Here is a 144,179-nt window from a genome sequence, read left to right as displayed (position 1 = left end):
ACAAGGTCCCGGCTTGGAATACTTAGTATTTCAGACTCCCTTGCATTTGAGGGTCATCAGTGTCACATAGGACTGGCCAATGAAAGGCAAGAAGAAGGTGCTGGTTGCTGCTTCCCAGAAAGACTGTTAAAGGGGAAGACTCAGTTGGCTCGAACCTCTTTGATCTTTTGCCCTTTACCCACCCCCCTTACCATTTTCCAGAATGTGATACAATGCCCAAAGGGGGAGCACCCATCTTTTGAGGAGGAAGACAAAGCCGCAGGTCAAGGACAGGAGAGCCAATGACACAAAGGAGCCTAACATACACTGACACTGGGGAGATATTGAGGAAGCCCTGGGGCTGTCTCCAGATTTCTTGTTTTATGATAAGAAACACCCCTTGTTTGGTAAGCACTTGAGTCAAGTTTCTATTACAGACAACCAATTCAGTCCCTGATTTGGCAACATTTTTAAAGCACTGTTAAGTGTGAGGTACTAGCCCCTTAACAAGACTACTCTTAGCAACGTTTATTTAAAGGACTGGTTCACAAAAGTACTGTATTTGAACATTTTTATGTTATGGATATACTAAGGATAGAGTTACATAATATAGTTAATATTTACTACATGTTTTGCACTGTACCAGGCATTATGGGAGGAGGAAACAGGAGTATAAAATAAGGACCTTACCCTCACTAAACTTACCATCTAATTAGAGATAAAGCTGGCCTACATGGAACAATTCAGGATGGTAAGATTAAGGGCCAATAGTTGGTGAACTAAATGTAGCATCTGTTCATATCAGGTGGGGTCTCTCAAGTGGGAAGGAGGGAGGGAAATGTGATTAGCAACCCTGAATATACACTCTGGGTATCCTATACCTTCATGTTTTTGAGTTCTAAATCAATGACCTAAATATAGACATGGAAACTATTCCCTTGGGCAACTGAAGACAAAAATGAAGGAAAGTAATTTTAATTTGAATGCCAATTCAGCAGAAATTTATCATTATAGTATCAATATTTCAAATACAGAGACTGCAATAATTCACTAAAATCCTGCTTACCTTATTACAGGTACATTTCACATTTAAAACAAGTATATGTCATCTTAAAATAGAGCTTTTAAAATCCCTCCTTTGGGAAGGAACATGGGTAAACAGATTACACATAAAGAGGGGTGCATACTTTTTCTTCTGCGTTTCTGGTGCTCCCACCTTTGCTACAGTTGTTATGAACAGCTATTCTTTTTTCCTAGCTGTTAGTTGTTGCCTGTTACTAGCTGGAACAGATGAAGATCGTTATCATAGGTCTATAAAGACAAGAGAGAGACAACCTGAGTTAGTTTTCCTTGGATGCTTTATTGGAACTTCTTTTTTTCCGTTTTTCGATATAGCAATCTTATTAGTAGATCAAAAAGAATAAAGGCATGCAAATAAAACTAAGATAACATTTCTATTTGATGCCTTTAAGCCCCTTTCCTTCAGGACCTGGAAGAACATACTTGACTTTTTTGTCTTCTTTCTTCCTTTTCCTTTCCTTTCTTCCTCCCTCCTTTTCTTGTTTCCGCCTGAGTCGTCAACTAACACCTGGCGGTCTTCCACTGCCAAGGGGGTTTGGTTGGTAGTTTCAGGAACATTCTACGTGTAATAGATATTGTGGATTTCCTCACATCCCGGGTGGAGGGAGACAGGAGAGAGCGTGACTAAAAAGGGAAGACTCTTGTCTGCAGATTTTGTAGGCAGAATGTTCACGGACTTGAGAAGGGCGTAAAGCCGACCGATGACAAGGATATAATCCTCTCAGCGTGGCCTGAAAACACGCAAGTTGATAGAACTGTGCCAAGGAGATTCTCAAAACCCAGGTAAGGCTAGAGAATGGGTGGAAACTCAAAGGGACTGGAGGGGATGGGCACACCATAAACAGAGGCCATCCAAAAGCTCCTACAATAAACTCCGCCCAGAACGGCCCTACCTTTCCACTCAGGAAGGGACATCGGCCAAAACCCTATCCCGCGCCAGGGCTGAGGACGAAGCTAGGGCCACCACCTCCGCAATCCCCCGCCCCTCGGCACCGAAGACGCTCCGCGCCCCTGCCGTTTCCCATTGGTCGAGGTGCTCGCCAATCCTGGTGAAGGAGCCCGGTGAGCGGGCCCTGGTTGGCGGAGCCGGCGCTGAGCCCCCCTCTTGATCGGGCCGGTCCCCTCGCCGAGAGGGGGCGTGGCCGCGGCCCTGGCCCGGCCGGAGGCGGCGACGCTGGCGCTGCTGCGTGCGGTGTAGTTCGAAGCAAGGTCCCTGGGCGACCGCAGCGCGGCGGGACCATGGAGCTCGGAGTGCAGCCCGGGCGCCGGCGTCGGGACCTCGAACCGGTGAGTAACGGCTGCAGCCGGCCAGGCTCCCTGGTCCCTGCCCCCTTCCTGCTGGGCTCCGGGCCACGCGGCTGCCCCGGGGAAGGACGATCGCGGGCCGGACCCCCCAGCCCCGCGGCCAAGTGAAGTTGCTGCATCGCCCCGAGAGCACCCGGCGGGTGGCTGGGCCCACAGCGGGCCGTGGCGCAGCCCCCGCACCTTGCCCTGCCTCCCGGCTGCATCGTTCTCACCGGTCCCCGCGCCGGCCGCGGCTTCCCGCCGTCGCGGCGCTGCCTGGCGGCCGTCCTCTCTCGCGTCCCCCCAACCCCTGCCCCCGGCCCTCCGGCCCTCCGGCCCTCTGTGCTCGGCGCTGCCGGGTGCGCGGTACCCAGGTGGCGCCAGGGCCTCCGCTCACGCCCCACGCACTACGCTCGGAGCTGCCCCGCATCGAAGACCTTCACATCCCTCCCAGTTCTGCGCACCCTCGCTGGTGTATGGCCCAGCCCTGCGTGCCCGCCTCCCTGGGGTCCGGCCCTCTCAACCCTCGCCCTCGTCTACTCCGCACCTCTGTGCCCCAAGGCTCCCGAGCTCGGTGCCCCCTCTCCGGGGCTACGGGCTCACGAGGCTCCCGGCCTCAGTAGCCAGGCTCAGCTCTCTGAGCGCAGGGAAGGCGTCGGGCACCGGCGAGGACCACGCGGCAGTGTTGCGGAGCTGCCTCGCCTGCAGGGATGGTCCCCGGGAGACTTTGCGCGGCAGCGGTTGGGGCCGGGGCGCCTGGCTCTCACGCCTCCACGACGGAGATTCAGCGAATGGAAAATCTTCCCTCTCCGTCTGTGGTACTTAACGGGCAATGGCGCTTTCTTCTAGGTCTAGCCTCTCTACAAGGGATAGTTAGTTACCAGGTGAACAGAGTTCTTAATTATTAAGAAACTAAGAGATGGGTTTAGGGATGAGTGGGAGCATCTTATTTTCTTACATATCATTAGGCGGCATAGGAATTCTTTCTTACTTGGAGATTAATTTAAAAATCGAAGTTCTTGCCAGCAATAATTTTTTGAGTTTTTAGAAACTGCAAATTAAAAAGGCCGGTTTTTGCTTTTAAGCTATCCCAATCAAATACGTAACGGGGTATGAAACTTTAATGTAAGATTTGGAATCTCATTTTTAAGGGAAAGGGGTAGCCATTTGAAATATTTTGCATCTTAAAAATTATGTTTGTCTAACATTTAAAATGTCTACTTTTCTATCAAAACTAAGTTCAAAGTGTTATAATTGACTGATTTTTCTGTTGCCTCTAGGGCAAATTCTATTGGAAGGTGGTTGCTCTATTTGTATATGCTTTACTCAACTTTCCTTTTCTAGCGGTGAAACAATGCAGTGATTCTTTAAAGCTGGTTCTTTTATCTACTTGAGAGGTTAAATAAAAGAAAGCTGGGTTTGACCTTTCCCATAGGCAGTTCTTAGTGTGTCTGGTCTCCTTCTCCATAGTGTCTGTGTAGTACTTATTTTCCTTCGTTTTTAAAGCTCTTAATTTATATTCACGAAAGTTGTGTTTTCAGATGTTGAAAGCTCATTAGGATGGAAAGTTTGACTGACTTTATATATTTACTGTCTGACCTATATTCACTATTAAACCTTGAAAAGATGCTTGTTCTAGAAATATATACATATAAAAATTATCCTGGCACTTCCAGTTGCTGACAGGGAGTTGCTTTATAGCATTGTTTTATCTGTTTGCTTTAAAATTCTGACCTAATAGTCAATGATGTGCTATACTATTTTTAAAAATCCTGGAAATAAAGGTGGAACACACACTGCTAAGTGGTCATGCCAACATTATAGTTCCTCTGCATTCTCAGTGTGTTTTTGTAGGCATACTTTACACTTACCATGGGAACCTGCTCGTGGCAAGTATCCTTTTGGTTATTGGAATGTTTCCATGAAAACAATTGCCATTATAAGTACGGAAAGAATTTTCTGTACATGTGGGCCAGTACTAGTGGTCTTCTTTTAGAGTTCTGAGAACTGTCTTTGAAGAATATTCAGAGTGTTTCCCCCTCAAAAGCTGTTATCATTTCTTATATTTTCTTGAGAGCGATTCCACATGCTGTACAGACCTTCACTTAAATGCTCAGCTTCTCTTTCAGTCTTTTTTTCTTCATACCTTCTATTTCTCTTTAAGGTCAGGTTTTCTTGGGACCTGCTTTTGGGTGTCTAGAACCAAATGCTGCTTCCAGCCCATGCATTCTTCGGGACTTCCCCCTACCCCATGACTTAGTTTTACACTTGTAAAACAGTAATATTATAGGGATGTTATATACCAGTAATACACAAATAATCCTATTATAAAATAAGTTTAATATCACTATTGCAATACATGGAATAAAGTTTCAGTCCCCTTTTCCATTTCTTATTGCCATCCTGTGTCTTTCTCCAGAGGTAGCCACAACTTAATACTATGGGTGTAGACTTCCAGAATTTTTTTGGTAACCTTTTTTATTTGGAAGCTGTTTAGTGAATTCCTGAAGGTACTGTTTTAATACTGGGGTTGCAAAAATAAGAGATGAGAGCTTTTCAGATGTTCATAGTCTGTCAGACACAATTTTTGTGCAGTGCAATGAGTGCTGTGATAGACTCAGTATAAGCAGTGAGGGGCATGGGAGCGTCACCTGAATGACCTAATGCATTTAATCACCTGCTTTGTTCATTCAGGAGACTTCAGAGTTTATCATATATTTGGGGGATACAAAGGTATACAAGATGATACCTCTGTCAGCCCCAGATGAGCATACTGTTCAGCTTTGTTCTCAGATAGATTTAACCACTGACTGACTACAAAACAGTGTGTGCTAAGGGCTCGGAAAGGGGTCAGTCACAGGAGCTCAGAGGATGACTCCAAACCCAAGCTTAGGGAGTATTCAGAGAGATAAGAAAAGCTTCCCAGAGAAGGATGAAAAGGAATTGGTCAAAATCTAGGTAGAGGAGAGAATGTAAAATGGCTTGTGCAGGGAACATGGTGCGTTGGAGCAACTGAAAACAGTTTAGTCTGGTGGTGTGGTAGAACGTAAGGGCAGGGAAGTGACAGGAAAGAGACTGGAGAAGTAACTAAGGACTATGCCATGTAGGGACTTGTGATTCTTGTTATAAGGACCCCTCAATGAGCAATAGGAAACAGTTGAAAAATTCTGCACCAAAGAAAAACTTGATCAAATCTGCCCTTGGATAATGGATAGAAGGGTGAGATAGGAAGGAGGTATACTGGAGGAGGTAGAATTGCTGGGACTTGGTTGTTGGTTGTGAGTGTGTGTGCTTGGTATGAGGGAGTTGCTGGAGGGCCTCATTCAGGGCAGTACTAAGTTCTGGCTGGGTGGTGGAATGGGTGATGGTGCTGTCCTTGGGAGCAGGAGCAGCAGCCATTTGGGGGGCAGAGATGATTGGTTACATTTGGTCTCTCTAAGTTGAAAGTGTTTGTGGGACATAGAGTTCAGTTGGCTATATTAGGGATCTGGATATCAGGAAATGTCTGAACTGGGGACACATTTGGGAATTCTTAGCGCCACAGTTCCTAAACTCTTTGCTAAGGTGCTGCAGTGAACTCACGGGGAGACCACAGGATATTAAATTGTTGAAGGAGACAAGTAAATACTTGTGGTATATTAAAAATGAAATAAAAACACCTCTCAACTGAAGTATCTTCCCCTGCCCCCCAAATGAGTACAAGATTGTTAGGACATAAATACTTCAATTTATTTGAACTTATATATGATTCTGTTACTCAATAGGCATTTATTTTGCAGTGGACAGAGAGACTTCTAGAACCACTGCCTTTGCTTGTGTTTGTTTTGGAGGTTGTTGGGGTAGATGAGATTATTTAAGAGGCATGTATGTATATAGTGAGAAAAGGTGTGATGTAAAATGCAATCTGAGGAACTCTTGTGTTTGAAAGATAGGCAGGACCGTAGACCTCTCTATTGATACTGAGAAGGATGGGGCCCGGGAGGCATGAATAAAGTATTAAAAGCCATGGTCCCAGAGAACCTCAGTAAGGATGGATCTTAACAGTCAGAAAGTCATTAGTAATATAGGTGACAGCAGTGGCAACACAGTGATGGGGACAAGAGTGAGATGGCCAGTTTGTAAGAGGGCGTAACAGTGAGTGGGAGCCAGAGTGTGGAGCTGGTGAGTGTGTACAACCCAAGAAGTGTGGTTGTGGTGCTGTAGGAGGTTCAGTAAAGAGGAACCTCCTTTTTTTCCCTGTTTTTAAATGGGGGGATTTGAGCATATTAAAGAATCCAGAGGGAGAGGGTGCTGGAGAGAGATCCAGTTGGATAGTGGCTTCAAAGTTTCCATAGGATTTAGGTCTAGAATGTACTAAATGATTTTGACAAGAAGTCTCAGGGGTGCCTTGCTGCTGTGGATTAAAGAGTGAATGGAGCTGCGGTGGTGGTGGTGTGGTGTGGATGTGTGTGTGTATCCAGCCAGGGAAGGCACTTCTTTCTAAAACTTGATTTTGAAGAGGAGAGAAGGCATTCACTAGAGAGAGATATCTGGTTGGTGCAGGGTGCTTTTTTTTTGACAGTGACTATTTTCTTACTAAAAAAATTGTTTTAAAAGATGCTTATTTCCTTCCTTTCTCAGGGCATGCTTTTCTTTGAACTGGTTGGTCCTTCTGAGAGTGGTGTCCTCTGGCATAGCCTTGCTTTTTTCGAGGTCCTGGTGTCCTCTGGAGGTCCTTTCTGTTTGTGACTGTTCTCTATGGCTGCTGTCCTGTTCTTTGTTCTCCTTTCTGCTACTCACCTCAGGCCAGGGTTTTGTTTTGTGTTGTTTTGTTTTGTTTTAATTTTATTTTATTTTTAATTTTATTTTTTATCAGAGCCTGTCCTGTCTTAATAGATGTCCTTAGAGTAGAATATTTTTCCACATTCAGATTCAGTCTTAATATCTGGAGCCACCTCGGTTCTGTTTCTTCTCCCAGGACCAGTGCCTCTTCTCTTTGAGGTGAACTCTTTTCTTTTGTTGACTTTTTCCTTTCTTTTCTTTTTTCTTTTTTTAATTTTAGACATCCCAAACATCCAAAACATTTTCTCATCTTTCAAGTCTATTAGAGCTTCTAGGCCTTGACTCTGAGCTCAGAATTCTGGGATCATTTCTCAACTTTTTACTTGTGAAATTTCCTCTTGGGCCTGTTCTTAGGGTGCCCCCTGACCTCTTGGAGCAATGGTCTTGAAATTGATCTAAAGATAGCTTTTATTGTCTATATATTCTTGAACTTTTTCGGTGTTTTATGTGTCTTAGTTTTTCTTTCTTTTAGTTTTTGCTTTATGTTTCTTTTCAGTTGGTCTTGAGTACTTTTTTTTCCTAGCAGTTGAAAGCCATAGGGGATTTTTAAATGTTGTGTTCAGTGCATCCTGAAGATTTTATTACCTTTCAGTAGTTTCATTTTAGTTCCGTTCATACCATCCTCTCAATTAAGTGCTGTTATCTGTCTTGTGCACATTAAATTATATTGCAGTGTAAAAGTTTGGGTGTATTGTGAACTAGAATCCATCTGGTCATATTTTATCAATTAAATGGATGAAATGGTCTGTACTTTGCATATAGTAGGTCCTCAACAAATATTTTTTTATTGACTGTCATATGTACAAATATTTTTCATTGAGTATGTCATATGTTGATTTATGAACATACAATAAGCCTTACACTATCACTACTATGTAATTTAGAAAATGGTATTGTGTCATTTTGCCCTACTGATATTGCAGTTATTTTTTCAGCTCCCCAAATATGCATGTGACACATTTGCTTTTGTTTGTTTGTTTTTTGCCTGTTTTGTAATGTAGTCCTGTGTCAGGGTATTACCTAGAGGCAGGTTTTACCTGTGAATTGGCCTCATAACTCTTTGCTGGGCCGTATTGATTCCTCAGTTTAGAATTAATGCTTATGGAGAGGCTCACAGTTTTAAATTGCTCCCTGCATGGAAGGAGTGCTTTCTAAACACAGTGGAAGAAGTATCTAGTTCAATTTCATGGATGACATTAACTGAAAAGTTTGGAAGGGAGGGAGGAAGCAACTTATGTTGTCCATTCTGTGACAGTTGTTGCATAGCTGAGGATGAGGAAGGACAGACTTACCTTCTATCTCTTTAAAAGTGAGATCTTAATTTAATGGGGGTGTGTGTGTAATTTCCCAATATAGAATTCTTGTCCATTTTCGACGTAAATAGAAAAAAACATTTTGTTCTGTAACCAACCCTATAGAATTTAAAACATATCTTGGTTTTTTGGTTTTCCATGGTATTTATCTCCCATTTTTGTACATCTTTTAAAATTAATTATCCTGTTTTTTTAATTTAAAAACCAGAAATACACAAACACTCAAATTTCATAGTCACCTCTTTTCAGATTTTAATTGTGCACTGCAAATAGCATTGTTTCCAAAGACTTTACTAAAATGTGAATTGTTCTTTGAGATTTCCCAAGGAGGAAGATTATTAAAACGTTACTCCTTTTTAAAAGTTGGCATTATAATTTAGAATGGTTACAAGGCTTATCAGTGATAATGAAGTTCATACCTGAGCCTGAGCCATAATTAAAATTTTCATAGCCTCTGTGCTATTTGTCCATTGTGTTGTGTAGGCTAATTAAACACTTCATTTCTGACATGTCAAGTTCCCTCTAGACTACTCTTCAAAAAAAAAAAAAAAGAAACAACAAAACCTCAGGACATGATATGAAAAAATAAAGCTACATTTTTGGCTACTTATTCTTGCTAAACAGGAATTTAGAAGTTTGTGGTTTTATTTCTTAGACTATTTGGTTTCTAATGATTGTCAAGTTTCATTAAGATGAAATACATTGCCCTGCATTTTAATATTTACTTAGGCTGGTTATTTATTTCTCTTTTTGGACACTGGACACTAATATAACTTAGATCAACTCTGTATCAGTGAAAGTTACAAATAGAGTTTTATTTAAATGAAATATATATTTTATCCAAATTTTTATTGTTTCAGTTGCTTATGATTTTATTGACCATAAACAGTGTGAAGGCTTGTCTTTCTTGTCCCCCATTAAATAAAGATTTGAATTAGTTTATGGAAATACTAATTATAACAAAGTTGAATACAAACAATGAGAATCAAAATTATATGGGGATCAGGAATTAAAAGAATAAAATTATACTTTCACTGAAGCTCATGCCTCCCTGGTCAGTGGTTTACATGTAGTGGGCTAACTTTATGAAATCCAACATTTCAGTAACTCAGCACAATAAACATCTACTTCTCATTCACATTGAAGTTCAGTGTTGGGGTTCTTATGGGGTGATCTTCCAAAGGGCCATTCAGGTAGCCATGCTTGTTTTAGCTTGTGACTCAGCCTCCAACAGGAAAGGGGAACCGGCTCAGGTCACCTGGTGGGTGGTAAAAGAGCAAAGTTTTGTGGGAGGTTTTATGGGTCTCCTGGCCTTATTTATCTTAGTTTAGGCTAAAAAACATAGTCTAGCTATGAACCCTGGAGAGGAGAGCACATGGATCATGGTTTCATGGTTACATAACCAGTCTGCCACAGGCTGATAGGAACTTGGCTAAACATCCTGGTGGCCAAAATGGAAAGGAAACATCCTCAGCTCTGCACTGTAGTTTTCACCATCCATAACAAACATATGAGTTTCTTTTCCTTAGTACTGTTCCCTGACTTCACACTTGGGGCTTTGTATAGGTTACATTGAAAGCTGTATTGGGTGATGTGCTCAGTGACATTATTACAACACTTAGAACTGTGCTTCTTATGAGGCTGATTATTGTAATGTCCTTACATGAAATTAAGTACATCTTAAAAACGTAACTGCAGAGAGTCAAACTGACATGGTTTATATACTTTCTAGTGGCAAGAGTTGCATATCCTTCAAGCAGCCATTCAGGAATATAATTACTATCAAATGGATTTCTTGGAAAAAGATATATAGAAGCTAGCTAATTTGACATGATCTTTTCTGATGAGCTTGAGTGATGGTATTTTATATTGTTAATTAAAGGTAGCTTTAAGATCAGGAGCAGAGACATGATTGGTTAATTCAGTTGGTGAACTGTATGCCATGCTTGTCCTAAAACAAGGGCTGCTGAACTACACAGCCTGTGGGCCACATCTTGCCTCTTGCCTGATTTTGTAAAGAAAATTGTGTTGGAACACAGAATGCCCATTTGTTCATGTATTGTCTGTGGCTGCTTTCCTGCTACAAGGCAGAGTTCAATAGAGTTAAGTGGTTGGGACAGGAACTGTCTAACCTGCAAAGTATAAATAGTTGTTGTCTGACCCTTCACAGCAAAAATTCCTGACCTGTGTTCTAGAGGATGAATTTCTGCCCTTTCTTATGGAGATCACATTCTAGTGGGGGAGAAAAAGAATAGATAAACAGCATTACTATATGTTAATGGCTATAAAGAAAATTAAAACAAACAAGGGAGGAGAGTGTCAGGGACTGCTGTTTTTCACAGTGTCAGGGAAGGTAGTTTCTGAGGTGACATTTGATCAGAAGTGTGAATGAAGGTGAACGAGTGAGCCAGTCAAGCAAATATTTTGGGAAAAAGACTTTATGGGGGAAGGTACAGCAATTGCAGTGGCCCTTGGAGTATAAGGAGGGCAGTATGAGTAAGTGGGGGTGTGTAAGGCCATATAATAAAGGGCCAGATCATGTGGGGCCCCATAGACTATGTTGGCACTTTGCATTTTATTCTGAGATAGAAAGCCACTGCAAGGTTTTGAGCAGAGAAATGATATATCCCTTGACTTGGATTTTAAAAGCATCAACAGGAGTGCTATGTAGAGAATAGATTGGAGAGGATAAAAGTAAAAGGAACACATGTCTATAAGCTAGGCAGTGCTAGATGCTGAGGATATCAAGATGAATCAAAACGGCTCCTGTCTTCCAGGCGCTGACAGTGTACTAGCTGAGAACAACAAGTGAAAAGATCACTGTGATGTACTGTGACTGGCGGAAACGCAAAAGGTGCCTTGGGATTGCATAGGAGGGTGCTTGATCCAAACTGGCAGATGACACCTGACCTCAGAAATGGAGGATGCTAACCTATACCTGCCCATTCCTTACCTGAGCTTCGGGGCTCTTAAAAGGACCACATGAGCAGACACTCAGATCATCAAAGAGTCTACCACAGAGCAGAGGTGGGTGGCAGTGGGTTTCAGATCATAATGAGTGCTCTTTGCAGCATTGTGGGAGAATGATTCTAAGACAGTATCAAGGTACAGTGAGATACAGTGCAGTGGGAGTGATGTATGCCATCTTGCTGGAGGAGGGCCAAGGTGACTTTGGTCTGGACAAATAAGGACCGTACGGCTGTAGAAAAGTCTTAGTCATTTGTCTATATAATATATTGCAGAGCATTGCTTACTTTTTCCATGAACCAGCAGTATGAATTAGTTGTAAAATGTACCTCCGAGGAATTAACAAATTGATATGCTTTCTGGAACTATTGGATATGATCCGCTTAGCGTTTGGAGGATGTCTGTAAAATGATTTTTATTTTTGAGTGGTGATATTAAGCCACTTTGGGTAATAATTAGCTACCATTTTTATTGGTGTAGAGAGTATTTTATTGGTTATTCACCTTTCTGTTCTCTATAATAGTGTCTAGAACATTCAAAAATAATTTTATTAATTATAATACAGGCTTTAAAAGAAATAGATACTTCCACAATTTAAAGGAAGTTTTTTTTACACTCTCTTTGTAACTGATAGAATGAAATTTAGTAACGCTATAGAAGAATTGAACAACATAATTAATAAACTTGCTTTTCCTGTCTAAACATTGCCCCAAACAACCTCAGAATACACATGGTTTACCAGTGTCATTGACATTCACCCAAGTTGTCAGCTTGTGGGGCAAAAGCAAGTCTCAGTAGATTTCAGAGGATTGAAATCAAACGTAATAGTGTCCTGTGAATTAAACGAAAACCAATAGCAAAATGAAGCTAGCAAATCTTTTCTGAATAAACTTATGGTCATAGAAGGTATATTACAATGGAAATTAGAAAAACTGAGAAAATAGTTTTATCAGAGTTAATGTAAAAATATTGTATATCAGATTTGTGGGGTATAGCTAAAGCCATACTGAGAAGGAAGTTTGTGGTTTGAAATGCATCTTAGGAAAGAAGGAGGACTGAAAAAATTCGGTTATCTGAGCATCCATCTCAAGAAGTTAGGGGGAATATAAAAACCCCAGCAAACCAAATCCAGAGGAAGTAGATGGACATAACAAAAGGAGAAGTTAATAAAATAGAAAACAAATATATACTAGAGAACATCTACAATGCTAGCTGTTTTTGAGAAGACCAATGACATCAATAAATTTGGTGAAGGGGTGGAGAGAGCAATGGGGGAAAAAGTGGGACAACTGTAATAGAAAAACAATAAAAAATAAATTAAAAAAATAAATTTGGTGAGATAAATCAGTTTCAAAAAGACAAGTACAGTAACCAATATTAGGAATGAAAAAGGGACCATCACATAAAATCTTGCCAATATTAAAGACTTGGTTCTTTTTTCTTTCTTGTGTGGGTTAGTTCAGCGGTCCCCAGCCTTTTTGGCACCAGGGATGGGTTTTGTGGGGGCGGGGGCATGGTTTTGGCATGATTCAAGTGCATTATATTCACACTCACCTCCTGCTGTGCCGCCTGGTTCCTTACAGGCCGTAGACTAGTACCAAGGTTGGGGACCCCTGGGTTCTTCGATAACTTTTTCTAATTTGTCTGGGGAAATAGTTGATTTATTTGTTCTATCTCTGCTGGGGTTCATTTTGGTAAACTATTTTCCTAAGAAATTATCCATTTCATGTAGGTTTTAAAAGGTATTTGCGTTGAAGTATGCACAGTAGACTTACATTTTACATATTTTATCTTTTTTACATTTGTGTGTTTGCTCCATTCTTCTTTGATAGAGTTCATGCTTTATTTCAGTATTTTTATTGTGGTAAAATATAAGTAGTATAAAATTGACCATATTAACCATTTTAAGTGTATTGTTCTGTGACATTAAGTACATTCACATTGTTGTGCAGCCATCACCACATTCTTCAGAACTTCTTCATCTTCCCAAACTGAAATTCTGTGCCACTGAATCTAACTCCCCAGTCCCTCTCCTCTAGCCCCTGTTGTACTTCTGTCTATGAATTTGACTAGTCTAGATACCTCATAGAAATGAATTCAGTTTTTTTAAGAACCAGGATTTTTATTAATTTGATCTATTCTCTACAACATTAATTTCTGCTTATATCTTTATAATTACTGTTTTTGTGCTTTCTTTTAATTTACCTTGTTCTTTTTCTAGCTTTTTGAGTTAGGAATGTAATTCATTTATTTACTTAAAAAATTGATATAGATTAAAGTTTAGAGTTCTGATTTTTTTCCTGGTTAGTACTTTAAATTATTCCATGAACTCTGCTATGTAACATTTTCATTATCTATTTTTCAGAAATTTTGTGATTTGTGTGTATATTCCCTTTCATCCAAGAGTAGTTTCAGTTTTTAGGCAGAAAGACTTTGTTGTATTCATTTTTAGTTTTAGTTTTTTAAATTTGGTAATTTTTATTGATATTGATACAGAAAAGTCTACACATTAGAAGTGTAGAATTTGGTGAAATTTCACAAAATGAATTTACCTCTGAAACTAGCACCCAGACATTACAGTGTCCCCTTCAAGTCATGATCACCCTAACTCTCAAAGGGCAACCATTATGCTGACTTCTAACAGTGATGAGTTTTGCATGATTTTGAATTTAGATAATTATAACATGTGGTTTTTTTGTTTAGATATTTCTGTCCAACTATTCTGTTAAATTTATCCATGTTGTTGCAAGTATTCATAGGTTATTCAGTTTGTTTTTTTTTTACTGTATAATATTTAATTTATCCATTTCTCCTTTTGGTGGGTATTTATATTGTTTCCAGTGGGTTTTTTTTTTTTTTTTTTTTTGCATTGTAATCAGAGGATATTGTTTGTAATGAATTCTTTGTGCCTTAATATAGGATAATTTCTGTGTTTGTTCAAAAAAGGTATATTCTCTGTTATTAGACTGTCGTTGTTGTCGTTGGCAGCCGTCCGTCTCGAGAGACGATGGTGTAGCTTCTTAAGAGTCTATCTGCACCGCCGAGAATGGCTGTGCAGTCCAACTCGGGAGTGACACGGTATCTGTCTCCTCCCGTGTTGAATCGACATCTTGCGATGACGCTGGAGTGTCCTCTCCAGCGAAGCTGAAGCTACAGAGCCTGGGCAGGGTGATATGGAGGGTCTGCTGTTGCCCATGCAGCAGACCCCCCCTCTCTTCGCAGCTGAAGGGTCCAAGGAAAAGACGGAGTCAATACAGCTTGGCTTCAGGTGTGCCGCAGGAGTTGCCGGTGTTGACTACAACGTCAAACCGCCTTAGGGACTCCGGCTCCGGATTTTCTGTCGGGGTTTACTCCCTTAGCCTTTCCCCTGAAGAGGTATGCCGCAAGGCAGCGGAGGTTTTTTGGAGTCAGAGTTTTCCTTCTCTGTATTAGACTGTAGTGTTCAATATATGTCCAAAAAACTACCTTACTGGTTATATTGTTTAGATCACTTACGTCATTACTTAATTTTTTCCCATTGAACTCTCTCCATACTGAGTGGTGTGTGAGTCTTATTTATAGCAAATTTCTATTTATTTCTTCTTGGATTGGCTGTAGTTTTATTATTTGGTTCATAGATATTAATAACTTACTTTGTCATTGTGAAATAGAGCTTTTAGCATTTGTCCATCGAATGTTTTTTGCTTAAATTTTATTTTGTCTGGTATGATTGCATCCTGATTGTTTCCATTTGCTTGATAAGTTTTATTTGTTCATCCCTTTATTTTTAACCTTTTTGAATCACCTCATTTTAAGTATGTCCTGTATATACTGCACAGAGGTGGACTTGGCTCTCTAAGCAAGTTTGAAATCTTTTAAACAGGCAAACTAAGTTCATGCACATTAATTGTTATAACTGATATATTTGTTTTTCAATTATGTGATTTTGTAATTACTCTTCGTGTTATACTTACGATGTTTATTGTTAGGGGTGTTTTACCTGAGTTAAAAAAAATACTTCCTTCGATATGTAGGAAGTACTAAATTTTTCTTCCAATGATTACCTTTCACTTATATACCTTTTTTAAGTGCCTTTAATCCTCTTCTCTCTTTTTAACCTATCATTTTACTATCAGTATGTCAACTTTAAATGGCACGCTTTGCTTCTCCACCTATAACCATACAATAGTCAGTGATTTTATTGTTTGCTCTTTTCTCTTTCTTCTCTACCCATTACTTTAGTTGTATTTTTTACTTTGTCAGAATATGTTTACAAACCATTCTTTTTCCATGAGCCTACTCTTGGTTTTAATTCTACAGTTAAGTACATAAACTGTTCACTTATTCATTAGTCCTTTTGCTTAAATTTCTTCAGTCATCCGTTGATTAGATGGAGTTTAAATCCTAATGCATCAATTGAATTCACATTAATTGTTATAACTGATATGTTTGTTTTTCTATTCTATCATTTATAATTACTTCTTTCCTATGCAGCTAGAATTGTATTACTTGTGTATCTGTGAGAGAACTCAGAAAATAGTTGTTCAGATAATTTTCTGTGTCTGAACTTTAGATGATGAGCTGGATTGAGAAAGGTGATTAGAATCCTTAGGAAGGGTGCATGTGTAAGTGTTTTGTGAGCACCTGCTTGTTCAAGTATGTTTTTATGCCTTGATAGTTAAGGGACAGCTTGAAGATATAAAATCTTTGTTTGCACTATTTGTAAGTTTCTTCAAAATGAATTTCTATTTTTGTCTTGCTTAGTATGCTGTTTTAATAAATTGATACCAATCTGATTCTCTGTTCTTGAATGCTGTTTCATCCTTAAGATGGAGGCCTCGGGGATCTTTTCTGTATCATTCAAGTCTTATGATCTTTATAAGTCTGTATCCTTATAGTCTTTGTTCTTAGTAAGTTTTCCCCAGTTTGCTCTTTAAATGTGTGGTTTAGGTTTTCTTTCATTTCCAGAAAATATTCTTGGATCACTGTTTTAAATATTGTCTGTGTTTTGAATATATTCTTCCAGAGTCTTGTATATGTGCATCTTGGAGTAAATTAATCTCCACTAAATGAATGTTTGATCTTCTTTGCCTGTTTTCTACAAGTCACTTCCTTTTTGCATACTTCTTTATCTTTTGCTTTTTTCTTGCTTTTCCTCAATGCCTTTATTAAATTTTCATTTGAATTTATTCTCCTTTGAGCACCTTTTTACTTAATATTCATTTTTAATATGACTTTTTCTTCTATTTCTTTCCTTAGTTCATTCTCCTTTGTTCTATTTCTTCCTTTTTCCCTCCATTTCTGTTCTTAGCTTCTGTATGTTTCCTACATGCTTGTTTGAGGATATTTAATTCAGTTTTGAGTGTTGTGACACAGTTTTCTTTTGTTTTTGGTTGTTTTTTGGGGGGGAGTTTCATTAGCTGAAATGCTTTAATTCACACCTTTTTTTTAAACAGTAGTTTCATGTGGATGTGAGGTTTATTTATTTAGTTTATTGAACTCCTATTTATTCTGTGAATAGGTTTTGTAGTTGAAGACTCCAGGCCTGTCTTCTCTGCAGCTCCTTTAATGGATGGTGTTTGTGTTGGGGTAAGTGGGGAGTGGATGGCATGTCTTATGGTATTTTTCTTTTATTTATATGTATCCTTACTTTTCCCCTTATTTATTTATTTCCCTTTTCTGCCATGTTTCCAAGGGGCACCACTCATTCTCTAAATCTCTGACTGTTTCACAAGCATTGCTTCTCCAAGGCTACAACTTCCGGTTCTTCTCGCTTTCAAGCCCCTTTCCTGTAGTCAGTTTTGTGATCTAACAAGTCTTGATTGAACACTTCCTTTATTTTGAGAGGCGTTGTGTTCATAAAAGTCCTCAACATGTTTCTACTCTTATTTTATGGGACCTCTAATCTCTCTCCTCCCTGGTTCTCTACCCATAGGCTTGCAGTGGTATATGGTGGAAGTGCTGTTGGAATTTAGTTTATTTCTCTGCTTATAGGTAATTTGAAGGCTGTTATATTCTGCCTCCTATTAATGCTTGAAGGCATGAGTTATATGTGATTTTTTTGCTCTTTGTATAGATATACAGATGTTTTGGAGGAGGGATGTATAGTGAGATTTGGAATATGGTGGCTAAAATCCTTTAAGTCTAGAAGTCCTGCCAGACCAGTAAATCTTAATATCAAGTATGATAAAGGATGTCTGTTACAAGAAAAAAAAATTATAAGGCAGTCTCATTCATAAACATATTTGAAAAAATCCTAAAAAATAACAATTAGATCTATAAGTATAAAAGGATAGTATGTCATGAAAATGATAATGAAGAAGAAAAACCATATAGTTATCATTGGTCAGAGAAAACACTAAAATTTAACAGCTATTCATGATGAAAAGTTCTTAAGCCAAATAGAAAAGAGTAATTTCAAGGAAACTTATAGCAAATTTGATGGTGAAATGATGAAAGCTTACCTTCTGAAATTAGGAATGAGATACAGGTGCTTGCTATTACCACAATATGCTGTAGGTTCTAGCCAGTGCAGTAAGATAAGAAAAAGAAACAAAAGGTGTAAGAATTGGAAGAGAAGAAAAAATTGAGCCTGGGTGCTGTGGCGTGGTGGATTGAGCATCAGCCTGCGAGCCAAGTGTCGTTGGTTCGATTCCCAGTCAGGGCACATGACTAGGTTGCACGTCAGGTCCCCAGTTGGGGGTGCGAGTGAGAGGCAAACACACAGTGATGTTTCTCTCCCTCTCTTTCTCCTTTCCCCTCTCTCTAAAAATAAAACAAACAAACAAATTATTAAAAAAATATTCAATATATGTAGGCAATGCTGTTGTGTATGTAGAACATCCAAAAGAATCTAATATATGTAAAGTTGTTAGCTCTAAGCAATGTTTTTAGTACGGTTACTGAATTCTCTATATTAATGTAATTAATAAAGGTTCTATTTATAATAACATTAAAAATGTAAACTAGCAAGAAACTTATAATAGCTTTATATAAGAAGCCATAATATATTTAGAGAATTTAAGGAAAAGATAAATAATGAATGAACAGATTATGTTCATGGAATGAAACGCTAAATATTATAGAGTTGTTAGTTTTCCTAAATTGATCCATAGAATCTGTCCAACCCCAGTCCATAGCTTGAAAATTTTGGGGGGGTTCAAAATTAACTATTTGTTTCTAAAATTTTTATGAAAATGTAGAGGGTCAGGAATATCAATACGCTTCTTGAAGAACAACAGGTGGCAGGAGTTAGCAGATACTGAGAGTTATTATGACAGTGTGGTATTGACATAAGTATAGGCAAATAGATTAAGAAAACTGAATAGAAAGCCCTGAAAAAGACTCACATGTATATAGATATTTGATTATGTTAAGTGCAAAATAGTCTGGAAAGGATTTTTTTTTTAATTTTATTTTTTTGTTATCATTTACATTCAATATTATATTAGTTTCAGGTATACAGCTTAATGGCTAGACAATCATATACTTACAAAGTTGCCACCAGAGTGTAAGGCCATACCAGCCTGACCACGCCTAATCTTGGATGGTCTTTTTTTTAAAATTAATTAATTAATTAATTAATTTTTAGAGAGAGGAGAAAGGAGAAAGAGAGGGAGAGAAACATCACTGTGTGGTTGCCTCTCATTCGCGCCCCCAACTGGGAACCTGATGTGCAACCTAGTCATGTGCCCTGACTGGGAATCGAACCAGCAATACTTGGTTCGTAAACTGACACTCAATCCACTGAGCCACAGCAGCCAGGGCATTGGATGGTCTTTTTGATGATTGGTGTGCGGTCCTTGAAGTAGATACCCATAAATGATTTTTGACCATTTGAACTCTAACTTATACCATACACATAAATCGATTCCAGATAGACTATAGATCTAAAGATAAACAACAACAACAAAATAGGAAAGCTTCATGGCATAAGAGTATTGGAAAGTTTCTTAACCAGGAAACAGAAAGCCCTGACCGTAAATGAATAGGTGCTAAATTGAACTAACTTAATAAGAGCTTCTGTTTATTGAAACATGCCATTAAGAGTAGAAAAGTAATCCATAGGCTGTAAGAGAATGTTTGAATCATGTGTAAACTGACATATCTCCTACCCAGAAAGTTTAAGGACTTAGCCGAAAATAAATAAGGCAGCCAGACGATCCTATAGAAAAATGGGTAAGAGACTTACTTACCACAAGCACTTTATAAGGGAATGTACAAATGGTCCATGAACAAATGAAAAGAAGCTTAAACTATTCATAATGAGGAAAGTGCAGTTTGAAATAGTAATGAGATATAACCACAGAATCATCAGATTGCCTAAAATTGAAAAGACTGGCATTCTCTAGTTTGGAGAAGGTGGAGCACTGAAACTCTTATACCTGGCTATGGGGAGTGTAAATTGATAGAAGCATGTTGGAAAATTATTGGGCATTGCTGACTGAAGTTGAAGTTACATATACCTTGTGAATCAGAATCTCTCTTCTAGATATATATACACTTAACAGAAGTGCATACATGACTGTACCAAGATATGTGTGGTGGTGTTCACAGCAACATTATTTGTAATAGCCCCTTTTGGAAACCCAAATGTTCATCATCAGTAGAATGATTAAGTAAATTGTGGTATATTTGTACACTATTCAGCAAAAGAAATGAAAAAACTTCGGTAATATGCAATAACAGTAATATCGTCACAAACTTAAAATGTTGAGTAAAAGACCTTAGACATTATAGAACCCATACTTTAAGATTTTATTTCAGTAAAACTAAAAAGGGATGTTAGGAGTGAGAAAGTGATTTTCTTTGGGGAAGGAGAAGAGATTTATACTGAGGGGACTAATGAGGGTGTGGCGGTGCCCTGTTTCCTTATCTTGATGGTGGTTACTTGGGTTTGTCCACTTCGGGATAATTTTTCAAGCTGTACATTTTTGGGCTGTGAACTTTCCTGTACGTATGTAATACTTTCAAGAAAAAGTTTTAAAAATTAAAGTAGAAAAATAAAAGGAAGGAGGCATTTGAGTCTATTATAAATGTTTTTTGTGTAATTTTAAAAAATCCTTTTTTTTTTATACCTTGGCAATCAGGAATTTAACAGCTGGATTTATCTCATATGTTCATTTATACTAAAGTTTGTGTATAGTTCTCCTTTTTAGCTAGTGGCTAGTTTTTATTTTATTCATTTGTTAATCTTTTCCATGGAAATCAACTTGGTTTTTGAGCAAGGTTATTCAAACCCTCTTTCCCTGTCAGTTCTACACTTGTCCAGCCTTCAGCGGAAGTCCTACTGCTCTGTAAAGCATTCGACAGCTTCAGACCTCCTTAGGTCTTCCTTCTTCTCTACTTTATACCAGCAGTTCTCTAAGTATGGTATAGGGTCCCCTGGGGGTCTTCAGGACCTTTTCAGGGGTCAGGAAGGTCATACTTATTTTTGTAATTATACTGAGACATTATCTGCCCTTTTTTATTCAGATTTCTCTCAGAGCATAGAGTGCCATTTTTTCAGAGGCAACATGATAGTGGAGCCACAGTTACCTGAAAAGACTATTGAACACTCCACTCCTTCTGACTACATGTCTGTGAAACTGAATTGCCTTCATGTACTGCAACCAAGACAACACAGTCTCAGCAGATTGAATTCAGAAAACAGATATGAAAATCCAGCTGTGTTTAGCTGGACAGTAAAGAAACTTGCAAAAATATAATAGTGCCAATAATTGTTTTTTGTCTTTAGAAATATATTTTTCTTTAAAATATTTCTTAACACACAAGTTTATCTTGTTCTTTTCTGATGACTTAATATTTAAAACATTTCTCTCTCAATTTATAGTAGGATAAATATTGATAAATATAACTCATGAGCAATTTTAAATTGCAAGAGGTCCTGAACAAAAATTTGAGAATTGTTGCTTCATACAGTAGTGGTTCACCTGTGGAGTTTATAAATGCTGGTACCTTTGTCCTAGTCCCAGAAATTATGATTGAATTGGTCTGGGATTGTTGCAGAGGCTTTGAAAATTTTTAATGATCTCTAGGTGATTTTAATGTATAGATGAGCTTGGGAATTATACTTATATATAGTTTGGAATGATGGTGTGTCACATGCTTATGTAAATTCTGTTCTTGTTGTCTTGTGAAAGTTGTAACTCAGTGGTTCTCAAATGTGTACAAAAGAATCACCTGGGGAATCTTAATTTCATTTTTGATTATTGCTCTTATGTAAAAGAACAATGGCTTTGTTTTTAAGATAACTTTTTATTTTGAAACACTTGGAGACTCAGGAATTGCCGAAATAGTACAGAGAAGTCCAATAAACTCTTATACTCTTCACCCAGATTCCCCTAGTGGTTAACATCTTGCATTAATATAGTACACTATCAAAACCAGAAAATTGACATTGATACAATCTGCAGACATTTTTCAGATTTCACTAGTTTTTACATTCATTCATTTGTGTGTTCTCTGCAACTTAATCATATGTATAGATTCATGTAACTACTGTCACATCTTCAAGTTACGGAACTTCCATCACCACAGTGGAGCTCCTTCATGCTTTTCTCTTTGTAGCTGCTACAGTTGATGTTGTAAACTGATTTGTATCATATGACTTTGTTGAACTTGTCTTTCAGTTCTAGTAGTTTTAGTGTGGATTCCTTAAGATTTTCTACACATAGGATATTGACATGAGCTAGTCATGAAATTGACTAGCAAAACAGTTTTACTTATTTTTCAATCTGAATGGTCTCTCTCCCTCTTTTTTTTACCTACTGCACTGGGTAAAACCTTCATTACGATATTGAATAGAAGTGTTAAGAGCACACAGACGTTCTTGCCTTGTTCCTAACTTTAGGGTGAAAGCATTCAGTTCTTCGCCATTAAATATGATGTTGTAGTTTTTCCATAAATGCTCATTATCAGGTTAAGGAAGTTGCTTTCATTTCTAAGTTTGTTGGGCCTTTTAATCATAAATTGATGTTGGATTTTGGATCTATTGAGATGATCATATGGTTTTGTTCTTTGCTAATATTAATTGACTTTTAAAGGTTAAACCAACTTTGCATTCCTGGGATAAATCCCATTTGTTTATTGTGTATAATCCTTTTTATATATTTTTTATATTTGGTTCGTTAATATTTTGTTGAGAATTTTTGCATCTGTATCCATGAGAGAGATTAATGTATAGTTTTCTTGTGATATTTTTGCTTGATTTTGGTGTTATTGTAAAATGGTATTTTAGAATGAGCTGGGAAATGTTTCCTCTTACTTTCTAGAAGAATTTCTGAAGGATTGGTATTTCTTCCGTAGGCATTCACCTGTGAAGCCATTTGGGCTTAAGCTTTTCTTTGTGGGAAGATTCTTAATTGCCGGTCAATCCAGTCTATAAATTTGCTGTAAGTTTATTCAGTTTTTCTCAGTTTTAGTCAATTTTGTTAATTTATGTGTTTTCAGAAATTCCCTTTTCATCTAAGTTGTCTAGTTTGATAGCATAAACTTGTTCAGAGTATTTCCTTATAATTCTTGTAAACTTTTGTATGGTTAGTAATGATCAATGTCTTCACTTTCATTCCCGATTTTGCCCATTTGTGTTTTCTCTTTTTGTTCTCGGTCAGTCTAAAGGTATGTCAGTTTTGTAAGTAACTTATGCTCTAGGTAGAATCTAACCTCAAAATAGTTAAAAAATGATCATTATCTGATGGCTGTGACTGTGTTTTAGACTATAGAATTTTAGAATGATGATTGTCTGGGACTGTTTTTGAATGTTAAACTAATACTTAGTCTCTATAAAAATAAGAAGAGAGAAACTAGATTAAAATATAAAAGTAAATAAAATATCCAAGCTGGGGAAGTGGAAGGATGGTGTTGATTTTTTATAAGCAGATTATTTAATTATGATAATTATTTTGCTTATCTTTTATCGAGTAATTTTAGATGGTAGACAAATATAATTCAATTATTTAAATATTCCATGGAGTATATGGGTGAATAGTCTGGTTCCAGACAAATGTTAAATTGAAGTGCTAAGGATAGGAAACAAGGTTGAAAATAATAGTCCTCCTTTACTGAGGAGACATTTATATCTTGGGTTGTTTTGAAGGTACTGTATAACAAAATATCATACAGTGTCACCTTGCCTATTTTACTATTATTTTTCTCTTTGTGACTTCCTAAAAAAAAAAAAAGAAAGAAGAGAAAAACATGATTTTCTTTGCATCCCCTAGGCTGCTGACCCCTGTAGACATGAATATACTCATATACCCTTGTGATGACTCTTTTCCTTCTGGAGACAACACTCCTAATGGTTAATGTGAGCATTGATTATATATGGGCATCAAAAATGAGTGAAGTGGCAAAGAAATGAATGAATGAGTCCAGAAAAGATGAAACTGAATCATTCTGGAAAACAGATGATTGCTAGAATGACTGCATTTCTGAAACCTTAGATGTTAAAAATTGGAGGTGCCTTGTCTTTTAGTAATTTCTTACTGTGTATTTTTGCCTTTTAATACATAATATTTTATTAAAAAAAAATCACCTCTTAAACCTTTCCTTTTAGAAGAGTATTAGGAAAGACTCTTATTAATATGAATGTGCCTGAAAGTTGGCTTTCACTGTTTTTTCCCTCAGAAGTACTGTAGCATAATGTAGCTTAAAAATATGTGTAGTTTTCCATTTCTATCAGGAATGTCTGAAAGAATCTTAGTGAACAGTATGACACTTTCAATGGGCTTTGTGTAAAACCAGCCAGCCATTAGGTTCACATTATTTTGTAGGTCCAATTAACATTCAGATTTCAAATTTCTGAAGTGTTGGATTTAAATATTAAATTTTGGTGCTTGTTGACCCTCTGCTACAGCCTCCACCCCACAAATTTAGTGTCAGCCTTAAATTATTTCTGGTAAATTTTGATCAATTTTCTCTCTCTCTCTCTCTCTCTTTCTCTCTCTCTCTCTCTCTCTCTCTCTCTCTCTCTCTCTCTCTTTCTCTCTGATTATGTTTGTTTTGCATGCATTGGTTGTTCATGAAATGAGGAACCCTTAACCCTTATCTGGATGGATGGAATGTGATTTCTGTTTCTAAATTGAGTAGAATTTGATTTATCCTAATGTTCTTATTAAAGTACTAAAATAAATAATAAGATTTAGCAAATTTCATTTAAATTTAAGTGCCCAGAATTTCTGAAGTGAGAGAAATGAAGAATTAACTGCTTAAACCACATTTTAAAAAAGTTGAATAAGTAGGAACGCAAAGCAGTTTGAGTTGATCACAGCATTTTGATCTGTTCCCTTTCCTTTCCACCAGAAGCAGAAATAATAATGCTGTCTCTCCTAAGGTTGTATTTTAATGCTGTCTCTCTGATTATGGAGTAGTTAAGTCTAGAATAGTTTTATTACTTTTTTTAAGTCACTAATACTTTCATACCGTCATATAGAAACTGCTTCAGTTTTCTTAATTTGCTATTTTTCCTTTTCGATGAAATCTCCTTTATGTGTATATATGTATGTATGTATATGTATGTATATGTTTAACAGGCTTATTACTATGAGTTTACTTTTTGCTGATGATTGCTACTTTTAGAAGGAAAGTAGGAATAAACTTCACAAATTCCTGTTTTGATAGAAGGAAGTGATAGGAGATGGGTATCCTTAAACGTCAGGCAAGGACAGGGAATAGTCATGAGTGACTTGTCAGGTTGTAGACAAGTCAGGATAGAGAAATAAGTTGGAAGCCTTCCACTCTTTTTTCCAACCAGAGCCACTGTCTTCTTGCTGCTTGGAGTTCTGATGAAAATTTTATTTAAAGAGAAAAAATTCTGTTAAAAAAGTTAGAAAACCACTGGTTTTGTGGGTAAGGGGGTCTCAGGTTATCTTGTCATCAACAGAAAACAGAACCACTTGGCTTTTGCTATCAGTGAGCGTCTACTAGAGATTCCTTCCTTGACAGTCATGTCCTGTAAACTAGGCTTTGCTATCAGAGGAAGAGGCCATTTGGGATGCAATTAGTCCCCCCCTTATCTGCAGGGGATACATTCCAAGACCCTCAGTGGATGCCTGAAACCATATGTAGTACCAAAATCCTATATATACTATGTTTTTTTCTATACATACATACCTATGATAAAGTCAATAAATTAGGCACAGTAAAAGAAATTAACAACAATAATTAGTAAAATAGAGCAATTATAACAATATACTGTAATAAATACTATGCAAATGTGGTCTCTCTCTTTGAAAGTATCTTATTGTACTAGCATTTTCACTTAAAGGAAGCACTTCATGGCTTCTCTTTGGCATATTTGAATTGTAGCATCACTATTCTTATGCTCTGGGACCATTATTAAGTAAAATAAGTGTTATTTAAATACAAACTCTGTGATACCATGACAGTTGGAATGATAACTGAGATGGGTAGGGAACATATACAATGTGGAGACACAGGACAAAGGGGTGATTCATGTCCTGGGTGGGATGGAACAGGATGGCCTGCTACTCAGAACAGTGTGCAATTTCAAACATATGAGTTGTTTCTGGGCTTTTCCACTTAATATTTTCAGACCATGGTTGACCCAGGTAACTGAAACCATGGAGCGCGAAACTGTGGATAAAGGGGGAACTACTGCATTGCAGAAGGCGGAATATGCCATGGTGATTGTTCAGCTTCTGCTTTGAAATAGGTGTGAACTTAAATATGTTGGCTGAAATTGCTTTTGGGTCCTAGAATCAGGAATAAAAGCACTTTCTTTGAGTAATTGGTAGATGTATGGCTTGCAGACACTGAAATCTGTAATACCTTAGATTCCCCTTTACAAGTTCTTGGAAATTTGTGGTTCACTGTAAGAAGATGATTCAAATGCTCTAAGGGATGCCTTTTGTTTATGTGTCATTTCTAGTTCATTTAATGTTTCTATTCTCTTTCTCTTTTTACCTACTTCCAATAAATGCTATTTTGCATTTTGGAACACCATGGGATGTTCAGTCATATGTAGATGGCCCTGAGTGGACCTACTCATGTGTAGATTTCAGGTTCAGGGCTAGATGATTGATTTCCCCATGACCCGATGAGACCTAGTTACAACTCTGTCAAGAGCACGGGCTTTGGGGCCAGCCTGAGTTGTGTTCAAATCACAGCTTTGCCATTTATTAGCTGTGTGGTTTGGAGAACATTCTTTAACCTCTGTGAACTTTGATTTCCTCATCTGAGAAAACCGTATCTACCTCCAAGAGTTGTTGTATGAATAAAGGAGACTATTTAAATAAGAAATAAAGAGTTGAACACTGTACTGAGAACAGAAAATTGCCCAGTAATGGGTAGAATCAAGAGCAACAGTAGCAAGAAAATCCCCAAGAAAGTTTCAGATCCACGTGTGTTTTATGAGAGCATACCTTCAAAGGAGAGGGGCAAAAACAACCTAGATGTCTTCCTAAACTAGCAATATATCTTCTAATAGGGTAGATACCTTGAGGACATAATTACTCAATAAGTAAGATGATGACAGGCACTGCTGTGAATGTTGAAAATGGGCCATAAAGAAATTAATGCTGGACTTCTGGCCAAGATGGAGGCTTAGACAGACACGCTCAGTCTCCCTCTACAACTAGAGAGGAATACAACTTCTTCAAAACAAAAGATAACTAGAAATTCCAGAAAATAAAGCTACACGGAAGCCCAACGTACAAAGTTATAAACCAGCGGCACCCTTTGGGCAGGTAAGAGCGAAAGGGGGCAGCGCTGTTTGCGGTCGCACCAGGGACAGCGGCGGGGAGGACAATCCTGGCTGCAGTCGAACCCTGGCAACTTGCAGCCCCAACGCTGAGGAAAGCAGCCACCACATCGCCTTGAACAGTGAGGCCCAGAGGGCGGGAGGACGGATCCCGGTCTCCTGGCAGAATAACTGTGTGAATCCATCTTGGACCCCCACCCCAACACAAAGCGCCACAGGGCCGCAAATAGGTTGCGGATCGCCGCCGGTCGCTGGGTCGTGATGAGTACACAGGCACTGCCCCCTATAGCCGGCCCAAGAAAACAAAACGCATCTGTCAAAATGAGGCAGACAACTATAGAAATCCCGGTTGCGCAGCTCACCAGGCAACAGATGAAGAATCTGACAGATGAACAAATAAGAAACCTGTCAGAGGCTCAGTTCAGGGCCATTGTTATCAGGTGGCTTACAGAATTAACAAAAGATCTGGAAAAAGATGAGAAAGAAGCGAAAAACACTCATAACGAAAGGAACAAAACCACATACGAGACAGATGGTGAGGAAAAAAAATCCAGAGTTCAAATCAACAAACCAGGACATAGAGAAGGAACAAACAGTCAACCAGTGCAGAGAGAGGAAACGGGAAGCAAGGATGAGAGGATCAGAAACCTCTGGGACAGCTATAAGAGATCGAATATACTGATCATAGGATTGCCAGAGGGCGAAGAAGAAGAACTAGAACTTGAAAAATTGAGTGAAAATATAATAAAGCAGAACTTCCCAAACTTGGGGAAGGAAATAGACTTACGGGTCCAGAAAGCACAGAGAGTTCCCAAAAAACTGGACCCAGGGAGAACCACTCCAAGACACATTATAATCAAAATGTCGAAAGTTAAAGATAGAGAATCTTAAAAGCAGCAAGAGAGAAGAAAAGAATCATGTACAAAGGGGTCCCAATTAGACTATCAGCTGACTTCTCAAGGGAGACCCTGCAGGCAAGAAGGGACTGGCAAGAAATATTCAAAGTAATGAAAAGCAAAAACCTACAACCATGAATACTCTATCCAGCGAAATTGTCATTCAGAATAGAAGGGCAGAGAAAGTGTTTCCAGGACAAAACAAAACTGAAAGAGTTCATTAGATCCAAACCACTGTTATATGAGATGTTAAAGGGACTGGTTTAGAAAAAGGAGGATCAAAACTATGAAATCTAAAATGAAAACTGCATCACAAGAAACAACAACAGAAGCTAGGGAATTGAAACAAAGGCAAACTAAACAGGCAACGAGAGTGGAAAAAGAACTATAGGTATGGGGAACATATTGGGGGGAGGTCAACAGGGAGGGGGAACGGGGAGAGGGAGGGAGATGATATAGGAATTAAGGATCATGGTAGGAGGGAATGGAGTAGACAGAGGTTGAGAAGAACTATATGCACAACTAATGGACATGGTCTAAAAGGGGGGACAACTGGAGGGAGGGGGGGCCACCTGGTGGAGGGGAGCAGAGGGAAGGGAAATTGGGACAAATGTAACATTATAATCAATAAAACACATTAAAAAAAAAGAAATTAATGCTAAATCAGAAATTTGTAGTCTGGAGTCTTAGTGAAAGAGAGTAACAACTAAGATAAGTGTGCATAACATTTATCAGTTTTCATAAGAGCACATGTTTATATAATGATTTTTGGTGTTAAGTGTCTTAATTGCGTCATCATGTTTGATGCTTATAGCAATCCGGTATGATAGCTTATTATTCAAATGAACCTGGTTTGCATGGGGGCAAGTTCCAAAGGCGGTGGAGAGCAAGCAAGGATCAGAAATAGTGGAATTATTTTCCTTAATGGTTGAGACACAGAAAAGCTCACATGGTCACACACAGCCAGTGTGTGTATAAAGTTGGTTCCTGAATTCCTGATGGTGGTGTAGGGCTCTTTCTCCAACACAGGCCTTGTTGTTCTGTCTGTTCCCAAATCAGAGTGTTTAAAGAATTAGAACAGTTCACAGTTAGAGTAGGCAGAAGTTAGAGTGAAGCCAGACCCCAGAGATCCTTAAACCCAAGAAGGAGTTCTTTTCCTGCTAGGTGGTATTTTCATTGAAAATTATTTTTAAAAATTACAAATTTGAGTATATTTCTTGTTTTTGTTGTTTCCTTGAACAGTTTTTCAGAAAAGTGGCTCTGAACACACTGTACTATGGGGTTTGGACTTCCTTGAAATTACCCTCTGTTTTACATTTATAGAGTGTCCTTTTTCCCTTTCTTACAACCTGGACGGTCTTTTGAAGCTACTCTAGCTTTGTTGTTCTACGTTCCTGTGATGGGGCGGCTGTGTAAACACTGTTTCAGTCTCCTCAGATAGCCATAGCAGATAGTAATAGGAGTCCGGGTTATGCTTCCACCTAAGTAGGCCAGAAAGCTTGGGAGCGAAGAAGCCAGAAGGCTCATCAGAGGAGTGAACTGTCCCTAAATGTACAGAAAACTCAATTTAGTGAAATATATTTGGGTTCAACTCATTGAATCTGTGACCTCATGTAAGGTTACTGTATTTTTGCCTAATGTTTACTTAACCCCCTTTTAAGTTGTACCCTTGGTGCTTGCCAAGCCCCCACCCCCACCCCCCAAAGGCACACTTGGTTTTGCTGGATTATAGAATCCAGGAAGTTTTATAACAAAGGCACTTTCTGTAGGTTCCTCTTTTTCTCTATATCAGAGGAGAGTCACTTAGTTGCAAGGAATCAGTACATTAACACAATGGTGGAGCTTTAGCCTACTGTTTTTTCTTGGGGGCTAACTGGGTTCTCCTGGAACACACATGAAACATCTCAGGCTTTTCACGATCTTCACTATGACTGTGGCAAAGGAGTGTGTCTTCTTATTAATTATTGGGAAATGCTTGCCAAGAATACATCTGAGTGCTTTTTTTTAAGATTAAAAGTAAGAATTTAATTTTCAGTACTAAGCAGTGAACATAATTTTTATGAAACAGTAGTTATAGGATCTGGAATTAAGACTGTATGGTCTCTGTTAATCTAATCAGTATTTGATACATTTATTGCAGAATATTGAGGGTTCTGATTCTTAACCAATGGAATCATATATTACAGAAATTTATTAAGCTTATTTGAGTTTACTTATAATTTTATTCATTTATTTGTAATTGTCATGTAAAAGGATATGTCTTGAGTTCAGTCATTTTCTTAAAATAAGGAACATGTGAAATATTCTTCAGTTTTGTGTTCAGTTGTTGAGTGCACATTCACAGGCAGCAAAGAAACACGTGAGATAACTATTCAGGAATTTTAGTTGCTAGTATTTGTGTGTTGAAGGACAAGAGGTTTTGGAATCCTTGCTAAGTCAGTATGGCCTTGAAGCCTGACCTTATAGAAAGTCACAACTGTTTCAGTCTTTTTTTTTTTTTAAAAAAAGAAAATGGTTTTTACTTCTTCCATAGTTCTGATAGGTTGTGCTCGATGGCCAAGGAAGGGAAGGAATACTAGCATTTCCTCCTCCAGGAAAAGGAGTAGTGGGTTGGCAGATTTCCTCCTCTCAGTCAGAGCTTCAGACATAAAATACATTATATATGGGATTCTCTAAAGCAATAGTGTAGGATGCATTATACAGATAATGTATCGTAGAATTGTATACTTGAAGCCTATATAATTTTATTAACCAATGTCACCCCAATAAATTTAATGAAAAAGCATTCTGCATGTCAGAATATTGTCAGTATGTGAAATAAAGTTAGTGAATTCACTGGAAACTGCACTTCTTATAAATGGAGTACAAGTTAAATAACGTAAGAAGCAAAAATGGAAAAACTTAAAAAATTGACCAAGTGAGCCAACACATAATTATATAATAACATTTCCATGTCCAAAGAAACAATAAATTGATAAGAGATTGGGGAAATATCAGATATGAGTAAAGGGGACAAAGTCCATAGGAATAAACAGTACATGGTTTCAGGAACAAAATAATACTGAACTAATAATCTGAATAGAAGAGCCACCGTTACATACCCTGGGGATGGATTACCTCATGCAGCTCATATACCATACAGTCAGTCATGCCTCAGGTTTGGGGCTGAGTCACTTAGGTAGACCCATAAACTAACTTAAAAAAATGACACAGTAATAAGTTAAATAACTGTAATTTTGCTTTATTTGATTAGTTATATGGGGAGATTTGAAGATTGAAGCATAACATATGTTTCTGTTGTTGATAAGCAGATATCCTCATTGTTTGTTTGACTAATAAATTAGATAATAAGCTTCTGGAAGGCAAAAGACTGGTTCTTCATCTTAGTTTTCTATTGTATCTTATAGACAATAGTTGTTCAGTAATCTATGTTGATGTTAGAAATTTGGTATGCATTCACTGCTGAACCTGCATGTTGACAGACCATATATTCCAGAGCAAGCTTATTTTGAAAATAACTATAGACCTCTTATTGCTTTACTATGTGTATGTTTTGATAAAATTAGTCTGTGGCCCCAAATGCATAATGAAAGACAGGGCCTTATTTTATGGCCAATTGTTTCTACTATGAGTGGAGATAATAGCTGAAAATGGTGCTGTAGAAATCTCACTTCATAGGCCTAGGCAAGAAAGAAAGGTTTTAAATGGCTTCTGTTAGATTTGATTTTTTATTGTTTTAAAACTTTCTTCTGAGCGATTTGGGATTGTATGGAATACAGAAAGAGTGCTTTGCTTTGGATGACATAGGACCTGGGCATAATGCTATGAAGAGATTTCATTTACTATGCAATCTTGACTTTTTAATAGAATTTTTTGTAATGAAGTAATATTTGATATTCTTCAAGTAATTTAATATTTGTTTTCCATTTTTCAGTCATGCTTTGACTCTTAAAAAATTGTTTCTTCAGGTTCCTTAGTCGTTTCATTTTGTACATTTTTGCTTCATTTGTAACTAATTTTGCTATAAGGTAAGGACTCAATTTAATACACCCCCACCCACATATACACTCAGTTGTTACTGTAGCAATTAATGAATAATCCTTACCCCAGTTATTTCAGTACCATTTATTTTATATTGAGTTTCTAGTAGGTATTCATCAATTTCTGCGTTTTCTAATCTATTACAGCACTACATTACTTTAATTATTGTAGCTGTGCAGAGTTTTGGAATGTCAGCCAGTGGTCATTTGCACCAGTTTAATGCCAACAGGAATCCCCAGTTTGGGATGTGGTGAAGAAGGAAACTTTATTTAGTGCAAACAGCTCAATTGTGATACAGTGTGGCCGTGAGTACAGCACAGCTCTGACAATAGTAGGCTGTGGAACAGGTCAATAGTGTTACAGCTCAAGTATGAAACTGAACAGCTAAGGAACAGCACAGCTGCAAGGTGGCTCTGGGGTGACAGCCTTCTCTGGCCAGACAGCTCAGTTCTGCTCCAGTCCAATACGGTCCTCTCCCCTCTGTCCTGCTCCACTCCACCTGCTCTGCTTGTTCTGCTCTACTCCAGCGAGAAGTCTGGGGAAATGCAGTTTTTGATGGAAAGGGAAAGTGTGCTTCTGAGCCAGAGAGAAGTTGACTTAGGTAGGGAGAACTCCCCTCTCCTGGTCCCTAATTAGCCCATCCTCATGCAAAAGAGGGCTCCAAATTCTCACAGTTTGATTGGTTTTAAAAAGCAGTGTTCTGATTGGTCAGAATGAAATTGCTCTGATTGGCTGGTGAAGATGCTAATGGGGATATAACTGCACAGCTCTGATTAGACAAGGAAAGTCTCAGTCTTATTGGTTGAACTTGGATTCCAGGAACTACTTTATAAGGGTGACCTCATGTCAGGAACACAGTACAGGCAGGCAGTTAAGAGCAGAAGGTAGGCAGCTTAGTTCAGGCATCTCCCTGAAGTTCAGTTTTCATGAGAGACCCCTGTTTAGAAACCACTGCTAGTTTCTCTTTTTACATTTGAGCCCAATTAGCCAACACTAGCCCTACTTGGGAGGTATCTTTTTCTCAGAGTCCACAAGTAGCTGATAGAGATGCTCTGTGGTCTTTTTCAGAATTGTCTGTTTTTGCTTATTTTTCCATATTTTAAGATCAGCTTGTCTAGTTCCTAAGAAAATTGTTGGGGATGCTTAAAAAAACCTTCCTTTGAGATGAATCATGCTCGGTTTCTTAGAGCCCCATCTATATCATAAGTCTGATGACTTGGTTTCAGACCCAGTTCTGACATTAGGTCACTAAGTGTCTCTGTAATAAAATATAGATTTATGTTTTATTATTTTACATGTATGCAGGTGCTTTAAAAGAATTACTGTGTACTTGCAGGTTTTTTTAAACTTATTCAGTTACTGGATACAACTCTTATAAGATTCCTCAAAAATTTTTTAACATTACATTAGGGTCCCGATACTTGCAAAAGTTGGGAGTAACTAAATTAAGAGTTCTCTGAGCTCTTTTTTGTTCTAGAATTCAATTCTAAGTAAATAAAAGTATATCATCAATGCAATCAGGGATTGAATTTAAATCTTTGTAGCCACTGAAAGGGCTACTCTACCTAGAGAAATTACAGAAATGGTTCTTGGCAAGATCATTTGTCTGTTTCTTTCTTTTCCTCTGTAAGCAGTTGGTGTTTTGAGAGGAAGCATATTGTCTAGATTTTCAGTGTTCTCCAAAAACAGGATGGGGGAATATGTTATTTTTGAAGCATGTAATATAATTGAATTTTAAGCAGAATTAAGTGCTTGAAAGCTTGAATTCTTTGTGTTGTCATAGTTGACTCTTATGGTTGAAATAAGAATGTATATAGGTGTATCTTCTTCCCTTTCTGAATGTTCATTGTTAGGTTGAGCGAGAACAGAATGACTGATTTATGGGAGAAGACTATCAAGGCTATGATAATTCTCAAAAGTCAAACTTTACATTTTAAAGGGTAAATCAGTTCTGTAGTTTATATAATTCTGTAACAGATTGGAAAATAATGGAACAAATAATGAGAGAAAATTGGCCTTCATCTGTTGGTGAATGGCAATAACCACTAAATTAAGGTGAGTTTTCAAAATGAAGAGACAATTATTTTTGCCACTTTTGGAAAATTATTTTCAGGATTCATTGATTTAAAATTGCTGTAGGACTTCAAAAATTCTAAAACAATTTACAAGAAATCCTATAATCCTGTCAAGGATAATATTCTGAAATAGAGGGTGAGGTTTGGGATTTGTTGAGTCTAGTTATACCAGACTGTCTATTTAAGGAGTATAAATGATGTTCTTGAGCAAGAGTAAATATGAAAATCAGACAAACATGATATAAATTACCATTGTTGAAATAAGAAAGATTAGAGAAGGAAGTTTAGAAAAAATAAGAATATAAGCAGAAAATTCTACAGTATAAATTTTAAAAAATCAAAGTGAAAGTCAGTTTATTGAATTCTCAAATGCTGTTTGTGTGCTAAATAGGAATAGACTATTCCAGGAATGTGGGCTTTCTAAAGGTAAAGCTCTTGATGGGAGTGTACATTTTTGTTCAAGAGCACATGTGACTAGAGTAAAACAGAATCAGAGTCCCAGTTCCTGCGGTGCAGTGGTGGTGACTGGCCCATTTTGGATAGTCTTTTCTGGTCCAGTAAGCTGTGGCCAAGAAGTAGGGATAAGGGTCCCAAAATCCAGGGATTAAAGAGGTTATTAACCACCTGTGTCTCTGTGAAAGTCAAACAGTGCCCCCAAAATTGACTTTCATTTCAGTTGTCATCACAGAATCCACTTGGGAAATACATGTTTTTTTCCCTTAGAGTCTAGTTTGATCTTGTGGACTCTTTGAAGTCTTATAGATAGATTAATTTACAATTTACTACTACCAGTAAAGTATAAGAGTGCCTGTGTACCCCCATCCTGGCCAACACTTGGGTTTTTTATGTTTTAATTTTTGCTAATACAATAAATGAAACTGGTATATAACACATTATAGCTTTAATTTGCATTTCTTTACTAGTGTGTGAGGTTGGGTTTTTTTGTTTTTTGTTTTTTTAGGTCTACTTTTCCTCTTTTGCTTTTCATGAACCAAATTACTGGGTTACAGGAAGTCTTCTGTTTTGTGAGAGTATTAGTTTGGAAACAGTTTTAGCAGGCATAAAATTGAGCCCTGAAAATGGTTAATTTCAGGACTGGCTTTGGAGTGGGGTGGACAAATGCCAGCAAAGCATTGAATGGAAGTGGATATAGAGCAGTGTGTCCTGGTGGGAACTGTTGTGATTGGTAGACAAAATCGGTACTGCAAACTGAGCTTATGGGGATCGAGGACTGTCTGGTTTAGAAAGTTACTTAAGTCGGTAGGTGGCAAAGTCCCATGGAGGCTGAGAGCTCTCGGCCTGGTATGTCATTGTTAACAGATGCATTTGTATAGGGATTTGCTGTTTATTTAACATTAGTTGACTATCAAGAATAAAATTCGTACAATGATAATAACTTCTACGGTGATTTTGCATGATCTAGTATTTAAATCTTTCATTGTGTCTTCAAAGAACAATATAGCTAGGCGAGATTTATATGCATACTTGAAATTAAAAACAATCCTTTTTGTGTGTAGGTCAGTGTATGGTGTACCTTCTTCCTTGGAGGAATGTTGGCTCTCATGCTTTGGATCATCTTGAACACAGATAAATATACTCAGCTTGGCTAGATGATTCTTTAGATTTTGATATTAGTGAGCATAATTGTCATGCTTCTTACGTTGAATCAAGCCAAAGTTGTGTGGTCGAAGGCATTTTGCATTTCTTTTGCATGAATTCTTTGGCCACTCTCCCTTTCTGGATTTCTGCCAGTGCAGATGAAGGTTTGATGGGAAACATAAAACATGCTCTTGCTTTTGTATGTGTAACTTTCCTCTTCCCCTTTGAAACCAGTTCTTTTGGGAAAGCTGAAACTGAAGACCCATATCTGAATAGCATTCTAATAGTATTTCTCATTAATATGCTTTGTCAGTTCTCAGTTTGCAAGAACTTGTCAGAATGTTCTTGGTTTGAAGCCTGGATGCTTTGATTTCTGTCTTGCTAATTTCTTATCTGTGACCCTCTGCTGAGAAGGTTTATTCCCCCTACTTAATCACACTCAGAGAAAAGGTTACACTTCTGGTATGTACTTTTAATTGATTTTGTACTAATGAGATCGCTGTCTCTTACTATCTGTATAAAGATGTAATATAATATTTGCTTTCGCTTCAGTGAGTTTTTGAATTTTGATCTTTTGGAGAAAAACCTAAAGACATAAGGTAGAATATTGTTGATTATTGTTTTTCAATGTCTTTTCTCCTACAGATGTCATCTTTAAAATGTGGTCCTAAACCAGAAATATCACCTAAAAATCTACTCATATAAAGTAATCTGGATGAGATTTAAGTGTAAGGCAGATCTAGATGAGATCACTAGATGAGATCACCAAGGAAAAGGGCCAAGTAAATATATCTAAAATCTGGTATTCTTAACAGTTTTCTAGTTTCTTCAATGTAAAAAGTAGAACTGAAATGCCACACAAAGTGCCTTCTTTTACCAACTAGCTATTGAACACTTACTATGTGCCATGTACTATTCTGGATGCTGGGGATACATCAGTGAACAAAATATTAATAACATCCTTGCCCTCTCTTCACAGAGCTGAAATTTTAATGGGAGAACTAGGCAATAAAGAAGATAAATTTAATAAGTTACACACACATACACACACACAGCATATCAGAAGATTATAGGATGCTATGGAGAAAAAAATTCATTAAAGAAGGACAAAGTGATGCAGTTTATTTGGGGTGGGGTCAGAGAAGATAGTATTTGAGAGAAGTTTGAAAGAGGTGTGAGGGACTGAGCATCAGATTGTGGGATGTGTGAGAGGAACATTCCAGGAGAGGGCCTAACAGGTACAAAGGTCTTGTGGTGGGATGCTCTTTAGGGTGCAGGGAGAACAGGGAGGAGACCTGACGTAGAGTGAAGGAGAGAGCTTGAGAGCAAGAAATGAGGACAGGTCAGTAAAGGGAGGGAAAGAGGCAGGTCATGTAGCTCTTTAGGTCATTGTAAGGGTTTTGGCTTTTATTTGAGTGAGCTGAATACCCATTGGAGGAGAGACATGATCTGACTTCCCCTTGGACAGAATTGCTCTGGTGTCTCTGGAGGAGAGCAGGCCGTTCGGAACACAGGGTGGAGGCAGGAGACCAGGTAGAGGCTGGTGGTGGCTTGCTCATCAGGTGAGAGCTGATGATGGCCAGGGTTGGGATGGAAGCAGTTGAGTGGGAGGAGAGGTCTCATTTTAATATATTTAGGAGATATTTGCAGGTGGATCTGATGTGAGATGAATGAGGTAAAGAAGTTAAATGCTCCTGGGGTTTTGACCTGAGCAGCTACAAATCTGAAGTTGCCATTAGCTGCTCTGGATAAGAATGAACAGCCAGATTGCAGTTGGAGATGAGGGGTTCATTCCTGGACATGTTAAATGTGCGGTGTGTGTTAGACCTCCATGTGAAGATATTGAGTTAGCTCTTGGATACCCATACCATGTGGAAATTGAGGGGAGAAGTCTCAGCTGGAGTTGTAAATTTGGGAGTTGACAGTGTATATTAGGCATTAAAACCATGAGACTGGACAGGATCCTGAAAGGATGGAGTGTGGATAAAGGAGTGAAAAGGTCCAGGGATTGAGTTGTGGTACTTCAGGTTGGGGAAGCTTTAGGAATAGCCTGTGGTGGTGACTAGCTCTTGGTTAACCCTTGAGGTTCTTGCTTCCTGACCTGGTTCACTATCACATTTTAACTCCAGTGTACTAAGCTGTTACTGCAGAATGGACATCTAGCTGGAGGAAATATTAGGTAGTACTTCTAAGGTACCTAACAGGAAAGACGAAGTTGTTTTTTTCTTTTGCTCTCTATGTCAGAGTGATTCTAGATTGTTCTGGGCTTCGCTCGATCGTCATACTGGTAAGCTTTGCTGTGTTATGGTTCCAGAGAAGTTTATGATGTCACCAACCTCTGCAAAGTGCTTTAATCATTCTCTGATAATATAGTATCTCAATCTGACAGTTGACTTCTTTTTAAAGCAATTAATTAATATTAATTTAAATCATATTTACTTTTCAGGAAAATTTCAGAATACTAGGAAACTTTTTATTTATTTATTTAAAAAATTTTTTTTTGGTGGGGCCTTGAATCCAGTAATTTTCTTCATGGAATTATATATTATTTTTATTTTACATGTTTTCTCAGTTTCTGTGTCTCTAGTAAGAGTACATTTTTATCAGTTATCCACTGAAGGGTAATGTTGTAAGGATAAATGTCATTCAGCTATGTTTGGGCATGTGTGTGTATTTTAGATATAAATTTTCAAAGGTATTTCTGTAATACGTTGTACAATTTGTATCAGTATTTTCAGTGCTTTCCTTCAGTTTAGTCTTTTCACAGATTGCTTAAGTAAACTGACTTTTTGCATGATGGGAAATGATCCTGACGTTTTATAGCAATTTGAGTACGTTTCTAGGGAATGCTACCATAACTATTGCTTCAGTGAATGAGTGACCTTATGTGAATGTGTGTGTGGATGGAGGGAGAGGGTTCTTCTGTAATGAAAATGGAAATTAAAATGTAAAAAGTACTCTTGGTGTTACTGAGGAGTTCATTTTTGTCCAGAGCAACTTAGCAGAAGCACGGGCCTTCTTACACATGTTGTTTTTCTACCTTTCTGAGTTTTTGGTGTCAGAGAAGAAATAGGAAAGGTTGTGAAAGTTCTTCCTACTGAGTATGCTGAAGGATAAACCCTAAAGGCCCAAACACTTTCCATTTATAATTACACCTGTATTTTTCTGGACCATTGACTAATGAGGTGGATGTACCTCACACACCCTAGGCTCGGTTGGAAGCTGCTCTGTCCAGCAGAGTCTTCGTGACCACGGCAGAACAAACTTTTACCCAGGACATTTCGTTATGTCTGCGGGAAGGAAGGTGGAGAACAGCAACTAAACCTTCGTCCCTCATGCCTTTTATTGAGGAGGATACACATGAGAGATACAAGGTCAAGATTCATGAATCATCAATAGCTTGGAGGAGTTAGGATTACAGTTGACAGTAACAGATTACATGTACGAGTACAGAGGGTACAGTGGCCAGTCTGTGTCAGGGTCTATCAAACATCTTGACGCCACACTGGCATTAGGTGCAAGGTTTCACACATTCCTTGCTAGAGATTGTTTATGTTATATTGTAGATAAAGAAAGCAGAGCAAGTTCTAAAGCACAATCAGCATTCTTTAAATCCAATTCCCATGGAAACCCTCCGAGTGGCTTTCGGTTATGTTTCACACACAGCCTTAAGTTGAGACTTAAAGACAGGCACAGCCAGAGTGCCGGCGGCAGATCATGCTCAGGCCGGGGCTACAATTCCCTAAACCATGAACAGCAGTTCCCTACAGACTAAGCCACCTGCAATTTACTTTGTTTCTCAATTTTTATTTTACATTTTTTTTACTAAAAATCTTGCAGTTTATTTCTTTTAAGTCAGTTTCATATATTTTAATATAATTGCTTGTATTATTTTGTATCAATTGTTATATTTGTCTTTTTAGCATTTATTTCATATGAGATTCTCTTGTAGATTTATTTATTTATCTTTTCTGGGTCATTCTCCAATAGAATCCAAACTCCACAAAAACAAGGAATTGTTTTACTGCATTCTATTCCTAGTACCTAGGTACTAGTAGGTATTCAGTAAATACTGTTGCATAAATAAATACTACTTTGTGTACTTATCCATTTAGTGTCATAAGAATTTTATCAAATAATTAAAAGGTATTCTAAAATTGTATACAGATGGTTTCACAATAACTTATTTTATAGATCTAGCATAATTTGCTTTCAATAAATTCTTTGGCATATTTAGTTTCTGTTCTATTATAAACAACATTGAAGGGAACATTTTTATGTATAAATCTTTGCCCATATTTCTGTATATTCCTTGAGAATATGTTACTAAAAAATTATTAATTGAAATAATTTAAATAATTTAGGCCTCTTAACATATACTGACAACAAAAGTACAATTTATACTTCCACTGGCATTTTAAAAGAGCCCCTTTCTCCTAGGACTTGATCTGTAATGCTGATTTCTTCATTTTGTATTAATCCTCTGGCAATCCTGTTTCTTGCTACTCTATCCCATTTCTTCAGTTACAGCCAGGTCTGGTGGTTTGTAGCTCTTCCTCCAGGCTTTGACTCAGTATTGACTAGATATCTGGAGGTTTCCCTGCACATCCCCAAGAGTGTAATTATTATTTTTCCATCAAAATTTACTCCCTACTGAATCTGTTCCCTTTTGAGGTAAATGAACTTAAAATCTTTTCAGCATCCAAGTTGGAAACATAGGAGTGAATCTCAATTCTTCTCTTTTCCTTTTTATCCTTAGTTTATTTATACCCTTTTCTTTAAAAAAACAAAACTATTTATTTTATTATTCATTCTATTACAGTTGTTCCCGCTTTTTCTCCCTTTCCTCACCAGCAACCCGCCCCAACCCCTCCCCTCCCTAAGTCAGTCCCCATATTGTTGTTTGTGTCAGTAGGTTGTGCATAAATATTCTTGGGTTAATCCCTTCATCATCTTCCATCTCTCCACCCCACATTGTCCTTTCTGGCAACTGTGTCCTTTTATTTCTGTGCTTTTTGCTTCTGTTGGGTTAAGCTTATTACCCACTTCCTCCTGGACTATTACTGCCCTAACATACCTTCTTTATCACTTTTCTCTAATTTCATTATTACTACCAATCATGTTACTTTCCTGATTAAATTAAGTTTCTTCAAAGTTTCCTAGCACTTACAGAATGAAGTTTGAACTAGCAGAGGCTCTGCCTGCCCTTCCTCTGGCTGCCCATCATTATCTCCTAGGGATGTCTCTCCTTATTCTCCAGCTTGCTGAATCCTTGGTGCTCCACATATGTTTCTTAACTCTCTTGTATCTCTGTGGCCATGCTCTGGCTAGACTTGGGCTCGAATACTGCCCCTCACTCTTCACTCAACATCTGTCTGCAATTTCAGAAGACTTTCTCTATGGACCCTTTCCAGTGACAGCTTCGTTTTCTATACAACTACCAGTAGTGTGTAACTACTTCCATGACAGAACCTTCAATATCATCTGTTGGCAATATTTATTTATAGGTTTATATGCCAGCCTGTATAATTGAGTATTATTTATCTATGATTCCATGACACTTACCATAGAGACCATTGTAGAAAAGGTATTTAATGAATATTAGTTGAATTAATATAAAATTCTTTGTATTTATTTTCCTTGGAGTTGAGTGAGCTTCTTGGATCTGTAAGTTGATGTCCTTTATCACATTTGAATTAGACATTATTTTTTCAGATATTTATTCTGCCCCATTCTCTCTCTCCTCACTTTCTAATACTCCAGTTACATGTGTATTCATTGATATTGTTCCACAGATCTTGGGAAGTTTCATTATTTTTAAATTATTTTTTCCTCTTAAAATTCACAGAACCTTCTTCTGCTGTCTAGTTTGCTATTAAGATCATTGAAGGAGTTCTTTATTTCTGAAGATGTAATTTTTATTTCTAGCTTTTATTTATTTAAAAAAAAATTTCATATGTGTGAGATGACCCTTCTTTGCATACCTCTTTAGCAGTATGTATTTGCACTTTCAGTTTTTGCTAATGTAATGGGTGTGAAATGATATATTTTAGTTACTTTATATACATTCAGGCAAATAGATTTAGCTGTTTAGTTCCAATTTTATTCTGCTGAAATTCTTCTCTGTGCATGTTCACCTGCCCATCTTCCCTATACAGTCCTTTAATGCATGTGTCATAGTTATGATTGCTGATTGCAATGTCAGGATTATATATAGGTCAGGGTTATATATGGGTCAATCCGTGTTGACTGTTTTTTTCTCTTTTTTATCAATCATTTTCTCCTCTTTGTGTCCCATAGTTTTTTATTGTGTGCTGAACATTGTGTGTCAAAGCAGAACAGTAATGACTGGGGAATAACTGCCTCCAGAATAGGGCCTGTCTTTTCTTTTGTCACACTTTCAATGTGGGAGACTGAGCTGCCTCTGGACTTTGTAGTACCATTAGTTAGATTTAGTTCATTCTTAGCTTCAGTATTTTGAGAGAGGGATTAGGACTTTGTTTTTAGCAGAGTTTCAGAATGAGCCACAGCCAGACCTTGGAGATTTCTTTATTATATTTTAGAGCCAAGCTGCTAATTTCTGAGCAATGGGAGATCTCTATTAGTTTTGTAGTTTGGCTGTTATGTTGGAAACTGATGAGTTATCTTTGCTCTCTCCAGTCTTTGGCTTTCTGTTCCTCAGAAGACCTCATGTTGTCCTACTGTTCTTTAGATGGATTTCTCTCAGTTCTCTTTTGTTTTCCTCCTGGTGTTAGTCTGCTGCTCTGCATCTAGGGAGGTACACAGGTGCCTCAGATAGGGACTCGTTCATCTCTTCTGTTTTATCTCATTGTACACCACTCGTATGTATTTCGTAAAGACCTAGGGAAAGAATTAACAGGTGGGTGCAGACTTGCTGTGTGTTTGGGGCTCCTTGAGATTAAAAAAGCTTGTGAACAGTTCAGTTGGTACTGATATTTTCTTACCCTTATCTTTGGCAACTTTTTCTTCCTGTCACTCTGCCAAAGATGAAAACAGCTTTGGATCACTTCTCTCCTAGGAAGACCTTATTAGTATCTGGGACTTATTTCATTAAAGTTTCTTTGCGTTTGAGCTTGCTTTGGCTTTTTTTTTTTTTTTTTTTTTGCTATACATATATTTAACATTTTGTTACTAAAGCATAGATGGTACCTATATTAATTTCTCATCCTTAGGTAACCTCTTTTCTTAATCAGTGGTCTTCAAAACCTTTTGATTATGTACCTCATCATAAAAAAAATGACCACAAACCCCCACTGTACATATAGCTTGCAAATTATAGATACATACTAGTTTATTGAATTGTATTTTCACATGAGACATTATGAATTATAATATTGATAAAACTTAAGAAAATTGTTTTCATTCGATGTCTTTGTTGATAATGTATATAAATATTTCTGCTCAGTGTTTTGATGATTTCAAAAAATGTTAAACTGCTTTCTTGTAGATGTATTTAGATCATGGTTATTTTTAACTCTTCCAGATGATAAGAAGAGGGCATACCTGGACAAGTGTCAACTTTGCCATTATCTTGTTAGCTCATTCTTGTATTATCAGTATCTTGAATTCTTGTTTTGGTTGTTGTTTCAAGAATCATTTTTTTAAATCCTTCTTCCATTTAGTTGGGATTAGTTTTGTTAAAACTGGCTCAATTTGTCATTCCATCTGGCCCCTGTAGACTGCAACCTTGTAGAACATCATAGCCTACTGACAACTTTTGGAACCGGAACTCTGTTTCTTTCCTTCCAGAGTAGTTTTGTACCTCCTGTAATGTGTGACTGCTGACCGATGGTCCATATGAAGACTGGATTCTTGCACGTATTAAATAGGAGTAAAACTTAATTTCTTTCCTCTTCACCTATTCAGTCATTGTGTCTCCATCCTTTCATCCCCACTCCCATTGGTGCCCTGCACCTGTAGACCATTGCCTTATAGAACTAGAGCCAGTTGTGTATCTTGAGAGCAACTCCGTTCACATTCTCAGAGATATCATTGCCTTTGTTCGGACAACTCCCTCATTGATCCTTATAGAGTACCAGTTTCCCCAGGACCCGATGAAGACCCAGCTAGAGTCCAGCAGGATTCTTCAGGAAGGATGCTTCCTTAATAAGTTCTAGAGCAGACCATTTGTATAATGTTTTATAATGGAACTTTCATCTTATGGGATTTGATTCATTTAGACAAAGTGGACAAAATATTTCCAAAGGCATCACCTACTCTAAAATGGATCAAGGAGTTCCAACCTTGCCTTTGCCACTTGGAAGTTTGTGGTAATATTCAGTTACCTACTCTCTGTAAAGTACTCATTTGTTAATTGGGGATTATAATACCCACCTCTACCCTCCTTTTGGGGCTCTGAGGATTAAGTGTACTATATTCAGAAGTACACAGTAGACTAGCTTACCTAGGATTGCTGTAGAGAGATTTTGAAGTTTATCTTTAGTAGAGTGCACACTAAGGTGAGTGCAATGGATACCTGATAGCCTTCCATTTCCTGAATTGTCTTTAACAGTGAGATTATTTCATTTCAAATGATGGAAGGTGGGATAGTGGTTAAAAGTTTAGTCTCTGGAAGCTAATTTTCTACGTTTGAATCTCAACTCCATTATGTATTATGGGGCCTTGGACATATCACTGAACTTCTCTGTTCCCTAGTTTTCCTCTTATATAAAATGGAACACCTACCTCATAGGGCTGAAGTTAAAATTAAGTGAGAGCTATAAGCACATGAAGCACTTAAGCCTAGGCCTAGCATGGCATTGCAGAGTCAGTAAATGTTAGTTACTGTGCTACTCCTAGTTTTCTTTTTGAAATGCCCTTCTTGTCGGTTGATACAATCCTGGGTAACATTTCATCCCAGCAGAGAATATGTGATACAAATTCCAAATAAAAAGGTGTTTTAAATAAGAAATCTTAAGTATTCAGAAGAGTTGGGATGCTCTTTCTTTTGTTGGGTCATTAGTTTTGGAGACCAGATGTTTTCGGCTCCTCTTCATGAATTTAATCTCCTTGTGTTTGTTTCATCAGCAAAAGAGAACAGGAGCACACACTCTGCATCACTTATTACTTCCCAGAATCTTAAGTCATTTCTCCTCTCCAGATCCTCTCTACCCTCTCCCTTCTGTCCTCCTTCCTTTCTTGAACTGTTACAGGAGTATGTGTATAATGGTGGTGATTGCTTTCTTGGTCTCAGGATAGAGTCCATCAATATATGGCTCTTTTAGGTTGACAATGCTTAGGTTTATATGCTGTGTAGTAAGGAGGGTCATAATATATTGAAATCACATGATTTTGGTGGTTTAATTATAATGCCTTTTCAGTATTTTTAGGTGCTATTCACTTACTTGAAATGGATTTTAAAAATTTCTGGCCACTTTTTATGTGAAAAATTATATTTAAGGGGTCATTAGTTTTACACGTTTAGCTTGATAAAAATGGTATTTAATATATATGTATTTGCAATAAATCAAAACTTGTACAAATAAACTTCTTTGGCATCTGAATTATATAGCATTTATTTTTATTAAATGTCCCCCTCTACTTGTGAGGGGAGAAGATAAAATTGGATATTAAGATTTGCTAACGTGCATTTTGACTTCAGGTCTATTGACTATCCTTGTGTATAGGGTGTTGCCACTTTTAACTTCCTCAGTTTACATGTGGAATCATTTAGTCATTTACATTAGTGACCCCTCTGCTGAAAGGTTCTAGAGAATTGAGGTTGGCCTTTGGGAGAGTGGGTGATTTGACTTCAAGAGAAGTGTCCTGTCAGCTACCGGGAACTGTGGTAGGTGATGGAGAGAATTGAGGCAGAATCTGGATCTTGATATCTTTACATCTTCAAGACTGACAGATCAGCTGGCATTTAACTCAACATTCAATGTATTAACAAAAAACTATGAAAGTAAAAGGAGATTTCATTAGTTAAGTAAACATGAGAGTTTCAAATATCAAAATACCTACTGTTTGGAATATCCACATTTCTGCCCTTGCAATGGGTAAATTGGCCATCATATTTCCCTGTAGAAATCAAGGAAAAGCTGGGTGTCAGGCTCATTCAGTACATCCTCTTGCCACAAGCATCCACTTTGTCATTGGGAGAACGAGACGGTGGCGGTTCCTCTGCACTGCCTGATTATGGCAGTTATGCTTTTTCATCTCCTTGTGTGAAAGCTGTGTGTTTAGCTTGTGCTGGTAGAGGGTTAGCAGCTACCATTTAAGTATCTGCTACCTTGCTATGCTCTTTGCCCAGAATGGCTCTTCCTTCCCTCATCTTTATAATCTAAGGGAAGTCTTATTAGCCTGTTTTACAGATGGGGATATTGAGACCCAGACAGTAATAATCTCAGAGTACAAAGGCTTTTGGTGGTAGATACTGGTATGGAACTCAGATCTCTGATGTCCACACCTGTTCTTTTTCCTCTGCCATGCAGCCTCTGGTCCCTAGAAAATGTCTCCTGCAAGATAATAGTGACTACCACTAATTAAATGCTTACTACTTCATCAGTAGGAGATGGAATTTAATATTAGAAATATTTCAGTTGTAATGAATTACTTTGTAGGTGACTGGAATTTGACGTTCATTTCTGGGTGGTAATAATGTCTTCCCTTGTTTGTTTTGTCTCATATGTAAGCTGTGTATGGTATTCTTGTATTGCGGTAGTGAGCCATTCCTCTCTGGTTATTTTAGATATAGTGTACGTTAGGCTTTGACTAGAGGCTCAGGAGAGTCAAGTATAGACTTTGTCATAAAATGTGACTGTTCTGTTTGTCAGTCTTGTTTTAACACGCTGGGTCTCCTGGGGTGGAAGTTTATGGACCCATTTGTTATAGTGGCGCTATTTTTCTTTATCCTAGGGGAGAAATAACTGGGTTACTAGTCGAATTGCACATGAAATCTTTATTTCAGGTTTATTATGACATAGCTAGCTTTGAAGTATATTTTGATTCTGGAAAATGTAAAAATCGTCATGGGAAAGAAAAACTTATGCAATGCAGCAGTTACATCTGCTGTTTACATCTGATAATGTGCAGATTGCCCAAGTAATTTTTGTGTATTTATATAATAATTTTCTTTGTCCAAATTTGAGATTCAGCATATGTACTGAAACAAAATGGTAGTCCTGATTTGGTTATGATCTATTTGGCTGACTGTATGGTATTTCAGTCTAGGTTGTCATCTTGTTTAGTATGAATTTGAAGAGGGAGGATATAGGTTCATGAGGAGTATAGTAACTGCCTCTGCTATCTGTGTTAATTTGTCTTGCTTTTGAAATAGCTGTGGAAATGCAGAACTCTAGGTGTAAACTGAACGTGGAGAAGAAGGCAGCATCCCTCGCTGCACTGTGGTTGATGTGAATTTGGGTTAGAAAGTCAAGGTCAAGAGAACCCAAACAGGGCTGGAAGTTCAATGCGTGGGTCCTGACATGAACAAAAATTCAGTGACTATCAGAATCAAGGCAGGTCATATCAAGGAAATAAAGACACAGATAACCAGTGGGTCAGGTTCTCAGGAACCAACATGCATTCAGAAACCAGGGATAGTTTTTGGTATGGAGAACAGCAAAGACTCAAACAAGTTAAAGGTGTAAAGCAACTTTAACCATTGTTAAAAAGGCCTCTGCTTATTTATGATGCACTGGAAATGACATCCAGGGTTTTCTAACCTAGTCGCAGCTGGGAGGGTGGGGACAAAGCTGAGAGCAATGCCATAGTTGGGATGCCAAAGTTAGAAAAAGAGAGACATTTGTCTACTTGGTGATATTTCTATAGGTGGCATCATAAACAGTAGTTCAGTGTATGCCTTTTATGTACATGGTATTATTCTAGGCATTAAGAAATAAGAGACTATATTTTGACCCTCAAGGGGCTTCTGGTTGGGTTGAGAAAACAGAGCATACCCATGCAAAGATAAACAGCAATGGAAAAGAGATGTAGCCATTAAACCAAGCACGCTGTTGTCTGGGGACTGCCAACCACCCAGGAGTCTGCACGATCCTTCCCCATGTGGGAAGGCCACCCTCCCCTCCACATTCCCACTCTCATTAGGGATTTCTGGACCCAAGGGTAGGTAGGACGACAACCATGTCCAGCTTGAAGCAGCTAGAGGAGCTCGAGACCTTTGCCCATTGTCCTTTATAAGATTATAAAGGGTCTTAATATCTGAGAGGGAGGGACTGTTATTTTTTATTGTTAAAATAATTAATTAATTATTTATTTATTTTTATTTTTTAAAAAGAAGAATATATGAAAGGGAGAAGCGGGAGAGCTTGTATGTATGACCCATGGGCATGGACTTGGGGATGGGAGATTGCTGGGGGAGGGGTGGTGCTGGGTGGAGGGGAGCAGAGGGGAAAAAATTGGAACTATGGTAACAATGTAATCAATAAAGTATACTAAAAGAAAAAAAAAGGGAAAGGAGATGTGTCAGATTTCACAGGGGTGATACTCACTGTGAGTTCTGTTGGAGTTCGGAGCAGGGTGGGGGATGAAATGACTAGGCTGGGGGTTGGTCCCAAAACATGTTGAAGAAGATAAAGTGAGTCATAGAAGGAGCTGAGTTTGGAACACAAGGTGGGACTTAGGGCGAGGAGGATGTAGGTGAATGCCTCTGCTCCCTTTACTTACTGTTTCACTCTTGAGCCTGTTTTCCTAATTTGTAAGATGGTTAAATTCTACCTTTTTTATTTGTGTCAGGGTTGTTGTGGAGTCTGATATGATTTCTGTGATAGCCTTTTATAAGTGGCACCATGGATTCAAATGTAAGTTATTCATAATTTGCCGTTTGCAGTGGAAAGCCTGTTGGCTAACAGCTTTGTTTTAATTCATTCATAATATGTAAATGGATTGTATTCTTGCAATCAAAGGTGTTTAATGAGCAGCATGATTAGATGTAGAGGGAAAGAGTCAATAGACTTTCTAAGTAAGGTTAGTATATGTCTGAAATATTACTTATAAACTTATAAATACATAATTAGTGTTGAAAATTAATGTTTAATGTGTATCTGAAGTGTTTTACATTTTTGGTTAATAAAAAGGAACTTTATTTGAAGAGTAAGTTACTGAGCTGTGAAAAAAATAGGGGTCTATTTAGTAGCATAATTACATGATGCTTCTCATTCTACAGTCTCAAACAGATTATTTTTAGCATCTCTTTGAATCAGTGATAAATTCTAGTTACAAGATTCAGTAATTAAAGCAGGGAAAAATATAACACCATTTAGACAAGAAAACCTTTTTACTTGTGTTGGCTCTCTTTCAAGGTTTCAACTGTTATTTTCAAATGGGCCCTTCCTGGAATCACTGGTTTGTCATCTTTGTGGGGTCACAAGCACCAGGGAAAGTGCCAGTATATTGGCCAAGGACACAGTGTCCCACTTTTTAAGAAGGGAAGTTTAGAAAATTCTGGAATTTGTTACTGGGTGAGCTTATTGCATCTGTTATCTGCAGAATTCTGGAACAAATTCTTTCAAGGATCCCTGGGCCTCACCCCCTGTCAGGCCCTCCGTTCCTCTGTCCCTGCATCTGTCCTGCTTGCTCCGGTCTTGTCTCCCTTCTCAGGCTGCATCTGCGCCAAAGATTGCAAAAGAAACTTCCTGATGATTAAAGTGGCTACCACATTGGTAGATTATTCTGTGTCATTGCTAACCCACTTTTTAAGCACTTGCTTCTAGTTTGTGATCTTTCCTCAATCCGGAAGCCTTATTTTATCTTATGCAAGATGTTACTATTTTATCTTTTTATGTCCATTTCACAAAAGCTCATTAGCTATTTGGTTGAATTGAAATGAGTGTTCTATTGATCCAAATTCTCTTTCTCTTTGTCTGGGTGGAGCCCAACACTTAGAGTGGTGACCACGGGGCCAACAAGAGGTCACCAGACACAAGGCAGGTCAAAGTTTTACGGTTGAAGTAGGTCAGAAAAATGCATTGTTTTTTTTTTCTTTAAACATAGCCATTCAAGAAAACTCACTTATTGACAAATGTTTTTTGAACATTGCCTGTGTGCCAGGCATTGAGCCAGGTACTAGGAATTACAAAAGAGAAAATGAAAAAGATATTTCATAGTGAAGAGAGGGAGGAGGTAGGGGTCATAAGTATTAGGACGCAAGGTGGCTGCCAGACCTCTCAACCATGAACGTTATAAACATTAAAAAAAAAAAAAGTCACATGGTCACATGTCGCAGGAGCATCATAGAATTAGATAACTCATTTTTCCTTTGAAAATAGATTCTGTTTACTATGAATTTCTGAACATTTTCAACCTCTAAATTCTCACATGCCTTAGCAGTTCAGAGCTTTTGTTGTGGGTGAATAACTGGGTAAATTTAAGACTAGAACTAACCTAAATTCCTTCAGTCAGCTGGTTTTAGGTTTTTGTGTGCCATTTTTGTTCACTGTTTGTTTTGTTCTGGGCCCAGCACTGATGGAGAGGTTGCCATGAACCTCTTTCTGTCCCATCCTAGTGGGTGTCACAGTCTGGTGTGGAACAGGTTGTAGTAGTGATGGTGGGTTAGTTGTGGGTAGTAGCAATGATCTTGTGTTGTTTTGCTTGTTTACCATGTGTGAGGCCAGCTCCTGCCCACAGATTAGCTCATTGAATTCTCACTGTCTCATTTTCATAGTTTGGGGAAATTTATACTGAAATAAACTGTCCAGAGTCTTAGAGTGTGTCATTGGGGAAGCCAGAGTGACCTTGAGTCTGGCTCCACAGCCCAGAGAACTATGGCGTTTTGTTTTGCCCCTCTGGTTTGGTGGGCATAGATAAGGGGGAGCGGACTCTGCCAGGTAGCTGAGCACTGCTCTGCAGCCAGAGTGACCATTGAATCCACTCACTAGTCAGAAAGGGGCCTGGAGGCCCAGCCAGCGGGATGGCAGGTGTAGGGAAATCAGTCAAGGTGTGATTGCAGCATGAGCAGTGGCAGAGGCTACCCGGCCCAGGCAGCTGGAGGGAAAGCCTAGGATCCTGTTCCCAGGAGTTAGCTTTGGCTGCTCCACAGAGGGGCAGAGAGGGTTCTTTTAAAGCAGGAGTGTGCCCAGCATGGCAGCAGTGTCAGGAACTGGAAGTTGAAACCAGTGGCGCAGGCCCAGTGTGTTGTTTCCCTGATGCTACATCTGATGTCTGCTTTTACCCTTCCGAGCACTGTGTCTCCTAAAGGACAGCCTGGAGGGCACCTGGGAAAGGTTGGTGAGCCTGGAGCATTAGCCCCACCTTCACATACTTGGAAGCTTGTAGACTTGAAGGGTTTGATAGACTGATTTCACTGGGCAGAACAGAGAGTATTAGTTTGCAAAAGTTATAAGGATGTAGGCTTTACCTGAATATGAAGACAGTCCCATTTCAGACATTGTTTCTCAGCTCATGGGACTACAAACCCATCAATTCCCTCTCCCTAAATGGTGTTCATACTGAAGCTTACAGGGATATGGTACAGAGGGCCCTGTCCTAAATGGGGGCGGGTCTTACAGCCCTTCCAGTCTTGTCTTTGCTGCTCTTCAAGCCTGTGGGCCTGTGAGTTCCCTAGAGACAGGCCTGCAGACACATACATACTTGAGTTCATGAGCAAACTCTGAATCTGGGGACTTTGGGACCTCCTGGTGATGTGCTAATATGTAGGGGTAGTAATAGCATTTAACTTTACATTAACTTTGCATACTCTGTGCATCTCAAAGGACAGTAATCTGTCTCTTGTCATTTTGTTCCACATGCAAATTTAAATGTTTCTTGTTGAGCTGGAATTAGTCTTCTCTTTTCTCATGGCACTTTGCATGGCACTTTTGCCAAAGAGCATTTTCCAACTTAGAGCTTTGTGACTTTTTCTAAGTAGCTTCACCTTTGTCTAATTCATGGTTGTATCTCTCATGCATATTAGGAGGACAGTAAATGTCTGGTTGGATCAATGAATGGCTGTATCTGGGCTATCAGATTCTTTGACCAGGGATTGTTCACCCAGAGGCACTGGCTGTCTATGGATCTCTGCAAAATCATATTATATCAAGAATTAATTGTTCTTCATATTTTACTGAGCAGTTGTTTCTTAAGCAAAGGGAAAGAAAATATGTTTTATGACCCTTGTATTTATGTCTGTGATAAATAATTTTTAAATGAGTGCATTACTCATCTGTGAGACTTTATCTTCACCTGTGCTCTCATGATAGTTAATGTGTTTTCTCAGTTGTTAACTGAAAGTGTATCTAGCTGAGATTGATGCCCATGGGTGTTCCGTGGATGGTGGCTGGCTAATGTTTTTTTTGTTTGACTTATAGCGGTGACTCTGCTGCTGCTTGTTTTAAATTTCTTGTGTTTACTCTTCCCCACCAGCTAAAGCTTTCTGGGGGCCAAGACCTTGTCTTATTACTTAACATGTTTCTACCTCACCCTTCTACATAAGAACTCCCTTATAAGTTAAGTTGAATAGTGTAGCCAGCTAAGTGTATTCTTATAGGCTCTTATTTAACCCTTTGAGTGCCATCTGATAATTCAAAATTTGGATCAACATGAGAAAAAACTCTTATCAATGTATAACCTGAGGTACAAAAAAAGAGAACAAAATATAAAATATGAATTATTCCATAGTTATTTACATTTATAGCCATCGAAAAAAGAGTTGCTGGGAGCGAAGCTGGCACTTTTGGGAAAATTTGTCAGTGTCACTTACAGCAACATTGGCACTCAAAGGGTTAAAAGATGTGGGACCATTCTAGCAATGGGAATTGAAGGTTGGATAACCAACCTGAGAGGCCAAGGAGGGAAGCACAAAGATTGCCGTTTTATCATGGTGTTAACCATATACTTATTGCTAAAAATCTTCATATTAGACATTCTGATGAGATGTCTTTCTCTGAAACTAATAGAGCCACATGTTCTAATATGTCTGCTAATCTTGTAAACAGAGCTTTATAATGTGACTAGGTAAGAACATTAATGCCATGCATAATCTAATGGATAGAGAAGAACTTAGAATTTGAGTCTTATTAAGAAGGTAGCACTGGAAAATCAAGGGTTAAACATACCTGGAACATGGGTGAGTGTTGTAACATGCTAGCTTCTCATTTCTAAAAACTGGAATTCAGAAGCTTAAGAGAGATGGCAAGGACCGAAATAGTAAACAAATCCCAACACAATCAGATTAGGATAATATTGGCGGATTAACAGTGAGTCATTTAGATACAACCTGCTCTCAGGTTAAACTTTTTCATATGACAGAATTTTTTATTTCATATTGACTTAGGATGTTGTGGATAACTAAGATTAAAGGGCATATTACTGGGGAAAACTTTATTATTATCGACCTTTTAAAATGCTCTATAGAACAAAAGAAGATATTTCATAAGAGAAATTCAGTCCTTTCTCTCACCAGAGGACACAGGCATGTAAACTGAAGGTAAACTGAACTGCTTAGGAGGCAAATGGTCTGTAGTGGATTTGAAATGACCTGAACCCGTCATAAAACTCTCTCTCTGGTCCTCTCCCCTTCCCCCTATTCCCTCCCTCCCTTTCCTTCCTTCCTTCCTTCCTTCCTTCCTTCCTTCCTGAAACAGACATATTTTACTAGACAGTTTTTTATCCTGTCTTGATTATTGTTGATCTAGGCTTATTTTCTAAGTCGTGACTTGCTTTGGTTTCATGGAGTGCTTTTTTTTAAACTAACATAAGGCATTTTAATTTAATAATACTATTCTAAGAATTGGACTGAGATCTGGAGACAGCATGAGTACATTTTGGTGTCACCATATTGAGGACCTTATTTGAAACATGAATGAGCAAGGACAGATACCTGTTTGATGGGATTTTAAAGGGAGGAATTCTTAAAGACCAACCAGTTTGTTCCTTTCTTTATTACTTGTTCATATATATTTTTCAACAAATATTTGAGCATCTGTGTGCTCTTCATTTTGGTATTCTTTTCTCAGATACTGGCAATAACCCTTTAAACTTATTTATCTCAAGCCTTCTGAAACCTTAAGAGCTGCACTGTCCAGTACAATAGCTGCTAGCCACAGGTTGCTATTTAAATTAACATTAATTAAAATGAAATAAAGATTCAGTTCCTTAGTCACACTAGCCTCATTTCAGCTGCTCAGTCAAGTGCCCTGTGTGTCTGGAGGCTGCCATGTTGGACGGTGTCCATCTAGAAAAGATGTCCGTTGTTGCAAGGAGTCCAGCCAGACTGTGCTGCCTTGGTGTTCTCTGCACCCTCTGACACATCATAACATCCCATCCACTTCATCATCCAACACCTACATTTCAAATTTGTTCCCTTTAAAACATTCTGCCCTCTCTTATTTTAGGTCTTCATCTTCTGTCATCTAAATTAAGGCTCCGATGTTACCAGGTCTTTGAATCCTCCTTCCCTGCCACACCTCATCTCCAATGGCAGTTAGGCCTTCCCTTGTGCTCTCTTGATACTATGTATATACCTTAACCACATTGAATGCTAATCCCTTGTTTCTATGACTTTTCTTCTGGTGGACAAAGAGGTTCTTGGAGGTGGAGGATTGCGCTTTTATTTTCAAGGGCAGGGCCACACACAATGCCTGACATTACCACGATAAAGTTAAGTGTTTATCCACCAGATAGAGTGATGAATGGGCGGGTGAAGAAGGCTGAACTAGGCTACATTCTGAAGGCTAGAGACAATCTCCATGCATGGAAGCTAGAAGAAATGAGGGCATTTATGTGGGCGGGGAGCATGATGAATGGAAGCCTATTGGTAGGAAGTTACATGGCATCTCTGCTCCTAGTGTTAGGGCAGATAGCGAGAGTGGACCACTCAGAGACAGTGGATAGGGTAAGCAAGAGGTTTATTGAGAGCTGGCGGTCAGGCGGAGCCTTATTAATAAGTCTCCTAACATGAACCGACCGGGGTCTGGGGTCTAGATTGGGTTTCTATACTCATGGATTAAAAAGGGAAAAGGGGAAGGGCTGAGGCAGGAGTCTGAGCAAGTTAGCAAGTCTGCAGCAATCAGGAGAGTCAGCACTCTCCAGGAAGTTGGTTTCGCCTGGCCTGAGCTTGTTCGGTGTGCAATCCCAGGTTCAGCTTACTGCAGGAAACTGTACAAGAGAGCTCAGAGAAAAACCCAGGCAAAGCTGATTAGGGGGTCTGCTGGCCACTACACTAGTCTGTAACCACAGAGGAGCATTTTCAGCATCACTCAGAGCTTAACCATGGGGACATAAACAGAATTTGAATTTTGGTGTTGCATATGAATGTTCCCCTGTGCTTGCTAACATAATACCTCTTAGTAGAAGTGCTGGATTTCACACTTAATGACCTTAACCTGTAACTTCAGAGGAGTTAACGATAACTTTGCCCTGTAAAATTAGGCAACGTGCTCACAAAATCTAGTTAATTCTTCAAGACCTTATGGTTACAGTTTATAAATTATAGAAATATAAATATAAATTTATGACTTTTGTTCGACATGTTAGCAGCACAATGGGAAAGAAAAGGGCTGTATGACACATAATGAAGACGAGTAACTGTGGCCAGACCGACCTATCCTGATCCTGCCTCTTCCAAGCTGTGTTATCCTGGACAAGTCACCTTCCGGTCCTCAATTTCCTTATTTTTATATGGTGATATTACCTGCCCTGTGAAGAGTAAGTTAAATATATGTCACATACTAGCACTATGCTTAGTCTTGAGTAAAGCATTCACCAAGTGATAGCTCGTAACAAAATAATAGTTACATAGTCTTTCACAAAATGGGAAAACTCATAGTTGTGTTTCCCAAAGGAAGAGATTACACATTACTAAACGTAAATGGTCATTCAGAAAACATAGTCAGCTAGATAAAACCATCTCTAAAGTGATATCATGCAAATAAGATGATCTGGGAGAAGTAAAATTTGGCCTGCATAATCGGAAAACCAGGGACTGTTTTCTGTATTTGGAAATAAGGTGATTACTTACTCACGCAAATCACTTAGGAAAAACTCACTTTTTTTTTGTTATTCTGTACAGTAGTGTACTGCTTTTAATTTTAAATAAGCAAACTAGTAGGACTTGCATACATTAGAGTGTCATTGAATGATCTATTTTTTCATACTTTCAAAAAGATATTGACAGTCTTGACTGTGTAGGTTCTCATTATCTAAAGGCCTACATGTAATTTATGCGTGTCCGGAGAGTCCTCTTTAGTAGACTGAAAGCTGCTTTTCTTCCCTATGGAATTGCACACTTCTCCCTTCCTTTGCCTGCTTGACCTTTCCCTAGTCTCAACTCCTCTCCATCTCCCTTGCCCTCCCCTGAAGGTTTTTGATATATCCCACCTCACTTCTGGTGCCATGTTCTTGTTTTTGACTATCTACCTTATTATATTGTATTGACTATCTACCTTATTATATTGTATTGTAATTAGTTACATTCATGAAACTGTGAGTTCGTTGATGAGCTTTCATTTTCTTACTCATTTTTGTGTTTGTAGTGTTTAATGCAGGGCTGATTTATACATGGCACTTGGCAAAGTTTTGCTGAATGAATAAATGCTTAGTTACTAATTTTTCTTGTATGTATTCTTCTAAGTAAACCATAGCTCTCCTTGGGAGGAAACCATATAGTACTTTCTGCTACCTCACAGCTCCAGCACATGGTAACCAATGTCAGATTGCTTTATAGGCTTGTTGTTAATATTAGTTATCCTAGAAACACTTTATAGGGTCAGTTCAGCAGGTATTCAATTTTTGTTACTATTTTATCCCAATACTATGTACATAGTCATTACCAAGATTTTTATTGAATTTTAATATTTTTGTGTGAAATTAATACAAATGTTCATATCTGACAGAGTTCCTATGTGAAGGATGAGTTCATTGTGGTCAGTAACAAATTGAGCATATCAGTTGAATAAACTTATAATATACTTGGCTTTTTATTTTTCTGCCCTTTGGCTATAATTTACTGATTCCTTGAAGTTTATTTCAGAGCTTACTCCAGGAGAGGGGTTGGAATTATATAGGAATTCACATACCTTATTAGCTCCTTGCTTTAATTTTAAAAGAACCTATGTACTTCTGGGATTAGAGCTCTCTTGATGATATTGTTGAAACGTGAAATTTAAATTTAAGACTTTTTTGAAGACTTGAATGCATTTTGCTTGCCACTATTTAATTGTTTTTTCTTTTTAGTTTTAATTTTGATTTGCTGTTACTACTGATACCTGAGCCAAAGTGGTGATGCTGCCTGAGGGAAATTTCTACAACCCCTAAGTCAACACTTATGCGGTAAGCGTGTGTGCCTTTTACCTTAAAGCCATTTAATTTCTATAATGTTACAGTTTAGAATTTTAATTTGAAATAAAATAGAATAAAATATATATATTCAAAAGTATTAAATATTAATATATTTTAGTTTATAAATATGAAGATATAATATTTTAGAGCTTTGGATCCTAATCAGTAGTAAGAATTTGAATGAAAATTTGATATATTCTTTTCATATTAATTTTATATGAATAACAAATATGGCTATATATTTATTAAACTGGGGTCTCATTTTCCTTCCTATATATTTTGCCCATTTACTTTTTACTTCCTGAGGTTTAACCAGTTCTTTATTCTCTGAACCTTGTTAATATTGAATGGGTAAGAGAAGTCTAGATGATAAAACTTTAGCCTAATCAGTTTTTACCATATCTTACTCTGAACTGAAGTGATGGTGATTCCAACAGTGGCTAATATGATGTTTTGAATTATTTAAGGATTTAAATTATCTATATTGCTCTGTCTTTGAGGGCTAATGCAAGAGTAATGAGACATAGCAGACTGTTAAGACAAGTTATTCCTCTGAGCTTTATTCTCCTCATGTATAAAATGCCGTCATTTGCCTTGCATGTTTTATAGAGTTGTAAAAATCAAATGAGATGATTTATATGGAAGTGTCCTTTCCCCTCCTTTTTTTTTGCAAGAGTAGAGTGAGAATAATAGGCCTTTGGTTTTGAGATGGGTATTGAGGGAGAACATATTCTTTTAATATCCTTTAAAGGAAAGGATGCTGGAAGACTTGATCTCAAATCCTATCTCACCTTGACCTTGGGAATATCATTATATTAATTTACTGTTGGAAAAGTGAATTTAATTCTCTTACTTTTCAAATAATTTTTCAGGAATACTGTATGTCTGTATTCTTTGACTACAATGGAATTAGGCAAGAAATTATGTTCAAATAACTGGGAAAACTCCAAATATTTTGAAATTAAATACAACATTCTAAAAATACCATCGGCCAAAGAGGAAGTCTCAAAGGAAATGAGAAAGTATTTTGAATTGAACAGCTTATCAAAATTTATGGCTAAAGCAGTACTACAAGGGGAAATTTACAGTGTTAAAAGCTTATACTAGAAAACAGAGGTTTTAAAAGAAAATTTAAACTTTAACTTAATAAATTAGTAGACAAAGAACAAATTAAACCTTAAAACAAGCAGAGGAAGAAAATAATAAAAAGCAGAAATCATTGAAATAGAAAATAGGAAAATAATAAAAAACATCAGTGAAGTAAAAAACTGGTTCTTCTAATATATGCAAAGTTGATAGATCTATCATCACGCTAATCAGGAAAAAGAGAACAGAAATTTCTAATATCAGAAAAGAGAGGCCATCAATATAAACCCTACAGATATTAAAAGGAAGGTAAGGGAATATTATAATTTAGCTAAATGGACAAATTCCATCAAAGACATAACTGCCACCTTACTCAAGAAATTGAATTTGTAGTTAAAAATGCTCGCCAAAAGAAGTTCCAAGTCCAGATGGACTCACTGGTGAATTCTACCAACCCAAGAAGAAATAAATAATACCAATTATATACATCGTCGTCGTCGTCATCGGCAGCCGTCCGTCTCGAGAGACGATGGTGTAGCTTCTTAAGTGTCTATCTGCACCGCCGAGAATGGCTGTGCAGTCCGACTCAGGAGTGACACGGCATCTGTCTCCTCCCGTGTTGGATCGACATCTTGCAATGACGCTGGAGTGTCCTCTCCAGTGGAGCTGAAGCTACAGAGCCTGGGCAGGGTGATATGGAGGGTCTGCTGTTGCCCATGCAGCAGACCCCCCCTCTCTTCGCAGCTGAAGGGTCCAAGGGAAAGACGGAGTCGATACAGCTTGGCTTCAGGTGCGCCGCAGGAGTTGCCGGTGTTGACTACAACGTCAAACCGCCTTAGGGACTCCGGCTCCGGATTTTCTGTCGGGGTTTACTCCCTTAGCCTTTCCCCAGAAGAGGTATGCCGCAAGGCAGCGGAGGTTTTTTGGAGTCAGAGTTTTCCTTCTCTGATGTACCCTGACTGGAAGATCGAACCAGCGACACTTAGCTCGCAGGCCGACGCTCAATCCACTGAGCTAAACCAGCCAGGGCAATTATATACATACTCTTTAGAAAATAGAAGGAAGGGAACACTAATTTATTTTATGAGGTCAGTATTACTTGGATACAAAAAGTAAAGATATTTTTCAACAAATTATTAGCAAGTTGATTATAGAGTTTATATTAAAAGGATAAAATAGCATATCAAAGTAGTTTATTCCAGCATTGCAGGATTGGTTCCTCATTTGGAAATAAGTCAGTACAGCTCACAGTAGCGACAACTAAACCATCAAAACTTCAAAACCCATATGATGATCATCACAACAGATGTAGAAAAAAACATTTAATAATATTTATCATTGACTCATGATAAAAACTCAGAAAAATAGGATTAGAAGGGAGCAGGAAGTTACTCAATTTGATAAAAGGTATGTATGAAAATATTATAGCTAATACTATAATTATTTGTGAAAGACCTAAATGCTTTTGCCTAACATTAGGAACAAGAAAGGATGGTTACTCTTCCTATTCAGTATTGTCCTAGTCAGTGCAGTAAAGGAAGAAAAGGAATAAAAGGCATATAGATAAGGAAAGGAAACAAATCAAATTCAGAATCTTCATAGCAAAGGACCTGAGAAAATGTAGATTTTAGCCTCTAGACTCCGTGTTATAGAGGAGAGAGAGGCTTGAGGAGATAGGACTAGATGCTGAATGCCAGTAGACAACATCTATATTTTGTTTGTTTTTTGTGGTTTATGATCTGAAAATCATAAAAACCAAGGCAACATTTATATCACTTGTGGTTTTAAGTAACTTTTCTTAAAAGTCAGCATAATCTGTTTGAAGAGTTTTGTTTCATCATTTTCTTTGTACTAATATATGCAAACAGCTCTCTGTAGTACTTAAAAGTTATGCATTAAAGCTTTATTAAATAGCGCCCTGGCTGCTGTGGCTCAGTGGATTGAGCGTCGGCCTGCGAGCCAAGTGTTGCTGGTTCCATTCCCAGTCAGGACACATGACTAGGTTGCACGTCAGGTCCCCAGTTGGGGGCGCAAGTGAGAGGCAACCACACAGTGATGTTTCTCTCCCTCTCTTTCTCCTTTCCCCTCTCTCTAAAAAATAAATAAATAAATAAACAAACAAACAAATTATTTTTAAAGACACTTTATTAAATAGCTCTATTTTTAATATAAGAATAAGACTACCTGAAACAACATCAAGATGTCCTCTTAAAACCTAAGAGGGCAAACAAATTATTTGTTAAATTTATTATAACTATCATTTGGCTTTGGATGAGTTCAGGTTGTTTTGCTTGTTTGCTTTCTATATATTAGAATGCATTGACATGTTTTATATAATAATATAAGCCACATATTATGTTTATTGATTTCTGCTAAATAATTTTCAAATACTGTATTTGCTTATTTTTATGATGGCTGGCAGTGTAGAATTGAGGGAATCTCAAGTCCTAGTCCCAATTGCCTAGGATAGTTATTTGACAAGATAGTATCTCTGGATGGTTTTCTGGAATCATTTGTAAGTCTCCTGCAATAGAATAGTTTTTCAGCATAAGTAGAATGCTTATAAATTTATACAAATATATAATTTAATAACTGCATTTCTACTTTAATTGCATGTTTGTGGCCATATCAGTTGGTGCTGCATACTTGGTATGGTAGAGTGGTGTAGTAGAGGGAGTGCAAGTTTAGCAGTTAATAGAAAATCTTGGGTACAAATGGTAAAAACATAGTCTTAAGCTTTTGAGCAAATCTCACTTAAATCCTTGATCTTCGTTTCCATTATTTGTAAAAGGAAGATAATAATCTTTATTTCCAGTTACATTGAGAAATAATTGATATACATCACTATACTGTATAAGTTTAAAGTGTACAGTATGAAAGTTTGATTTACATATATTGTAAAATGATTATAATAGATTCAGCTAACATCTGTCTTCTCGTATAGAGATAACAAAAATAAAAGAAAGAAGAAAAGAAAAAAGGAAAAAGGTTTTCTCCTGTGATGTGAGCTCTTGGGATTTACTCTCTTAACAACTTTCCTATATATAATACAGCGGTGTTAGCTAGAGTCATGTTGTACATTACATTCCCAGTACTTACTTATTTTATAATTGGAAGTTTATACTTTTAAGGAAGATTGTAATCTTGATGAGCTGCTGAAAATTCTAAAAACAAAAGCATCTAGCAGACAAAGGATACTCAAATGGTGATGTTAATAGAGGGTCTTCATTGGTGAAGCATTAAGACTAGCATCTGAGAGAGCTGGTTTTGAATTGGATTGGAAAAATTACTCCAATGGTGTTTTTCACAGAAAAAAAAAAATCTGAAATTTGCATGGAACCACAAGAGACTCCAAATAACCAAAGACTCCTGAAATACAAAAAACAAAACAGGAGCTATATTACAAAACTAGTAATCAAAACAGTATAGTACTGGTGTAAAACTGACTCAAAGATCAATGAAACACAATAGAGTCCAGAAATAATCCACACTTATACAATCAGTTAATTTACAGCAAAAGAGCCAAGAACATGCAGTAGGGGAAAGGGTAGTCTCTTTAATAAATGGTATTGGGAAAACTGGACAGCTTCATTCAAGAGAACGAAACTTGATTACTAATCTTACACCAAATGCCAAAATTAACTCAAAATGGGTTAAAGACTTGAATGAAAGACCTGAACCATAAAACTCCTAGGAGGATAGGTGGTAAGCTTCTTGACATCGATCTTGGAGATAAAATTTTGGATTTGACTCCAAAGCAAAGGCAACAAAAGCAAAAATAAACAAGAGGGACTGCATAAAATTAAAAGCTTTTGCACAGTAAAGGAAACTATCAACAAAATGAAAAGACAACCTGTTGAGTAGGAGAAAGTATTTTCAAATCATTTATTTGATAAGGGGGTTAATATGGAAAAAATATGAAGAACTCATACAACTCAATAGCAAAATATCCCAACCAGATTGCTTTAAAAATGGGTAGAGAATCTGAATAGACATTTTTTCCAAAGAGGACATACAGATGGTCCACAGGTACATGAAAAGATAATCAATATCACTAATCATCAGGGCAATGCAAATGAAAACCACAATGAAATATCAGTTCACATCTGTTAGATGGCTGTTTATCAAAAAGACAAAAATTAACAAGTGTTGGCGAGCATGTGGAGAAAAGGGAACCCTTGTACACTGCTGGTGGGAATATAAAATGTTGCAGCCACTGTGGAAAACAGTATGGAGTTACCTCAAAAAATTAAAAATAGCACTACTGTATGATCCAGCAATCCCAGTTCTGGGTATCCAAAGAAAAGGAAAACACAAATTTGAAGATATTTGCACTCCCACATTCACTGCAATGTTACTTTTAATACCCAAGATATGAAAACAACCTAAGTGCCCATTGTTGGGGAATGGATAAAGATGATGTGGGGTGTGCGTGTGTAATACTATTTAGCCATAACAAAGAATGAAATCTTGCCATTTGTGGCAACATGGATGGACCTTGAGGGTGTTATGCTCAGTGAATAAGTCAGGCAGAAAAAGCCAAATACTGATAGATTTCATTTAAATGTGCAATTTAAAAACAGCAATTAACAACAACAAAAAAGAAGTTCACAGATACAGAGAACAAATTGGTGGTTTCAGTGGTGGTGGGAGAAATGAGTGAAGGGGGTCATAACATCCAAATTTCAGTTATATCATAATTAAGTCCTGGGGATATAATGTATAGCATGGTGACCAAAGTTAATAATACTGTGTATTGCATTTTTGAAAGGTGCTAAGAGAGTAGACCTTAAAGTCTTAATCACAAGAAAAAACAATTTTTTTTGCCTTTTTTTATTGTTGTTCTTTTATAGTTATCCCAATTTTTCCCGTTGCTCTCCCCTGCCCCACACACCCATCCCCTGCTCCCACAATCAATCCCCAGCCTGCTGTCCATGTCCATGGATCATTTATACATGTTCCCTGACTAGACCCTTCCCCTTCTTTCCCCCGATCCCACTTCCCCATCCCCTCTGTTCACTGTTGGTCTGTTCCTTGTTTCCATGCCTCTGATTCTATTTTGCTCATTTGTTTTGTTCATTAGAATACTCTTTTATCGGTGAGATTATACGGTATTTGTATTTCACTGCCTGGCTTATTTTACTAAGCATAATACTCTCCAGTTCCATCCATGCTGTTGCTAAAGGTAGAAGTTCCTTCTTTCTTTCTGCTATATAGTACTCCATTGTGTAAATGTACCACAGTTTTTTAATCCACTCATCCACTGATGGGAACTTAAGCTGTTTCCAGCACTTGGTTATTGTAAATAACGCTGCTATGAACATAGGGGTGCATAGGTTCTTTTAAATTGGTGTTTCAGGGTTCTTCGGGAATAATCCCAGAAGTGGAATTGCTGGATCAAAAGGCAGTTTCATTTTTAGTTTTTTGAGAAAATTCCGTACCGTTTTCCACAGTGGCTGCACCAGTCTGCATTCCCAACAGTGCACTAGGGTACCCTTTTCTCTATATCCTTTCCAGCGCTTATTGTTTGTTAATTTGTTGTTAATGAATTTTTAACAACTATGTATGGTGACAGATGCTATCTAGACTTATTGTGGTTATCATTTCACAATACTGTTGACCCTTACAATGTGGGTTTTAACTGCACAGGTTCACTTACACATAGAAATATACATTCAAGGGGCAAATTATTTTCCATCCGAATTGTGGATATGGGTATGCAGAGGACCAACTTAAGTTATACATGGATTTTTGACTACATTGGGTAGTTGGTGCTCCTATTCCCATGTTCAAGGATCAACTATATATACGAAAATTTTTTCATTATGTTGTATACCTGAAACTAATTAACATTACATGTCAATTATACCTCAAAAAAGAAACCCCCCCAAAAAACTGTGACATCTGACTGGACTGGTTTTGAATTTAAGTTCTTATACTTACTAATCATGTTATTTTGGATGAGTTGCTTTTTGAGCCCTGATTTCTTTATCTGTTAAGTGGAGCAATACCAACCTATAAAGTTGTAGTGGGACATAAATGACATAATGTATATAAGATTGTCATATATGTAAAATGTTCTCATTTATCATCTTTAACCAGTGTGCCAATATTAGCTTTATGGTTTTGTTGCTTTGGTGATTTTCTATAAAGTTACCTAGAAACCCTGACTGATTCTCTTTGATGGTGATCATGATTTGTTTCTGGATGTGTTTAGAGGGATGGAGCTGATAAGATGCCAGCCTCGATGATTTGAAATCAGGTACATAAGTTGCAAATTTGAGATATTTTACCATCTAGTATTCCTTTTGCCGCTTTCATGGCTCAAACAATTGGGAATAGTTAACTCAAATAACCATTTAATTTCACTTTCATGAACACATTTTCTAATAGTCAAAAATAGTGCCACCAGGATACTTTTTGTTTCTAAAAACACAAAAACTCAAGTTTAGTAGTATGTATGCTATAGGCTTTGCTCCTATTTTGACCTTATATCATTTTGTTTTGTTTATGAATAGGAAATTGACAAAATTTAGCTATTTTTGACCAACAAAAGTGGTGATTTCGTATTGTTTGGCTTGCTATTTCAGGATTCGGTAATAGTGGTTTCTTGACATGCTGGGCCAGACACTTAATTTTGTATCTTATAATCTGTTGTTTCCTCTAGGAAGTTAAATTTATTTTTAATGCATTTTGGACTTTTCTTGTCAATTTGTTTGGTGAATGTCATTCTCAAATAATTGATGCGAAAGAGTAAGAGAAAACAAAAAGAAAAAACGCTGACTCATTTTTGAAAAAAGTGTTAATTTATGGTTAACTAGATAAATAGAAACAAAAACTAAAGATTGTTAAGAATGAAAATTTGATGTCATAGGTCATAACAGGTAGATTCTGAGTACCTAAAAATTCTTTTTGAATTTTTCAATTTCTTTGAGTTCAGTGTTTTCAGAAAGTCATATCTCTTTAGTAAGTGTTAAGATACTATTGAGGTTTTAGCTTCTGAGTGTTTATTGATGTATTTTATATTATAAAAATATGCAAAGTTCAGTTAATTTTAAGGTTGGTTGTGTTTATTAAATGTAAGCCGTGTTTATTGTTCTTTGTTTGAATAAGGAGCTAACATTTTCTGTTTTATTTAGAAGGGCATTAATTTAATGAATATTTAGTGTAGATTATAAATGATAAGTATTATTAATGTAGTAAACAGCTTATGAGCTTTGCATATTGATCATAGTGTGATTACAGGCTGATTGTGGTTCTGAAAACTGGCTTCATTTTATCTAATTAAAGTGAAAAGGGAGGTAGTGAAATTTTTTGTCAAGTGAGTATTTTTTCATAGGCATAATGTCTGGTGTTTGTGTTCCACTTTATGGCTTTCAAGTGTATCATCTCATCAGAGTACTTCCGAGGTAAGTAGACAGATACTATTGCTTACGTATTTTAAATAAGATCTAGGGTTAAGGGGATTAAATGACCTCCCAAGAGCTCAGCTCTTGAAGAACTTGGGGCTTCTGCTTGTCACTCCATCTACTTCCCCATGGGCTGGTGTGGTTGCTGTGTTCAAGTGCCAGGCCCCTTGAGGAAGAGCTGTCTGTGTTCAGACTTTTTGAAGTGGACCTTCTCTGATTAGGTTGGTGGGTACAAATTCCCTTCAGATGAGGGAATTCTGTAGGAGGAAAACCTTTTTAAGGAATTGAGTTAGCATTTCTGCTTGCTGTTTTTAATAATACCATTAACTGTGTTGGAGCTGTGTCTGTATAGTTACTAAATTTATTTTTTGTGTCTGTATCTTTTGTTGTGATATTTTGTGGCTAACAATTGAATTCTTTCTACTTGACCATGTTAGAATATAAATATTAAATAAATGTTCAGTGACCTTCCAATTTATCTTATGCTCTTAGCTCTCACTCACCTGCACTGATCCATTTTTAGACAGATTTATTGAGACATAATTGACACATAATAAATTCTGACTTTAAAATGTACAGTGTAAAGCAGGATTCAAACTACAATATAGCTGTTAAGTGCTATCTTGTCGTTCCCCCTGCTCAAAATAAAGTTGTTTCTTAACTATACCTGTCTGCTATACTCCTGTAGCAGCCAGGGACCGCTTGGTCTCATACATGTCAAAAAAAAAAAAAAATGTACAGTGTAAGTTCTGACAAATGCATATACCCGTGAGACAGTGGCCACAAACAAAATAGTGAACATGCCATTACCCACAAGCTTCCTCATGGCCCTTTGTCACCTGTCCATCCCTCACGTCTCCCCCACCTGCAAGTAGCCATTGATCTGCTCTATGTCACTACAGATTAATTTGCATCTCCCAGAATATTACTGTAAAGGAAAAAACACTGCTTTGTGTATCTCCTGTACTCTCACTACCTCACTTCTGGCACTAGATGTGTGGAATTTCTAAATGTCAAGCATTTTGGCAATACCAGCTGAATGTCCTGCAGTTCCAATCAGTTCTGACATTTCTATACCTGGAGATAGCATCAGATCCCTCAGGTAGGGATTTTGTTCCACACCTGCCCCCTGCCCCACTCAGCTTCAATTGAGAGGTTCTCATGACACCCTATAGTGGTTTGATTAATTAGTTTGTGTGGCTCACAGAACTCAGGAAACCAATTTACTTACTAGATTACCAGTTTATTACAAAGGATGTTAAAGCATGCAAATGAACAGCCAGATGAGTATATAGAACGAGGTATGGCAGGGTCCCTAACATGGAGCTTCTGTCCTTGTGGAATTTGGGTGCACCGCTCTTCTGATGGCGATGATAACCTGGAAGCTCTCAGAACCTTTTGGGTTTTTATGGTGGCTTCATAACATAAGCATGATTGATTAAGCCATTGGCCATTGGTGACTGAACTCAATCTCTATGGCTTCTCCTCTTCCCTCTGCACCAACCCCCATCCTCAGGGTCCTTCCAAAATTACCTCATTAGTATACTTATGTGAAGTAAGTATATTAGTCACAGTTCCAAGCTGGGAATAACAAAATCCAAAGGTTTTAGGAGCTTTGTGTCAAAACACAAGAATGAAGACCAAATATATATATTTCTTCTTATAAATCACTATGTTATAGTAATATAAATGGAATCATAGAGTATATACTTTTTTTTTTTCTTGCTTTCATTCAGCATAACTATCTTGAGATTCATCCATATTATTGCATGTATAAGTCATTCCGTGAGTAGTACAGTTAATTTATCTATTCACCTGCTGATAGATTTGGGTTATTTTGGTTGTCACAAATAAAATGTGAACATTCATGTACAAGTATTTATGTGGGCAAATGCTTTTATTTATTTTGCGTAAATATCTAGGAGTAGAATTGCTGGATTCACTGGATAAGTATGTGTTTAACTTTTTAAGAAACTGCCGGATTGTTTCCAAAGTGATTGGGTTATTTTACGTTCTCTTCAGCAGGGTATGAGAGTTCAGGTTCTCCAGATCCTTACCAACACTTAGTATGATCAGTCTTTTGAAGTTTAGCCATTCTTTTGGATATATAGTGGTATCTCATTTTGGTTTTGGTTTGCATCCCCTTAATGACTAACGGTGTTGAACATCTTTCAGGTGATTATTTGCCATCTGTATTCTTCTGTCAAGTATCTGTTTATGTCTTTTGTTCCTATTTTTAATTGGATAGCTTGTTTTTGTATTGAGTTTTATTTATTTAAAATTTTTTGTATGTTTTATTGATTATGCTGTTGCAGTTGTTTCAATTTCTTTTCCCTTTGCTCATCTCCACCCAGCAGCCTTACTCCCTCCAGCAGTCCTCCACCCTTAGTCCATGTCCATGGGTTGTGCATATAAGCTCTTCTCAACATCCGTTTGTCTATTCTGCACCCTCCTACTATGCTTCTTAATTCTTGCCCTCATTTCCCTGCTTCTCCCCACCTCCTCCTCGCAGCTGACACTCCTCTACATGCTCTCCATACCTATGATTCTGTTCACACTCTGGTTATCTGCTTAGTTTGTTTTTGTTTTTATTTTTTAGCTTCTGTTGTTGATAGTTGTGATTTTGTTGTCATTTTAATGTTCATAGCTTTTTTTTTCCTTCTTTTTCTTACATAAGTCCCTTTAACATTTCGTATGATAATGGCTTGGTGATGATGAACTCCTTCAGCTTTACCTTGTCTGGGAAGCACTTTCTATTCCCTTCCACTCTAAATGATAGCTTTGCTCAATAGAGTAGTCTTGGTTGTAGGTCCTTGCCTCTCATCACTTCGAATACTTCCTGCCAGTCCCTTCTTGCCTGCAAAGTTTCTTCTGAGAAATCAGCTGCTAGTCTTATAGGTACCCATTTGCAGGTAACTTTTTTCTTTTCTCCTGCTGTTTTTAAGATTTTCTCTTTATCCTTAACCTTTGTCATTTTAATTATGATATATCTTGATGTGGTCCTCCGTGGGTCCAGTTTGTTTGAGACTCTCTGTGCTTCCTGGACTTCTTTGTCCATTTCCCTCCCCAAATTAGGGAAGTTTTCCTTCATTATTTTTCACATAATTTTTCAATTTCTTGCTCTTTCTCTCTACTTCTGGCACCACTATTATTTGGATGTTGGCATGTTTAAAGCTGTCCCAGAGGTTTCTAAGCATCTACTCATTTTTTTTAATTCTTATTTTCTCTTTCTGTACTGGTTGTTTATTTCTTCCTTATGTCCCAGTTTGTTGATTTGAACCCTGGTTTCCTTTCCTTCACCACTAGTTTCATGTGGATTTTCCTTCATTTCGTTCAGTATCGTCTTAATTTCTTCCCTATCATGCTTAATCTTTTCTGTCAAGTCTGTGAGCATCTTTATCACCTGTACTTTGAACTGTGCTTCTGTTAAGTTGGCCATCCCTTCATCTGTCAGGTTGGCTATCTCCTTGTAGCTTAGTTTTCCCACTGGAACCTTGATCTACCCCTTCTTTTGGGTTATACTTCTCTATCTCCTCATCTTCAAAGCTTTCTGTGTTTGCTTCTGTGTCTTAGGTAGAGCTGTTGCACATGTTACATTATAAAGGGGTGGAACCGTAGGTATTCATCAGTGCTGGTGACCTGTTTCACCGTGTTGTGGTGCTGTACGTGGGGGAGGGGTCTGAGAGGGAACAGTGCCGCTTGCTCAACACTCGCCCCCTTTCCAGGCACCACTTCTCCTTCCTGTAGTAAAGAAGCAGACTCTACTAAGAAACCTGCAGTTTCTTCCTCCGCCCCAACCCCCACTGGCTTTCACAGTTGGAAGCAATGTGGCTCTGTTTTCCCTGGTGCAGGAACTGTGCGCTGCAAGGTCTGGTCTGGGGCTGGGATCGCTCCCCAGGTTTAAAATGTATGAGTGTGCTTTTCGCCACTGCTGGAGTCCTTGTGCCGTTGCTGATCCCAGGCTCCACCACTGCCACAGCCCCGTACCTCATTCTCTCCAATCAGGCTCTGCCCTTCCTACCTTACTGGCCGAATGTTTCTTCTTTATTTCTTTGCTGAACTTCCCTGTAGTTTCAATTTTCTGGATTTTCTGGGTGTTTTTAGTTTTGAAGTGGTTGTAAATTCCTTCTTAGTTGTGAGGGAGACGCCTCCATCTTAGCTGGAAGTCTATTTTCAATTTCTAAAAATACAAACTTTTAATTACATTGACACTCAATATTATGTTAGTTTTAGGTGTTCAGCATATGGTTAGACATTTATATAACTTACAAGTGAGCCCCCGTAAGTCTAGTAACCCCCTAACAACATACATAGTTGTTACAGCAGTATTAACTACATTTCCTATGCTGTGCTTTGCATCCATGTGACTATTTTGTAACTTCCAATTTGTACTTCTTACTCCTTTCATCTTTTTTACCCAGCCCCCAAACCCTCTCCAAGTGACAGTCATCAGTTTGTTCTCTGTATCTGTGAGTTTGTTTCTGTTTTGTCTTGTTTTTTTAGATTCCACATATAAGTGAAATCATGTGGTATTTGTCTTTCTCTGACTTATTTCACTTAGCATAATACCCTCTAAGGTGTTACATTGTTGCAAATGGTAAGACTGCATTCTTTTTTTTCTTTTTTTATGGCCTAATAATATTCCATTGTATTTTTATGTATGTACCAGTTTCTTTATATATTCGTCTATCAGTGGACACTTAAGCTGCTTTCATATCTTGGCTATTGTAAATAATGCTGCAATAAGCATAGAGATGCATATATCTTTTCAAATTAGTATTTTGTATTTCTTTGGATAAATTCACAGAAGTGGCAATCCTGAGTCATATGGTAGTTCTGTTTTTAATTTTTTGAGGAACCTCCATATATTTTTCACGGTGGCTTCAACAATTTGCATGAGGGTTTCATTTTCTCCACATCCTTTCCAATGCTTGTTCTTAGTTGATGTATTGATTGAGCATCTTTTCATATGTCTGTTGGCCATCTGTTATGTTCTCTGTGAAGAAATGTCTATTCAGATCCTCTGCTCATTTTTTTAAATTGAATTTTTATTTTTATTTTTTTGGTGTTGAGTTGTATGAGTTCTTTATATATTTTGGATATTAGTCTCTTATCACATGTATCAGTAGCAAATACCTTCCACTCAGTGGTTGTCTTTTCATTTTACTGATGGTTTCCTTCACTGTGCAAAAACTTTTTAGTTTGATGTAGCCCTATTTGTTTATTTTTTTCTTTTGTTTCCCTTGCCCGAGAAGACAAAATCAAAAAGATACCACTAAGAGCAATGTCATATTCCTGATGAACAAAGATGCAAAATTCATAAGCAGTTCTAGGACTCTTATAATTTTGCATTTTACACCTTAAGTCATTAATCCGTTTTATGTTTATTCTTGTATATGGTGTAATAGTCTGGTTTCATTTTTTTTACATGTATCTGTCCAGTTTTTCAGCATTACTTATTGAAGAGACTGTCTTTAACTTCGTCATAGATTAATTGATCATACAGATTTGGGTTTATTTCTGGTACAGATAAGTCAATTCCTCCAAATTTTTTTTTTTTTTCCCCGAGAGTGCTTTGGCTGTTTGGGATCTTTTGCCGTTCTATAGGATCATTAGAGAGGGGTCAAATGGAGGCATAGGTAAACACAGCTAGCCTCCTTGCACAACCACATGAAAACTATAAACTACAGAACAACCATTATTCAGAACCATCAGAAATCGAGCTGAATGGAAGTCCTGCAATTACAGATTAAAGAAGAAACTAGGTTGTTACTGTGTGGAGAGGCGGGAGACGCAGAACGGGCTGGTCCCACACCCACGTGTGGTAGATTAAAATTGCGGGAGCTATCTCAGGAGCGAAGGGCCTGAGCCCCTCAACAGGCCCCTCAACCCAGGGTTCTAGTGCCAGGAAGAGAAGATGCCATGACTTCTGGCTGTAAAAACCAGTGGGAATTGAGGCTGAGGAAGACAGAAACTGTTGGACTCCCTGGCAGTTGCTCTTAAAGGGCCCATGCACAGACTTAATGACACTGACTCGCTGAGTTCCAGCGTGGGGGCAGCAGATTGAAAGGCATCAGGCATATGGGGAGAAATGAATTTTCCGGCATTAGGGCAAGAGCTGGGGGCAGCTTTCTCCCAGCCGGAAGTGCTGGCAGAGGCCACTGCTCTTCTGAGCCCTCCCAAACCAGAGCCACAGAGCTGGCAGGTGGGAGCCATATCTGAGATGCTATCGACCTGGTTTTCACACTGTGGCCCCATACTGGTGATTCCCGGAGGCATTCTAGGCTTGGCCTGAAATACCCCAAACTCCTTAACAGGAAACAAAGCAGGGGTTCAGAATCATTTGGTGCAAATTCCATAGACAACTACCAACATCTCCTTTATAATTAAATGGTTCGTTTGTAATTTAGTTGTGATGTACTTATGATGTAATTTCAATTTTTTGAAAATTTTTGTGTTACCTAATTCATGGCCATTTTAAAACAATTTTTCCACTTATATTTGAGATGAATACATTCTCCTGTTGTACAGATTTAAAAAATGCTATCATTTAAACTTGATAATTGTATGATTCAAATCGTTTGTTTTTTAATTGTTTCTGAGATAAGAATGTTGGGTCTAATACAAGAAGGGATAAAAGTTTCTCTATCAGATGTCTTTGCCTTCATCTATTTTATTGCTTTTGTGTCTTATATTGCTAGTTATTGCTGCACCTGCCCTTTTTGTTTTTAATATTTGCCTGGTGTATATTTTTGAGTGTTTTTAATTTTTATTTTAGATGTGCTTTTGAATATTTAGGTTTTTTAAAACTGAGTTTGTATATTGCTCTCTATTACTAGACTGGTCTATATTAGGTAAGAACAATAACTCTGGGTCCAGTGTGCCTGGGTTTGACTTCAGGCTCTGCCATAAACTGGCTATATGGTGTTGGTCAAGTTTACTTAATTCTTGGTGCCTTAGTTTCTTTGTAGAATGGAAATTCTGAGTTTCTCATTTTATAAGAATACAGTGAGTTAATATATGTAAAATGCTTAACAGTGCTTTGCACATTATATAAATCTTAGCTATTATATTAACAGGTAAGTTCACCCATGAACATTTATTGTAATTGATTTGGATGACCACTATTAGTACCTTTATTTATTTTCTATTTTTTAATTAATTTTAATTCTGACCCAAGGATATTTTTTATTATTGATTTTAGAGAGGAAGGGAGAGAGTGAGAGAGAAACACTGATCAATGCCTCCTGTATGTGGTCCGATGGGAGGTCGAACATGTAACATTTGACATTCGGGATGGTGCTCCAACCAACTAAGCCACACAGCCAGGACAAATGCCTCTATTTGTTTTTAAAAAATCAATTTTGCCCATTGCTGACTTTATTAGTTTTTTTCTGCTGTAATGGTTTGTTATTGATACATGCACTATTTTCTAGTTTTCTGCATTGAATTAAAACAATAATTACACAAATAATACTGGTATATATTTAAAAAACTTGAGACACATTTGAAATTGAAGTGCCTGGGGCAACCATTGTTATAAATTTGTGATGTTTCTTCCCATCCTTTGGTAGTCGTGTGTGTGTGTGTGTGTGTATGTGTGTGTGTGTGTGTGTGTGTGTGTGTGGTGTGTTTGCATTAATTCACACACTCAGGAAATATATAGTAATTTTGCACAAATAGTATACAACTGTTTTGAACTTTGCCTTTTCATTCATCACTGTGTTTTGAAGATCACTCCATGTATCGTATATTTAGCTTGTTACTTTTAATAGCTGCCTTTCCCCTATTAGTAATTATGTCCAGTTTTTCACCCTGACAAAAAGTACTATAGTGAACATTCTTGTACATGAATCCTTATGTGTGGGTAAGAATGTTTCTCTCAGATTAAAAGACGGAAATATCAGGTCAAGGATATGATATTCTTAGTTTTATTATATGTTAACCTTTGGAAGGGCAATTTGATGGTATTTACATGTCCATCAAATAATTGCTACTTCCTTATTTTTCCAATAATTGATAGAATCACACTTAAATTTTTGCTAGTTTGGTAAGGGGAAATAGTATTTTATTTTTGTTCCACTATCCTGTTGCTAGCAAGATGGGGCATCTTCTCATCTCTTGGTTGGTTGTTATTTGTGTTTTTCTGATGTGAATTGCCTGCATCTTCCCATTATGGTTTTCCAGCCATATACTGATGGCCATGTTCTTTCTGTCATGTTTGGCTTATTTCTCTCTTTAATCTGATGCTATTGCCATTTATCTTTGGAGATTATCTATCATTTATAGTCCTCTAGTCGGCAGCCATCCGTCTCGAGAGACGATGGTGTAGCTTCTCAAGAGTCTATCTGCACCGCCGAGAATGGTTGTGCAGTCCGACTCGGGAGTGACATGGTATCTGTCTCCTCCCGTGTTGAATCGACATCTTGCGATGATGCTGGAGTGTCCTCTCCAGTGAAGCTGAAGCTACAGAGCCTGGGCAGGGTGATATGGAGGGTCTGCTGTTGCCCATGCAGCAGACGCCCCCTCTCTTCGCAGCTGAAGGGTCCAAGGGAAAGACGGAGTCAATACAGCTTGGCTTCAGGTGCGCCGCAGGAGTTGCCGGTGTTGACTACAACGTCAAACCGCCTTAGGGACTCCGGCTCCGGATTTTCTGTCGGGGTTTACTCCCTTAGCCTTTCCCCTGAAGAGGTATGCCGCAAGGCAGCGGAGGTTTTTTGGAGTCAGAGTTTTCCTTCTCTGATGTGCCCTGACTGGAAGATCGAACCAGCGACACTTAGCTCGCAGCCCGACGCTCAATCCACTGAGCCAAACCAGCCAGTCCTCTAGTATTGTTGTAGATATTTTAAATATAGATCTTTTTTGTCATTTTGGGGGGATTTGAAACCTGAGGAGAAGCTTCTGTTTATTCTTTTTAGCTAGACTTATTTCTTTTTCTTCAGTCTTCCAGTTCAGATTACATAGCTCTTACCATGATTTTCTATAAATGAACTAAAACTACACATACACTTATACCATAGTTCTTATAAATGTCTCATTTTAATTGATAAATATGACTTATATTGCTAAGGCTTAAAAAGAATAGTAAATTACCTATAATTTCAAGTCAAGGGAAAAACAGATAGTCCCTTTCTCTTGGCACAAAGATCATGCTAAACTGTAGTTTTCTTTACCTTACCTACACACAGCAACATTTCTCTAAGTCTCCTTAGAGACTGCATATATACTCAAAGTCTTATATGCACAACTTCCTGGTAGATATCAAATGGGATTTTAGTTACCAGATACCATGCTGAGTTGTGGTTAGTAGAGTACTTCCCTGGTCTGGCCTGGGAAGGACACAGATATCTGGGATTCTACAGTGTTTAGCCCAAGACCAGTCATGATACAAAGTCATGTATTGAAATATTGAAGTACAAAACAGAATAAGAATAGGATGTCTGAAGCTTATGCACATAGCAACAAGGCAGGATCAGGAGTTGAGGGACCAGACCAAAAAAAAAAAAAAAAAATCTCTTTAATAAAATATTTTTTATAAGCAGAACCTTGGAAATGTAGACCAATTCATTCTTTTTACAGTTAGAGTTGACCACTCATGGCAGGTGGTCAGGTGTTGAGACAATTCAATATTGGGAGGGACAGAGGGAAAGAGAGAAAACAGCATAGAAGCATTGCATTATAAATCAAGGATTACTTTGACACCCAGACACATAATTTTTGCTGCCTTGCCTGCCTTTATATCCTGTTAAGACAGAAATAAAGTTGCCTTGACTTATGGTATATAAGGTGGGGCAAAAGTAGGTATACAGTTGTGAGTATGAGAAACAGAGTTTATTTTTGTATTATTATTAATTATTATATTATTTCCCATATGAACAACTGTACACCTACTTTTGCCCCACCGTGTATTTACAAATGGGGCTTATGGAAGAAATTTACAAGTCAGGATGTGATGAACAGAGCACTAGCTGAAAACAAAGATTGAGTTTCTAGTGTTTACTCATCCTTGGCAAGTCTCTATAATCTGGGAGTTTTTGTATATCTTTGTCTCAATCTCTGACTGTAAAATGAAAAAGTTAGTCTAGCTCTCCCAGGTTCCATTTATCTAAAAAATTTATTATTTTATTAAATAGCTGGTTTTGCCTGGCTTACGTGGTTCAATGGATTGAGTGCTGGCCTGTGAACTGAAAGGTTGCTGCTTGATTCCCAGTCAGGGCATGTGCCTAGGTTGTGGGCCAGGTCCCCAGCTCAGGGTATTTGAGAGGCAACTGATAGATTGATGTATCTCTCTCACATGGATGTTTCTCTCCCTCTCTTTCTCCCTTCCTTCTCTCTTAAAAAAAAAAGCCATCATATATCAAATTACAAACACTATATATGAGATAAATATACTGGTTTTGTCTAGTCAAAATGAGAAAGGACAGTAGTTCCTGGTGAAAGCATCTCAGAGGTTCCTGGATTAGTAACTGCATTAGAGTAAATTTTTGTGCACAACAAAAGAACATGAAACAGATAAACACTCAAATATAAAGTATATTTTGCAGCCTCAAATGTGCTAAGTATCTGATTACATGGACATCAGGGCCATACATGAACTTGAAGATAAAATAAGACTACATGTTAAATATATTTTACATCTAATAGGAGCTCAGTAACTTATTTAAATTTTTAAAAAGTCTAAATTAAAGAAGCCCTGGCTGGTATGGCTTCATTGGTTGAAACATTGCCCCATAACCAAAAGGTCGTTGTTTTGAATCCTGATCAGAGCACATACCTATGGTGTGGGTTCAATCCCTGGTTGGGGTGTGTGCGGGAGGCAACCAGTCGTGTTTCTCTCTTGCATCGATGTCTCTTCCCTTCCTGGTTCTCTAAAAGCAATGGGAAAATAATGTCCTCGGGTGATGATTAAAAAAAAAAAAGAAAATCCAATAGTGGAATATTCTAGAACAGCAGGGGTTTTTGTTTGTTTGTTTTTGGATCCTCTATCACCCTCCTCCACTATACCAGGAGAGAAGGACGGGAAAAGAAATCCAGGAATGTTCTTTAGCAAGCTTTCACTTTGCTTCTCTGTACTCCCACTCATGATAAGATTGTTTTTCTTCACCTTTACTGGATTTAGGGTTTCTTTCCACAGCAGAGACACACAAGACAGAAGCCAATGGTGAAAGCTTTGGTAGAGAGAAATCTCAACATAGATGTCTAATTTCTGACTTTTCAATTTGAACCAGTTATTAGCTTCCACCTGCAGTGTCTTGAGATGCCATTTTTGTAGCCCACAAAAGACAAATTATTCTTATCTTTGAGTGCCCTCCAAAAGTTTTAGATATGTCATTATGTTATTCCATAGACATAAATCTGCATTTTCCACCCTGGGATAGTTATTAGTTCAGGCTATTTAGCAAAGATCAGATTTAAAAAAAAAATTGAATACTACTTGTAAGACTTGAATAGGATCTCTATTCTTCCATCTCTAATATTCATTGTGCAGCTTCTGTGTGCCAGATGTGCTGTCCTGAGGCTTACAATGACCCCACCCCCAAAGAAGTCTTTCTAGTTGTGTTTTAATTTCTAGGTATGAGGAATACCTTTAATGTGGTGCTTGTCACACAGGATTGTAACTGTATTTATATGTCTGTCTTATTAAACCATTATTAATTCCTTGATAGAAAGGGATTTTGTCTGTTTATTCTTTGTATTTACTGGCTAAAGCATAATTAAAAGGCACAAAATATTTGGAGAGTAGGTCAATCCAATATATAGTTTTTGAAAGCCAGCTGAATATTGAAGTAAAAGGAAACAAAGCATATCAGAGTTGGAGGGAAGCTGAGGGGAGCAAATCTGATTTCAAAGGAGGAAACCGAGGGACCCCTTGATCACAAAACTTGCATAGGATCATGCAGTGTTAATTGAGAACTGGGACTAGCACCTACATCTACAACTCCTAATCCGACATTGCTTCACTTTTTCTGTGTCTCATGCAGAGACATATGGACCGTGCTCTAAATGCAAAATGTAAGCATTTATCCAATGACCCACTACTGAGTAAACCTCTGGCAGTTTTCCCCCCCAGCTGCATCAGAGGTTTCACCTGAGGCTGAACTATAAGAGGTGAGGCAGTGTAGCTCTACAAGGTAATGCGACAGATTGGGAGCTAAGGAAGCCCAGGTTTCTCATTGCCTGTGGGAATGTGTTATTACTGGTGAATAACTTCTGGGGAATGTTAATAGGCAAGTGGGGTGCCATAAAACTGGGTTAAGCTGGCATGGTCCTTGCCTTTCAAAATAAAAAAGGCACAGCGGGAAGTCAAAGGAAAGGGCTTAGGCAGCATTGTGTCACTCTGTTTTGTATGGGCATGGGGATAGGACTGGACCACTTCTGCTCAGATGACATGTATTCTGAGTACAAAAGTCATACATACAGGTCAGCATGATTAAAAGCCAGACATCTGCAGTCTGTGCACATTTAGTTTGTTGTGTATAGTATAGTCTGTACCATGTGCTTTAGCTCTGCTATGCACTGCACTCTTTGTCAGGCACGGGACAGTCAGAGTATATGTTATCAGCACATCAAGAATAGAAAAGACAGAACCATTAACCCTGTCAGGTTCTGCAAAATGCATGCTCTCAAAACTCACAGGATAGTCTGTGTGGCTGCGGAATAGAGAAGGAAATCCATTACAAAATCTGTCACTTTTGTACAGTCAGCTAGCTCTATCAGTAATATATAGTTTTAAACTATGTAATAAGGACTTAATGCGGTTAATATAAGTTATTCTTCATACCACCAAACTTTTCACAATATAAACTAGGGAATGATCACAATTGTAGGTTTCAGTTTAATTTATACTGCCCATTGCATTATATTCTATGCGTAAAAGCTAGCTATTAACTGTACTAATATAATAGTAGTCTTTCCTTTTGAGTATAGTTAGCTCAAATGTTTAATCATCAACAGTGTCAGTTTTCTTTCTTTTCTCCTTTGTGAATGTAGTTAGCAGTTTAAAGTCTTAACAAGAAGCTGATATGTCCTTGTTCTTACTATGATGGCAGAGTTTCTTTTCCACTTAGGATATAAAAAGTTGCAGTAGAACATTGCTTCCATCAGTAAGAAAGAGACTAAGCCAGATGATCTAGAAAGAATAACTTTTCTTGACTTTTAAAGAGTAACAGGCCCTCCTGAGGAGACAGGACACTTGAGCTGTTTTATGTTTAGCAGAGCATAGGAAGGAAGAGCAGACGATGACTACCACGGGAGTAGGTAAAATGAGTTCTTAAAGGTTGCATGTGAATTAACACTTCAGTTTAGAATAACTGGGAGCCCAGAGACCAGGGGAGGTCACACTCACAGCTGTTTTCCTCAGGCCTCTGCCAGGCACTCATAAGAAAGACTGGAGACAACCCTGGAGATAGACAGAACCCCTTTGGTGGTACAGCCACACAGGAGGTAATTGTACTGGGGGACAGGCACAATGTAGCATCTGCTTCCTCAGTTCCTGGGGTTGCAGCAAGCCCTCTAGCCTCCAGGATGCAGACAGGTATTTACTGCTTCTGGTGGAGGGCTAGGAAACCCTTCTTCCCACCCTTGGTAACCACAAAGATCCTCTGCTTCCGGGGCAAAGCATGGTAGCAAAAGCAGGACAGCCTCTCGGGTCCATGGTCTGTAACTGGTACAAAGCTGAGTTCTGCTTCTGCTGATGAGAGGCAAAAAACTTGTATCTGAGACAGGGACAAATACAGGGCAGAGTTTAGTTGACATGGGGAAGAGAGGCACAGATGCTGAGGAGGTCTCACTCTGGTCCAGGTTCACAGTCCTATGTAAGATTGAGGCTGGACCAGGAGAACGTGGTAGAGGAATCTGCCCCTACCATGAACCTTGCACCTAGAAACAAAGCAACAGTAGTCCTCTGCTGGAAGGAAAAGTGTGGGGAGGGTGAAAAAGCAAGACCCAACTGTCTAAAATAAACCTAAATATAAAGACACAATAAAGGGGGTCATTTCACCAAGGAGACAATAATCTTAAATGTGTGTATATATTCAACAACAGACCTTCAAAATACATAAGCAGAACAATAGAACTCAAGGGAGAACTTGACAGATCCACAGTTACGTTGTTAGCCTCAACAGTTTTCTCAATAATTATAGAATAAAAATAGAAAATATCAGTTAAGGATAAGATCACAGTGTTGTCAGATATTATAGAACATACATTCTTCTGAAATCCTTGTGGAACATTCACCAAGGTAAATCATTTTCTGGGCCATAAAACAAATTTGAACAAATATAAGAGAACTAAAATCAGACAGAGCATGTCCTCTAAACACAGTGGAATTAAACTGAAAATCAGTACTAGTTAGAGATCTGGAAAAATCCACCAGTTATTTGGTTTACTAAGATGACTGCTCATCCCAGAGAGACCTTCCAGATGGTTCAACACAGACAGGTGTGTATCTGGAAAGGGACATTCAGAGAACTTTATTCTGTTGTAGATTTTAGATAGTCATTGAATTGCTTCTATAACTTGTTTTCAGGGAAATGAAATTATGGTATAGGAAAACATAAAATTTTTAGTATATGGAATTTTTTAAAAGATGTTAAATAAGGCATTGAAAGGTAGAATAGTTGCCTTAAAGTAGAAAGCACATTGGTAGGAATTTAAAATTCTTTAATCATTTGATTTTAATTCAAAGAGCACTACTTGGAGAAGTCAAACGTCAGTGTTCAGGCATTTAGTTGCATAATAAGTAAGATTACAGAAAAATTTGGCTTCAGGATAATTATACAATAAATAACATTAGAAAATATTAAGTATCATTTTAGTAATGAATGTGATATTAAAATTAAAGTAATATCATTAGGATCTTAGGGTCGATTTCTTTTCTTTTTCTTTTTTCTTTTTTTGCCCAGCACATATTTTTATGTGAGCTTCTCAACACCCTGTAAAGAAGGCAATGAAGGTGTCATTAATATACACAGGGACTCATGGGGTTAATTTGATTAGGTAAGAAATAAATCAGAGTTGAGTATATACTTTTGCTGTATTTTCTGTAATGCTTTATCTGTCATTCTTTGCTGGTCACTTTATTCTCCTTTTTGGTTTTTCTCTGTACCTAGCCAACAGTTGGTAAGTATCACTGTTTATCATTCAAAATGCAAATGAGGGCTACATTAAGGAGCATTATGGGGACGGTGAAGTGTGGTGAGTTACAATAATAAAGGGAGAGTCAGTAGAGCTCTGCTAGGGGTTCTGAAGAGTTTCCTCACAAGTGACATAATGAAGTGAAATTAGATCCTCTAGTTGTTATGAACACATACAGGTGCTGGATAAAGTATAATAAGTGTGTCTGCATTTCCATCTTTTTAAAAACATCACTGTGCTAAGAAGAACAAATTGGTGACTCCTCCATAGGTGTGCGAAGCTAAGGGAGCTGAAACAGGCTGGACACTGAAGTGGGTGTTGGAGGCTCACTTTCCTGTCCTCATGAGCCGAGAATGTGCCTCAGTCCAGTCTGAGGCATGAGCTAGAATTGAGTCCTCCGAGTAAATGCTGGCATTTTCACAGGGTTGTCAGATCCCTTAAAAGTTGAATAGAAAAACTACTCACCGACCCTGCAAAATAGCTTGTCATCTGCCTGGGGCTAGAGTAGTAAGGAAGAAACCCAAACTCTTCACTGAGAAATTGTTTTTTCATCCTGTGCCAGGGTTTCAGTAGAAGCAAACACAAAATTGCTCTAGGAGGAGACCCATGAAACAGGGTGCAGAGAACCAATCCCTACTGTGAGAAGTGCTAAGTTTACAATAAGTACGACCCTCTAGGAAGTGTCTGGAGATGCAGCTCACGCACACACATGCATATACACACATGCACACACAGAATCAGCACACTGAATTACTGGTGGTCAGTAAGTTACCAGATCCTCTCTGCAGCAAGTGCCAATATGCGCTCACGTGTGCAAGGATCCCAAATGGGCCAGGTGGTTCCACACATGGTCCTCCCAGGCCCCTTGTAAATGCAGCCCACGGTCCTCCTGCTGGCCACAGGCAGCTTCCTCTGAAAGTATGGGGACTCTTCTTCACTTCCTGGTCCAAGGCAGAATGAGTCTGGAGTCCCACCCAGAACTGGAACTTGGAGCTCAGTGGGACCTTGGCTCTACCCTGTTCTGATGACACCCAGCCCTGCAGGCCCCTTGGGAGGCTTTTGGCAATGATAAATGGGGCCATTCCTACATCTAGCACTTGACTTGTAAACCCCAGTGTCCTTGGGGACAGTGCCATACAGAGGTCTCTGACTTCATGAGCAGACTGCATGGCGAAGTGTGGCACCTATCCCTTCTGAGTCTCTCTTAAGCTGGTGCTTCAGTGTACCTTGAGAAGGCTGTCCACCTCTGAGTGATATGATGTGTGATTCCACCTACTGTGACAGGCCCACTCCTGACCCACCCCCCCGCCACGTCCCCACTGTGCAGTGGGCCCCTGGTCAGATGCGATGACATATGGCATTACATTGGGCCAGTTTGGGGGGGACCAGTGCTGTAGGTGGGTGACTCTTGTCTACTCTGTCCACTGCCTCTTCCCTGGTGGGATACCTTGCAGTGGGGGCTAATGTATAATCAAAGTTTTCACACTAGGCCCACTCCCAGCTTTTCCCCCACATGCTGTTTCTCATACCTCCTTTTCACATAATCTGGTTCCTTTTCTCCCAGCCTCCTGCCCACATAACCAGGCTGCTAACAGCTGCCCGTATATCTTTTCGGCTCAGGCTACTTCTTAGTCTACACAAAGCAGGGGTGAATTGTTGGGCTGCTCACAGCCCCACCCATGGGGCAGATTTTCCTCTCCACTGTCATTGAGGGTCACCCTGAATACTGTTCTAACCAGCTCTGGTCCATTTTTGGCTAGCACCTCTGTATCAAGCTGATCTCTCTATGAACTATGCTCAGCTGGATATTCCAGCCAGCTTATCGCTGGTGGTACAGTGCATGGAGGGCACAGGCAGCTGTGGTGGCTGCTTAGAGGTCTGGGCTTTCTGCTGCGGTGACTCATTTGTGCCTTACACTGTGGTTCGATCTGGGATGTATAATTTCCGTCTCATGGTGAGTGCTGCTGGTCAACTTAATAACTTGGCTGACAAACTCAGCTCATAATGGGGAGCCTTGGACATCTGGTCCCTTGTGCTCCATGGTCTCTACCCAGGCCTCGTAACACATCAAGAGCTTTTTCAAAGGGTGTATGACTCTCTGCTTCAATGGCATGGGCCCCATCGTGTCTTTTCCCACCACTGACAACTGTGCACTATCCAGGGCCCACTGGTCGTACAGCCTGAGCAGCCAGGCTGCTCGCACCACCGCCTCTCTGCGCTGCAGAACCCTTTCTTGCTCCAGACCTCTCTCAGAGTTGCCAGCTGCCATGTTCCCTGTCTGTGGGCCAGAGCAATGTCCTAGGTATGTTGCTCCTAGGACCCCACCTAACAGGCACTGTGCTTCCTTCTTTGTGGTGGTGGGTGCAAGGTGTGCCTTTTACTTAGGAGGGGACGTCCCAGCATGCCTCTGACCACTGGGACCCTAGAAACTTCACTGTAGTTGCCAGACTCCGCATCATCACAGGGTTTATCCCCCACACCGAAGAGCATGTGTTCTACGCAGGACTCCAGTGTGCTAGTGCCCACCACTTGCTCCTTCCGTGCAGTCAGCATGGAGTTGTCAGTCTCTTGCCTCCCTCATCAGGTCCAGCACTAGTTATCGAGGCATCCAGGAAGGGATGTGTGCAGCTAGTGCTGCCTTGCGGAGAGAGGCCTCTGCAGCACCTTCCAGCTCACTGGTGTGCTAACCCCTCTAGAGGGTCCTGGTGGGGCTGTGGGAGGTGTTTGGGTCAACGTCATCATGAGCGCCCACCCGAAGTCCCTGTCCCAGTTTTCAGGATTCCAGGTTTTCTTTACCACAGCCTGGCTCATAAGTGTCCTGCTTTGACAGAACAGTCAAGTGTTCTGAATTCTGTAACTTTCATAATTGGGTCCTCAGCCTGCATTTCCATTGCAGGGCATGATGAGGACCACTTTGTACCCAGCAAGAAGGCTCTAAGGTTCTCACACTTAGCTATTGACTGCTTGTTAACAGCTTCCAGTATCTCATTATCCTTGTGCAACCTGGCAGTAACGAGCCAGCTCTGCTGTTTCTGTAGGTGGTAGGTGTTTTTCCTTCTGTGTTGTCCAAGTGCCTGCATTATTATGCATGTCACAGCATTTCCCTCCCCCAGGACATCTTCCAGGTCACTTACCAGTGAAATCTTTGACAATTGAACATGACCTTGTGACAGGACTATCCATTCACTGCCTACCTATATATAGGATGGCATCCTTGTCAACCTGCAGAGTGCTGTAGAGGAGGTCTGAATCCCATCTTACCGTCTGTTATCCCACTCGGTGCCTCCTATATTAGTCTGGGTCTTTTGAGAAACAGACACCAAAGTGGATTACACCTGCAAAGGTTTGATGAGAGGAATGCCTATGTGAAAGGAAATAGAGAGCTAGAAAAGGCTGGGAGAGCCATCAAACCATGATACAAGTCTACCCCTTAATGAAGGGGGGAGGGGAGAAGGTTCTAGTCTGCTGTGCAGTCTGAGGGAGATTGGACAAGGCCATTGGGAAGTCTTGTCTTTCTCTCATCTATGCGAGTTTCAGTTATTTCATTCTAATTTCTTGCTGCTGACTAACTTTGTCAACCTCCATTTCATGTGGGAGAGGAATTATCCCTCTGCTATTTAAGAGAGCAGCAGCTAGGCTGGATATCATGACCCCACTTTCAAATTTCTAGGGAAGGACTGGCCTGGTTTTAGCTGTGTCACGGATATGTGAACCAGATTGTGTCTCTAAATTGAAACGTTTCCCAGAAAAGTTGGACAAACTATAGGTTTAACAGTAACACCTTATATAACCTCTAATAATCCTTACACATTCGATTAGGGATCTTTGATTTTTTTCCTTAGCATATAGAATGGCTTTAAAGAAAGATTTGGGTGGGTCACAGTTTTTCCTATAAAGTAATCAAGAGGCATGCTTGTCATTGGTGACTGCTTGGGTTAGTTTATTACATGTTTGTTTTTGTTACTGCAAACCATTTTCTAGAGTAATGACTGACCGACCCAACATTTTCTTCTTTAGCTGTTCCTTGTGGTTCAATTTATTCAAACATAGTAGTATCAGGTTAATATAAAGGCTGTATGGGAAAAAATACATCTGTTAGAATACTTCACACTGAATCAAAGCCATAAAAGTCATTAGTAGATAATTAGAACTTTTAAAAGGAGCTATGAAATCCTTTTCTATAATTGTAAAAAGAGTAGCCTGTCCTCTCTGTATATTGGCAAGTGTGGGAACTCCAAATAAAAGTATCATGATAGTGAGAAACGAAGGCTAGGATTAATTAGTCATAGCTGAAATACTGCAACAACAGGCAAAGTGTCCAAGTGAAGGCTGCACTGAATAGAAATGTGTACATTGGACTCATGGGGACACACCAGGTTGTCAGTAGGTGGAGGTGGGGACTGTGACTAGGGCATGAGGAGCAAGAGAGGCAGGGCAAGCAGGTTTAGGATCAGCTGGCTTGAATAGTTTCAGCAGGCATGATGTTTGGTATGGGGATAGTGGCCCTGAGTGTGAGAGCTCCACAGAGAAGGGGGAGGGGTTTGGGCTCCAGACTGGTGGGTTCAATATGAAAGGCCAGCTCCTATGACTTGTTTACTAGCTTATGGAATTGGCTAGTCCTGAGAGGGGCAGTCCCTGCAGGGTCAGCTGGGCCCCAGATGTGAAAGCATCAGAATCGAGAAAGTAAAAGTCGTGGTTCACACACCTGTATAGGGTTAAGCTTTTCCTTCTGCGCTCAAATGACATCTTAAGTCTCTTGGTTAGTACTCTCAGCAAGGCTGCCAGGGATGCAGGGAGCATCCCAGGGCCCAGTATCATTAGCTGCGACACAGGAAGGGGATGTCTTAAAGAGATAAGTGAGGGCCTTTGGCAGGGTTTGGGGTGGGCATCAGAGCACAGTGCAGGCACTTCTAACTAAGAGCATCAGAAAAATACTGTAAGCACTTTTAAGACTCTCGATGTGGAAAACAGCCCCTGCTAGGTCCTGGGTGTGCCATAATGATAGTATGTCTCATGTTGAGGAAAGAGGGGAGAAGGTATTTACTAGCTTTGGATGTATTTTGGACATGCTGGTGGGACCTTGGTATGATATGTGTATAATTGGGACCTCGGTATATGTGTATAATTAGGATTCTATCTATTTGAACAATTAGGAGTATAAAGAAATGTGGGTGGTGGGCTGGGAGATGCTGTGCTGGCGTGTTTCTGGGCAAGTCAAAGATTAAAATATGGGGAAAGGGTGGCATTTCATCCTGGACAAAATGAATGTGGAAAAGGGGAGTATTATATACGCAGTCAGCATTCAACTCCTAAATCTCATGTTTATCCCAACTCTTATTAAACCCTCTTTTGAGAAATTATTTAAAAGCTAATTCATGCTTATGCCTGTCTCATAAACCAGCGTTACAAGCAGACTACGATGGATTCAGAGCCCTGTGGTCTGTCCCTCCATTAGCTTCTCTGTGCCACCTTTAAGTGTCCCCCCATCCCCCGATTGCTCTGTGCTTCTTCATGGACATAATAGTTTTTGTTGCTTGATTTCCTTCTAGTTTTTATGGAATGAGTCCCTGCTGATCAGTTTTCAGTATTTTTCTTTCCCATACTTTATGCTTTTATTAGGTTTATTAATGACTTTTTTTCCTTATGAGGAATTCTGGTTTATTGTATTGTGATTGGTTACCATCCTGATGTGTGTTCTAATTGATTGTCCAAGAAAGAGTGACAGCTCACAGTAAATCTTACACTTTGGTTCAGAGACTTGGTATCTGGAACTTTCATGTTACATAGCATTCCTTTCTCTGTGTGCATCTCTTTTACAGAATTTTAATGTAAACAGTGTTAGCTGTTTTCCCTGATTCAGCTCTATCCTCAATCAATGAACTGTTCCTTTTTTATTCCTACAATCAGAATAGTAATTAACATTAGAACAACATATAAGGAATATTGAAATTAATATAATCGGTCACAATTTTTGAACGTTACTACATGCCAGACACTGTTCTGAGTAACTATGGATGTAATAACTAACTCCTCACTTTGTGAGGTAGGTGCAGGGAGGAAACTGAGGCTCAGGAGGTGATGTGTCCTAGGCAATGCACCTGAGGCAATAACTGCAATGGTATTCGAATCTGCAAATATGGTCAGTATATTCAGTCACCACCTTATAGTCAATGAAAACATTGGATAGTTGAACAGAACTTTTTCTTTATAGCTGTCACCACTTTTGCCTTCTTCTGTTTCATTCTCCATACTGCCTCTTCTGCAGGGCCCTTTGTGAGTTAGCCCTTATTCACCTTTCAGATTTCAATCTGTCTCCTGCACAGTGAGGCTGCCCATGGTTCTTCAGAGATGCCAGCACTCCACCCCACATGGTTTCAGAACCCCCTGTCCATTAACCAGTGTGGTTGGATAAATGTCTCACTTCCTCACTAGAATAAAGTTCCATTGGGGGATTTTGTCTATTTTCATTCAACATTGGGTCCTCATCACCTCACATGCTGTCAGGGAACTGGCAGGTGCTCAGAAAGCATTTGTTGGATGCATGAACAAAGATATGAAGAAAAGAGGAAGAAAAGCAAAGATTGATTATACGCTGGCCACATTCTGGCTCTTCAGGTATAGTAGACCATTCTGTTACTGTACCAGGTGGAAATAAGTTTCACTTCAAGTTGCAGATAACCTAACTATAGTGGCTTAAACAAATATGGTATTACTGTCTCGCACAACAAGAATTCCAGATTGGCATTTCAGGCTGGTTTGACCACTAACAGATGTCACCAAAGTACTAGGCTTTTCTGTGTTTCTGCTCTTGCAAATTGGGCAATATGACCATCTTGACAAAATGACAGTCACTGAATTTTCTACTGTGGTATGAGCAGATATGTTGCATGAGTAGAAGATTTGATGTTTGATATACCTCCTTAAACAAAAAGTTTTATTTTATTTATAATGTACTTTTTGAGGAGAAATGTGAAAGGAATTCCCAGGAAAATGTGGAAGACTTCCCTGAGTTATCTGGTGATCTTTCACTGTCTGTTTTTAAGTGTAAGGCATTAAAGTTGATTGAAAACTGTATATTGGGAGAGATTACTTGGTTGGCATTTCAATAGGGGGATACCCTGATCCAATGTTAATGTTTGTAGATCTTTTCTCTTCAAACATTTTCCAGGGAAGAATGTTCTGGTCTTGTTCTGTGGGGAGTAAAAACCAGGCTTCAGTGTTTGGGAGCCAAGTGGAGAGGGATCCAAGGGGTGGGGAGCATATCTGTTGTATCTTTCCATTCAGAATAGACTTTGATTTAATACTCCTGGTTTCAGTACATTGCCTGCCTCAACCTTGAGGTATGTCTAGTGTCTGAAGTCCAGATCCTCAAACTCACCCTTTCCAGAGAGTAAAATGTGCTGGGTGAGGTGGAGGAAGGCCAGCCCAAGAAGAGAGCAGGAATGCAGAAACAGATTTTCTAAAGCCAGTCCTGTTTTCATACCCCTCCATCCCCCATTTCGTAGATACCTGGCATCTCCTATTCCTGAACTTTGTGGGGGAAAGTGGGCATGGTTCTGTGGCACAGGTGAGTTTACTTCCTGTCTGCCTCCACTTGCAGCCTACATGTGTCTTAATCTGATCAAGCTTTGCCCACAGTTTTAGGGCTTTTGTGTCCTGCTCTTAGTCCTTGTGGGTTTGTGCCTTTTCCCTCTCTTGTCACTTCAGTGGAGAGGGAGGGAAGGTAAGAATGCATACCTGGAAATTTTGCATATATTATTTTTCTACAGAGTAGGATTGTACTATACATCTGTCTTTGATCTCTATAAAATTCGTTTTAAGTTATTCAATATCCGTTGCATATTTAGCTGATTCTCTTGTGTAGAAATGTCAGGATAATGAAAATTCCTGGGAAAGAGAATCAATTTTCAAGGGAATAAAAACTCTAGATTTGTTAAAACATGCAATGAGCCTTTTTTAAAAAATGTCTTTAATTTTCAGATTGTAAGCCATGCCTTTAGTGAAGAGGAACATCGAACCCCGGCACCTGTGCCGGGGTGCCCTGCCCGAAGGGATTACCAGTGAACTTGAATGCGTAACCAATAGTACCCTTGCTGCTATCATACGCCAGCTAAGCAGTCTAAGTAAGTCATCTCATTTCTAGAACAACTTTTTTCTGATTACTAATGGCATTTTATTCACTTCAGTATTAGCAAATGGATTTCAGTTCAATAGTTATGTGGTTGTCCAAAGGTGAGACTGCAGCCTGCATGTCCCAGGGTGAAATTAACTGCCATCCTCTCTGGTCTTGTGACACCAACTTTATGTGATAAAGACACAAATTACTAGATGAGACCAAATGGGTAGATATGAAGCAGTGTTACATAATTTTTAAAAGCTTATTAAAATGAGGATAATATAATTAAGTATAATTGAAGTATTTTGTTAAACTCGGACAGAACTGTTTTATTTACAATGTAATAAATTGAGAACTAGTTAACACCTGTAACATGTGTGGCACAGACCATATGTTTAATGGGTATTTGCTGATTGAATAATATTCCAAATTAAAGAATAAAGCCAAAAATCATAACATTTGCTAATTTTAACCTAGTAAAATTTAAAATGAAGCTACTAGATTCCAAATTGAAGTCAAATATGATTGTTATATATACAGTAACATGTACATACTACATACATAGGTTGTATAAATACAAGTAAATACAAGCATAAGGAAAATAAGGCTTTCTCTTATTCTCATTTTAAACATTCATATGAAATAGCCAAGGACTGTTCCATGTTTTAAGACTCAAATGTGTGTTTGAAAATACCTTTTCCTTCAAAGTTCTTTGAAGTTGCAATGTTTTCCCCCTAACTTTTACATTTATATCATCATCTTATTTTCTTACTCATCTCCTTTTTGGAGACGATTTACACTGCATTTTGGGTGACAGGTTTTCAAAGTTAAATTTTTCAGAAACTGTTAATAATTGGAAAATCCTCCATGAAATTTCACATAGTGGTAGGCTCAAGCACAGGAAATGTTTCCTAAAAAGTTCAAGCACTTTTTTTTTTTAAAGAAGAAACACTATTTATAGATAAGTATTTTTTTAAGAATTGTACTGCGTTATTACTCATTAATTTTTAATATATCTGTAATCATTGGCTAAGTCAAAAGTAATTTGAAAATTAAATGTATTTCCCAACAAATTTCTTTGGAATCTAAACTAATTACAGTTGATTTTGGTAGAGGTTGTTGATAAAATGTATAAATTTGTATAATTACAGGGAGATACCTTGCAAATTATTGAAGGGTAAAGTATTTCTGTTTGCATTCATATATTTTTGTAAGAAGGCTCTAGTGTCTTTTTTTATGGCTGGAGTGTCTATTGCCATACAGAATAAGTGATGAAAATGCTCACAAACTGTTAAAGTTTTAATAGTCAAGCTGTGTCTCATGCTGTAATATTCAGTTTAGTGTTATTTAGTCGTGTTAATGGTGCCCATTGGGCCACCATCTGTTATAGGTGAAACTAATCACACAGTATGCTTTATTTCACATAGTTCCCTTGTGGTAAGCATAATAATAATAGCCCCTACAATGATGTCCACTTCTTAACCCCAAAACCTTGGATATGCAGATATTCTTTGTGGTGTGGCAAGGGGAATTAAGGTTACTAATCAGCTAACCTTAAGAGAAGGTGATCCTAGATTCTTCAGATGGTCTCAGTGTCATCACAGGAGTCCTTTAAATGTGGAAGAAGGAAGTAAAAGAATCAATGACGGTAAGCTGCAATATGAGAAAGACTCAATTGTCACTTGCTGGCTTTGAGATAGAAGAAGAGGCCACAAGCCAAGGAATGCAGGCAGCCTCTGGAAACTGGATTCTCCCCTAGCGCCTCCAGAAGGAACACAGCTCTGCCAACACCTTAATTTCAGACTTCTGACCTCTGGAACTGTAAGATAATACTTTTGTGTTGGTTTAAACCAGTAAATTGGTGGTAATTTTATACAGCAGCCGTAGGAAACTAATGCAGCACTCTAGCCTTGGTTATGTTTTGTACACATAATCTAGCCTCATGTGAGGTACTGGCCTCAAGGACATTCAGCCTCAGGTAGACTGCCTCAGTGGATCTCAACCCAGTTTCTACCAGGATCACTTGGGGAGCTTTAAAACAAGAAGCTAGGAATCACTCCAGAGATTGTGATTAGTGTGTGCAACAAAGATATGGCCTACGAATTAGATACTGTGCATCTGGTATGATAAGATGAGCAGGATAAGTCATATTCTCTCAGGAGGTTTGAACTGAGAAACATAGTGAATTTGCTGGTTTATCATGGAATCTCCTGCTGAAATGTCATCCAGGACTAAAGAAATCATGATGGCTGCCTGCAAGCCAAAGTTGTGGAGTAGGGCACAGTTTGAGAAGTCGGAGGAAGCAAGTTGGTGAAGAAAGGCAAAAGAATGTGCACAGAGAAACAAGCTGAGCATGAGAGAGACCATAGGACCCAGTGAGGTAGAGAGAGCAGCTGGTCCCTGGACCTGCACAGGGTGCCTTTCCCGCTCCCATTCAAGGAGCAGTGCTTGGACGTCTTCAGAGAAAACCCCCTTCTTCAAGTTCCTCGAGTGCATCTGTACACGCAACTGAAAGAGCCTTACAATAAGAGGAATATGGTGATATATATGTCAAGGCTATAATTTTGGAAAACTAAGGTACTTAGTTATTAGTTGTTGGTAGAATAGCACATTGTTGAGTACCAGAGATTTATTTATTAGTGTTCATTCACTCAATACCCCTCTCAGTGCAACATACAGCAAATAAAATCAATTTGGTACCTACTTAGAAGTTAAAAAAGCATATATATTTGACATCAGTATGGTCACAGGAAACATACAATTATTATGACATATGTATTTTGAGTCAAACTTTATTTTTTGTGGTTTTTTTCCATTGAGTAGAAATATAATACAGGAGATGAGTAAGTTATATGCAAAATTTTTGTATGATCTAAAATTGTTAGGAAGTATAAGAATTTAAAAGAATATTTTTATGTTTTCTAATTTTTAAATTATTCATCAGATAGTTTTAAAGTTTTAGAAATGCATGAATCTGTTATTTAAAGTCTTTTACTTGAGTATTAATTCCCAAGATAATATCAAAACAATTATATTTTTATTCCTTTGAATATTTGACTGTTGTTCATTACGTCTAGAAAAGAATGAGTCATCTTAATCTTTCCCACTTGTTTTTAAAGCTCCCAAATACTTTGACCCCCAGATTAGGGATAGATGATGTATAATTATCTGAACTTCTCATAAGTGTTACAGAGAGAGGCTAGAGCTTGTCTATAAATGCCATTTTAGGGGAACTTGAAGGATTTGTCTTAACCTTAGACTCATCATAACTGCCAGAGCAGCAGACTTGCTCTGGGAAACCTCCAGAGTAACTAATTCTCTGGTGGTCTAGGGAAGGTAAAGGAGACCAGGAATCTAGAATAAATTTCCTTGATCTTTTCCAAAAAGAAAGAACAGCAATTGAGGCACTGATTCACCAGATTACTCTGAGCCTCATATCTGGGGCAGTTCAGGGTGGTGAGGATATAAATGATGCAGAAGCAAGAAAACAATCTGGGCCTAAATACCAAATAGACCTCTGAACCCCCTACAGCTCTACATAGTTTCTGGGAAATCTACATTTTTTTTACCAGTTCACATCACATACAAGTTAGATACTTGACTTTAAAGGACTAGAACTTTCGTCAGCATTAGATTTTAGCAGGCTTTTCACAGATTTGTATCTTTACAATGAAAAAATATTGATTATTGGTATTGAGTTTAAGAGTACTTATAGAAAGGGGAATTTTGTAATTTGAATAGCCTTACAGTTAAAGAAAAAAAATTAAAAACTTTCACAGCTTTATCTAATGAAAAAGAAATTAGTCTACTAATTGTCAGATTTTTTTTTCCTTTGAGTGTTACTACTAATATGAATAATTGGGGGGGTGCAGTTGGAAGGAGAAGGAAAGCCACTTTTAAAAACAGTTTTGGTTAATAGTGTGTAAAAAATAATTTTTGGTTTTCTAGCTCTGGGATATTGATTTTTTATTTCAAATAATGACAGTTTAGTGTAGCAATTAACATTAAATCAGGAGTGCTTTTTTTTTTTATCATTTTCTTTGATTAATCTGAATGTTCTTGTTCCTATCAACTAGTTGCTCAATTTAAATTATAGTATCTTGCACTCAGAATTTAATATAATTCGCTTACAAAAAGAAATCGGAACATAGGTTATTTGTGCCAAGGATGACACAAGTCCTTTTTTAATAAAAGGGGCTGTTTTTGCTCCTTTTGTCTTTGTTTTTGTCATAATAGCTGTCTTCCTTTTTCCCTCCTAAGAAGGCCACCAAGATGTCACAAAGAAAGGAGTTAGAACTTCACTACATACCAAGGCTTTGGTTATATTTAATGGTGCTAATAAGATAATATGGAGAACTTGGAGAGCACAGGAAAAGACAAAAAAATTATAAAATTTTCATTAGTTAGAAAAAATTATTGATAATGCTTTGTGTTTATCTTTATAAAAGTGGTATTTCTTTACACAAATGATTTTGTAGCCTATACTCACTTATATAGTAAATATCTTTGTTGATTCTTCTGACACATTTAATAGGTAGAGTTTATAATATAATATTGATATGGCATAATTATTTCACCATTTTTGTCCTGTTGGACATATACAGGGGTAGGCAACAGTAGGTTTATGGTTGTGAGTACACAAAACACAAGAGTTTATTCTTGTACTATTATTTATTAGTTATTGTATTTTCCATATGAACAACTGTAAACCTACTTTTGCCCACCCCCGTACATTGTTTGTTTATTGGGAGATACTATCATAAATGTTTGTGTCAAATTGATAGATAAATCTCTGGTTATTTTAGGCTTTTTTTTTTTAAGATTTCTTATGTTTTACAAGTTATCAAAGCTCCTCAAAAAGATCAATGATAGTTCTAACAAGTGGTGCAAATTTTTGAGACTCCATTAATATTAAATATGCTTCTTTTCAAACATGATTTTGATTTTTTATAATTTTCACATTTCAAGTAATTATCTAAATGAGAAGAGTCTGACATTGGCCAGGTGGCTCAGTTGGTTGGAGCATCATCCCATATACCAAAAGGTTATGGGTTCAATTCCTGGTGAGGGCACATACCTAGGTTGCAGGTGCAATCCCCAGTCAAGGAGCGTAGGGGAGGCAACCAATTGATGTTTCTCACTCACATTGATGTTTGTCTCTCTCTCTCTCTCTCTCTCTCTCTCTCTCTCTCTCTTCCTCTCTTCCTCTCTTCCTCTCTTCCTCTCTCCCTCCCTCCTGCCCACCCATCCTCTCTCTCTCAAATCAATAAACATATCTGTGGATAGGTATTACAATAAATGAGAAAAGTCTGTTTTCTCCAAGATTTTAATAAGTGATTAATATTTTAACTAATACTTCTGGTACACGTTTCATATCAAATCAAATGCTGAATTGATATAAAAATACTTCCTTAAGGGACTGTGCTTTAATACATTTGCTTTATGTAATTGGACCTGAAATTTGTAGTTGTATGAATTGATTATACCAAGTACAGTTCTTCTTAGACTAGAGACTTAAATATTTTGAAGGCATGCAGTGAATAGATTTCTTGGATATCTTTAGCCCTGTGGGATTTTGGAGGAAAGGGGAGAGTCAATTGTAGTATAGATGGAAATAGATCACAAGTATGTGTCAGTGCAAGTTAAGGCCAGCATTAAGGGTATATTAACAAGTTTACCGGGAGAAACAGCAGGATTTTTTTTTTTTTAATTTAATGCTTCAAACTGAGATAAGTATTTGCTTTTTTCATGGACAAAAATAGAAAGTCATAAAGAGAGGTAAGAAGGGATTTATACTTAGGAAGCTATAAGATAAAAGTTCTGTTAGCAGTGGAATTGGAGACAAATGTCATAAGAGCCCCCTCCCCACAAAAGGTAGGATTGTTGGAAATTCAGGCACTTTCCCAACTGATTGTTTCACCTGAAATATCAGAAATACTTCCTTATGGGCTTTATAGAAGTAATTATGAGTTATGTTGTTTTCATTTCTCCTTTCCCTAGATAGGTTTTAACATAGCAGGATTTAAATGTAGAATAATTTTTAAGAGCACAAGTTGGAGAGTCATCCAAGTCTAATGTTCAGTCCTGCTTATCATTAAACATCTCAGGTTTATCATTTCTATTTTTCCCATTTCATGAGTTTATAGGCTTATAGGAAAATGTCTTAAGTGATTTATAGATATTTTCCGATTGTTTTGATTTACACCTTTAAAGTATGTCATCTAAAAACTTTGAAGGAAGATTTTGAAGATTTTACTATTTTTCTAAAAATATACTATTATGATCTGTCATACCAGGTACACAATTGTAATTATCAGCAGCCTAAAGTAGTATTCTTCCGTAAAGCAGGCCCTTCTATAGGAATAAACATTGTCTACCAGTCTGAAACTGTGGGAAGTGAAACCATGAGTAAGGGGGGACTACCACTTCTACACACACACGCACACGCGCGTGCACACACACACGCAAAATGGGATATTGTTAAGCAACAAGAAAGAAGGATATCCTGCTATTTGTGGCATGAATGAATGTAGAGGACATTATGCTAAGTGAAATAAGCCAGACAGAAAAAGCCAAACACTGTATGATCTCATTTACATTATAGAATCTAAAAATAAAGTCGAGCTCATAGAAACAGAATAGAATGGCTATTACCAGTGGGATGGGGTATGGGAGATGCTGGTCAAGGGTAGAAGCCTTCAATTATAAGATGAATAAGATCTTGGAATCTGACTATAATTTAGAATACTGCGTTGAATATCAGAAAATTAAGGAAGTAGATTTTAAGTGCCTCTCCCAAAAAGAACTATGTGAAGTGATGATGTGTTAATTAAGTTGGTTTTGATAAGCATTTCACAATTTATACATATATAATCATCACATTATACACTTTAAACATACAATTTTATTTGTCAATTATACCTCAATAAAGCTAGGATAAAAGTCATAGCACTGTGGAATACTGTCTCTCCCCAACACCGTCCCAGCACATCACTAAAGGCTTCCATACCCCAGAGTCCTTTTAATTTAAAAAATAGAAGGCATACTAAAAGGCAAAAAAAAAAAAAAACCCACAGTTTGAAGAGACCTAATAAGCATCAGAACCAGATTGGTATGAGGCGGGGATGTTGGAATTATCAATCCATGAATTTAAAATAAATATGATTCATTTGCTAAGGGCTCTAATAAAAAGTGAACAACATTCAAGAACATGAATGATATGAGCAGAGATATGGAAATTTTAAAAAGAATAAAAACTACATTGAAATAAAGAATGTGAACAACATAAGTGAAGAAATAGGGAATTTCAACAGAGAAATGGAAACTATTAAGAAAAATAAATACTAGAACTGAAAAATACAGTATTAAAAAATTCACTTTATGGCTTAATAGCAGACTGGACATAAGAAGAAGAGATTAGTAAGCTTGGAGACAAGTCAATAGGAATTATCCAAAATGATTCACAAGAGACAATGAATAAGAAAAAAATAACAGAATTTAAAATATGGGACAATATCAAATGGTCTAACATATTTGTAATTGGAGTTTCAGAAGAAGAGGTGAGAAGGAGCATAGGGCAGAAAAATATGGATGAGAATTTTTGAATACTGACGAGAAGTTCAGCAAATTTTAGGGAGTGTTAATTAAAGAAAACCACATTTAGTCACATCATAGTAATATTGTTAAAATAACAAAGGTAAAGAAAAAACCTTAAAAGAAGTAAGAGAGAATAAAAAGGGGAGAACAGTGTTAAGAATGATATCTGACTTAATCTTCAGAAGCAGTGGAAACAAGAAAATAGTAAATAAAGTGACAAAAGAAAAAATTGTAATTCTATAATTCTATAACCAACAAAAATATCCTTCAGAAATGAAAGTGAACTAAAAACTGACAAAATCTGAGGGAATTAGATTTTGGCAGACCTGCACTACAAAAAAATGCTAAAAAAGAAATTCTTTAGGCTGATGGTAACTAGGATCTGCAAGAAGAAATTAAGATCACCAGAAAGATGATTAAAAATTATATGTTTATATTCTATTTGTTTAAAAGATTATTGACTATTTACTATGTGAAACTAAGATTATACAATAAGAGCTCTAAGGGTAGAAGGGAATAAATAGAACTTATACTGTCATGTTTTACATTGTTTATGAAATGCTGTGTTATGTGAAAGTACAATTTGATGATTTAGGGATGCATGTTTTAATTTCCAATAACATGTAGGATAACACATAGAGGAGATTAAATGGAATCCAAAGATAGTTATTTTATTATCCCAGGAAAAGGCAGGAAAAAAACAAGAACAGAAGGAACAAATGGAAAACTAATGCCCAGGTGGTAGAATTAAATCCAGCTATATCAATAATTACATTAAATGGAAACATTTTAAACATTCTACTTAACAGCTAACATACGTGCATTTTTTTAAGGATAAAAACAAATTTAAAGAAAATACTGAAAAAATATATCATGTAAACACAAAGCATAAAAAGCTTATGTGGCTATATGAATATCAAATAGAGTATAAAACAGATAAAGGACATTTCATAGTGATAAGTGAGTCTGTCAAAAACACACAATCTTAAATGTATATATACCTAATAAGTGAGCTCCAAAGTACATAAAATAAAAATAGGGAGAATTAGACAAACCCAGAATCATAGTTGGAGATTTTTAACAAAATTCAGTAACTGATGAAACAAAGAGACAGACAAAAAAAAAAAAAAATCTGTAAGGATGTAGAAAGTTTGAACCACACTGCCAACCAGTGTGACTTAATTGACATTTATAGAACACTAAATGCCTGTAGAATACATTTCTTAATGTTAACATGGAATGTTCACTATAGTGGAACATAGGCTTGGCCATTTAGTGATTCATTTGAAAAGACTGATATAAAGAGTTTGATGATAATGAGAATTATAATAATCATTTTAGAAAATTCTCATGTTGGAAAATGAAGAAATAAAAAAGGAAATTGAAAACTATTTCTGACTGTGTGGTAATGAACACACAAATGACCAGTGTGTTTGTGGGATTTGGTTACAGAAGTGCTTCGAGGGAAATTTGTAGCTTTAAATGCTTATGTTAGAAAAAAAGAAAGGTTTAAAATTAAGCACATTCCTCAGGTGAGCCCTTAGTGTTGCTCAGAAATCCTGCTGTAATTCCTGTATTAATTGGTTTTCCTGCCTATTTCATACTTCTCTTTCCACCTCAAACCTCCCCACCGAACTGATGACCTTGCTTTTTTCATTTCACTGGGAAAATACAAGTAGTCAGAGGAGAACAAAACATCTCCCTTCAGCCAAATCTGATATGGCTGAGTACTGTCTGTCTTCCTCATCCTCCTTTAAAATGGTGTCTGTTCATGTTTCCGTCTAAAGCACCAAACCCCTCTGCCTCTTGCTCATCCATTTACCATCTCTCCCCTGCATCAGCTAGTCCCCCTCTCTACATCAGTCCTACTAAATAGGAATATGTTAAGAAATTTTCCAGCTAAATAAAACTGAGACCATCCTTTATCGATGGACCCATTTCTTGCTGCCCTCCACAGCAAGGTTCCTTAAAGAACCATTCGTATCTCCACTGCCCTTACTTCCCTCATGGTCTCTTGTCCCCATTGAGGTTATGTCCCATTTACTCTTGAAACTGCTTGTCAGTATTACAGTGGCCTCCGTGTTGCCAAATCCAGTGCTCAGTCCCTCTCTTACTTGATCCATTGGCAGCATTTCTGGAGAAACTTTGTTTACCTGGTTTCTGTGCCAGCACACTTGATGTTTCTCCTACTTCACAGGTTTTTAAAAATTTGCCTCTTTCTATGACCTTCCCAACCTCTGCGTGCTGGATTGTTCGAGGGCTGAGATGCTGATTGATGCTCTTTGCTGCTCTGCAATCTCATCTGGTCCCATGGCTTGAAATACCATCTTTTTGCTGAGACTTCAAAATCTGTGTCCTCAGTTCAGATGTCTCTCTTAGATTTCAAACTTGTATATACTGGATAGCTTCACTTGGATTTCTAATAAGTATTTCAACTTAGCATGTCTAATACTGAATTATTTCTTCCCTCCATCTCTCCCCCACCTATTAGCAAATGGGAACTCTACTCTTCAGTTGCTTTTGATTTGTCTCTTCTCTCTCTAACATCAAACATCTTCAAAATACATAACAAATCTGTACACCTGTTAGCACCTCTACTGCTGCTATTCTAGCCCAAGTCACCACAGTCTCCCACTGCTCTATAGTAGCTTTGCATCTGACCTCCCTGCTTTGCTGTAATCACCCACCCCTAAAGGTAAGGATGTTTATTTCTCTGTCTGCTGCTACCACTTTCTCTGCACTCCCTGGGCTCCAGCCGCACTGACCTCCTTGATGCTGCTCTCACATACCCAGCATGCTTCTGCATTCTGCCTGGAAGGTTCCTCCCCTAGATATCCGTAGAGTTCCCTTATCATCTTAGGTGGCATTTAGTGACCACTTAAACACCACCCACTGCCTACCACTCTCTGTGTTCCCTTACTGTCTAATTCTCTTCATAATGCTGCTCACTGTGTGACATTGTCTGTCCATGTATGATAACAAACTATGTAGCTGTGTTCACGGCTGTATATCTTTTAAGTGCCTGGTACACAGTGCTTAATAAGTATTTGCTGAATAAACTGACAGCAAATACTTAATAATCAACATGTTATCTTAGTTCTTATAAAATGCTTAGAAAGACTATTGTAAAGAGTATATTAAAAAAATCACTGTAGTTAACTATGAGTGACACTTTATTTTCCTGAGTTTTCTAAATTTTCTACTAGGAGCATTTATTACATTTGTACTCAAAGACATTTCAAAGAATCTGTTGTTTTTTTTTTTACTTTTCATAGGCTTACAAATACAACAAGACAAAATAAATCAAAATGTTAGCAGCTGATGGTGTAGGCTGGACTTTGGGCCATTTTTCCTATTTATTTTTCCTGTTTTCTGTATTTCTTATAATAAGTATGGATTGCTTTCATAGTAGGAAAACAACTTAAAAAATTTAGGGCTCACTAATCATGACTTGTTATGCAAGTCAGTCACAATTGAACTTTATTACAGTACTGTAAAAAGTCTATTTTTAAACTCTATTTTGAAATTATATCAGTCTTACAAAAAGCTCAAAAAACAGTACAAAGAATTCTCATAAACTTTCACCCGTACATTATTTTACTACATTCTTTTTTTTCCTCAGACTCCTCTTTTTCTCCTGTCCTCCTTTCTCCTCCCTCTCCAATATATGTGTGTATTTGTATACATGTTAATAAACATACCTCCTTAAATCTGGAATAGCTCAGTCTTTTTTTGACTTTAGTGACTTGACATTTTTAAAGGGAGCCAGCCATTTATTTTGTGGAGTGGTCCTTGGTCTGTGTCTTCTGATGTTTCCTCACGATTAGCTATAGGATATTGGCAGGACTATCACAGTGATGGCACGTCATCGTCAGTGCATTTTATCAGGAAGCACAGACTATCTGCTTGTCCGTTAAGTACCCGTGTTAACTTTGATCCGTGGTTAACGTTTTGTGCATAGGATTTTCCTACCCCTACCCCTATATAATTAATAAGTGTCTTACGGGAGGACACGTTAAGACTGTAATCTCCTGTCCCCATCCCACTTCTCCCTACTAGCCTGAGCATGCATTGATGATTCTTACCCAAAACACTTATAGTAGAAGTATAGAATGGTGGTTTTTATCATTCCATAATTTCTTCTACATTTATTAGTTGGAATTATGTTGTAAGTGCTTTCACTTCTTTCCCTGTTATTTATTCATTCATTTATTTGTATCAGTATGGACTCATGGATTCTTATTTTATTGTCTGGTTATAATCCGTTGTCTTTGTTATTTATTTTGATGTTCACATTTTTCCAAATTTGGTCACCCAGAGCCCTTTCAGGCTGGCTCCTGTGTCCTTTTGACATGCCTCACCACTCTCTGAGTACTTATTTACTTTTTCTCATAAAAGCACAGCAAGATATTCTAAGCTCATGTTGTACTTTTTCACCCTCAGCCCTAGAACCAGTCATTTTTCCAAGGAGCCTGCTTCCTTTTAGTAGAGAATGAAAAGGCACAATCTTGACAAACCAAGATCTAAGTGCTAGATGTGTATATTAAAAATTTTGAAGGATTTAGTTATGAATGGTTTCCTGTTGCATGGAAAGGATTCATCACAGACATAATGATTGTTTTCATTGAATCTTCGTTTTTAAATACAATTGAAAATCCATGCATAATTTTTATACTTTGGTAGTCTAGAGGCATACTTCTCAACCTGGCATACTTGTATGCAAGTTCATAATGGGCCTGACAAATCCAAAAGAGTACTCTGTCAATAAAGAATGAATGAGTTGTACTTACCTCAATGTGGCCTTCAATTCAATTCAGAATTATTTTAGTTTAGCTGTTAATGAACATGCCATTGAAAGGATGAATAAAATCAAGCTGCTCAAATAAGTTGCTGTTTGCAAAACTGAATACTATAATTGCAACACTTTATTCTTTAAAAAAATTTTTTTACTCTTGTTCTTTTACCGTTGTCCCAATTTTTCCCCTGTTGCTCTCCGTGGCCCCCGCCCCCCACTACCCTGGGGTTCCCTTTAGTCACTTGTCAGTTTTCAGCTCCTGGCAAAAGATTAAATATGGAAGTCTTTAATTTCTGTTGTTTTTTCAATAAATCGAGAACTTCCAATGGGAATATAGTATCAATTACATACACCTTTTTTCAAATAGAGTTAAGCACTGAAGGTAAAGAGCATTTGTTACGTATCCTTTTCAACTTACATGTATATAGTGTCTCACAGAGTGTGGTTCTTAACCATAGTTGCGGTGCTCTAAGAATACTGGTGTAACTTCTGCGAGAGACTGTTGGAGACTCCCACATTCTTGGTGACATATGCTGTCCCTATTAATTAGATTTCTGCATAGTTGAAGGGAAAGGAATGGTATTTTTTTTGGAGTTGCCCTGGAATAATTTTTTAAAACTATGAATGGTCAACTAGAAAAACAAAAATTAGTTGGTTACAACTTGGTGTTTGTTTCCAGATTATCCAGTTGAATGGGCTTCATAAGACAGTAGTTCTGAAATATGTTATTAGGTGTTTCTAGGCTCAGTAAGTTTGAAAACATGGTATGCCAACTGCTTCTCTTGCAGATTCCTAATGCACATGAGCTGTATGGAGAAGGAGTCAGATGACTCCATTTCTTTCTTGGGCTTCATTTTGGAAGTTGTTGCCTTTCAACATGGGAATGCAAGTTAGTCAGGGTTAGTGTGGAAAGTAATTTGTATTAGAACTTGTACTGGGTTGGACATGGACATCAACACAAGAGATTCGATACACTGGTCCGGCACTCAGGGGAGAGTTCATAGGGCAGCAAACAAACGTTAATTCTGGATAGCACATCTAGCTATAGTGTTTAAAAACATAATTTGCATGAAGACTTCCTTTCTTTGCCTTTTTGGAACCATTTTGTATATTGTGGGAGTGGGAAGTATCGGCAGAATTTAAAGTGACTCCAGAAGACCATACTGTAGATAACATGACTTTAGGAGGAACAGTTTACTACTCACCTGGGTTAGGCTGCCGTTTTTATTGATTTCTTTATTGGTCTCATATTTTAATAGGAAGTTCCTCTTGTTAAGACAGTTACACCGTTAGAATTTACAAAATTGTACCAGTTTAAATTCAAAAGAAGTACTTATCTAGTGTCTGTAAGTAACCATTTAAGCAGAAAAATATTTGCCTCCATTTTATTAAGTAAACAGGAAATTATCAAGTGCCTTGTGACCTGAAATAATTCATGGATGTTGCTAATTTCTAGCTAAGGAAGTTCAGGAAAATATATGATAAGAGGAGGGAATTAGAAGTTTGAAGACTGAGTGTTTGTTTCATCTATTTCTCCCATTTACTAGTCATAAAATTTGAACAGACCATGTTTCTGACGCTCAGTTTAGTCACCTGGAAAATGAAAGTAGAGCTCCCTGTTTACCTCATGAGCTCACTCATTCATTGAATAGGTGTGTGCCGGGAGGCATTGTCCTAGGACTGGGCTACAGCGCTGATCAGGCAGCCGTGGTTCTCTCACTGAGTGTATCGTCTTATGGACCACAGCAGAGAGTCTGCAAAGTGGATATGAGAGCACCATGAAGCATTATGAAAATATAATGGTTACTCTTGCTCCAAGTAAGTTTTCTTACTGGAAGGTTCAGCTTCTCTTCTCATTTGAGTGATAAATTGATAGAATATGCAAATAAAAAGAAATGATAGGTCTTAACAAAGACCTTACACTCTTCACAAGAACTGACTCAAAATGGATCACAGACTTAAATATTAAAACTCTAGAACCGGAGGAGAACATAGGAGAAATGTGGGGGCATGCCCTCGGCTCAGTGGAAACTCTGTCCTGCAGAGGTTTCAGGATCACGGATGAGGAGAAATGAGCTAACCCGGACACTGATTTCTGTCTGGGAGGAAGAGAGGTGGCAGTTCTCTCTAGAGGAGAAAAGCCCCGAGCTCCCTTTCCTTGTGCCTTTTATTGAGAATGGTAGGGATAGGGGTATACAGTCAGGATACATAAATCACCAATTAACTCAAAATGCTTAGGTTACCATTAGCTTCTAGGGATTACGGATAACAATGAAAAGAGCACAGTGATTGCTTTAGGTCAAGGTCCGCAGGATTCTCTGGTGCCAAAGAATCACCAGGTGAGAGCAGAGCAAACTTCAAAGCATAATATGCATTCTTTAAGCCGATTTCCCACGGGACCCCCAGGGAAATTATCAGGTCATGCCTGCCTCCAGCTTTCGCGGTTTTCTGGTTGAGACGTACAAGCCTTTTACAAGGCCTAGCTCACAGTGGGGCTACAGTTCCCAGTACCACACAAAGCAGTCCCCTACAGAGAAAGTCTAGATGACCTAAGGTGATGATTTCTTAGACACGACACCAATGGTCTGACAAATGAACTATATAATTGATAAGCTGGATTTCATTCAAACTAAAAACTTCTGCTCTGTGAAAGATACAGCCAAGAGAATAAGAAGACAGTTCATAGACAGGGAGAAAATATTCTCAAAAGACAACATGATAAAGGACTGGTATCCAAATTATACAAGGAACTCTTAAAAGTTAACAACAAGAAAACTAACAGCCTGAATAAAAAATGGGGAAACCACCTAAACAGATACCCCAAAACGGAATATACACAGGTGGCAACTAAGCATATGAAAAGATGGTTCATATCATATGTCATGGGGAAATTCAAATTAAAGAGAGATAGGATGTAGATGTGCCTGGCACATTCAGAGTAGGCAGGCACTATTAGAGTAACTAAACTCCAGAACAGGAACTATACCAAGTGCTCATGAGGGTGTGGAGCAACAGGAACTCCCACTCACTGCTGGTACAAAATGGCACAGCCGCTTTGGAAGACAGTTTGGCCCCTTCTTAGGAAACTAAACATACATTTACCATACAGTCTAGCAATTGTGCTGCTTGTTGTTTACCCAAACTTATGTTCACACAAAAATCTGAACCCAAATGTTTATTCATAATTACTAAACACTGGAGCTTACCAAGATGTCCATCAGTAGCTAAATGGATAAATGAACTGTGATACATTTAGATTGTAGGATGTTATTCAGTGATAAAAAGAAATGAACTCTCAAGCCATGAAAAAGCATGAAAGAACCTTAAATGCATAATGTTAAGTGAAATAAGCCAAACTAAAAAGGCTATACAGTATATTGTATGATTCCAACTATATAACATTTGAGAAAAGAGAAAACTATGGAGACAGTAAAAAGATCAGTAGTTGCCAGAGGTTGAGTGGAAGATGGTTTAGTGGAGCACATAGGATTTTTAGGGCAGTGAAACTATTCTATATGATACTATAAATGTAGATACATACAATCATACCAAAGTCAAAATCCATAGGATGTATGACAGCAAGAGTGAGCCCTGATGTAAACTGGACTTCAGGTGATGATGTGTCAGTGTGGGTTCATCAGTTATAACAAATGTACTGCTCTGGTGCTGGATGTTGATAGTTGGGGAGGCTCTGCATGTGTGGGGGTGGGGGTATAAGGAACTCTCTGTACTTGTTGCTCACTTTTGCTGTGAACCTAAAACTGTTCTTAAAAAGGAAGTTTATCTTAAAAAGTGGTATTTTTGTTGGAGGAGACAGGATGCAGTTACTAAATGATTGTCGAGTGAATAAAGGAATGGTGTTAGCGTTTGGAAATTCAGCATAGGCAGATACACTTCTTATCTTGCCTGTTAGATTTTTCAGAAATTATTAATTACACTTTTAAGAAAAGTAGTTGTGTCTAGCACTCACAGGAATGTAGAGGTGATCCATACAGAAAAATTAAACACAAAATTCAAAATATTGATTTTTAGAGAGTTCCAGAGACAGCACTGTATACCTAGATTTCAAAATATGAATTAGAACAATTTAATGCCATTGGAAAGTGTTAGGCACAATGTAAGATATCTAATATGTCTAATTGTGAATAAGATAAAATCCTAAATTTAGAAACCAACCTACTTTATTGAATTATCCTTGCAAGTAGAAAGAAAGTTTAGGTCCTGAGATTCTATGTATACATAAAGCATGCAAAATTAGAGTAATTTTTTCAGAGATGTTTAATTTAATGGAAAACAACTTGCGTGATCGCTCATGTAGCAATTAAATAAAAATTCTATACTATCTGGAGTATTTTAAAATTCTACAACTTTGGGTAAATTTCAGATGTGTGTGCACAACTCTAATAAATTTTCAAAACTTCTGAAGGCCCTTGACTGTGACACTTTATTTTTATAATCATTTGCACAGAATCCCATGTGTTGACAGTAATCAGTGTTAGTGAGAATGTGTGAAGGCCGCCTCAGCAGTTCTTAACAGATGGCTTCCTCCATTCATTTTCTCCTATAGGCAAACATGCTGAAGACATATTTGGTGAGTTATTTAATGAGGCTAACAACTTTTACATCAGAGCAAATTCTCTTCAAGACAGAATTGATCGCCTCGCTGTCAAAGTTACCCAACTGGATTCAACAGTGGAAGAGGGTAGGTAATTGCATGAAGGCATGAGCTAGAAGTGATCTTGACAAGACAGTAGTAATTAATTGCAGGGCAATTACTGCTTTTTCCTTGGGGTAGAATCCTGATTTTTCATCTTGTCTTTTGCTAGAACAACACAGAGGGGGAACAACCCACAATTTTGGGTTAATTAGTGATTAAAAGATTCATACCTTGTCTAGTTCATATGCCATACTCTCTCTTTTTAAAAAAATTACATATGTAGTATTTCTTTTAAAGGATTTTTAAAATGCAGTCAGTATTAGAAGTCCTAATTTGGGTTATCGGTGGTTATTTTAAAGATATTTCTTACCTACAAATGACAGAATCAATCCAAATTAAGAGGGAAGGTTTTGCGTATAGAGTGTTACAGATTGAAGACTTACCCTCCATATTCTTGTTCGGTTGATGCCTGTAAATGATCTTGGTGATTTAACATCTCAGAAATAGCATTTACTGAAACCCTTTAGGCTTCAGGGTCTTAAAATACTGTTAATATTGGCAAAGTATGTGTAGTTAACTGTAATCACTTTGATGATACACCCTGAAATGGTGGCAGTCTCAACAAAATCAATTGCTTTTTTAAAAGTTCACCTCCTATATCTTTTGAATGAAGGATTGAAATTAGACTGGAAAAAAGTCTGTAAAAAAGGTATAAGAACTGCCATTTCATGTTGACTTTGAGAAAAATGTTCAGGTTTAAAATTATTTTTACCTTTATGTAATGATAGTTATAATTTCTCTTATTGCATTAAAATAAAATGATCCTAGCATCTGATTTTTCTGCTAGACCTATAATAGTTGTATTAATAAAAAGTGAAGGTTTTATTTTTTAATGTGGTTATTTATGGAATTCATCCCTCATTTAACATCTTTTTCAAAGGTCAGAATTAAATTAGTGAATTAGAAATCTAACAAAAATGAAGAACACTAAAAGTTTAATATCCATTATAAACATTCTTACTGATTTTTCCAACAATAATGGGGGAGCTAAAGGCATGCTCTTTGTAGCCTCATTTTTAAAATTTATCTTCTATTTTTAAAAACTAAGATGTTAATAGCTACTTGGCTTATTCGGAGAAGGAATTTTTAACATCTTAAGTAAATCATTTACTTTCAAATTGGTATCAAACTGATAGATACTATCTCTCTCCCTTTCCTTCAATTACAGAATTGAAATGCTTGTGATAAACCTTACACTGGAAAAGTAGGTTAAATTTCATGAGATTTTATGGTATCTCCTGAGTCTCAGGTCCATTGGTCAAGTGGATTAATGGACCAGTTTGCTCACCTCAAAAAGCTTTTGTCAAAGTCAGATGACTTAATACATGAGATGTAACATTTGTACAAACACAAGAAATAAGTATAATCAGCCCTGATGTTCTCATTCCTTAGTATAGTTTTGTATCATGCTACTTAATTTCTAGGACTATATGTTGAAAAGCTTTGTTGTCTCTCCTTAATGATAATGTCAGAAAAACTTAAGTGCCTTTTTTAACATTTTTTTATATTTTGCAGAAATTTTTCTTACATATATTATAATTTAACTCATACTAACTGTTCCAGTGTCCCCCCTACTCCCCAGGATACCCAAATCTATGTATTTACATGATGGTATACTCATAACTGTTTATGTGTGTTTTTAAATAAATACTATTTAAATAAAGAAGGATGCTCTAATACTAGGTTCAATGAAGTAATTAGATCGCTACAAATGAAGAAAGATATGACTTGACTTCATAGAGATAACCGTGACTTATAAGAGGGAAGGAATGCACATGCTACATCAGCATGTTTTTAACTAAAAAATAAAAAATATTTGGTTATTCTAGGAGTTGTGTATGATTGTGACTTAAATAATACTTATTTCTAAACAATTAAAATATTTTCATATTACTCAACTTGGGGGACTTTTCTCTAAATAGTGTCACTACAGGATATCAACATGAAAAAGGCTTTCAAAAGTTCCACAGTCCAAGACCAGCAAGTGGTTTCGAAGAACAGCATTCCTAACCCTGTTGCTGACATCTACAACCAGAGTGATAAGCCACCTCCTCTGAATATCCTGACACCATACAGGTAAGGCTTCGTGTGTTCCGAGGACCTCTTCGGGACAGGTAAGTTGAAGGAGGCTGACAGTGCTGTGAAAGTATCTTTCAAATTTTGAAAATAAGAATTTCAGTATTGTAGACAAAGGAATTAGTCATTGAAACAAAATTGTTAAAATATTAATATTTCAGAATATAGATAAACTTACCAGAAAAGTGTGAGTTCTAATTTTAGCTTTTAAATGTAGATATCTTAATAGAAGTGAGCATATTACATAACACTATTGTGTATGGTTATGTTGTTCCTTATATTCAAAGTCAGCTTTAAAGGAGCTGCATAATTCAGTTACAATGCAGCAAAGTAACTGTCTCAGCATTTCAGCCCTGCAGAGACATTTATTATTTAATTCAGAAAAATTATTCTGCAGCATTAGGGGTTTTTAAGAGTGAAAATACAATCATCAAATTAACTTTCTGTTATTGTAAAATGATAGGACACATCATCAGGACTAGACTTTCAAGAAAAAGAATGAAAAATAAATAAGTACAAAAAATAACATTAAGAAACTAAAAATGCTTTTGTATAGCGCCTGTGCTACCTCCCACCACATCAGTTTTTTCTTTCTTTCCATATTTTCTGTCACTTTTTTTCCTGTCTCCCTTTTTCATGTGCTTTCTCATTGTACATTGAGTCTCTCACCCATCTTTTTACCCTTTCTGTGGGGCACATTCCATCAGCCTCCGACGAGCAGACTGTGGTGGGGAGTGGTCCTCCCTGCCCCACAGTGTTAGCCCTGTGGGTAATACTCCTGCCAAAGCCTTCCAGAATTGCTGCCTTCATGGGCCATTGGTCTTTTTCAGGGGGTGCCCTGGGTTTTTCTTGGTCTGGATTCCTGTCCCTCATCATGGTCCAAAAGTCCATCTTCGGACCTATAGTTCTGCTGGTAAAGTAGCAGTTCAGACTGCAGCCCTTCCTTTCAGCATGGACAGAAAAGTTCTCTCGAAACATGAAGGAGAGCCTGTAGAGATGCTGATGGGAGAGGACTGAGATGCCACAGTTTTCTAAGGAACAAGTATACTTTTCTGGAGGCATTAGCATACTTATTTAAAATGAATGATATATAAAAATAGTGTTATTGTAAGCCTGATGCCTTAACATATGATTTTGATGGTCAACAATTTCAGTTTTACTGCAGCACTGGGAACCATGAGGGCTTGCTTACTAAAATTTTCCTAAGAAACTTCACTAAATACTCTGTTCTAAAGGAAAAAAACCAGAAAACTCAATTAACACTTATATATGGCTAATCAAGATCAAGATGAAATATTTATGGTGACTTAAAATTTTTTAATTTCATGGAGAAGAATTGACCTTCATATATATTATGTGTGTATTCAGTTTTATGGAAAATAAAAATGTCTGACTTTTTAATAGTGTAAGAATAACAGTGCCAATTCAAATCTACTCTTTGTTAATACAGTAATATTTTGGGTGTGTAAAGCACAAACTTTTGCATTTGAGCTTGAGTATGACACTCACGACACAGTTAATGTATGGGAAGTGCAAGACTTCCGGCCAAGATGGAGGCATAGGTAGACATACTGCGTCTCCTCTCACAACTAAAAAGGAATATATCTACCTCAAAAATTATAAAAGTCAGAGAAACAAGATGGCGGAGGAGTAAGTGGAAGCTACACTAACTCCCTCCTAGAACTAGTCTGGATTTACAATGTAATTTTGGAGAAATCATCTGGAATAACGAACCGAACACCAGCTGGAGAGAAGTCTTATAACCACGGAGAGACAGAAAAGGCCGCTACATCACAACGTGACCGGTAGGGAGTGCGGAGACGTGGAAGGGCTGGCTGGGCTCCCACGGGTGGCAGCTGAAGGGGCTGAGAAACAGCTCAGCAGCCGGGGATTCCCCCTGAGAAGGGCAGGGTCTAAACCCCCAGCTGGGCTTCCCAGCCTAAAGCGACAGAGTGGAAAGTAAAATAGTATCAGCTGTGAAAAGCGAAAAGCCACAGGCTTTCTTGCTAGCCGGAGAGAAACAGCAGGAGAAAAAGAGCTCTTAAGTGGATCACATACGAAAATATTTTGGCCACCACTTACCCTGGGCTCAAGCAGAGGGAAGGCAGAGAGGACTGGAGACACTTGGGGAGAATTTGACACGGTGGCTTTGAGGGGAGAACTGGAGGAGCAGCTGACTGGGTCCCAGTGCTGACTCATCCCCAGTACTGCGGGTAGACCATTCCCCTCCAAGTGGCGTCAGCCTGAGGGGAAGCAAAAGCCCTGCCTACAGGAATTAAGCTGCCACACCCACAGTCCTTAAGCCTGACAGCTAATCACAGATTGAATAGATTAACAATCAAAGAAGACAGACAACAGCAGTAGATCCCTGGAAGTCTCCAACAGGCTGCCTAGGGCCAGACTGGTACATGATCTGACGCCACCAGAGGCAGATCCAGGAAGTGCAGATCATTCCAAGAAGCACCAACAAACAATAGGAGTCAAAAAAATGGGGAGACAGAGAAACAACCTCCCATCAAAAGGAAAGGTAGAATCCCCAGAAAGAGTGCTAAATGAAATAGAGGGGAGCGAACTATCAGATATGGAATTCAAAACATGGATTATGGAGAAGCTGAATGAGCTCAGCGGAAACTTCAAAGAACTCCAGAAAAACTACAAGGAACTCACAGAAAATTACGTGAGCATGAAAAAGGACATAGAAGCTATCAATAAGAGCCAGGAGGAAATGAAAAATACGATCTCTGAATTGAAGAACACAGTAGAAGGAATTAAAAGCAGGCTAGAGGAAGCAGAAGATCGGATCAGCGAGCTGGAGGACAACCTACACAAAAACTCCCAGACAATGCAACAAAATGAAAAAAGACTGAACAAGACTGAAGAGGTTCTAAGACAGCTGCAGGACAACATGAAACGTAATAATATCCGTATCATAGGAATTCCAGAAGGAGAAGAAGAAGAGCAAGGGATAGAAAACCTCTTTGAAAAACTAATGACAGAAAACTTTCCTAACATGACGAGAGAAAGAGTCACGCAAGTCCAGGAAGCACAGAGGGTCCCAATGAAGATGAACCCCAACAGGCCCACTTCAAGACACATCATAATTAAAATGCCAACATTCAAAGACAAAGAGAGAATCCTAAAAGCAGCAAGAGAGAAACAACTAATAACATACAAGGGAGCTCCAATAAGGCTATCCTCAGATTTCTCAGCAGAAACACTACAAGCCAGAAGGGAATGGCAAAAAATATTCCAAGCAATGAAAAACAAAGGCCTACAACCAAGAATACTCTACCCAGCAAAGCTTTCATTCAAAATGGAAGGTGAAATAAGGAGTTTCCAAGACAAAAGAAGGCTAAAAGAATACATCTCCACCAAACCAGCATTGCAAGAGATGCTAAAGGGTCTGCTTTAAGAAGATGAAGAAACAGAGAGACAGAGAGGAACACGAGTACAAAGGGGGAAAATGACAATGAATAAGTACTGAAAGAAAGAAGGAACTTCTACCATTTGCAACAACATGATTGGAACTAGAGAGAATTATGCTTAGCGAAATAAGCCAGGCAACAAAAGAAAATTACCTTATGCTGTCACCTGTTACAGGAAACTAATGAACAACACAAACAAATGAGCAAAATTGAACCAGAGGTATGTAAACAAGGAATAAACTAACAGTAACAAAGGGGGAGATGGGAGGGAGAGAAGGGGTAAGAAGGGGAAGGGTCTAGTCAAAGAACATGTATGAATGACCCATGGACATGGACAACTGGGTGGGGACTGACTGTGGGGGGGGGCAGGGTGCAGGGAAGCAAGAGGGGGAAAAAAAGTGAGACAACTGTAGTGGAAAAACAAACAAACAGAAAATTTTTTAGTGGGGGGGGAATAAAAATATAAAGAATAGAAATGCAAGCTCAGTGAATATTAGAAGGACAAGGATTTTCCTTCCGATAAGACAGTCCTACAGATTTAGAGACTTGTATGTGGGTTATGTTACATAAATTAACATGTGTTTTCTGTTTTCAAAGGGCATAAGCCTACAATCTCATTACCTGAGTGATTATCTGTATGCATAGGCCTCACTTAATCCTGTCTGCATTGCTGCCTCCTGAGACTCAATGGTTTGGCTGAACTAAGTGGCTGGGTTGGTGAAGAACGGGGTGGTCTGTGGGCTTCACTTTAAAACTGGTTTCTCTTTTCTATCCTAATGGCTTGGACAGAAAAAGCCCAGAGGCCTGAGATGGGGGAAACCTAAAATATTTCCCTCAGTCCAAAATAAGTATAATGGGCAAAAGGGTTTTGGACAGGTGAGATGTACCTGGCACACCTTCCTCCAAAGAAGCCCTTCTTTTCCCTAATGTGGGACATTGAAAAATTAATACCTGTCTTTTGTCACCTAGTGGTTACGGATTAAATGATGTCCTTTAACCCTGTTGCCCCCAGAATACAACAAGGATGCCAGCCTGTCAAACCAAGCATGCCGTCGTCCAGAGACAGCCAACCAACCTGGAGTCTGCACGATCCTTCCCCTTGTGGGAAGGCCACCCTCCCCTCCACATCCCCACTCTTATTAGGGATTTCTTGACCCACGGGTAGGTAGGACGACGACCATGTCCAGCTTGAAGCAGCTAGAGGAGCTCGAGACCTTCATCCATTGTCCTTTATAAGATTGTAAAGGGTCTTAAGTCTGAGAGGGAGGAATTGTTATTTTTTATTGTTAAAATATTTAACTAATTAATTAATTAATTTTAAAAAAAGAAGAAGAAGAATATATGAAAGGGTGAGGCGGGAGAGCTTGTATGTACGACCCATGGGCATGGACTTGGAGAGGGGATTGTTGGGGAAGGGGGGTGCTGGGCGGAGGGGAGCAAAGGGGAAAAAAAAAAATTGGAACTATTGTAACAATATAATCAATAAAATATACTTAAAAAAAAAATTATAAAAGTCAATCAGAAGTTCCAGAAAATCAAACTGAAAGGAAGTCCAGCTAAGAAAGAAGACATACTTATCCAGACCAGTAGGAGGGGCAGAGCTGGGGCGGAGAAGTAGCCAGGTGGTGCACCAGCAGTGGCTGCAGCACCAGCAGTACCTGGGCGGTGACACCAGTGGCACCGGCGGCACCAGCAGCAGCAGCAGCAGTGGCACCAGTGGCAGTGGCAGCACAGAGACTGGGGTCAGACAGTGGAAAACGCAGTCACACATTGGAAAAGTTGGGAAGGAAACCTGGGGAACCATCGCCGCCCCAGACCAGATAGGGCAACTCACAGTTCCACTGTTGGGAAAATAAAGCCACACTGCTTCTGACTATGAAAACCATTGGGGGCTGGGGCGGTGGAGAGAGCTCCTGGTCTCTCAGCAGAGTTCCTTTATTTGGTGGAAAAGGGGCGAGTGCTGAGCAGGTGGCACTGTTCCCTCTCAGACCCCTTCCCCAGCATATAGGACCACAATGTGGGGGAACAGGTCGCCCCCACACTCACAAATACTTAAGGCTCTGCCCCTTACAGCGTAACAGGTGCGACAGCTCTACCTGAGACACAGAGGCAGACACAGGAGACTATCAAGTTAAGGAGATAGTATGGCTCAATGGAGGGAGCAGATCAAAGTTCCAGTGGGAGAACTGAGTGACAAGAAGATAGCCAACCTAACAGAAACAGAGTTCAAAACGCTGGTGATAAGGATGCTCAGACTTGACAAACAAGATTAAGTATAACAGGGAAGAAATGAAGGCTATACTAAATGAAATGAAGGAAAATCCACATGAAGCCAGTAGTGAAGGGAAGGAAACCAAGGTTCAAATCAATGATTTGGAACACAAGGAAGAAATAAACAGTCAACTAGTACAGAAAGAGAAAACAAGAATTGAGAAAAACAAGAAGAGGCTTAGGAACCTCTGGGACAACTTTAAATGTGCCCACATCTGAATAATAGGGGTGCCAGAAGGAGAAGAGGAAGAGCAAGAAATTGAAAACTTATGTGAAAAATAATGAAGGAAAACTTCCCAAATTTGGCAAAGGAAATAGACATACAAGTTCAGGAAGCACAGAGAGTCCCAAACAAGCTAGACACAAGGAGGACTACACAAGACATACCATAATAAAAATGCCAAAGGTTAAAGATAGAGAATCTTAAAAGCAGCAAGAGAAAAGAAAAGTTACCAACAAAGGGGTGCCTGTAAGATTATCAGCTGATTTCTGAAAAGAAACTTTGCAGGCAAGAATGGGCTGGCAAGAGGTATTCAAAGTGATGGAAAGCAAGAACCTACAACCAAGACTACTCTATCCAGCAAAGCTATCATTTAGAATGGATGGGCAGATAAAGTGCTTCCAAGCCAAGGTAAAGCTGAAGGAGTTCATCATCACCAAGCCATTATTAGATGAAATTTTAAAGGGACTTATTTAAGAAAAAGAACAAAACTATTAACATTAAAAGGACAACAAACTCAAAACTTATCAACAACAGTATCTAAAAAATAAAAACAAAAATAAACAATCAGAACAGGAACAGGATCATAGATGTGGAGATCATTTGGAGGGTTATCAGCTGGGAGCAGGGAAAAAGGAGAAATGAGGAAATGGTGCAGACAGGGATCAAGAAGCATGACTGGTAGGCTCAAATAGACAGGGCGAAGTTAAGAATGGTACAGGCAAGGGTGAAGCCAAAGACCGTACATACATGACCCAGGGACATGAACCAAGGGGGTTAGGATTGCTGGAGGATAAGTAGGTAAATGGGTGGAGGGGAGCAAGGGGAAAAAAAATTGGCACAACTGTAATAGCATAATCAATAAAATTATACTAAAAAAAAAGGAATGATTGAAAAATCAAGTGATCAAATGTTTAGTTGCTATAAACATAGGACATTTCTGCTTATATTTTTATGTCAAGGTTAACATTTGTTCACTTGTGGGAGTTTCTGCCCTCATTTAAGTATTAGTTCCATTTTTTAATGTGCATTTTATACATCTTAAATTTTGCAGCAAGTTCATCCTCAGATTTCCTATATCTTCATCTATATTGGAGGCCTTGTATTTAGGGAAGCAAATTACATTTTTCACATAATGTTATTAATAAAATCTCTGTAATGCAGGTGCATATCAATTAGGAATTTGGAAAAGAAAAGGCAGGATTTTAAGTAATCTGAGGTTTAGAGTGAAATGCACTGGTTTGTTGCTGATTTTTAGAGAGAGGGACCATCATAACCCTCACAGAAACTAGAACCATTATTATTTGATGATAGCATAGCAGGGGCTTCAAGGACAGACAGGTTTTTCTCCTAGAATAATTCACTTTGCTTTTTTTGACTGGGCATAAACTTTCTGATACTTACTTCACTAATTTTTGCTTCTTCTATGTGCCTTAAATGACTTTGTGAAATACTGATTTGAAATCTAAGTGTTTTGCTTCCTTTTGAAGGTAAATCTGTAGGCCAGATACTTTTTAAAGCATTAATAGAATAAGTGTTGCCCTGGCTGGTGTGGCTCAGTGGATTGAGCACCATACTGCAAAGTAATGGGTTACCAGTTTGATTCCCAGTCAAGGCACATGCCTGGGTTGCGGATAGCGTCCCCAGTTGGGGCATGCAAGAGACAACTGATTGATGTTTCTTTCCCTCTCTCCCTCCCTTCCTTTCTCTCTGAAACTAACTAAATAAAATCTTAAAAAAAAAAGAAGTGTTTACTTTGTATCCTGATTATTTTGAGATTTGCTGTTGATTTGCATTACAACTTTGTATTCAGGTTGGCTGCATTATTACTGGTTTTATGATAAATAAATATTTTATATGAAGACTTGAAATATTCTCTAGACCATAGTAATTGTAGCAGTGTTTAGAAATGAAATAGCTGCAAGTGAATTTTCTTTATGGGTTACTTCCACTTTAAAAATACTTCATCACATGTTTTCTTAGTCAAAATATTTTGCTTTTTTTCCAAATGAATTTTTAGATGTTGAGCAAACCTGGTTGAGAAAAAGGGACAGAGTATTACTAATCTTTATCCTCATGACATTGACACTCCAGAATGGAAGTAAATGTGTGTGTGAATAAAGAATCCATCTGTTTCTGTGTATAACCCCCTATTGCAATAAACAGAACACATCCTGAAATAATTGAGGGATTAGATATTACTGTTATGAGCTATATTGTGATTTTTAGGAGCCATTTTCTCTACTTAAATCCAAGTTTGCAAGAGTACTTTTTACCTAATTATTTTAGAAAAAGTTGCTGATCTTTGTTTCAAGTAAGGAAATCTGAGAAACTTAATGTCTAGGACAGTTAAAATGCCCCATGCAAATGTTATAATCTCATGAGTTAAAAGTGAATTATGTTAACCACGTATATAGATATCTAACAACTTTTTTTTCTGACTTGTAATACTTTGGTTTATAGAGATGATAAAAAGGATGGACTGAAGTTCTATACTGATCCTTCCTATTTCTTTGACCTCTGGAAAGAAAAAATGCTACAGGACACAGAAGACAAAAGGAAAGAGAAAAGGCGACAAAAGGTAAATAATTCCATTAGGGGAAACATGCATATAAATGTGTAAATGGATTCTTGTTTAGAAAGAAGTCAGTAAATTCTTTACTTGAATGGTTGAGATGTTGGCTTTAGTGATGAAGGTTTTTTAGAGCTTGTATTTTTTATGTGAAGGTGCTGACAAGTTAGTCTAACACAATAATACTATTTTTCAACAAATACTCTTGATTAGTTCTCTGACTCGTGCTTTGACATTGTTTTAAAGCCTTCTTCATTGTTGAGTTGCCACCTAGCTGTAATTAATGCTTTGATGAGCTGTTCAGATTGGATTGAAAACCGTATGTGATCTGCAAGTGCAGCAGATGGCATTTACTGAAAATGAGATTTCTTGGTGGGTAGTGGTAGGCAGGACCATTGCAAGTCTGAAGTTTGAGAAGCACCTGCATTGTAACCACTCTGGGAGGGGCAAACCCACTCTACTTAGGTGTAGGGGCTTCTGTTTTGATGTCCCTTTAGGGCCCAGAAAGTAGATTTAAGCACTGAGAAGAGTTCATTCTCTAAAGGCTAATATTTGCTAAGACTTTTTATATGTAAGATTTTTAAAAATGACCACCTGGTTTGCTTGACAAATACTGCAGTGCTTTAGTTAAGTGAAATGCTTACCTTTTGTGGGTTCTCAGCCTCAAGGTTTTGGGGCATTTAGATGTATTAGCTTAGTAGCAGTGACAATTCGGGATGGAAGAGAATTTGCAATTCAAAAACAGGGTTTAAGATAGGGAACATGAAAATAACTTGCAGACTGTAAGTGTAAGATACTAGCACTGAATTCTAGCAGAGATTTCCAGAGGGTTGCTGAGTCGTCCTCTCCTTTTCTGCTCCTGGGTTGGAGAGATTAACTGGGAAATGTTGGAAGAATTACTGAGTATTCATTCGAGAGGAGAAGTATTCATCCTAAGAAGCTACAAAGTGTTCAAGTGACAAAAAAGGAGACCCCATTCTCTGGAATGGAAAAGAGTCATATTGGTCTTGATCCCCACACCTTTTGGTAGTAACAGGGCTTTTAAAAGCAATTTCCTTTAAAATGTGCCTGTCCTTTCAAATTACCGTCTAGGCTTCCCTAGTTGATACTTTTGGCAAAAATATTTAATTTTCTTCACCAGTGCTCTTTAGGAGGAAACAGTCTTGTCTATGTATGATTATTGTATCATCACAATTAGTTGTCATTTCCTTGGCAGTTTTTCACATTCTTCAAACACATAAAATTCTGATAAAGAATTTCTTATTTATTCATTTATATAATGATTCTTTGTTTAAAAAATGCTAGATACACAGTGGTGAAAATGATAGGATTATCACCCTCATGGAAATTGCAGTAGAATGTGGGAACAAACATTAAATAATCATACAGCCCTCTGAAACTTATAGGGAGAGAAATTCAGAAATGTTAATGCAGATCTGCTCTGTATAGGAACAGAAAATGAGGTGGCGAGATATCCCTCATTCAGGAAATCTTCCAGGGTTTCTGAAAAGCAAGTCACTTTCACTTTGGAACTGACAAGTCTATCTGAAGAAAAAATTAGTTTAGAAAATTTGGGTATGAGAAATCCGTTGTTTTTGAATTTTGTTTCCTTAGTTTCATAGTTTAAAAACATTTTAAACATTATTCAAATAAAGATGTAGTTCTTAAGTATGCAGTTACAATGCCAGTAAGTGTTTTGAAGGACATGGTGTGCTGTGGGTGAGATAACGGGATGGGGGAAGACAGTGGAAAGGACGTGGAGTGTCAAGGACAACCTCTCAGGGGTCCTGTTCACTGAGATCCAACAATGGAGAGAAGTTCACTGAAGTCAGTGTGTGGGTGCATGTGTAGGTGAGAGGGGTGCTGTAGGAGTGGAGGGCAGGGGAGGCGAGGGTGCTTCAGAACTGAGGAGCCTTCTAAGTAGAAGTAGCTAAGATCATTCTGGGCTAAGAAAGTTTGGGCATCTTCTAGGGACTTGGTTGTAGGTCAGTGTGGTTGGAGTATGGTGGCATCACTGCTAACATTTTGTCGCATGTGGTGTGTGCATGTGGGTGGGTAAATCTGGGGGCTGAATCATTGCAGAGAGTGTTGTTATAACACTTAAGCCCTAAATATGTCAACATACATCTCTTAAAAGTAAGGGGGATAATTAATTAATTTAATCAGGCTGTATGTTGGAATCCATTGAAATCTCCCTCCTTTTTTTCTTTTGTTGTTTTTATTGTTGTTTCACTTTTTAAAAGTATACAAGCAATACATACTGGTTGTAAAATGCTCAAATTACACTAAAATAAATACATTAGTTTAGAAAATTTGGGCTAAATGTCCTTTCCCGGGCATAACTAACTACATTAATATTTAACAGTTTGGCATGCATACTTTAGATTTAGATTTTTTATTTTCAGACATTCATAAATACAGGCATATACATTTCACAAAATGTCTTTATATACATAGACTTGTACTGCATACTACTTATGCATTACACACAAGCATACACACATATTGACATAACTGAAGATGTACTTCATTCTTTTTAATAGTTGTGTAGTGTTCCAAAGTATGGATTCATCAAACTATTTGTTCATTACTGTATTAATGAATATTTAGGTTGTTTCTAAATTGTTGCTACTACAGTACTGTAGTGGATATCCCTGTACTTATGTACACATATTTCTTCAGGGTAAATTCCCACAAGTCGAATGTGAGTGTTAAATTTTGAAAGATACCTTCATATTGCCCCTGACCCTTAAAATGCTGAACCAGTTTATACTCTTTAACAGGCTTCCTCCAGTCCTGAATATTATTATTATTTTTTTGATGATCCCTCCTCCCACCCCCCAAAAATCTAATATGCATTACATATCTTTTCATCTTTATTAACTCTTTATATATGTTCTGTGAATTTCATGTTTATGTTTTTTGCCAATATATTGTCTGCGCCTCCTTAATATTTCTGAAAACAGTCTAGTCATTGTCTCTCTTCACTACCACTCATGAGCCACCTACCACCTCTCACCTAGACTACCTGAGTACCTCTCTACCTGGTATTCTACCTTTCCTCTCAATCTGTTCTCCACAATGTGGAGGGATCTTTTCAAATGCATCTTCCTCTTCAGATGTCAACCCCTCCCTTCTTACTCTTCAGTGGTTTCCTGTTACTCTTGGGATAAAGAACAGCATTAAATTTTTTAAATTTATTGATTAACTTTAGAGAGAAAGTGAAACATCAGTTTGTTGTTCCCCTTATTTATGCATTCATTGATTGATTCTTGTATGTGCCCCGACTGGGGATTGAACCTGCAACCTTGGTGTATGGGGATGATGTTCTAACCAACTGAGCTAGCCTGCCAGGACTAGAAGAACAACATTTTTTTAGCATAGCCTTTAAAGTCTTGCCTATTTTTCTGATCTTGGGGGCCATTCACCCTCATTCGCCACTCCCCTTCCTTCCTTGCTCCTATTGTGATGCTCTCCCTGCTCCTCAGAGCCTTTGCATACTCTCTCCCCTATTGTCATGCCTCTGACTCGGGCTCCTTTGCAGAATTCTCACTCTATACAGGTCTTGCCTTTCACTTACTCCTGGATACTGTCCCTGACTTCCAGAGAAGATGGCATTCTACCCATGATACATTTGTGTTTCCACCACATTTTGTAATTATACATTTATTTCCTTGATTGTGTAGTCTCCCCCACTGGACTGACTGCAAGCTCCATGAGGACAGACACCTGTCTTTTTGTTGTTGTTTGTCCTTTTTATCATCACTGCCTGGCATGAGCTGGGACAGAGTAAGCCCCATGAGCTCACCTGGATTTCATGATTGAGTGTGCATTCTAGGTAAAAGCATGTATGGAGGGACTGTAAGAGGAATGTAGGACTTAAAGGCACATAGTTCTTGTCCTTAGAGATCATAAAATATTATGAGGGAAACAGGAAAAACATATAAACACACATAGAAACAATTGTTCTCACCTTTAAAGAAGCACCTATGTGGGACCCAAGTATTTATTGGATACATTTTTGCTGGCAAAGTAGGGCTGGAGCAAGAATGAGTCTTTGTATGGGAGGTAAGTTCTTACCTTGTTTTGTGTTTTGAGTTCATCTTGTTGCAGGATTAGCTTGAATATTTCTTTAGAAACTGGAAATAGAACATTTTGAATTATTTTTTGGAAGATGACTTCATGTTAACAACCAGTCAGGATTATGTAGGGGTGGGAAATTATTTCTCTTAGGGTGTCATCAGATATTTTCACCTGTATAGTATAGATCTAAAAGATATGGTACATATAAAACAAGCTAAAAGCCTAGTAAGGTAAGAATTCTCTACAAAAACTGATGGTAAGAAATTCTGGTAGTTGCAGCAGAATAATTTTTATTTATTCGAGTTAAATAGTTAAGTGTTGGTTACTTTGTATTGGGTAAGAGCGTGGCTGTTAGAATTTTCTAACATTTAAGTTATGGGAAGGGGACTGTCTCTTGTCTGCATATCGGGCTTGTTCCCTGAGCATCATAACTGTTTAACCTGTTTTCCTTTCCCTTCTGTCTCGGCATGCTTGCTTTCTTTTCCTGGATCTCAGGAGCAAAAGCGTATAGATGGCACAACCCGTGAGGTGAAAAAGGTTAGAAAAGCCAGAAACAGGCGCCAGGAGTGGAATATGATGGCGTATGACAAAGAGCTCAGACCCGACAACAGGTTGTCTCAGAGTGTGTACCACGGAGCGTCCTCAGAGGGATCCCTGTCCCCAGATACTAGGTGTGTGTGTGTGCGCATGTGTGCATGTAGTAATGCTTCTGAATAGTGCTTGGTTTTATCATTCCCTGGAAATGACTAATAGCTTCAGTGTTTATATGGCCACAGTATGTTTTAAATCTTTCCTTGAAAATTATATATATATATATGATTATATATATATTATATATATATATAATATATATATATGAAGTTTTAAATACTTTAAAGCTTTAAAGCAGTTTTATTTTACATTGGGTTATGTTGTATGATTTTCATATCTCTGACTTAGTTTATTGTTCAGTTAATCCAGCTATGTACTGTTTTAACATGGATTCTGAATTTGGGCTTAATTACTGCCAGTGACTTACATTTTTATTTTGAATAATTTAATTCTTTGTCTTATTCTTTAGCTTAGAATGTTGAATTTCCTTTGCTACTTGGTATCAGAAAATGATTGGTAGGTAGTAATTGATGTGATTAAGAAATAACTTCATAGTTCTTTTTGATAACCTTTTAAAACGTGATGAACAAAAGAGATTTATTTCTTTAGTTCACTAATCTTTTGTACTCTGATTTCAGGAGAAGAATTCTGTTGGTGTTTACTTTGAATTATGTTAGCAATTAAGTAAAAATAATTTCTTACAGGTGTGAATGATGGGGTCAATAAATCATATTTATCACAAAAGGAATCCATTGAACAATAGGAACTAATCAATTTTAACTTAAAATTTCCTATTTCTGTTTTGTAAAGCTGTTGTCTTGCATTTGCATAATCTCTCCAAGTCTTCTATCAGCATTTAACAATTTGAACACAGAATTCTTTTGTGATTGAAGGATGTTTCAAAAACCGCAACAACCTGGACCTGACCTTAGATCTGTGTCCTTCTTAAATCAATTTTATTTTTATAACCTCAGTGTTTAGCACAGACTCTGCATATAGAGAAGCTGCTTAATATTTGGTAGTTTCAGGACCTATAAACATTTCCACCCCAGAAGAGCTGTAAGTCATTGGTGGGATATGAGGCAAGTTCTAGGTAATTTTTCTGTACAAGTTATTATCTGCTAAGTATTAGAGAATTATTGGAGCTTTAATTGAGCTCTAGTCTCAAGTTTGAATCTTCATGTCAGTTAATTTCTGTCGACAATAAGAATGATGATTCATTTCTGCTCATAGTTCTTTGCGTGGGGAGGAACACTTAAACTTCATAGCTTCCAGGATGTCAATTTGCTTTTTGTTCTTTTGAGCTAATTTAGTTATATTGTTTATTCATGCAAAACATATACTTTATTTTATAGTATTCCGTATGCACTCTTTTATTTCAGTATGTACAGATGGAAAAATTATTTTTCAGTCCCTCAGTTGAATGGTTGATACATATTCTAACATCTGACATAAAATTGCTCCATGCTGGGTATAAAATTGGTAGTCACTCACATTTAGTATTCTGCTTTTCTATCTATTTTTTTAGGTATATCTTCACTTCTCTTATTTCTCTAAAACTCAAATGGAATTATCAGTTTCTTTAGAGTTTCCTTTTGTCTCATACTGTTTTTCATGGCCTCTTAGAATATACTTGTACCAGATAGATTATAATTAATCATTATACTTGCCCTGGCTGGTTTAGCTCAGTGGATTGAGCGTCGGCCTGCGAGCTAAGTGTCGCTGGTTCGATCTTCCAGTCAGGGCACATCAGAGAAGGAAAACTCTGACTCCAAAAAACCTCCGCTGCCTTGCGGCATACCTCTTCAGGGGAAAGACTAAGGGAGTAAACCCCGACAGAAAATCCGGAGCCGGAGTCCCTAAGGCGGTTTGACGTTGTAGTCAACACCGGCAACTCCTGCGGCGCACCTGAACCCAAGCTGTATTGACTCCGTCTTTCCCTTGGACCCTTCAGCTGCGAAGAGAGGGGGGGTCTGCTGCATGGGCAACAGCAGACCCTCCATATTACCCTGCCCAGGTTCTGTAGCTTCAGCGTCATCGCAAGATGTCGATTCAACACGGGAGGAGACAGATACCATGTCACTCCCGAGTCGGACTGCACAGCCATTCTTGGCGGTGCAGATAGACTCTGAAGAAGCTACACCATCGTCTCTCGAGACGGACGGCTGCCGACGACGACGAATCATTATACTTGGATTACATCCCCTAAATTAATTTAGAAATTTTTGTTTTACTAAAGTGTATTTCTTTTCCTTATTATAAAATAAAATCAATTTTTTATATTTGGAAATTACAGAAAACAAAATATTATCCAAAATCCTATTATCTAGAGAAACCACTGTTTGCACTTTAGTGTATTTTTTTCTTTGGTCTTTTTTCTGTGTAGATGTATGATTTTCCTTTACAGAAGTGAAATCATGTGCTGTATTTTTTATCTTCTGCCTTTTTCATTTTTTATATTTATAAGTGTTATTAGCATGGTTTTTAATGGATGTATTCAGGATAACTGAGGAAAATTTGAATATTAAGTTGGCTTATATATGGCTTATATATAATAAAGCTGTTCATGTAAGTAATATATATTAACCCAGTTCACAGATGCTGATGATAAATTTGTGCTCTCTCTCTAGTTATCAAGAATGGTGTGATTCTAGGTGTAAGTTTAGGATGAGAATTGATTAAATGCTTGCCCACTGCTCTTCAACCATTATTCGCGAGGTGTGAGGCCCCTACGCCCAGCTGTCATGGGCTGTTTCTCATCCAGGTTGGGGTCCTGTGTTACAGCTCTGACTCTGCCCACCTGTCTATCCACAAAACCTTGGGGGGGTCACTGGATTCTCCCACCGAGTCCCCACTCGTTACATTCTTCCTGTTTCCGTATCATCTCACTCTTACCAGCCCTCTTGCCTGTAGTTACAGGGCCACCCCACTCATGTCCACATTGGTGTCGTGTTTCTGGGGCTGATTTCTACCTTCCTGCATGGGGTTCTTTGTCTCCTAGCAGTCACCCAACTCCTCACCTCTCCTCCAGCCCGCAGGGGTCCCCCTTTAGGTGGGCCTTCTCTCAGCTGACCAGTTCTCTCTCCTGCCCACCCTTCCTCCAAGTCCTGCCTTCCACACCTCTCCTGCTGTAATTCTTAAATTCAGACATTCACCACCTTTTCCTTTATTCACTCATCCATCTAGCTATCCCCCTTTTTATTGGCTCCTTTTGACTCATGTCACAAAGCTATTTTATAAGGATGACACTAAGTTATTCTGGAATAGTTACAATTTGTGACTCCTCATCTCATGAGATGCACTCCGTATTTTTTTAGATAACTTTCTTTCCTTTACGAAGTTGTACACACAGCCTATGACATAGTCACACACACAGAGTCAAGCACACATCACCGATGACTTCAGAGTTTTAGATATTGATTTACATTATAGAGATATGCTAAATCTAAATACAGGTCAAGTTCTTCCCCCATTAAAAATATTTTTAACTTACTTGCCAGCAGTTTTCCATAGTTCAAAAGACATAATCATAAGCGTACTGTAATACAGAATTTATACTGCAATTGGGAGAGAAAAAATGGGACTTATTAGTTATTATTATACTACAATTAGGGAAGAAAAAAAGGAGCCGTCTTTTTTCATGTAGAGAGCTTTTCTAGACCCTGGATGCCCCAGTTAAAGGAAGCTGCTGCCTGAATTCCAAGATCCTAGTTCAGCTGGGGTCTTCCCTGCTCCTCCACGGCCCCATGTGTGTCTGCCTGTTTCCTTCAGAGAGAGAAACACAAGCTGAATCCTACCCGAAGCCAGGACATAAATGTGAGAAAAGTGAGAACAAGAAAAGAAGAGTGGGAGAGGAGGAAAATGGGCATTGAGTTTATGAGTGACGCAAGGACACTGGAACAGGCAGAGAGCATGAAAGAGGATACAACGCCCAGAGGGTTTGTCATTTTGCTTTTTGGATTGCCAGACTCAGGCTGCCCTCCCCGCTTTGGCTGTCATGACACGATGTGCAGCCCCCATGCTGACCACGTGTCCTGTCACCGGGCCAGGAACGCAAATGTCCGTTACTAACGCCCTGGCGCTGTGCAGCTGCGACACACACAAGTCCCTGTGCCCCTCACAAGGGCCTGGCTGGCGTCTGTCTGAGCTCTGTCAACTAATACATGGTCTCCATTTCTTTCAGAGTTTCACCTGCAACTGTGCATTCAGAGAAAACAGGAAGGCCCTTCTGAACTCCATCATGTTCTTTCTTTTTTGGCTATATACGTTCCTTCTGTTTAAGAAAACTACATTTCACTGTACTGCATTCTCAATTTCTTTTTCTGTTCTTACTGCTAATATTTATCCAGTTCACCTGCCATTTTGTACTTTCTAATGAGGTGCTATCAGTTTCATGGCCACTGAAGTCCTCTGTCTTCCATGCTGTCTTTAAATTAAATGGAACTTGTCTTATAACCTCCTCTCTTACAAAAAGGTATGCTGAAATATTGTGGAATGGGGCTCTGCTGTTTCCTGCTTGCTGATCTGTCTGACTTAGTCACTTTGAAGCTATGAATCTGAATCCATGTTAACACTCGGCTTGCTGCTGAAGTAGTCATCACGTTGTTGCTTGGAAGCTCTTGTGGGCTAGGCCTAGCTGACAGTAAAGGAAATAAATGTGTGAATTCTGTGCACTGGCAATGTTATTATTCAAATGTATGCTTATGCTGGTTAGGGGAAATATTTTTAACTTAAGTTTCTCCCACCCTTTTCTTGAATGTCAGGTCTCACGCATCGGATGTCACAGATTACTCTTATCCGGCCACTCCCAACCATTCTCTTCACCCACAGCCCGTCACCCCTTCATACACAGCGGGCGACGCGCTGCCACATGGGCCAGCTAGCCAGGCTCCTGAGCATGAGTACCGACCTCCCTCTGCCTCGGCGAGGCACGTGGCCCTGAACAGACCTCAGCAGCCACCTCCGCCACCCCCGCCGCAGGCTGCTGAAGGGTCCCAAGCCTCGGCACCCATGGCTCCAGCAGACTATGGGTAATTTCGTGTTCCTTGTCCCCTACTTGCTGCTCACCACTGCAGTGAGATCTGGCAGTGTGTGGTATTAAAGTGTTAACTGAGTAGTCATGCTTTAGAGGCTAGAATGCAGCCCAGAATAGGTACTATTGGTTGTGACAAATTATGTTTAAAAATGCAGTGTCAGGCTACTTCCCTTTCTTTTATTACAGATAAATCTCAGGTTTGTGTCTGTATTCACGTACACTCCCTTAATGCACATATTTCTGTATGTTTGAGTGGATTGTTAAGCTGAGGCATTGATAAAGGATGGAACTCTGATATTGTGAACCTATCCCAAATGCCCAAATTTCTCTGCGTATCCTGGGTGAACCGCAGAGAACTTGTACTGCAAACGAGAGTACTTCACAACGCAGCATCCCCTGCATCACTTCTTACACTTGACTGTGATGGTCCTCAGTCATCATTCTGCCACCTTGTTTTCTGTCATATGGGTAAAGTTCAAACACCCATAGAAAGACCCCTGTGTTCACGTGTTTAGTAACTTAAGTACCCACTTGTATTTTGATGGGATGCCTTAGCTCTGTCTTCTTCAGCTTAAACCTAATCTGAAAGTTACCCCTCAAGAGTCAGTGCCTGGGAAATCACCTGTGTGTTTCCACTAACAGTATATTCTTCAGTCCAGAGCGGCGTGTATCACTTTCTTGATGTACATCCCTCAGCTTTCAGAGCCCTCCTCCCTGACCGCACAGTCTGTGCTATTCCCTGTCGCTGGTTCTTGCTAAGTCAGGACTCCAAAGCTTGTTCTGAGGCTCTAAGTGTCAGGCAAAAAAGGGGTCTGGGGTCCCGCTGGTTTGGAAAACCATTGACTAAATAGACTTCAGCAGATTTCTTGGTTGTAGGACTTTTTAAAGCTTTTGATATTCTGATGGGCATTGTAGCCTTGGGGAATTTCCATGGAGATGAGATATAAAATACAGAATTTTCCAAATCTGATTGGCCACAGAACCCTTATAACACAAATCTGTGAGCCCTCTGCTTTTGAGATGCCCAGTTTAAAGGATGCATTGGTGTATTTTATTTCTAGCATTTCAAAGAAAATTACTTTTTGAGTGGTTATCCTTTGGATGCATTTTAGTGGATAATTGTGAATTTTGTCATAGTGAATAATGTAGACCTGTGAAAATAACTGACCCAAAGGGAGGATATTTGCATCCTGCAGTGTTTTAAATCCAAATGACAATACATATTGTGTTTGGGGGAGGCCTTTCTGTTAGGCATGTCAGAACCTCATATGTGACTCTCAGTTGCTGCTTTAATGATTCTGTGTTTCCTCTCTCATTAGGATGCTCCCAGCCCAGATCATTGAATATTACAACCCCTCAGGACCGCCCCCTCCCCCACCACCCCCCATGATCCCTTCAGCACAAACTGCCTTCGTCAGTCCTCTCCAGATTCCCATGCAGCCCTCCTTCCCAGCAGCAGCTGGGTCCTCCTACGCAGCACCTCCTCATCTGCCCTCCACTGGGCTGGTGGTCACAGCCCCACCTCCTCCAGGCCCCCCACCTCCCCCACCAGGCCCTCCTGGTGCAGGCTCCTCTCTCTCATCCTCCCCCATGCATGGCCCTCCAGTAGCTGAGGCAAAGAGACAGGAAACTGCACAACCTCCCATAAGCGATGCTCGCAGTGATCTTCTTGCTGCCATTAGAATGGGTAAGTGAATCCCCAAGTGTGCCGTCTTCCATTCAGAAAGAGATTTCTGTCTCCAACAAGCTGAAGCTAAGTCCTCAAATGACTACTCTCTACACTAGATTGCTTTTTAGAATATGGTTAAACGAGCTTTATTTGATATTTTAAAAAATAGTAGATATGTTTTTGCTAGTTCAGAGTAAACACATAATGATAACTGAGAATTCAGGAACGCTTTACTTGACTACAAATAAATAATATAAGTGATAACTAATTTATTCTTTTCCCTACATTCTACTCTAAGGGTAAAAATATAAATGAAAGAAAATGAGCTCATATTAATCATTCTTTTTTAAAAAATCTAAGATATATCCTAGACTTTTCATAGTTTCAGCTTGATGTGCTAAGCCAGTACTTTGCAACATTTATATAGCAGCAAAACTCTTTTGTCAGATGAAAGCCCTACAATGAAGCCCCAGAACATGAAACATGGAAGTAGAGTGCCTCTGGTCAGATCAGAGTCAGGGAGCCGGGATCGCACCCTGTGGCCTGCCTTCAGAATCCCACATTAGACATCTACTTCACACCGTTTACTCTGCCTCAGGTCACAGCCCAGGTCATTTGAGGGTCACCGACAGGAAGCAGAAATACTCCAAAAGCTGAAAGCTGAGGAGCTGCATGGTCTTTTGGTCACAGCTTAGTTGTTTCAGCTGGAAGGGACTGAGGGAGCCTGGCTGTAGCCTCAGTGATGTCCTGCACAGGACAGCGGGGACACCACTGCCTCTGTTACGTGCCAGGGCTCTGCGAGTCAGGCCTGAGTGTGGCACACACTCTCCTACAGATCCCAAGGTTCTCATCTTGAATGTCATTGACACATTTTGATTTTGCCAAGAAAAAAAGTCCTAGAGTTATTTAATACCTTACTGGTAACAAATTTGGAGTCATAATAGGACAGTGTTTTGATTTTTGACAGTTTAAGCCCTGCCCAGTAAGAGCGATACATGCAGATATCTCTCCATGAGGATCTACTCATGATAGTAGGACCTCTGATGAGTCCTGATTGACATTCCACAAAAACATGAAGGTCATAAAACACCACAAACTGCCCAGATAAAGAAACATTAATGAAACGTGACAGCTAATGTAATAGGGATCCATATTGGATCCCAAATCTGGTAGAAACCATTTTTCATTTGCTATATTAGATCTAAGGCAAAATTTAAATAAAATTTGTAGTCTGGATGGTAGTCTTGTGTTCTGTGTTAATAGTCTGAATTTGATAGTTGTTGTTTTGGGAATTACACAGGAAGTATTTTAGGGGCAAAGGGCAAAGTAGCAAATTACATGCTACTTATTCTCAGACTGTCCAGAAAAATCTGTCTGTGTATATATTAATATCAATGATAGAGAGAGACCGTAAAAGAAGTGTGATCAAGTTACCAGTTGGGGAATCTGGATGTAGGTCATATGGGAACATTTTAATACTAGTCTTACAGCTACTGTATAAATCTGAAGTTGTTTCAAAAAGAAAAAGTTCAAGATCTTAGACTTTAAATCATCACAGAACCCATTTTGTCAGGTTAGCCAAGAGCTGTCCAGCCTGTGCAGGAAAATGTTCTGTCATGAGAGACATGGTGTGTGTGTGACACGGCTCAGCGTGGTGGCCACTCGCGCTCTCAATTTGCCTCTGCAGCCTCAGTGGCTAGCGGTGACCATGGTGGACAGTGCAGCTGTAGTTTTCTTTAATGGTGTTCATGTGCCCTGAAATTATAACTATTTTGTATTTCAGCACATTACTTTGCAATGAAAGATATTATGACTTTGAGTGCGCAATCCTTTTTTTGGTCACGAAACTTATATTTTCCAAGCTTTTCCCCCTTCAGATTTTCAAAACTATTTATCCTTAGTGTCAATAGGAAAAAAAAAAGTGAAGCAGACTTATTAGTTTGTTTTCCTCTAATTTGGAGCAGGTAAAAGGATTTAATTCTTAACCATGTATTGTGTCTCTAGGAATTCAGCTGAAAAAAGTACAAGAGCAGCGCGAACAAGAGGCCAAGCGTGAGCCGGTGGGGAACGACGTGGCCACGATCCTGTCCAGACGCATCGCCGTGGAGTACAGCGACTCTGACGACGACTCGGAGTTTGACGAGAACGACTGGTCTGACTGAGGCCGAGCGCGGGCAGCGTGGTGGCGTGGCCGGCGGTCAGCCAGGGGACCGTGTGTGGAGTGTATGGAAAATTTTAAGTGTTATCAACGCCCAAATAGTGGTATTATAATCCTGTAGCTTAGCAACTTTTGTATTAGTAACGTGATAATTGCTTTTGCACATCCAAAAATTCTGAGTTCTTTCAGCGTTGACTGTGTAATACTGAAGTGCCACTAAACACAGCAAACCGGGCTGCACACGAGGAACACACTGTAACTATTGCATTGTCCTAAGAACAGCATTTTGCTTCCTTTTTCTTGGTTATGCAAGTGTTTAGTGCAGTTTGGGTTTACTCGTACCTTATAATTCTGCAGACTTGCTGTGTGTTTGTGAAGCTGCTTGGTGTTAAGCCTTGGCAAGATTAATGACTGCGTCAGAGTGATGTCTTCCAATCAATAAGTGATATTGTATCAACTTTGTGTGTGTGTGTTTCAGAAATTGGTTCTAGAGAGAAAGATTTAACAACTAAGGAGAATCAAATGCTTCTGCTTTCATTTTTTTGGCGTGGTAGACTCCGTGAATTTGAATGTTCTGTTGAATAATGTCATTGCCTTTGCACGCTCTTATAAAATGTGAAATTGGAAGGGCCCTTTCCAGGCAGGATTCCCAGTGGGCGTTCATTTAGTCAATGCTTGTTGATGATTTCTGTAAGAGGTAAACAGTTTAGTTGTAATGAAAATGAGGAACAGGCTCCTTTTCCCTTCTGCTCTGGCTCTAGCCCTGCAGAGCAGACATGGTCTAGGAGTTGCGGGCGCATGCTGAGTGTGGGCTCTGGATGCAGAGGAGACCTCCCTTCCCTGCAGCCTTGTCCTGAGGGAGGCCAGTTGTAGTTCTTAGCTCCCTGCGTGCTCCGGAGAGTGCTCCAGATGGCACCTCGCTCCACTTGGTCTGAAAGCCTAGGTATAAGTGAATGTAGACGTTGCCAGCTCTTTAGATTTGGGATCTGTCCCAGGAGCGGGGCCCTCGCTCTGTCCTAGAAGCACATGGTTCTCTTTTCTCACACTGTTGTCAGCACATTACATTTTAACAAGTACCTCAGATTAGATTAGACCTGTAGCTGAAGCAGATTGTGTTCCTTTCGCCTTTGCCCTTTCTCCTACTTTTCCCACACGGTAATGCAGAGACCCATGGGGTTCATATTCCTGTTGAAGGCAAACGTGGGGAAACTCATGAATGAGAGCTTATATTTTGTAATTTTGGATGAAGGATAACTGCTTGTCTAGAATAAACAAATACCCCAGGCTTTAAATATAAATAGGACTGCACAAATACACTAAGACACTTTACTTACTAAGGAGTTCTTACCTAGGCCCAGCATTTCAAACAGATGGCAGGTACCTGTGATACTCCATCAAGATGAAGGAATCTTTAGGTAAAGACATTGTTTGGGTCAGTTGGGTTGATGGTAGGAATGTAAACAGGACTGTAACTAATGGAGTTGTGTTAATGAGTTCCCCAGAGGAAATGAACCACCCCCACCCCCAGCATGTCTGTGTGTCCCTGAGTGGATACTGGCTTGGCCTGTACGTGGTCATCATATAAAGTGTGTACATCGGGTTTTAGTCACATAGATTTTGAAACTCTGAAAAGCCTCATGTCTGCATCTCCATTCCAAGGCCACAACTATACCAGACTGTTGCATCTCTTCAGCCATACATACTGGCTGTTTTGGCACATGCTTCTGGAGTTTCCGTTTCTTGGAGCTAGTTAACCACTTGGCTATCCCTTAATTTTGTTCAATAATAAGTTAGTAGTTATTAAGGAACCTGTAAATTTCTCTGTTTCAACATTTTTCAATGTAGAGGCCTATACTGTTGGCATTATTCTTGGGATTTTATCATTTTTAGTCTTATTTTGTCTTTATAACAATATCTTACCTTTATTACAGTATTTTATCTTTTTGTTACTTTTGGGTTAGGAGTTACCTATAATTCTAGAACTCATATTTGGTGATGCTTCTTTGTTTTTCACGTCCCTTCTGTTCTCAGGATGAAGAGTACACATAAAGCTACTATATGTCAGCTTTTTTCTGTTTGTAGTTATTACCATAAAATCAGTGGCACTTTATTCATAAATATTCATAATCTATTAGTTTTCTTTCTGTAGTTTAATCAACGAGTCATTTTCACCTCGATTTTTTGACTAGTGAAAAACTTTGTGCCCTGAGGTATTATGCAGCACATGAAAGAATGGGAAAGGACTAAAATTCAAGTTTGATTATTTTTTGCAGTATTTTTCTCAGCAAATCTGATTGATTCTAAACTTTAAATTCAGACTTTTATATGATATTACATGAAAAGAAAAAAGTGATTATTTTGAATTTTTGTTTTCATTTTCAAAAAGTATTTACCAAAATAAATAGATAAAAACATTTAAAAGCATATTTCATATCTATGAATTTTTCATTTTAAAGTAGTTATATATTATTGTAAGGTTATTTTAAATTGTCCCCAGTCTTTCCACCCATCTTCATTTTACTTTAATTTTTTTATAAGTTTTCTTTCATGTCATAGATTAGGCAGGCCAAGGGGACGAGATTACTCAGTATCACACATTAGCAACACAGACATGATATGGTTGATTTTCTTTTGTTTTTCCTAAACCAAACCATAAAATTTAGTTCACTTATATTTTTCTTTAGTAGAAGTATACTGTTAGAGAATTAACATTTTTATTTTAGTGAATTTTTAGAATATCAAAATCTTTTCTGAGTACCAAATGTCTAGGTTGTGAAAGTTTTGAAATAATATGCAAATGAAATACATGATACATTTTAATCCATTAAAGACTGGTGGGAATGTATCAGCCAGAGTAGCAAGTGCTTTTTGTTCTCTAAATCAGAGTATCTGTCATCCTGCAGTAATACCAACACTGATGTAAATTGAATTTAAAGTGGTATTAAAAAAACCTCCTGTTAAACAATTTTTATCTGTTTGTATATCTTACTATAGATTATGTACAAGTAACATCTAAATAAAATTACACTTTTAACCATAAAAGGTTTGGCTTATTTGTAACTGTGTTGTGAATGTAAGCTGTTACTGTCCTTTGCAAGTCACCTGCTGGAGGTGAGGGCACAAACCAGTTTCTGCCCTCCTGGAGCTTTCTGTCTAAAGAGAGAGTGATGGAGATGATTTTATGTGTGCTTTGGTAGGGGGTGGACTGGGGAGTACCCAGTGTAGCTTGTGGGCCAAGGGAAGCTGAGGTCTAAGAATGAACAGACACTAACAAAGGGCCAAGGGTAAGAAGAAGAGTTTTGCAACTACAGGGACAGAATTTATATTCCCTAATGTGAAGAGGACAATGTGGGCGATAATGGAACCAAGGGATCGGTGAAATGGAAGATGTGAAAGGAAGAGGAAGTGCCGTGAGATGGGAGACAGAGGTGGTGGAAATCTTCCTGTCCCCAGCTCAGGAGGGAGGGACCCTTTAGAGCCAACAGCTGTCAACACAGCTGCAGCTACAGATATACAGAAAATCTCTCCATATTTGCATCCTATTGATTATTCAATGATCTTAACAGCTTTGTGCCTTAAGACAGTACTAATGTTATATTTAGAAAGGATCTTGGTGTTCAGCTAGTGCTCCCTAGTGTTAAAAGGATGGGAAAGTGGTCATGGCTTGCATTGCTTGGGTCTCAAAGCTTGGTCTCTTAATTCTTGAATTTTCAACTATGATCCTTCTGTTTCACAGTAGACCTTCAAGTTTTAGGTGACTGTCCCTCTTCCCCACCCTTTCATTATGAAAAAATTTAAACCTACAAGTAGATTGTTCCATAAATGCCCAAATACCTATGTCTGTCCATCTATCCATCCATCAATTCACCATATTTTATGCAGTTCAAAATAAGTTCCAGTATACTTCAGCCCTGAAGACTCCCAACTAGAGTTTAATATTTGTACTTAATATCTTTAAGGTAAAAGGTACTTAGAGTAAAATACATCTTAAGTATACTACTAAATGGGTTTTAGCAATGCAATATTTGTAACACCAATCCCATCAAGAAGGAACATTTTTGTGACCTCAAAATGTTCCCTTGGGCCCTGTCTAGGTCAGTTCACTCCTACTCTAGTCCCTGGAGCAACTACTGTTGGAAATTTTTCCCCACAGATTAGTGTAGCCTGTTCTTGAATTTTATATATATGGAGTAAAACAGTATGTATCCTTTTGCATCTGGCTTCTTCTGACATAATTTTTAAAATTCATTTATATCATTGCATGTGTTAATTGTTTATTCTTTGTTATCGCAGGCTAGTGTTCCATTGTAGCATATACCATAGTGGGTTTATCTGTTCTCTTGAATAAGACCTATCTAAGTAATTTCTGGACATTTGTGTTCATCCTATCTTGGATAAGTACTCAGGAGTGAAATTGCTGTGTCAGTAGTAGGTATATTTTCAGTTTTATAAGAAACTGCCAGACTTCCAGCCAAGATGGAGGCTTAAACAGACACACTGCGTCTCCCTCCACAACTAAGAAGGAATACAACTACCTCAAAACTAGAGACAACCAGAAGTCAAGCTGCATGGAAGTCCAACAAACAAAGATATAAAGAAGAAATACTCATCCAGACATGTAGGAGGGGCAGAGCCAGGGCGGAGGGGACGCGGTATAGTGGCGGCGGCAGCAGCAGCAGCAGCAGTGGCGGCAGTGGCAGGACGGTGGAAAGCGCAGTCACATGTTTTAAAAAATTGGGAGGGACACCTGGGGAGCACTCCCAGCACCAGACCAGACCTCGCAGCTCACAGTCCCAGCACCGGGGAAAATCAAGCCTCATTGCTTCTGACTGTGCAAACCAGTGGGGGTTGGGGCGGAGGAAGAAACTGCCAGTCCCTCAGCAGAGTCCGCTTGTTTAAAGGGCCCCCACAGTCCTAGAACATCCACAGACCCACCCACTCTGGGAATGATGGCCAGGGCAGCAGCTAGAGGGGCGCCAGACTGGTGCAGAAGTGGGAGATGTGCCTGGAAAAGGGGTGAGTGCTGAGCAAGTGGTATTGTTCCCTATCAGACCCCTCCCCCACATACAGTGTCACAATGTGGTGAGACGGGTTCCCCGTATGGACAAATACCTATAAGGCTTTGCCCCTTAAACGTAATAGGTGTGACAGCTCTACCTAAGACACAGAGACTTAGAAACACAGAAGCCTGTCAAGATGAAGAGCCAGAGAAGTATGGCCCAAAAAGGAGAACGGATCAAGGTTCCAGTGGGAGAACTAAGTGATGAGGGGGTAGTCAACCTAACAGACGAGGAGATGGCCAACCTAAGAGATGCAGAGTTTAAAACACTGGTCATAAAGATGGTCACAGGCTTGACAGATATGCTTTAGTATGGCAAATGCATAAGGGAAGAAGTGAAGGCTATGCTAAGTGAAACGAAGGAAAATCCACACAAAATCAATGGTGAAGGGAAGAAAACGGGTTCACATCAATGATTTGGAACATAAGGAAGGAAAAGAACAGTCAACCAGTACAGAATGAGGAAACAAGAATTTTAAAATAACAAGGAGAGGCTTAGGAACTTCTGGGACAACTTTAAAAGTGCCAACATCTGAATCATAGGGGTGCCAGAAGGAGAAGAGGAAGAGCAAGAAATTGAAAGCTTCTGTGAAAAAATAATGAAGGAAAACTCGCCAAATTTGGGGAAGGAAATAAGACATACAAGTCTAGGAAGCACAGAGAGTCCCAAATAAGCTAGATCCAAAAAGGACCACACCAAGGCATCATAATTAAAATGCCAAAGGTTAAAGATAAAGAGAGAATCTTAAAAGCAGCAAGAGAAAAGCAGAGAGTTACCTATAAAGGGGTGCCTGTAAGACTGTCAGCTGATTTCTCAAAAGAAACTTTGCAGGCAAGAAAGGGCTGGCAAGATGTATTCAATGTGATGAAAAGCAAGGACTTAAAACCAGGATTACTCTATCCAGCAAAGCTATCATTTAGAATGGAAGGGCAGATAAAATGCTTCCCAGACAAGGTAAAGCCATTATTATATGAAATGTTAAAGGAACTTACTTAAGGAAAAGAAGATCAAAGCTATGAACATTAAAATGACAACAAACTCACAACTACCAACAACTGGATCTAAAAAATAAAAACAAAGTCCAACTAAGCAACCAGAATAGGAACAGAATCATAGGTACGGGGATCATTTGGAGGGTTATCAGCTGGGAGGGGGGAGGAGGAGAAATGGGGAAATGGTGCAGGGATTAAGCATAATCAGTTGGTACTAAATAGGGGGATGCTAAGAATAACATAGGAAAGGGTGAAACCAGAGAACTTACATGCATGACCCGTGGACATGAACATAAGGTGGAGGGGTTGTTGGAGGGAAGAGGAGTACTGGGCAGAGGGGAGCAAAGGGAAAAAAATTGGGGCTACTGTAACAACATAATAAAATATGCATTAAAAAAGAAAGAAAAAAGAAACTGCCAGAGTTTTGCAAAGTGGCTGTAATATTTCACACTTCCCAGCGATGTTGCTTCACATTCTCAGACGTTATTTTCTTTGTTTTTATTGTGCTTGGGGTTCACTGAGCTTGACTTTAAATTTATATCTCTCGTGGTATGGGGAATTATTAGTGCATTGTTTTTTCAAATGTATTTTTTTCCCCTTTCTGTCCTCTCCTTCTTATTATACTCCTATGACACATATATTAGGCCTTCTGAAGTGTGCCCAAAATTCTTTGACCGTCTTTCAATTTAAAACTGCTTTTTCTTTCTGTTCTGCAGGCTGGGTGATTTTTATTTACCTGTCTGCAGGTTCACTGACTATTCCATCACCTACAATTTGCTTTTAAGCCCATTTAGTAAATCTTTTATTCAGACATTGTTTTTATCAACTTTGGAATTTCCTATTGGTTCTTGTTTTATAGTTTTGTTTCTCTGCTTAGATTTCTTACTTGTTCACTTATTACAAGCTTATTTTCCTTTTCTCTTTGAGCATAAGTACATTCACTCTTTAAAAATCCTTGCCTACTAACTCAAACCTCCAGATCTTTGAGTTTGCCTTGTTCATGTCTGATTATAGGATCAACCAGAAGTTTGGACAGTGTTACACAGAATTTTGGATCCCCATGTCTGCTTCTTATTTCTAGGATTCTCCCCTCACTTTCTATCTGCTCTAGTCACCCTACACTTCGTCTTCTTATTTTTTAAGCCAGTAAGGCTGTGGGTGGGGTAAGCCAGCAAGGTGGTGGGTTTTCCATTTAAGTTTAGCTGCCCTGCTTGGCAGTACAGAGCCTGTCCTCTGGCAAAAAGCCATTAAAAAAGAAGAAATTCACCCAAATGTTTTTCCTTCCAAGTATCAACTCTCCTTTAATATCTTTGTGTATTTTTTCTTTGTATTGCTCTCCAGTGCCTTCAGTAGTTGTGCAGTGTCTTTTGTTCAGTTATAATTGTCTATAAAGAGTTGGTCTATAATGGGCTAGGCTAAGTCTTCCATTCCCAGGAGCCTCATTCTATAAGTATTTGATGCAATTTTTATTTTTTTAAATATTATTAAGTGTAAGGTTTTAAAATGTGGGCTGTTGCTGAATACCAAATTATATTGTGACCAACATTTAAGTTTTTCTGCCAGACAGATTTGTTTTTGCAAAGATCCTACAATAAAACTTGTGACATCTTATTTGAGTGATAACCAAGAATTGCAGGATGTGCTTTGAGCCATGTGTCCTTTACATGTCCTCGTGTCTGTAAATCAGAATGTTCTCAAAACTGTGCCAGCACAACACGGTACATAAATAATGTGGAGATTAAAACTACTTTTACTGGCCTTAATTCTAGTCTCAAAGTTTTATGTCCTCCAAATAACAGCATTTTCACTGAGTGTTTTAAACTTAGAAATAACTCTATACAAATACAATAATATTTATATTTTATTATTGGGGTTCATTTGAAAAAAGTCTAACTACCTAAAAGTTTGAAAACCACTGCCTGACATCATCACTGCCTGATTTCTTTTCTTTGGTCCAAGAAGTGTTCACACTGTGATAGCACATTGTACTGCTCTCTAATTTTGTATTCTTGGAAGGGAGCACTACACGGAGGTGTGCCAAAGGCTTGAGAAGACTTACATATTTCATTCGGAGGTGTGAGTAACTTGCAGAAGTATCTTGACAAGGACTTAGGTAAAGAGATTTGCTTTTAAAGTATATATTCTTCACAGAGCTGACACTTGGACATTTATTTGCCAAAACACAATAGCTCTGTTGTGAATATTTGCATATGTCATCTTTCTAGCCCCTGCCTTCATCCTGGCACTTGCGATCTGAGTAATTAGCTTCAAATATGGCCCCGTGATTAGAAGTGGTGAATTGGTAGATGGTTCGCCATGAAGAAAAAGAAAATATGCCCTTTTCCGAGTCATTTAAAACTTACCAAGTGGTACTTGCCATGGAATGACATTTAAAAGCATTTAATATTCTAAGATGCGACTCAGCCTTCAGATGTCAAGCAGTGGCAAGCACGTGGCCTACACATCCTGCAGACGTGAGCATAACTTAGCATTTACGTGGCGAAGGTGTTGCCTTTCCTGTGGGTACTTGATGGTGGCTCGAAATGTACCTCTGCCCTTTGGAAATCAAGACTACGATCTTGATAATTAAGTTGGGGTGTCAACCTTCAGCTCCTTTGAAATGTCTTTTAATATTTCAAGGACTAGGCATTCATTTGATTAGCAAGTTAGAGAGTTCCGAGGACATGTGCCTCCCCACAGTCTGGGGCCAAGAATAGCACCCTGAGGTAGTCACTGGTGGGTAATTCCCCCAAAACTCTTGACCACTCCGTCTGCAAGCACCCCCACGTGGCAGCAGCTCTGTCGCAGGTTGACCTGAGAGCTTGGCTGTTGCCATTGGGATTGTTGGGGCTCCAGCCAGCCCTGTGCCCTTTCTTTCCCCATTTCTGGTTGGCTCTCGTGTCACTCTGTTGTAAGTTGTCTTTCGCCTGCATCATATTCCTGTTGTCCTCACGGTGGCTGTCAGTAGCTGTCATCCTCCCACCCCTGTCACTGTCACCATCCATCCCCTAGAGCTTCCAGCCTGTGACTCCTTCCTGTTCTCCACTCCCTCTCACCTCCCCTCCTCCCACCCCTTCACCTGCTCCCATTTCCTGCCTGGCTAGATCCTGCCACACTGGGCTTTTTTGGCGACACTGGGGTGCAGAAGCCCATGGAAGTTAATAAGAGGGCTGAGCTCTGTGAGAAACTGCTATAAAATGAGTCTGAGCTGAAATGCCCCTGAATGCAGGATAGGAGCCAGGCCAGACACCTGTCCCCTGAACTGCCTGACCAGGTCAGACGCCATCCACTTTAGGGTTGCCTGGGATGTGTGTCACAATGCAGATTTCTGGGCTCTTTCTCAAACCTGCTGAATTAAATCTTGAGCGGGGGACTCTGGAATGTGCAGATTATTCCGTGACTTGGACTGATCCTTAGGGACACCAGAGTTTAAGAAACACTAACTTAGCACCTGATGTTGCACGGCTGCAGGGAGCCCAGTGGTGCCACCTGCAGTGACCTGAGCATGGGTCAGCTGGCTGACCACCAAACGGACTCAAAACTGGGCCCAGACCTACCTCAGTCTGCAACTGTCTGTCTCTCTAGTGCTTGGCTGGTGGCAGTTGAGCACCCCTGGTGCCCATGGAGGTGAGCTGAGTCATGACCTCTTTGGACCTCAGGTGCAGGGATGCAGGATCACCATCCTTCATTTCATCTCTGGTGGCCCAAGTCAGGTTCCTGCCAGGGCAGCTCTCCCTTTATTTCCAAACCCATGTGCTGATCCACTTTGCCAAACTTGTCACTTGTTCCTCCTATCAATGGGTCTTAGTGGCAGAAAGCACTGGGGAGATTTTACAGTCCTGGGGCCGACATTTGACAAACTCCTTTCAGCTCCTGTCCTCAGCACCGGGCAAGAGAAATGTTGGGCCCTGATCTCTGCTGTCCCCAAAGTGGGCTGTCTCCATCGATGTCGGGCCTGGGTCTCTCCCCAGCGGGAGTGGGATTCTGATTCTACTGTGGAGTTGCCTCTGGGGCAGGTGGGACAGGTGGCAGCCCAGGGTCTGCAGGGCCTCTCGTGTGGATGCTTCAAGCACAGGGTCTTCAAAGGCTCCTTGTCTTCCTCAGAGGCCCATGTTCCCTCCCCCTGACGTCTTCCTTGTCTGTTGCTTCATTTCCTTTCTCCCACTCCCGCTGCGCCTGGCTGCACATTCCTCCTCCCAGGCAGCTGAGATATATGAGACAGTAAATGACAGTGGCAAGAACTCTGACCCTTGGTCCCTATTGGGACAGGCTGCATCAAAGAGGCATGAAAGAGCGCAGAGCACTTCATTGATTTCCTTTGGGTCACACACTTTACAAAGATACTTTTGTTGGAGTCCGGCAGCGGTCTGTCACCCTGGGCAGTGGTGAAGGAAGGTTCCTCTCCCTCACATGTAGTCAGTCTGTGGAGCTAACTGTTCCCTTTGGGGGCTCCCTAAGGGTGCCCTTTCCCAATTAATTAACTGACTTTAAACGGAAAACAATAAACATTCTTGGGTTAGCCCCATACCTGGTAATCATGGTTATCTGCCCTCTGCTAAGATAAATAGCCAAAGAAACTCATTTATAACCTGGAGGGCCTCAACTCCCTATGAAGAAGACCCATGTCTGGGTTCAGCCTGGTGGCCCAGGGCCGCACAGAGAGGAAGGATGTGTCAGAGCGTCCTGGAGCATAGTCTGCCTCCCCCAACCCCCGCCTGACCCGCTGGACTCATTCCCAGCCAAGCACTGAAGCAGGCGCAGCACTGTCTATTCTGAGGCCCTGGCAAGGAAGAAATTTTGAAAGTAGATTGGTGCCAATGTCTCCCTCAGGACTATGGGAGCAGGAGGTGGGGCTCCCTGTGTTCAAATTCCTTAATGGGTATTATCTAGAGAACAGTGAGAGGTCAGCCAGGGGAGGAGGGGTAGGCAATATCACAATGTCACCCCTCTGTGACCTGGGGCCACCAACACCAGGACCAGGGTGAAGCCAGCATCCCATGTAACCAGGCAGAGAATGACCTAGTGATTGGCCCTAATTGGAAAGGGCACTTGGTGCCTGGCACCCCCACTCTCCTGAGGAACAGGTGACAGGACAAGCCATCACTGCATCCCCCAGCTGGGAGAGAACTGTCCACGTCAGCTGAAGGCACAAGTGTACATGGGCAGCTAGACAGGGTCAGTGGTGCTGAGTCTACTGTGAGTGTGGCCGAAATGCCTGCATTTCCTGTTTGGAAGCCGGTGTTTGACCTGCAAGGCCTGACAAGGGCAGGAGTGATAGGAACTGCCCCGTGCTTGCCCCTCTGTGCCTGGAATTGTGCTGAGACAGCTGCATTTGCCCTCTGAGTTAATTCACAAAGTGATTCTATGAAGCGGGGAACTGTCATCCACTTTCTAGGTGAGGAAGTTGAGACCCAGTCATCAGCCTAGGATCACGGAACCAAGGTTAAAGCCAGGCCTTCCTGACGCGACTTGGCTCCTGCTTCAGCCCACCTCTCGGGCTTCAGGGGGCCTTTTTGGAGGGGACTCAGTGGTCAGTTCGCAGGCCTTCACTGCTGCTGAGCCTCCAAGCTAAGGCAGGGCTGTGAGTGGAAAGTTAGGCTGGGGCCCAAATGGACTCCCACAAGTAGATGAGCTTAATGCAAGTGACAAAATGTCCTATTTTTTTAAAATTAATTTTAAAGAGAGAGATCAACTTGTTCCACTTATTTATGCACTCGTTGGTTAATTCTTGTATGTGCCCTGACTTGGGGATCAAACCGGCAACCTTGGCGTATCAGAACAATGCCCTATCTGGCCAGGGCTGACAACATGACTTCTCAATGGCAGGCTGCAGGGCTAGCCAAAGAGGCCTTCTGATCCCCTAATTTGGTCTAAGGCAAATTAGTAATGTTCAGAGATCTTTTATTGCTTCCTAGGAATTGTCCCTGACTCCCTACCCCCTCTCCAAGCTTCGCACTGGACCTCAGTGGTTGAGGTAACATTCAAGATGGATTAGGGTGACAACTGCCACCTCACCTGATTTTTAGAAAGCTCACACCCAATAAGATCATCCTGACATTCTAGCTACCTTGTCAAGAAGTTCTGCTTTGTTCTCAGCCATATGTGAGAAGTGGTATTCAGGAGGCAGGAAGAGGGGTGCAGACCCGCCAGGGAAAGGGAAGGGCCACTCAGCTAGCCTGCCCTATGGGTGGCACCTCCCTGTGTGAAGTAAGTGCCATTCATAGCCTGTCACAGACCACTTTTGTGCTTGGGTGGTACTGGCCCTCTGCCGTCGCACACAGATGGAGGAGACAGGAAGGTGGCCGCTTTGGAGAGCAGACTCTGCACTCGACTGGAGAGGGGGAGGTAGGTGTGTCTGGCTGCCAGCAGCAGTATGAATGGATGATCTCAGCGGGTCTGGGGTCTCAGGAAGTGAAGTTTAGCAAACCATATGGGTGGGTCTGCCCAATGGGAGACCTGGGGAATGGCAAAATCTTGCTTGATGTTCCAGGAGGCCACACCCAGCGCCCACCAGCCCCTCCCTGAGCAGGGGAGACAAGGCAGGCAAGGTGTGCGTCCTGGTGACTTTAAGCTGTTCCTAGAACTGACCTAGGGTCTTCCGTGAAGGCGGGTGAAGGGAAGGAATCACCTGGGGAGGTACTGGAGGTGTGGTGGTGGTGGGGAGTGGGGGGTGGTCAGCCTCTCTGTGGTCTCCGCAGACCAACTCCAGTGCTCCCAGGCTGTACCAGCCCTGGCATTAGTAACCTTAAAACTAAAACCTTTTGGAAATCTGCTTTTGAAGGAATTTTCTCAACTCCCCTTAAGTCCCTAAAGAAGCCAGACTGGTGGTTCTGAGTTCTGTGCCTCTGGTCTGGATGGATTTGACATGAGGACCAGAGGCCTCCTGTACCATAAAGATGAAATGAAATGCAAAGCTGTGATCCTGTCTCCCCTCTCCCAGTCTGTCCAGGGCATTTGATGAGGTATGAAACGGGAACATCCCGGACCTGGATGTGGGGAGACTGCCGGCCTCCTCTTCCTCCTCCAGCAAATGTCGTTGAAGTGCTAACAAGCCTTTTAGAGGGCGCCTCCCTGCGCTTCTACGGAAACACACCGCCCTCCAGCGGCCAGACGATTGTCTCTCTTCAAGACCAGCTTTACAGGGCATGGACTCAGCTCCCTCCTTCACCGGCCCATTCATTCTCCCCATCAATCCATCCTTCCTTCCTTAAACAAATGTGTGTTTCTCATGCACTGCTACTGAGAGTGAATTGGTACCCAGCCCCTGAAGGGCAATTAGCAAACATGTATCAAAATTTAAAACGTACATACCTGTGATGGAACAAGTCCATATTTAGAAACCTGGCTCTGCAGACTGATTTTCTGAAAGTGTGACAACAGCATTACTAGGCCCACATTCTCTTCCAGAACTCTGCCACTCCAGGTCAAGAGGTGGATTCTATCTCTACCCTGCGTCTCCGGAGCTGGGTAAAATTTGGAGGTTGCCTGGAGCATGTCTGACTTCTGAGTCTAGGTCTTAAAAGGCAGGGGGCCTAGCTCGCTCTTAGAGTGCCACTTCCGGGGCTCAGCCATTGTGTTGTGAGGAAGCCTAGGTCACCTGGAGAGGCCACATGCAGGGGTGGGGGTCTAGGTAAGGTCTCAGTCAATTGCCAGCATCACTTGCCAGCCCTGTGAGTGGGCCAGACTTCTGAGGACTCCAGCCCCTCCAGGAGCTGCTGTAACCCAAGCCCAGAGGAGCAGACACTGTTCATCCGCACTGAGCCCTGCCTGCTGAGCCTGCAGATTTGTGAACAAACATAATGCTGTCGTCATTTTAGTTGACGGATTCAGGGCAATTGGTTATGCATGCATCTTTAGTAATTGCGGGAGATATTTTAGTAACTAGTTGTTGATTGATTTAGATTTTCTTTTCAGTTTATGCTTTTTTAATTTTTATAGAAAATGTGTCTGTTTCACCTCTATTTTTTATATTTTCAGGTTTATTTGCACATGTGCAAAACATTTATGTGCACATGTGACATAATCACCAGCATTGTTTGTAATAATAAAAGATGGGAAACATCTACTGTTATATCAACATAATATTGATTAAATTATAGCATAGACACAATAAAATACTTTGCAACCTTACCAAGAATGAGAATTTTTTAAGTGAATCAAATG

At 38.9% G+C, this 144,179-nt stretch overlaps 1 protein-coding gene and 1 non-coding gene across 2 annotated transcripts; both read left to right on the top strand.

The window, feature by feature from the left end:
• Positions 1-56,933: 56,933 nt before the first annotated feature.
• On the top strand, positions 56,934-130,021 carry WASF3 (WASP family member 3). The gene is made up of 9 exons (XM_090275704.1): positions 56,934-57,001; positions 88,621-88,763; positions 105,715-105,849; positions 107,787-107,940; positions 116,320-116,437; positions 121,007-121,182; positions 125,866-126,132; positions 127,457-127,824; positions 129,811-130,021. The coding sequence occupies exons 2-9, from the start codon at positions 88,631-88,633 to the stop codon at positions 129,966-129,968; spliced, it is 1,509 nt and encodes a 502-aa protein (XP_090131830.1). The 5' UTR covers positions 56,934-57,001; positions 88,621-88,630; the 3' UTR covers positions 129,969-130,021.
• LOC150012442 (small nucleolar RNA SNORA63) lies at positions 66,089-66,221 on the top strand. Its single transcript, XR_016510960.1, has one exon. It is a non-coding gene; the product is annotated as a small nucleolar RNA SNORA63 (small nucleolar RNA).
• Positions 130,022-144,179: the final 14,158 nt, after the last annotated feature.

This window comes from Furipterus horrens, unplaced genomic scaffold (assembly GCF_987537825.1).
Source record: "Furipterus horrens unplaced genomic scaffold, mFurHor1.1.pri manual_scaffold_4, whole genome shotgun sequence".
Lineage (NCBI taxonomy): Eukaryota > Metazoa > Chordata > Mammalia > Chiroptera > Furipteridae > Furipterus > Furipterus horrens.
The sequence above is the reverse complement of the archived record's forward strand: the minus strand, read 5'-3'. Positions and strand labels throughout refer to the sequence as shown.

Bases quoted from the DNA above. Each gene is read 5' to 3' on its own strand.
- WASF3 (XM_090275704.1), top strand. From the start codon at position 88,631: ATGCCTTTAGTGAAGAGGAACATCGAACCCCGGCACCTGTGCCGGGGT. The intron at 88,764-105,714 runs GTAAGTCATCTC...TTTCTCCTATAG, and splicing joins ACGCCAGCTAAGCAGTCTAA to GCAAACATGCTGAAGACATA. The intron at 107,941-116,319 runs GTAAGGCTTCGT...TTTGGTTTATAG, and splicing joins AATATCCTGACACCATACAG to AGATGATAAAAAGGATGGAC.